General features: G+C 37.1%; 1 protein-coding gene across 1 annotated transcript; it reads left to right on the top strand.

The window, feature by feature from the left end:
- The first annotated feature begins 5,291 nt into the window (after positions 1–5,291).
- Positions 5,292–77,389, top strand: CCDC12 (coiled-coil domain containing 12). The gene is made up of 7 exons (XM_003762934.3): positions 5,292–5,451; positions 48,504–48,568; positions 68,372–68,451; positions 70,711–70,772; positions 71,140–71,174; positions 76,463–76,539; positions 77,122–77,389. The coding sequence occupies exons 1-7, from the start codon at positions 5,356–5,358 to the stop codon at positions 77,187–77,189; spliced, it is 483 nt and encodes a 160-aa protein (XP_003762982.1). The 5' UTR covers positions 5,292–5,355; the 3' UTR covers positions 77,190–77,389.
- The last annotated feature ends 48,095 nt before the right edge of the window (positions 77,390–125,484 follow it).

Below are 125,484 nucleotides of genomic sequence, written 5' to 3'. Positions count from 1 at the left end.
TAATAATGAAATTGCGTGAGAGGTGACAAAAAGGCAGAAGTAAAATGACAGGTATGTGGGGGGGAGAAAAAGATATAGACATAAGAGATGTAGGGATACAATTGAGGGGAACTTGGCAATGCATTAGGTGTGAGAAGTGAGGGAGAGGACTATGTGACAGATGACATCACAACTTTGAATCTAGGTGAGGGGAAAGATGCTAGTATTATGAACTCTAACAAGGAATTTGGAAGGAGGGGAAATTTTAGGAGGGAAGATGATTTCAATTCAAAATTTATGTTTAAGGTGGTAGTTTTCTAGATGGAAAAAATTAGAGAAGTGGAACTCTAGTTTAGTTACATCTACCATCTGTCTTTCTTTTGACTCTAACTTATTTATATCTAATATATATATATATATAAATATATATACACATACATACATGTATATATGCATATGTATTTCTATTGCCTTTTGGATGAATAATTTTTATGCTTCTGTGATTGTAATATTTCAGCCAAATAATATCACTGGCATTGTATTAATTTTAACAAGGGGAGATAAAACTAAAAAAACTTGCACCAACAAATGGTGAGAGGTGTCCAAATAACTAATTTGGAGCCATAAATGTTATAGGAATTTAGAGGGGAAAGCAATCAGTGAATGGAAGAATTGTCTTTTAAAATAGTATGTAAGTAGGATTTCTTTGAAATTGAGTCATAAGTATTCAGATACTTACCTTTTTCCCATACTTCTACCACTTCTCATTATCTTTGCCTTGATTATTGCAATAATCTGTTGATGGATCTGCCTGCCTCCAATCTTTCTCCAGTCTACTTTATCTTCCATGCAGTCCCAATGACCCCAATATTCAATAAACTCCAGTTTCTCCAGCTATTAGATCAAATACAAAGCTTCTGTTTAGATGTCAAAACTTTTCATAATCTAGCCCTCTCTTACTTTACTCTTGTTACTTCCTCTTCAATCTGGTGACAATGGCATTCTTGCTTTTCTATGAATAAGACACTTCATTTTTCTGTTGCTGGCATTTTCTATGGCTGTCCCCCATATCTAGGTTGTTCTACCTTCTCATCGCTACCAATTTGTCTTCTCATTTCCTTTAAGTCCCAGCTAAAATTCCAACTTCTACAAGAAGCCTTCTCCAACCCTTCTTAATTATAGTGTCTTCTGTCCACTAGTTATTTCCTATTTATAGAGTATATAGCTTTACATTTATTAACTAGCATGTCATCTCCCCCATTAGATTGTAAACTTCTTGAGGGCAGGGATTGTCTTTTCCCTCTTTTTTGTATCTCCAAAGCTCAGTACAATTTCTGGCACATAAATAGATGCTTAATAAAATGTTTATTGATTAATATCTCCTCCATTTGATTGTGAGCTTCTTGAAGGCAGGGAATCTTTTGCTTCTTTTTGTATTGCCAGCACTTAGCACAGTGCCTAGAACATAATAGACCCTAGTAAATGTTTATTGATTAACTGGCAAAAACTTGACCTTAGAATGTATTCAATAACCCCAATATCAGCACCTGCTGTCTAGAAGTCTTATAATGAACTGGTTCCTATAAGTAAATTTAAAATGCTATATAGTTAGGGCCATTGGACAGTTTCAGGATGATAAGTCTGCTTGGATATCAATAAATATCCCAAGAATGACTTATAGAAGCTACTTTTATCTTTGAATGGGGGGATGGGTAAAGAGAGAAGTAGAAACTTTTTATAGAAATTAGAAGAAAGAAAAATAATCTGTTGACTTTTTTTAAAAGCAGATTTATACCACCATGAGCAGCTTTGATTCAAAGAAAACTATTAATTCAACTTGAAAGCAAAAAGAATTACAATAGCTTAACATTGATATAAAAGTTTTTACTAATTAGGAAAATAGTATCTCAAAATGATGGTTGGGCCTGCATTTTCAGTAGAAAATAATAGCATATACTTTAGAGTCTATTGTGAAGACCAAATGAGATAAGATATGGAATATATTTTGGAAATCTTAATGCTCTAATCAATGGTATTATTATTATTATTATTATTAGTAGTAGTAGTAGTAGTAGTCCTGATAGTGGTAGTAGCAGTAGTCATAGTAGTAGTAGTAGTAGTAATAATAGTCCTGGTGGTGGTAGTAGTAGCAGGATTAGTATTAATATTAATGTTTTGGCTAATAAAGAAAGGCCACCCAAGACAAATGGGCAGCTTCTCTAGTCTTTAGGACTGCAGAAGTGAATATTTTCATACCTCTAACCTCTCAATTCAGAAGTTAGCACTCTGTAAACCAATGTTTACATGCACTAGGAAGGTTCAAAATGTATAGGAACACTACTAGAAATCCTTTAATAAAGGGGCATCAAAAGGAATTAGTTATTTTGTAATTTATACAAATTATCCCCTATTATTAAAGAATCTGAGTTGGAATGAGCCTCAAAAGTCAGAAAGCCTCACAGGATCTTAAGATGCATAATTGAATAGAAGGAGTATAGATTTTAAGTCAGAGTCCCTTTGGGTGCTCTTGGGTCCTGGCTTAGCCATATACTGCATTTATGACCTTGGACATTTCATCTGTGTGAGCTTCTATTTCCTCATTTGAAAAATGAGAGATATTTACGTGATCACTTCCAAGGTCCATTTCTAAATCTAAGATTTAGTCTAGTCCATAAACTGAACAATAATCTTTTCCACAGCATATCCAATAAATAGCTGTTCTTTACTCTCCTTTCTGAACTCTATTATCCAGCTTTGCTGGCCTCATTGTTATTCCTTCACCAGAGCATGTTCTCTCCAATCTCATACCTTTTTTTTTTTTTGATGGTTGTCCCCCAAGATAGGAAAACTCTCTCTCCTGGTCTTCAACTTCAGACTTTCCCTGGCTTCCTTCAAGACTCCTTCCTGTTGTTGATCAGATGTTTTCAGTCATGTCTAATTCTTCATAACCCCATTTGGGGTTTTCTTGGCAAAAATACTGGAATGATTTGCCATTTCCTTCTCCAGCTCATTTTATAGATGAGGAAATGGAGGCAAACAGGGTTAAAGTGTCCAGGATTACACAGCAAAGTAAGTTCTGAAGCTGAATTTTAACCCATGAAGATAAATCTTCCTGATTCCAAGACAAGTGCTCTATTTAGTGTGCCATCTAGCTGTCCATATTCTTTCTATAATTTGATGTTCACAATTGAATTTAATACTCCCAGACAGAGTTCAGAGAAACAACTATTAACTTATTTCTAGAAGCTATGCCTGTTGCATTCTGTAATATTCTCTTTAAAATGTAATGTTCTCTGTTGAGGTTTCCTTGGGGTCTCTGGAGGCAGCCTTAGTTTCAGTTCAGTGTAATCACCCCAAATGCAGCCAGGTATTAAAGTCCAAATCCTTTATTGTCTTTTTCCAAGTCTTGTCTCCTTCACTCAGGGCTCGGCTACTTTTTCTGGAGGCCTATCGCTCTGCTAGGTTCCTAGAGCTTGAGTTCCAGCCTTCCTTCTCTGGCTTCTGAATCTCCCTGACTGAATCCTGGCTGAGGCTGCAAGAGCTTCTAGTGTGCTTGTCTCTTCTCTGGCTCTGAGAGCTTCTTGCTTATATGCTGTACACTGAGTACAAACCAATCATTATATCACTAGGAAACCATTATCTATTAGGTTTCTCTTTTATGCATAGCAGAGTGAGAGACTGAAGCAGTCATACAATGTCTCAATTGCATCTTTAATAATAGTAGTCCAACATCCTACAATTTTGCAGTTCATATATCAAGAAATATGCTCAGTAAAGTTTACTGGCTTATTTAAAGTCACACAGTGTCCTGATTTTAAACTCAGTACTTTCCCCACTAAATCTAGTCCAAAAATTACTTTCCTTTAACCTTTTTACCTTTTTGTCAAAACCTGAAAATAAATGACCTAAGAATCACAATAATTATGCAATTGCTGTTAATTCTGAAAAATGCCAAAGAGCTCATAGAGGTAATAACCCAACTGTTAAACAAAACAAAATAAAACCAAAGAGCTCACGGTGATTATAAGAAAAATGCATTTTTTATTCTGTTGGAAGAGGGAAGCTAGATCTGCATACTGCATGCTGGGATCTGCTCTGAAGATCTCACTCAGGCAGTGAGGCTGAGCCTGATACGTATACATCTGATACACTTACAACTGATACATACACTAATGGCTACACAGTGAGCTGTAGCGGTAGCAACAATGAAACAAGTTTGATTTATACCTCAAACTTCATGCCCAGAACATGGTTCCTGGAGAACCACCCCCCCCTTCTCCAGGGGCTGGTGGGCAGATTGGAAATAGTTGAGGGATTTTACTACAGCAGAAGGTGAGTGAAAAGGATTATTGGTATGCCATGCTCAGGGTACAGCTCACTTGCTGGACCTCAGCTCTGGAAAACAGGGTGTCTCCTAATAATAAAAAGAGAGGAGATACAAAAAGGGGCTGGTGGGTGGCCTTGGCATGGGCATGCTGACCCTTTTTTTCAATGAATAATCATTAATTTTTTTCCCCTTCCATCTTACCATTGTGTGGGACGGATGCCAGACCCCCTTACCCAAATTCACTACTCAGAGACATCTTCAGATACAAAGAGAAAGCATTTATTCGGTCCTTGCAAGGAGATGCCCAAGCACAGCTGGGCAGAGATAGTGCCTCTCAGCTCCCATCTCCCAGGATGTCCCTGGCCCAGCGAGCTGGAAATAGTCAAGCTGGTTAAATAGCAAAAGACCCAAGTCTTTTCATTGGATGGACTCAAAAGGAAGTAACCATTATTGACCAATGTTCAACATGCTGGTATAGTGGATAAAGTGCTGACCTCAGACACTTACTAGTCTGGAAAAGTCACTTAGTAGATGTGAACTTTAATTTCCTCATCCTCCATCATCAAGGGAAAAATAATTTCATCTTACCTCAGGAAAGCTGTTGTGTGGATCAAATAAAAAAAAATATAAAATGTTTTGCAAAGCTTAAAGAACCATATAGATGCAAGCTACCATTATTTGCAGAGTTAATTGCGCTGAATGCAATGAATGTTACTAAAAGCCGAGCATAAATCAAATCACTTGTTTAAAAAATGCAATAGATTAACTGTGTTTTATCTATGTATTCAAAGCAAGAGGATGCTATCGATGTGCTCTGGGGTCCTTTGATTAGTCCTGATCTGAAACGCGCTTTTGGGGATAGGTGATGGCTTGATGGGACCTTAAAGCAACTGTTTTCCTACGTCATCTGATCCCGCCCCCTCAGGCTTCTAAGATGCTACTATTGGTCAACGGGCCCCGCCCCCTTCGCTTCTTAGCCCGTTCCCTTCTCTCTTGTGTTGTCACTCTTTGGCATCCTGTGCCCAACCGGAAGTTAGTTGAAAAACAACATGGCGGCGCCGGTCCCTGGTGTGGGACGCCTGGAGGAAGAGGCTCTGCGGCGGAAAGAGCGGCTCAAGGCGCTTAGAGAAAAGACTGGGCGCAAGGTGAGAGTGGGAGAGGAAAAGGCGGGACGGTCGGCGGCGGGGGAGAGGAGTGTGGACTGAGCGGGGTAACGGCCCGGGCGCGCTGGGGCAGATCGGGCCTGCAGGACCTCGTTAAGCGCATGCGTGTGGGCCTCTGGTCAGCTTGCTTCGGAGCCCCCTATGCCTCTCCTCGGCCTCCAGTGACTCCACGTGAAGAAGCCCGTGATAAGCGAGCGTGATACCCACGAGAGTCTACCCTTCCCCTCCTCCTCGGAGAAACCGAGGCGTGGGGGAGGGGCTGCGACCTGACAGGTGGAAGTTAGCGCTTCCCCAGGGGTTATGTCTCCCCCCCCCCCCCCCGTGGGGGAAGCGAGAGTGGGCGTTCTCGTCTCTGCCCTTTCAGCCTTAAAGAGGAACAGGAATCTGAATCACGCTGAAAATACCCGAGGCACAGGGAGGCCGGCGGAATGGCACTGGAGAAGAGTCAGAAATCTGGGTTTGGTGCCCCCAGAGGCTGTTGGTCCATGCACCTTTCTGTCAGAGGAAGTTGGGCTCAAGTCCTCTTGCACTAGAAGTGAAAACTTAGGGTCTTTTCTCTCTCTCTCTCTTTTTTTTTTTTTTTTAATTTAATAGCCTTTTATTTACAGGTTATGTGCATGGGTAACTTTACAGCATTAACAATTGCCAAACCTCTTGTTCCAATTTTTCACCTCTTACCCCCCCCACCCCCTCCCCTAAATGGCAGGATGACCAGTAGATGTTAAATATATTAAAATATAACTTAGATACACAATAAGTATACATGACCAAAACGTTATTTTGCTGTACAAAAAGAATCAGACTCTGAAACATTGTACAATTAGCTTGTAAAGGAAATCAAAAATGCAGGTAGGCATAAATATAGGGATTGGGAATTCAATGTAATGGTTTTTAGTCATCACCCAGAGTTCTTTCTCTGGGCATAGCTAGCTCAGTTCATTACTGCTCCTTTGGAAATGATTTGGTTGATCTCATTGCTGAGGATGGCCAGATCCATCAGAACTGGTCATCATATAGTATTGTTGTTGAAGTATAGAATGATCTCTTGGCCCTTAGGGTCTTTTCTCAAAGTCCACCTTTGTGTTTGGTGTTGGCTACATAGAGGTGCTACCTTCGAGTCTGTGAAAAAGAAATAAGAATAACTGAGAGCATAATGGTGGGGAATCAGATGTTTGTATGGCAGGTGAAATCGGAAAGCTGTCCCTTTATTAATCAACCTTTCCATGGAATGGTTTAGATTCATAGATTCTTAAAGCTAGAAGGAACTTAAGATCACCTAGTTTAAGCCTCACTTTTTACAGGTGAGGCAATTGATTCTCAAAGCAGGGAAGTCACTTGTCAGTTGAGCCATTTTTCAGTCATGCCAACTCTTTGAGACCCTATTTGGGGGTTACCCCTGAAGTTACCTTCTCCATAGTCCAAACTGGAACCACAGTTCCCTGATCTTTGGATCCTACTGATCTGTGTCCATGTTTCATGGAGGCCGATCTCTTTTTTCACAAACAGGCACCTTTCTTGTGTCATTAGTGACACTTCTAGATATTCCACCTCCTCTGATCTCTAGTTATGAATTCAGTGCTCTCTCTATTATATATATGGCACTGCTTTTATTTATTTATTTATTTATTTGTTGAGGCAATTGGGGATAAGTGACTTGCCCAGGATCACACAGCTAGGAAGTGTTAAGTGTCTGTGGTCAGATTTGAACTCAGGTCCTCCTGACTTCAGGGCTGGTGCTCCTTATCCACTGTGCATCTACTTGCCCTGTGACACTGCTTTTAAATCTCTTAGTACTTTCTTTAGAATAGTACATCACCAGACATCAAGTTAGGAATTCAAATAATAAACACCAGATGTGCAACTAGACACTGTTGATATAAAGATTAAGTGGCATGGCCTCTGCTTTCAAAGAATTTACAGTTTAGCGCAGGGATAAGACAAGTAACTATACACATATAACGACCTGCTCTATAAGTTAGGAAATTTTAAAGTGTCTTTCAAATAGAATGAAATGCCTTGGAGGGGGAAAGTTCATCCCAAAAGTGAGATCCGATTACTTGAGTAGACAAGTTTGCCAGAAGCAGAAGCAGAGTAAGGACTCTTTATCTCACATCCTCTCAGTTCTCTTTCTTTACATCTTAACTTCTCAAGATGATTCTCAGAGACAAAAGACTTCCATCTTTTTTTTTGAAATATCATTATATGACATACAAATATTCCAGAGGACATAATAGATGGCCAGAGCAGGATAAGGATTTGGGATTGGTAGGGGCAAAATGAATGGGGACAGGAGGACAGGAGGGATTTTGACTTTCAAAAGATTAGGAGTGGAGAAATTTCCACAGCTATAAAATAGGGAAGAAACATTTGATTGAGACCACTATCTTCAAGGGACTTGTGATGACCAAGGTAAAGTTGAACTGTTGTCCCTCACAGCCTAGAGAAGAAAGGAATTATAATTGGATATCATGATTAGATGACTGATTCCTTAGGGTCTTGCCTGAAAGAACTCAATTCCAGTTCTCTTTGAGATCTTCTAAGATATGTGGGGAGGAGGGAGATGATGCATAGTTAGAAGGTAATCTGCACTGGGAGGGCTTGGTTCTTGGGCCATAGTGGCTTGTGTTCCTGTACCTTATCCCTGTCTTCAAGGAGTTAATAAGTTAGGTTGTATGAAGACATTTTAGGATGTTCAACTCTTTGAAAAGTACCTACCTAATTATTTAATCCAACTCTTTATGTGTGTGTGTGTGTGTGTGTGTGTGTGTGTGTGTGTGTGTGTGTATATTTTAGCAAGGCAGTTGGGGCTAAGTGGCTTGTCCAGGGTCACACCACTAGGAAGTGTTTAAAAGTTTGAGGCTGAATTTGAACTCTGGTCCTCCTGACTTCAAAGCTATTGCTCTATCACTGTGCCATCTAGCTGCTCCTTCCAATTCTCTTTTAAAGATCAGAAATCTGAAGCCAATAAAAGTAATCTAGTTGGTAAATTTAGATTGAATTCTAGCCCAGGTCTTCTAACTCTTCATCCACTACACGAAAATCTAAATAATTAAAAGATTTAAAAATTTAAGGCAACATTAATTGCAGCATATCATAGTGGATGGAACAGTTTTAACTTAAGAAAACTTGCTAACTATATGAGCCTAGGAATGTCCTTTACCTTTTGAAATTTATCTTCTAAAGGTGCTTCTACACCAGTAGTTCTTTTTCTGAGAAAGGCACAGCTTTTTGGTCTATATATTTGTATTTAAAGGAATGTTAGAAGAGGTAGAGAAAGTAATACATGATTAGTTGTTAAACGCATTGTGTAGATAATTGATATTAATTCAGACAAAGGAAAGTTCTAATTTTTTAAGTCATTGTTTGGATATATCTTAAGCTTCAGAAGGCTAATGAAAAAGTCTTCTAATTCAATCAAACAGTAATGAGCAAGCATTTATTAAGCTCCTGCTTATGAGTAAGGCACTCTAAACATAAAAAAGGAATCCATCCATACTGTCGAGGAGCTTACTGAATTCTGTGAGAGAGACTTGAACATATTCAAGCATAAACAGAATAAATGCATACTAAGTACAATTTGGTTAAGGTGGGTGGGCACTGATTTTTTAGGAGGATGAGGAAAGATACCCTATAGGAAGCAGACTGTTGAAGAAAGAGAGATTCTGTGGTGCAAAAGTGGCATTAAAAAAAAATTAAAATTAAAAAAAAAATCAAAAGTGATTAAAGTGACCTCCAGATGTGAGAGAGATGGTCTGTTCAAAGGGGCTGAGACAGGAAGCAGAGAGCTGAGCTTGAGACTAGGTTAGCTGGATATTACAATGTAGGAAAGAGAATAATGTTAGAAAGATGGTGGCCAGATTGTAATCACGTTGTGAAGGATTTTGTTGTTTGTTTGTCCTTCTTCCTCACAGAGGTGATGCCTGAATATGCAAGTGAATTGGATTGAATTGAGGGAGAGCTGTGCAAGATTATCAGTTTTACAAACTCCTTTGGGTCCATTGGTCAAATGTAAATCAGGATGATTGGAGATGACCCTGGATGTGGTGGGGAAGTGAAGTGCTTTAAAAACCAAACTGGAATTTTATCTTTGTATCCAAACAGGAATAGGGAGCCATTAGAGTTTATGTAGAGAGATGTAAATCTGCCTTTTAAGGAAAGTCTTAGGGAACCATATGAAGGGTGAATTAGAGTAGGAGGAGGCTTAAGTCTTGGGGAGAACAATTATGAGGCTGTTGTGTTCTAAATGAGAGATGATTAAAAACTATTAATTATTATGTTGGCACATAATAGGGGCTTAATAATAAATGTTTATTATTATTGAGGGAAGTCTGATCTTAAGATCATCTCTCCTCTTTCTCCCCTTAGGTTTCATTATGCCTTTATTAGTTTTCTATTATTAAATTCTTTATATATTTTGGAAATGAGACCTTTGTTCCAGAAACTTGTAAAATGAGGGGATTGGGCTTTATGATTATAAAGACCCTTGTTCTAAATACACTCATTTCTTCTATCATGGGACATATGAATTTCTTCCAACTTTTGGTGCTCAGCAAAATCGAACAATAAAAACCACAGAGTTGATGGGACAAATGACATTAGGGATACAGTACTCAAAAATATCAGTATCATGCAAAAAAAGATAGGAGTTAAAAATGGTAGCACAGTTTTATACATGTTACATAGTTAAGAAATACCAAGTACTACAAGCATCATAGTAGATTGGAAAAGAACACTGTCTCTGAAGTCAAAAGACCTGGGTTCAAATGCTTTCACTTATAATGTAAAATTATATTGCTGTTTATGTGAGTTTGGACAAGACTGGGCTTCAGAAATTTGTAGAATGAGGGGGTGATCCTTCTATCTATATATGATCTTATGAAGGGTTCAAATCTTAAATCACTTAAGTCTCAGTTTTTTAGTCTATTAAATGGGTAATCATCCTTGCACTCTTTATCTCATAAGGTTGTTGTGGGGAAGGTGCTTTATAAATCTGAAGTTGCTATAAAAATGTGATTGCATTGTTATTAATTGTCCCTCCACTATGATGATTCCATGATAACATTAGTTTGCCTACTTGCCTCCTGGTGACCCATTCAGTTTTTTGTCTTTTATGTATAGTTTATAAAGGACATGACTGAGGTGCTGAAATCCTTTCTCTGATTCTTTTAATATTTCTTGGATACTGTTAGCCCATGTTAATTCATGATTTAGCATGCCTCCTATTCTTTATAATAGGTTTTTATTTTTTAAAATACATGCAGAGATAGTTTTCAACATTTACCTTTGCAAAACCTTGTCTTCCAACTTGAGTTTCCAATTCCTTGCCACTAAAAAAAGGGCTACTACAAACATTTTTGTACATGTGATCTTTTACCTTTTTTATGATCTCTTTGGGATACAGACCCATTAAAGCAGGGGTCCTCAAACTTTTTAAATAGGGGGCCAGTTCACTGTCCCTCAGACTGTTGGAGGGCCAGACTATAGTAAAAACAAAAACTATGAAAAAATTCCTATGCACGCTGCATATATCTTATTTTGAAGTGAAAAAACAAAATCGGAACAAATACAATATTTAAAATGAAGTAAAGTTAAATCAACAAACTTACCAGTATTTCAGTGGGAACTATGGGCCTGCTTTTGGCTAATGAGATGGTCAGTGTCTGGTTCCATATTTGTCACTGCTAGTCGTAACACGTGATGCAAGTGTGCATCCGTTAGTCCTGATCTGGTTGGAGATTTCAAATGTTTTCATTCTAGAAAAAGTCTGTTCACAGACGTAAGTGCTGCCAAAGATAGTTGCCATTTTGAGTGCATGGTTCCTGATATGAGGATATGTCTCAGAGGGGAGAGATGCATAGAAATTATGAAGGCTGCTTGACTTGAATGCGTCTTTCAGAGAGTCACAGTTCTGCAGTTCAGCCAGTTCCATTTGGTAAATTGTATCCACATTTTCAATGTCAATAGAAAATAGGATATGGAAAAGCTGCATGTCCTATTCATGGAGATGAAGCTCTTTAAATCTAAATTAGAATTCCTTTTGCAGTTTTTCCAGTGAATCCACACATGTTTTGTTTGGCAATGCAATCAGTGGTTTTTCTGCTAACAGATTTTTGAGTTGTGGGGAGATGGCAGAAGTTTTCCTCCTTCACTTGTTTAATGAGGAGGCCTAATTTTACTTCAAATGCTTTGCCATGTGATTGCATATCACAGATGAGCTTCCCCTTTCCTTGAAGTTGCATATTGAAATTGTTGAGTAGCTCTGTTACATCTGTCAGAAAGGCAAGGTGCCATTTCCATTCTGCATCATTGAGCTCTGGTACTTCTTTGTTTTTTGGAAGCAGAAAAGTTGTAATCTGTGGAAGTAAGTCATAGAAACGTTTCAAAACTCTCCCTCGACTCAGCCCATGGACTTCTGTGTAATTATAGAACATCTTCATACTCAACATTTAGGTCAGACAGAAATTCCTGAAATTGTCTGTGATTTAGTGCATTAGCTCTAATGAAATTAACACAAGATACTACAATTTTCATAACAGAGTCCCGCTTCAGTGATTTACTACACAGCGCTTGTTGGTGGATGAGGCAGTGTATGGCTATTGGATGAGAATGGTTATGTTTGTCCATCTCTTGGTTAATGCGAGCAATGACTCCTTTCTTAGACCCCACCACTCTAGGAGCACCAAAAGTTGTTATGCTCGCAAGTTTAGCCCAGTCCAGCTCCAAACCATTCATAGTTTGGCAAACCTTTTCATAGATTATCTTCTCCTGTAGTTGTTTCTTTGATGCTTTGCAGTGCAGCAAGCTCTTCTATGACTTCAAAATAATCATTCGTCCCATGAATAAAAATTAGAAGTTGTGCAGAATCAGAGACATCATTGCTTTTGTCGAGTGCCAAGGAAAAATATGAAATTTTTTTTATGGAGTTTTGCAAATGCTGAGCAGATTGTCTCCCATTTCTTCAATCCTCCATGTAATTGTAGGTCCTGAAAGACTCACTGTACTAAATAAATCGGCCTTCTCTGGACACATCTTTTTGGCAACAGAAAGAAGGCATGCTTTAACAAATTCTCCCTCCATGAATGGTCTGCCAGTGAGTGCTGTTAGCTTAGCAACTTGAAAACTTGCTCACAGTGATGAAATATTTAGTTGCTTCTGCTTCACAAAAGTATTTTGCTGAGTTGTCAATGTATTTTTCAGTTTTAGTATTTTATCTTTTCTCACTTCTCCAACCAAATAATCATTTATCTTTATGTTGAGTTTCATAGTGTTCATGCAAATTATATTCTTTGAACACAGAATATAGTGTCTGGCATATCAGACATACAGCTCTTTCCTTGTACTGCATGAAAAAGTAATCATAAGTCCACTGTTCTTTGAATATCCTACACTCCGAGTCAATTTTTCTTTTTCTTGACCTCATTATTTCCTAGGGATTCCAAATTTCTGTTAGTAAAATACTAATATATATATATATATATATATATATACAGCACTACAAAAACAATATACCAGCAATAACTTTGCCCACATAGAGACATACAGACTGCAATGCCCAACTTCCTCCAAGCTGCCTCTTCGCTGTGTTGCCTCCGTTTCCTGCACTCTATCTTGCTCTTCGCGCTCCTGCTTCCGACCTTCACTGCTGCAGTGAATTTCCCCTGCAGCGGCTGTGACATGCACAGCATGCACTGTACATCCCCCATGCCTGTCTGTTGTGGTGGCTGCCGTTACTGTACAAAGCCGCGGGCTGTCAGTTCTCCATTTTCTACATCTCTCTTCCTTCCCCACACTACACACCCTGTTGTGGGAACTCACCTTACCTCACCTCGGTATCGCCTCATACTCTGTGTCCACCGCCTCAACTGAGGCGGTGCCAGAAGTGTGCGTTGGTAATATGAATTTAGGTCTAATGTCACTTCCGGTCTGATTTTGCCATAACCAGGCGGGCCCCATAAATGTCTTCAGGAGGCCACATCTGGCCCGCGGGCCATAGTTTAAGGACCCCTGCAGTAGATACTCTCTTGGATCATAGGATATGTACAGTTTGATGGTCCTTTGGGCATAGTTCTCTCAAACTGGAGAGCAAATTGCTCTCCAGAATGGTTGTAATCAGTTCACAACTCCACTAACATTTTTTCATATCCCCTCCAGCATTTATCATTATCTTTTCCTGTCATCTTAGTCAATCTGAAAGGCATAAAGTGGCACATGAGAATTGTCTTGATTTGAATTTCTCTAATCAGTAATTTAGAGCATTTTTTTTCATATGACTAGAAATGGCTTTAATTTATTTATCTGAAAATTATCTGTTCGTATCCTTTGACCATTTATCAATTGGGGAATGACTTGTATTATATATTTGAGTCAAATCTCTATTTCAGAAATTAGATCTTTATCAGAACTTTTGGATGTAAAATTTTTCCCCCAGTTTTTTGCTTCCCTTCTAATCTTAGCTGCATTGGTTTTGTTTGTGCAAAACCTCTTAAATTTAATGCGACCAAAATTACTCATTTTGTATTCATAATGTTCTCTAGTTCTTTTTTGGCCATAAATTCCTCTCTTCTCTACAGATTTTAGGTATATTATCTCTTGTTTTCCTAATACAATATCACCTTTTATGCCTAAATCATAAACTCATTTCAACCTTATCTTGGTATGGGTATTAGAAGTTGGTTATTGCCTAGTTTCTGCCATAGTATTTTCCAATTTTCCCAGCAATTTTTGTCAAATAGTGAATTCTTACTCCAGAAGCCAAAGTCTTTGGATTTATCAAAACTACATTACTGTAGTTTTTGTCATTTTAAATCATTGTCATATTTAGTCCTTGACTGTTGTGTATTATACCCAACCTATTCTACCGGTCCCTTGTTCTATTTCTTAGCCAATACCAAATGGTTTTGATGACCACTGCTTTATAATATAGTTTTAGGTCTGATATGGCTAGGCCACTTTCTTATGCATTTTTTTTTTCATTAATTCCCTTGATATTCTTGACCTTCTCTTCTTCCAGATGAATTTTGTTATTATTTAACATTTTAATTTCTTAAACAGTATATTTGCCAACTTGTTGTGTCTGAGATTAGTGTGGTTAGAATTGTTGTCTGACCACAAGAGGACAAGAAGATTTTTAAAAGAATGGATTCAAGTCTGTGGGAAATTTAGATACCCTAAGTAGTTTAAAAAAAAAAAAAAATGTTTCTTTGGCACGGAATGGGCTTTGACATTGCTATATACACATATGTAAAATATCAGGGGAGGTTGAAAATATGGCTTTTTTATTATTTTACTCCGGCTTTCTGGCATCAGAAAGCTCATGACTCTGAGCTTATTTTTGAACAATGGGCACCCAGAAATCACATGGTTTTTCTCTTTTCAAATTAAGAGCCAATTTGTTATTGAAATCATTTGCATTTTTTGAAGATGCTACTGTTCTTAAAGTAGGAAATTAACTACCTCATTAATGCCAAGTGCCTTGTAGAGTGTTTTGGAGTTCCAAGAATTTAAGAATAAGAATGGAGTTTCAAGAATGAATTCATTTTTATATTTGAAAGTAAAATCAATTGTAAGCCTTTCTTCCCTTTTTTTATCCATGTCCTTTTTACCCAAGGGTTTATTATTATATCAATAAATAAGCCCTTTGTAATTGGAATTTTCTTTTATTTCTTCTCTATCTTGAAAAATGATCTCTCCCCTAAGGATTCTGTAGTAATAATTCCTAGTTATATCTAAATTGACAGCATTTGGCAAGATAGTGTTGGGCTTTCCTGGGGTGGAGAAAATGTATGTGAAAATATATAAACCTCTCATTTTCCTTTTCAACTTTAATTATTTATTTTCTTATTCAATATTTCAAGTCTTCTTTAGATATTTTCAGTCTTCTTAGATTGAAAGACCTTGCTGGCAAAAAAATAAGTCTGGCTTTTTTCTTTTTGTATTTTGCTGTTAGCATTTGTGGTTTCATCAGTGGAAGAAGGTGAAAAGGAAACCTGAAAGTGAAGCTTTTATGTGAACTGAGACTCTGGTTTCATATTGACTTAGGCTTCAGTTTGAAATCTTGGTTTAGAAATATCTATAGAAAAAGAAAGGAGAATTTATAATTCTGTGTAGGTATTCTATTTATCTCAACTCCCACCCTCACCTTGTAGGTCTAAGCTATATGTTATCTACCTACTCGATTTAATTAATCAACAAATATTCATCAAGCATATATTGTTTAATATTTTGCTTAGAGGATTGAGTGAGAATTGGAGGAAAGATATGTCAGTGAATCATATTAGAAGTTGAAATTCAGTTTGCTGCTTAGTTTCCTAGTCTAGAAGGCTGTCTTATAAGAACTTTAGGTGCTGAAACAAGACAGGAAATGCTCATTGGCTGCTGTTGGCAAGATAAAGTTTAAGTTTTATTCTTATTATAGGGAGGAAGCTGCTGTACGTTGTTGAGTTATATTTGAGGATACTGGTTTAAGTATCCAAGCTCCCTTGTTTGATAAATGATTAGCACTTTTTCTTGAGTTTGCTTAATTAATTAATAATTATGTTTTATATATATATATATATATATATATATATATACATACATAATTATATCATTTGATCTTTACAACAGCTTAGGGGAGGTGGGTGGTATTATTATATCCAATTTATAGATGAGAATAGAGGTTATTTGACTTGCCCAGAGTCATACAAATTGAGATCAAATTTCAACTCGGGTCTTCCTGACGCTATATGGGATGATGCTTTATTTACAGTGTCTGCTGTACCACCTAGCTAAAACAATTGTACTTCCTTTTTTTTTTTTTTTTTTTAATAATAGCTTTTTATTTTTCAAAATAAATGCGAAGATAATTTTCAACATTCACCCCTGCAAAATTTTTGTTTCAAATTTTTTTCCCTCCTTTCCCCCCTCCTCATTCCCTAACACATTAATACAATATAGGTTAAATGTATGCAGTTCTTCTAAACATATTTCTACATTTATCATGCTGTACAAGAAAAATGAGATCAAAGGGGGGAAAATGAGAAAGAAAAAAGCAAGCAAACAACAAAAAAAGGTGAAAATACTATGTTTTGATCCACATTCAATGTGTCCATAGTTCTCTTTGGATGCAGATGGGTTTGCATCAAACAGATGAAGAAACTGGGGCAAACAGGATTAAAATGAGTTGCCTGGGGTCATATGACTAGTGTCTGAGGACAAATTTGAACTCAGAACAAATTGAACATGATGATGTCTTCCTGACTTCAGGTTTGGCACTTTATGCACTTTGTCACCTACCTGCACCTTCTAATACTATTAGTGTTTAATAAATATTAAATGAAAATTGTTTCTTCACAAACCCAGATTTTCATCAGTGCGAAATAAAAAAGGACCAGGAAGAGAAGTTAGGAATTTTGAGTTTTTAGATTAGTTTGATCATACCTGGCTATTATATTTTATTCTCTTTTGTATGTCAAATTTATTTTTCATCTTTTCTAAATTATGATCAGGTGGGTATCAGGATTTGTAACCAATGACTTCAACTGCAGGTCAGTATAATACACTATTGTAATTCCTCATAACATATAATATAAGCTGCATATCTTGAGGTTTATTAAATATTTTGTAATAAATGGAAGCTTAAAAAAATGTTGATTATGTGAAGATACAGCCAGTTGCTAAGGAAAATTTTTAGCATTCTTTTTTCCTCTTAATAGTATTTTATTTTTCCAATTACATGTAAAGATAGTTTTCAAAATTCACTTTTGCAAAACCTTGTGTTCCAAATTTTTCTGTCTCTTCCCCTCCCCAAGATAGGAAACAATCAGACATAGTTAAACATATGCAATTCTTTTTTTTTTTTTGGCTTCTTTTTTTAATAGTATTTTATTTTTCTAAATACTTGCAAAGATAGTTTTCAGCATTCATCTTTGTACAACCTTGTGCAAGTTCCAAATTTTTATCCATCTCCTTTTCCTCCCCTCCCCAAGACATCAAGCAGTCCGACATAGGTTAAACATGTATCTTCTAAAAAGATTCCAGATTCATCATGCTGCACAAGAAAAATCTGATCAAAAGGGAAAAAACACAAGAAAAAAACCCCCAAGCAAACAAACAATAACAAAAAAAGTGAAAATACTATAATCCACATTCAGTCTCCATAGTTCTCTCTCTGGAGATGCAGATGATTATCACAAGTCTATTGGAGTTGTCTTAGATCACCTCATTGTTGAAGAACCCAGTCCTTTTTTTTTTTTTTTTTTTTTTTTAAATAGCTTTTTATTTAAAATGTATATGCATGGGTAATTTTTCAGCATTGACAATTGTGAAACCTTTTGTTTCAATTTTTCCCCTCCTTTCCCCCATCCCCTCCCTCAGATAGCAGGTAGACCAAAACATGTTAAATATGTTAAAGTATATGTTAAATACAATATATGAATACATGTCCATATAGTTATTTTGCTGCACAAAAAGAATGGGACTTTGAAATACAATTAACCTGTGAAGGAAATCAAAAATGCAGGTGGACAAAAATAGAGGGATTGGGAATTCTATATAGTGGTTCACACTCATTTCCCAGAGTTTTTTTGCTGGGTGCAGCTGGTTCAATTCATTACTGCTCTATTGGAACTGATTTGGTTCATCTCATTGTTGAAGAGTACCACATCCATCAGAATTGATCATCATATAGTATTGTTATTGAAGTATATAATGATCTCCTGGTCCTGCTCATTTCACTCAGCATCAGTTCATATAAGTCTCTCCTGCTGGTCTTTTCTTTATGAAATCATCTTGCTGGTTATTTCTTACAGAACAATAATATTCCATAATATTCACATACCACAATTTATTCAGCCATTCTCCAATTGGGCATCCACTCTGTTTCCAGTTTCTGACTACTACAAAGAGGTCTGCCACAATACAGATTCCTTTCCCTTCTTTAAGATCTCTTTGGGATATAAGCCCAGTAGTAACACTACTGGATCAAAGGGTATGCATAGTTTGATAACTTTTTGAGCATAGTTCCAAATAGAAAAGCCAAGTCTTTCACAGTTGCTCTTCACATTATCTTATTATTGTTGTGTACAGTGTTCTCTTGGTTCTGCTCACTTCACTTAGCATCAGTTCATATAAATCTTTCTAAGCTTTTCTGAAATCAGCCTATTGATCATTTCTTATAGAACAAAAATATTCTATTTCATTCTTATACCACAACTTATTCCCCAAATGATGGGCATCCACTCAAATTTCCAGTTCCTTGCCACTACAAAAAGGGCTGCCACAAACATTTTTGATCATAGACGTGAAATTCTTCTAAACATATTTCCATATTCATAATGCTGCACAAGAAAAATCAGAACAAAATGGAAAAAACAGAGAAAAAAAAAACCAAGCAAACAACCAGCCAACAACAAAAAGGTGAAAATAATACAGCATTCATTTTTGTAAGATTTTGAGTTCTGAATATTTCTCCTTTATCCTCTTACCTCCCCCCCTCACCAAGACACCAAATAATCTGATATAGGTTTATACATGTAAAATCATTTTAAACATATTTCCATATTACATTGTGAAAGAAAAATCATACAAAAGGGAAAGACCAAAAGAAAGATAAAGCAAACAACAAAAAAGGTGAAAATAATATGCTTTGATCTACATTCAGTCTCCATAGTTCTCTGTCTGGATAACATTCATTAAAAAAATTTTTTTGAGTTCCAAATTTCTCCTCTCTCCCCCCACTCTGAAAAGGTAAGAATTTCAAATAGGTTACATGTGTATAATCATGTAAAATATTGTTCTTAAGGAAAAATCAAAATTGGAGCAACCAAGAGGTTAACAAATTGATTAAACCTCTGCCAAATATAGTCTTTGTGAAGAATATAAAATAAGGTTAAAACACTGACCTCTGCCCATTAAGAAGTTAGCATTAACTTGAGTTTATAAGATCATATATACCTAGATTGATGACTAATATAAGACTGTTAGATATCAGGATGTACCATGTCAGTTGAGTTTTATAGATAAGTGAGTACCATGCTCTGAGGGATGTCAGATTGGGTTTTTGTTAAGAGGAGGGGGCAGCAGAGAAAGAACTCTGGGAGATGACTAAAAACCATTACTTTGAATTCCCAATCCCTATATTTTTGCCTACCTGCATTTTTGATTTCCTTCACAAGCTAATTGTACAATATTTCAGAGTCTGATTCTTTTTGTACAGCAAAATAACATTTTGGTCATGTATGCTTATTGTGTATCTAATTTATATTTTAATATATTTAATATCTACTGGTCATCCTGCCATCTGGGGGAGAGGGTGGGGGGGTAAGAGGTGAAAAATTGGAACAAGAGGTTTGGCAATTGTTAATGCTGTAAAATTACCCATACATATAACCTGTAAATAAAAGGCTATTAAATAAAAAATAAAAAAAAAAAAGAGGAGGGGGCAGGAGGGGATTGGTAGCTGGGACTTCTTTAAAGAATAGATGTTTAGATAGGAAGTAGGAATGCTAACTAGTGGTTATGACATTTACAAGGATCCGAGATAAGAATTAAGTGTCAAGCATCCTCTGGGGCAGGTAGGGTAGTAGTGGGAGACCTGGTCAGGCTGAGTCTGTACACATTTTATGAAGTGCCAGATATGTGTGAAGTAAGTTCAGTGCTAGGTGCCCAGGCTACAAGAGACAACAACCAGAGTGATCCTTGTCCTCAAGGAGCTTGGGGAGGGCAGGGTAGAAGGTGGAAAGATACAATTTGTACAAATGAATTAGTTCAGGGAAGTGAGGAGAAGAGCCCCAGGAATTGGGAAAATGTGGGAGATGTCGCTGAATCACAAAGGAGAAAAAGATTCTGGGAAGCAGAGATGGCCAAGACATAGGGGAATTGCACGTATAAATGCTAGCTGTCACTAGTTAAAGTAAATAGTTAATAGTTCAATTTACCTGGAAAAAAGAAAGAGGAATAAAAATAGGGCAGGAAAGATAGGTTGAGGTGGAGCTAAGAGGAGGCTGGTGAAGGGAAAGACTGGAGGTAAGGAAAGGAGGGAGAAAAAAATGTGGAACTCAAAATCTTACCAAAAATCTTGGAAACTATTTTTACATGTAATTTGAAAAATAAAATAAGTATTGAGGGGAAAAAAACAAACTGCACCTTCCTCTCTAGTTCTACTCTAGCACCATGATTGATTGGTGTTTCACCTCATTTGCCTCAGTAATACCAGCCAGCTTCCTTCATTGCATCATTAGTGTTCATTAGGGTTGTAGTTCTTCAAGAAAAAGTTACTTGTAGAGACTTTTAACTTTTCCTTGATAATTGTTCTAGAACATCACTTCCATCACATCAGTTAACAGAACTGTTTTGGGGGCTGCTAGGTGGCACAGTGTACATACAGAGCACCAGCCCTGAAGTCAGGAGGACCTGAGTTCAAATCTGGTCTCAGACACTTAACACTTCCTAGCTGTGTGACCCTGGGCAAGTCACTTAACCTCAATTGCCTAAGCAAAACAAACAAACAAATAAATAAATCGAAACAAAACAAACAAAAAACCCAGAAATGTTTTTAATACTACTACTACTACCATGACAATATAACTGTCTTATTTGCAGCTGGTTGCACCACTATTCACCCCTTTCCCTTTCTGTCTAGTAACTCTTACTATAAATGGGAAGAAATACCATCAACTCTTATTTCTCAAAAACAACCAGAAGTGAAACCTCAGTTTTAAAGATCACCTTAATTATTACAATTTTGGATTCTGCAGAGAGATATTCAAAAGGATTGGTTTGAATAAGTATTTTTTTTTTTAACTGACTTATCTTCATTTTCATGGCAATGGGCAGATCGATTTTCTGTCATGTCACTTGGCTAAGATTTTAGCTGATCTCTTTAAACATGTGGCCTGGGCTTTTTTATCTTCTTAGTCTGTAGCTAGATATTGAGTAGTTCCTGTCAGCAGCACTTGATTAAGCTTTCTTTGTGAAAACACATGATAAACCCTTCTCACTACTTTGAATGTTGTAGGTTAGAATATTGAAAAGAAAGAAACAGAGGAATTAGGTTGGATATTTTTAGCATTGTGGCAGAAAATGATTTGTTTTGGGATCTTTTCATTTTTTCTTGCCTATATATTCTTCAGTAAGGCATGGTAATCATAAAGGATGTCTCAAAAACTTAGTGCAATTTAAAACTTTAATAAGCTTAAAACTACACTAAGACTTTTCAAACACCTTATGTATAAATGTTGCATTTCCATAGTTTTTATGAAAAGATTTTTTTTACCTTTTTTTACATCATGTAGATTTTCTTCTTAATCCACTCTCTTGCCTTCCCAGAAAGCCATCCCTTATAACAGTTTCTTAAAGAAGAAGAAAAAGAGGAGAGAAAAAGAATGAGCAAACCTGATAAGCATATTGAAAAAAATCTTCCATTTTACTGCATTTCCGTTGTTGCATGGCTAACATTAAAGAAACATTGAAAGCCAAAGAATTCTTGGTATTCAAACTATTTTTTCCCCCTGGTTTTTACCTTTCATAACAGAGTGGGTATGAAATTGATGTTGTGTTAATTGTTTTAGTTCAGTGCTATCTTTTGATAGTGAATGTACTAACAAAGCTTTTCCTTTTAGTTTCCCTTAGAACCATTAGTGTTTGATTATTTTCAGTATTCTTTTCACTATCTATATAGTTTTCATCAACATAGCATCCAGATGTCTTATGTGATTATTTTATTTAATAGTTAATTTCTTACAATTTTTCTCTGTAGACATTTGGAATCTAATAGCTTTTTCCTAATTTTTCCTACTCTCATTTACCAGAAGTGAAATCTCAGTTTTAAAGATCACCTTAATCATTACAATTTTGGATTCTGTTTATTTGCAAGTTGTATTTCCATCTGAAATTTTCAATTTCTGAATTTTTCTATATTTAATGTCTCCAAGATAGTTTTTAGTTTTGATAAAAAAATATTGTTAAATTATGGTACCTTCTCCAAAAATTTAATTCATTTCACTCATTTATTTAGTTGCATTTATAGAAGACCATCAATTTTTTTGTTGCTTGTTCTTTGTTCTCCAGAGGACCGTGACATCAGAGAGTGATGCCATGATAGGCAAATGAATTGGATTTAAGTGAGGAAGGGCTATGCAAGGTCCTCTGCTTTACTTTCCCTTACAGATTTATAAATATATGTAAAACCATACTATGCATACTTCTGTTTATTGGTTCTTTTTCTGGAAGTAGATAGTTTCTTCCTTTATAAGGTCCTTTATAGGTGATTTGAGTATTTACAGTACTCAGAATAACTTGGTAGCTCACAGTTATTCTTCAAATAATATTGTTGTTAACTGTATGCAACTTTTTTGTGGTTCTACTCATTTCACTTTTCATTATTTCATCTAAGTCTTTCTATGTTTTTCTAAAATCAGCCACCTCATCATTTCTTACAGTGCAGTAGTGTTCCATCACAATTATCTACCACAACTTGTTTAGCCATTCCCCAACTGATGGTCATCCCCTGAATTTCTAGTTCTTTGCTATCACAAAAAGAGCTGCTATAAATATTTTAGAACATAAGAGGTTCTTTTCCTTTTTACCCTGATCACTTTGGGAAACAGATCTAATAATGGTATTGCCAAGATAAAGGGAATAAGTTTTATAACTCTTTGGGTGTTATTCCTGATTGCTCTCTAAAATGGATCAGTTTATAGGTCTACCAATAATGTATTAATGTTCCCGATTTTTTCTTGTCCCTTCCAGCATGTATCATTTCCCCCTTCTTTCATTTTAGCCAATCTGTTAAGTGTAAGATAATATCTCAAAGTTGTTTTAATCCTCATTTCTCTAATCAATAATAATTCACAACATTTTTCTACATGATTATATGGTTTTGATTTGTGGTACCATTTTTAATATATTTCCCCTTCAATTTACCCCTACTTGACTACTCCTGTGGAAGCTTCCCAAATTCCAAGGCTCAGAATCCTCAAATTTCCCTCATACTGCATAATCAATTGCATTATCTTCCACAGTATTTCTTTTGTTTAATCTTTCTGCTCACTCCTACAGCTAGTACCTTTTGCTTAGGCTTTCACAAAAGTCTCCTAATTGGTTTCCTTTCCTTAGTTGTCTATCTACTCTAATCCATCTAATTCATCTTCTAAATAGTAAAAACGAATGTTGCTTGAATGCATATCTGACTGGATCACTTTTCTTAATCCACAGCGCCTATCTTTTGTTTCTGATACATATATATGGTTCTGTTTGTCTCCCCAAACTCTTTACATCCTGGCCCTAGTCTATTTTTCAGGCCTCATTTTTAAAAAATAATATTTTATTTTTTTCAATACATGTAAAGATAGCTTTCAGCATTTATCTTTATAAAACCTTGTATTCCAAATTTTTCTCCTTCCCTCCCACCTGCCCAAGACAGTAAGCAATCCAATGTAGGTTAAACATGTGCAATTCTTTTAAACATATTTCCATATTCTTCATGTTGTACACACACACACACACACACACACACAAATCAGATCAAAAGGGAAAAAAAAACAAGAAAAAAAAAACTAAGCAAACAAATAAACAACAACAAATAAGGTTTGCTTTGCTTTGATCCACATTTAGTCCCCACAGTCCTCTATATGGATGCAGATGACTCTCTCAATCCCAAGGAATTGCCTTGAATCACCTCATTGTTGGAAAGAACCAAGTCCATCACAGTTGATCATCACAGAATCTTGTTTTTGCTGTGTACAATATTCTCTTGATTTTGCTCACTTCACTTAGCATCAGTTCATGTAAGTCTCTCCAGATCTGGTCTCATTCTTAACAAAAGCAATACACATATACTGTGATCTAGCCATACTGTCCTTTTCAGTGACCCTCACACACAATTCTTTATTTTTGATTTCTCTGCCTTTGCATAGAACTATCACTCAAGTGTGGAAACTGTACCCTTTCTTACAGTTGCTTTATGGAAACCCTCTTTTTTTTTTTTTTTTTTTTTTTTTTTTTAATTTTTTTGGCTAAGTGAAAGAGGAGATTTTTTTTTGCCTCAATGGCTACCCAACCTTAATCAGTCAAACTGAGACCTGTTGAAAACCTGAGCTTAAAAAGGCCAGTTTCCCACTGCATCCAGGCCAATCTCCAGTCCTTCTGATTTGTACCTGGTCATTGGACCCAGATGGATCTGGAGAAGAAATTGGGGCAGGTAACCTTGCCTACCCCTCCCTCCCTCAAATCCAATTCACCTACATGTCACTGCATCCCCTCCGTGATCCATGTCTTTTTATCTCCTCAATTACCCATACAGTCTGGGTTTTGATTTAGGATTTTCCACTGGCCAATCTTTTTTTTTTTTTTTTTTTTTTTTTTTTTTAACACAGCTAATGAGGAATATGATGTCATTTCACTTAGATCCTGTAAGGTGCATACTCAGGCTATTGAGTCCTAGTTCTGTCTCAGTTTTTCTGAATTTTTACCTTTTTGAAGGTCTTCTTGTTACATCCACCTGTGAGAGGCACTGTAATGTATTCAAAGAAGTAACTGGCTTTGTAGGCAGAGCATCTAGATTCTAGTGGAAGCCTCTTCCTTGGGCAGAAGACTGCTTACCTTATTCAGTTTTCTCATCTGTAAAGTTGAGAAAATATTTATGCTGCCTACCTCACCTCATAGAATTTCTGAAGGGAAACTTGTATGTAAGTGTAAACTGTTAGAATTAGTAGTCTATGGTCTCCTCCCTGAGGTAACTTACCCCTTACTCAATCTACTTTTGTTGATTGGTTCTCCTGGGGACAACTGTCTTCTAAACTGGATACTCTCCTTATCTAGCCCATGGGCCCCAGCAGGTGCTCTTACGACTTCAGTAATAAGCAAATGTGTTTGCTGAAATGTCAGTGAGAACAATGAAGCATCTCCCTGGGAGTCCCTGGGATACTCTCTTATAAACCTACTTTTTGCCTGGTGGAAGGCCCAAACAGTATCAAAGTGAAGAGAGGATACAGAGTTCATAAGGAGAGGCATGCATACAATACCACCTCCTGAAAGCTTCTTGTGATGTCCTTCTCTGGGAGGAGTAGTGGGAGAACCCCACAAAAAGATGCTGTGGGCTTCTGCTGATGTCTCAGATACCTGGCTGCAGCTTCAACTATCTCTTGCTTCGAGCTTCTCTGAATTCCTGATCTAGCATAGCTGTGCTGTTTTTGAAGGAGCCAGGGTCTAGGACCAGTTAAGTAGTAGTTAAGACTTGGTGCTGTCTTCCCCTTAGCAGGATTCCCACTCCTAGCCTAGCTTTTTAGCCCCTCTCACTAATTTGACTTCCCATCGCTGAACTCTTATGTTCTGCTTCAATGTACCATATTCAGAAGTGGATGAGTGGGTGCAAAGGGCAGAGCAAAATTTCACCCTGTCTTCCTCCAACCTCTGCTATACTCTAGGGGAGGCACAAGGGAGAAGGTGCAAGTCACCTATCAAAGCTGATTCTCCTGTCTCTCCTCAACGTTGCATGTCTGAGCACCTTTTCTCAGAGATGGCTGTAGCTTTTTTTTTTTTTTTTTCATTTAATAGCCTTTTATTTACAGGATATATACATGGGTAACTTTACAGCATTAACAATTGCCAAACCTCTTGTTCCAATTTTTCACCTCTTACCCCCCCCCCCCTCCCTAGATGGCAGGATGACCAGTAGATGTTAAATATATTAAAATATAAATTAGATACACAATAAGTATACCTGACCAAAACGTTATTTTGCTGTAGAAAAAGAATCAGACTCTGAAATATTGTACAATTAGCTTGTGAAGGAAATCAAAAATGCAGGTGTTCATAAATATAGGGATTGGGAATTCAATGTAATGGTTTTTAGTCATCTCCCAGAGTTCTTTTTCTGGGCATTGGCTGTAGCTTTTTACAGATTACCAGGAGCCAGCCAATCTCTAGAACTTTATGGGTATCATTATTTGCTTTCAACCAGTGACAGATACCTTTAATTGCAGCTTGATTGAATAACTTTTCCTTAATAGCTTATGTAAAGATTCTTTAAGGGATGGTGAAAATTGGGGGAATAATGAGGTATAGTATAATCCTGGAAGAAAGTTTCTTTAAGTCACCTAAGTTGAATGTGATTTTTCCTTAGCAATAATATGTATTACCTTCCCTAACAGTGACCTAATACCTAATAGAAACCATAATATATGTAAACTGGATAGTATAGTAAATAGTCACACAGAATTAGTTGATTTAGGATCATTTTTATTTTTTTTTATTTTTTTTCAATATTTTTTTTATTATTTTTCCCCCCACACTTTTTTTAAAATTTTATTTAATAGCCTTTTATTTACAGGTTATATGTATGAGTAACTTTACAGCATTAACAATTGCCAAACCTCTTGTTCCAATTTTCCACCTCTTACCCCCCATCCCCTTCCCCAGATGGCAGGATGACCAGTAGATGTTAAATATATTAAAATATAAATTAGATACACAATAAGTATATATGACCAAACTGTTATTTTGCTGTACAAAAAGAATCAGACTCTGAAATATTGTACAATTAGCCTGTGAAGGAAATCAAAAATGCAGGTGGGCATAAATATAGGGATTGGGAATTCAATGTAATGATTTTTAGTCATCACCCAGAGTTCTTTCTTTCTTTCTTTTTTTTTTTTTTTGAGATAAATGATGAGGTATTTTATTTTAAGAGATTTCATAGTTTTTGAAATGGAGACAAAATATAGACTGGGTGCAGTTTGGTAGAAGAAAGATCTCTGAAAAAGATTCCTTGAAAGGAATATATATATATTCAATATATATATTCAAGCAAAGGTAGCCATGATCAACAAATGCATCTGCAAGAATCATTAGTCTAATGCTAGTTTCCAGAAAAAGCACTGTAAGAGATACTCTGGGCAGGTTACACAGAATATTTAACGAAATGAACTTTAGAAGGTGAATTCATTTGTAATGGGGGAGACTTCAGGAAACAAGATCGTTTGAGTGGAAGAGCTTCTGGGGACACATCATGGAAGTAAGGAAAAGACTCTGTATATCAGTCCCAGTGTGTAAAAACTCAGGGCTACAGAGGCTACTAGTAGTGACAAAATAGGAAAGGACAGAACTAGGGAGAAGCTCACCTAAAACCTGATCACAGAGTACATTCAAAATATGGTAACTTCCAATTTTAACTCATTTTTCTTTTTTTTTTTTTTTATTTAATAGCCTTTTATTTACAGGATATATACATGGGTAACTTTACAGCATTAACAATTGCCAAACCTCTTGTTCCAATTTTTCACCTCTTACCCCCCCCCACCCCCTCCCCTAAATGGCAGGATGACCAGTAGATGTTAAATATATTAAAATATAACTTAGATACATAATAAGTATACATGACCAAAACGTTATTTTGCTGTACAAAAAGAATCAGACTCTGAATTATTGTACATTTAGCTTGTGAAGGAAATCAAAAATGCAGGTGTGCATAAATATAGGGATTGGGAATTCAATGTAATGGTTTTTAGTCATCTCCCAGAGTTCTTTCTCTGGGCGTGGCTGGTTCAGTTCATTACTGCTCCATTGGAAATGATTTGGTTGATCTCATTGCTGAGGATGGCCAGGTCCATCAGAACTGGTCATCATAGTATTGTTGTTGAAGTATATAATGATCTCCTGGTCCTGCTCGTTTCACTCAGCATCAGTTCGTGTAAGTCTCTCCAGGCCTTTCTGAAATCATCCTGTTGGTCATTTCTTACAGAGCAATAATATTCCATAATATTCATATACCACAATTTATTCAGCCATTCTCCAACTGATGGGCATCCACTCAGTTTCCAGTTTCTAGCCACTACAAAGAGGGCTGCCATAAACATTCGTGCACATACAGGTCCCTTTCCCTTCTTTATGATCTCTTTGGGATATAAGCCCAGTAATAACACTGCTGAATCAAAGGGTATGCACAGTTTGATAACTTTTTGAGCATAGTTCCAAATTGCTCTCCAGAATGGTTGGATTCGTTCACAACTCCACCAACAATGCATCAATGTCCCAGTTTTCCCGCATCCCCTCCAACACTCATCATTATTTTTCCTGTCATCTTAGCCAATCTGACAGGTGTGTAGTGGTATCTTAGAGTTGTCTTAATTTGCATTTCTCTGATTAATAATGACTTGGAGCATCTTTTCATATGACTAGAAATAGTTTCAATTTCTTCATCTGAGAATTGTCTGTTCATATCCTTTGACCATTTTTCAATTGGAGAATGGCTTGATTTTTTATAAATTAGAGTTAATTCTCTATATATTTTGGAAATGAAGCCTTTATGAGAACCTTTGACTATAAAAATATTTTCCCAATTTATTGCTTCCCTTCTAATCTTTTCTGCATTAATTTTGTTTGTACAAAAACTTTTCAGTTTGGTATAATCGAAATTTTCTATTTTGTGATCAGTAATGATCTCTAGGTCTTCTTTGGTCATAAAGTAGGATCATTTTTAGAAAAAGAACTGCATAAGATTGGGAGAGTGAGAATGTAATCCTAAGGAAATAGTAGTTTTGGGAAAAGTGGTGCTTGTACTCTAGCCAGGAGCTAGAAACCTCTTTCTTTACTTATTCCAAGCTTTTCAGACTTTCTGGTTTCCCTCATTTGGACATTCTTCAGTTTATAAAAATCATTCCTAAACTATATTGCTTACAACTGAACACAGTGTTTGGGAAGATGGTGGATGCCCCCTTTTGGAGATCTTCAAATAGAGGCTGGTAGGTGATTTGTTGGCTACATGAGAGCAGAGATTTCTTTTGTGTGTGCCTTTTTGTAATTCTCAAATTCTGTGAACGTTATGGAATATTATTGAGGGCTGCCACAAACATTTTGCATATGTGGGTCCCTTTTCCTCCTTTAAGGTCTCTGGGATATAGGCCCAGTAGAAACACTGCTGGATCAAAGGAAATGCACAGTTTGATAACTTTTTGACTATAAGAATTTTTTTTTAAACAATCTAGGATTCTACATTTTTTTTTCCAAATTAGATTCATCCCACTGTTCTAGAACTTATAAAGAACTTTTTGGATCTTGATTGTGCATTGTTTTAGCTATTCCACCTAGAGTTTGATGCCAAGAACATTTTTGTTAGAGGATCATTTTATCCAAGTCATTGATGTTATATGTATTTGGGTCAGCCTCTTCAGCTCTTGGGACAAGCCACTGGGGACCTCTCATATCCTTCTGCCCCATACTCTTTGGTATGCAAATAAAGTTAAATAAGCACTAGAGCTAAACTAGGGACTCTAGATCTTTAACCTCTTTTCTTTTGGTCCAGATTCCTGTCTTTATCAAATATATCAGTCAGCCACAAACAAAACAAAAACCTTTGTTTTGCCTTGTATTTGGGACAGTGCAAGACCTCCCCGTTTCCCCACATAACCATACTATCCCCACATTATATTTTTATTTTCTTCCTTTCTCTTCATTTAGCATTTACATAACCAATTATTGTTCAGCACTCAAAATCTGTTTTTTAATTTTTAATAATAGCCTTTTATTTTCAAAATTCATGTAGATAGTTTTTAACATTCATCCTTGCAAAATCTTTTGTTTCAAGTTTTTCTCCCTCCTTTCCACCCAACCCCTTCCCCTAGACAACAAGTAATCCAATATAGGTTAAATATATGCAATTCTTCTAAATATATTTCCACATTTATCATGCTACGCAAGAAAAATCAGATCAAAAAGGAAAAAATGAGAACAAAAAAACCAAGCAAACAACAACAAAAATGTTGAAAATACTATCTTGTGTTCTACATTCAATCCCCATAGACCTTTCTCTGGATGCAGATGGCTCTGCATCATAAGTCTACTGGAACTGGCCCAAACTCAATAAATCTTAGTAGGCCTTCAAATTCTTTTTAGTTGATTGAAATGCAAAATTCCCCAAGATTTTTTATTCAGCATCACATAGATCACATTAAGGTTTACAAAGCACAAATATATTCTTTTATCCTCATGAAAACCCTGAAACTCATTTTATAGATGGTGAAATAGACTTAGAGAATTAAATAACTTGCCTAGTATTACATAGCAGATAAATATCAAAGGTCTGTTAACCTATTCATTGCTTGTCAAGAGACTTGGTACTCCAGCAGTTAGAACTTTTGGATTAATTTAAACCAAGAAAAATTGGGAGCAGCTGCCTTAGTGTAAACAGCTGCAGTCACTTTGTGTTCTCACTTTGCCACTCTCCTCTCCTTCAAATAGCTATGATGACCCTGAAGTCACTGACGTAGTTTAAAAGCTTAAAAAAAAAAATGATGATGAAATGCTTTCTTTTTATTTTCCCAGTTAATTAATGGAAAAAAAATAATGACTGGCATTTATGGATAATATAATGTTTACAAAGTAGTTTATATGTTATCTCTAATCCTATCCCAGCTCTGTGAGGTGATTAGTTCTTATTCCATTTTACAGATGAGGAAATTGAAACTGAGAGAGTTTAAGTGACATACCTGGAATGAGTATTTGAGGTAGGATTTGAACTTAGATGTTCCTGACTCCAATTTCAGAAATGCTTATCTACTGAAGCAATTAAAGAATAAATTGTACCTTACCTGAAAGGAAATATTTGTGGATGAATTTTATAAGAAAGTGTTTTCCCCCCTTAGTTAATTGTAATTTTCTGACTTAATGCAAGTTTAATTCTGATTATTCTTTCAGCACTTCTAGATCACACCAAAGCTGAGACTTGCCTTAAATTTAGATTATTTTAATGTAACACCCCAGGAAAAACAGTTGGTCACATGTCAAAGTACTTTTTTGCTTAGACTCAGTATCCTGAGGTGAGAAAACTTAACTCTTATAAAACTTTAGATTTGTTTGGGAATTGACTTATGAAGTATTTTGATTTGGAAAGCTTGATACCATATTGATTTGTTCCTCTTTTTAACCTTTTCATTCTGTTTTGTTTTTGGTGAGGCAATCTGGGTTAAGTGACTTGCCCAGAGTCACACAGGTACTAAATGTCAATGTCAAGTGTCTGAGACTGGATTTGAACTCATGTCCTCCTGACTCCAGGGCCAGTGCTCTATTCACTGCACCACCTCACTATTCCTCTTTCATTCTTACCATTCTTGTAGAAATTAGACACTCATGATTTACCTTTAGCCATTATACATACTCTTAATAACTAGAGAAGTTTTGAAATGGAAGCCCCATTTTACCCAAGTGATATCAGATGGCATAAGTGATAGAAATCAGGTAAGCTTGACTCACATAAGCCTAGCTTCAAGTAGCACCTCTGACTCAGTGCCTTGGGAACACAGATTAGACTTTTAAGCTCAATATTCTAGATTAGTGATGTCAAACTCAGTTGGACAGGGATCCCTGCTGGCCTCATCTTGACTCAGAAAACTGCAAATGAACATTTTGTTATTTTGTATTTTTAGATGTTTTGTTAAAACAATTCCCATATTCAACAGGCAACATGGGCAGTAGTTTGACACCTTTGCTTTTAAGTAACTCCTGAAGTCTGAATTTCAGAATAGTGCTCTATATATTTTGGTGGAGAGAGTTTCATAGAATCACAGTATTCTAGAGTTGGAAGGGACCTCAGTGGCCATCTCGCGAAACTCCAGAGAAGAATATTGGGCAAGTAATCTTTCAGACTCTTGTTTGAAGTGAAGGGAACCCGCTTCCTTCCAAGGCATTAGTTCTACTTTTGGATAAATCTAATGGAGAGGATAAAATTTTTAAAAATGTCATCTAAATTTGCTTCTTTGCCACTTCTACTATTGCTCCTGATTTTGCCTACTAGAGTAAACAAAATAAGTCCAAATCCTTTTACGGTACCAATGCTTTAGATTCCTTAAAACAACCGTTCTGTTCTCTACTTATGTTTAGGCAAAACATCCCCTATTCTGTCACCTGAACATATGACATGAACTCGAGACCCTTCACAATCTTGAAGCATCCTCCAGCTTATTAATGTCCTTCCTAAACTGGGCTTCTCAGAATTGATGTGGTTTGACTCTGACACAGTACAGTGGGACTGTTAACTCTTCTATTGTGGGCAGTTAAGTGACACAATGGATAGAGTGCTAGGTTTGGAGTCGAGAAGGCTCATCTTCTTGAGTTCAAATCCAGCCTTAGATACTCACTAGCTATATGACTTTGGGGCAAGTCACTTAATCCTATTTGTTAGTTTCCTCATCTGCAGAATGAGTTGGAGAAGCAAATGGCAGATTACTCTAGGATCTTTACCATGAAAATCCCAAGTAGGGCCATGAAGAATCAGACACAACTGAAAACAATTGGACAACAACAGTTCTATTATTGGAGTCCAAAATCAAACTACTGTTTTTGATCGCCATATCCCACAGTTTATTTATATTGAGTATATAAAATCCCTAAAATCCTCAAATCCTTTTCTAATAAACTTCTGTCTAACCATACCTCCCCCACCAGCAACTTGTAAGGTTGATTTTTTTGGTTGGGGGGGGGGGGGACCAAAATGCAAGACTTTTAACATTTATTTTGGTTACTTGATCCTATTCAATTCAATCCAATGCTTTATCCACTGTAGGATCTTTTTGGATCATGAATCTGTCATCCATTATGTTAACTAACTGTTCTTCCCAGCTTTGGCTTATCTGCAGATTTGATTAGTATGCCAACTAAGCCTTTTATCTATAAAACTATTAAATAGTTAAAGGCCAAATATAAATTTCTGGAAGAGGCCATTGAGAGTGACTTCCTGCCAATTTGACATCAGCCCATTAAGGCTGTTCTTTGAATTGGACTATTAAACTGATTCCAAATCATCTAACTAGCCCATGTTGCTTCATATTTTTGTTTTTCAAGAGTTTCTATGCTGATGAAGCCACAGTTTTCTACCTGTAAGATACAAAAGATAATTCTTTTATAACCCTTCTTAAGGTTGTTGTGACGATCAAGTGTGATAATACATAGAAGGTCCCAAAAGTATTCTTTTTTTTTATAGCTTTTTATTGACAGAACATATGCATGGATAATTTTTTTTACAACATTATCCCTTGCACTCACTTCTGTTCCAGCTTTTCCCTTCCCTCCCTCCACCCCCTCCCCTAGATGGCAGGCAGTCTCATACATGTTAAACATGTTAAAGTATATCTTAAATATAATATATATATATATATATATATATATATATATATATATGTACAGATCCGTACAGTTCTCTTGTTGCACAAGAAAAATCGGATTCAGAAGGTAAAAATAACCTGGGGAAGAAAAATAAAAATGCAAGTAGTCCATATTCAATTCTCAGTATTCTTTCTCTGGGTGTAGCTGATTCTGTCCATCATTGATCAATTGGAACTGAATTGAATCTTCTCATTGCCGAAGATAGCCACTTCATCAGAATTGATACTCATATAGTATTGTTGTTGAAGTGTATGATGGTCTCTTGGTTCTGTTCATTTCACTTAGCATTAGTTCATGTAAATCTCTCCATGCCTCTCTGTATTCATCCTGCTGGTCATTTCTTAGAGAACAATAATATTCCATAACATTCATATACCACAATTTAGCCAACCATTCTCCAATTGATAGGCATCCATTCAATTTCCAGTTTCTAGCCACTACAAAAAAAGGCTGCCATAAACATTTTGGCACCTACAGATCCCTTTCCCTTCTTTAATATCTCTCCCAAAAGTATTCTTGAAGTTTTAATTTATTAAAGATTTTTGGGATACTCTGTACATTGTCTATTTTTTTTTATATGGTTTTTTATTTAGAAGTTATATGCATGGGTAATTTTACAGCATTGACAATTACCAAACCTTTTGTTCCAATTTTTCCCCTCCTTCCCCTCACCCCCTCCCCCAGATGGCAGGTTGACCAATACATGCTAAATATGTTAAAGTATAAATTAAATACAATATAAGTATACATGTCCAAACAATTATTTTCCTGTTGTACATTGTCTATTGAAAATTTTATATATATGTGTGTGTGTGTGTATTATTCCTTAGATTCTTTTTTACTAGCAGCAAATATACAGTTGTGGAATATTTGTCTTGTCGATGTTATATTAATAACAGTAGTCCTCAGGTTTTTCATTAAGATACTATACTTAATTCAACAAAACATTTATTAAACATACTTGTTATGTATTTGACAGAGGGATTATGAAAATGAATCAAAGTACTTGCTGACCTAAGGAAACTAAGAGTTTAGAATTATTATCAATAATTAATTATATATTAATTACAAAACAAATTAGTCAATCAGCAAGCATTTATTAAGTAATTAGTATGTGTCAGGTACTCTCAAGTGCTGGAGATTAAAAAAAAAAGCAAGAGACAGATTTTGTTCTTAAGGAACCCACAGTCTAATGGGTAAGTCAACATATAAAACAACTATGAACAGACAAGATTTATATAGAATAAATAGGAGACTAGATGGAAAAATTCCCAATAGAGAGGTATGAAAATTTTGAGAAGGAAGAAATTGATTCTAGTTGGAAGACCATAGAAGATTTCATAGATAATATATCTAAATTGGATCTTGATGGAGAAGGATTTTGCATAGCTAAAATGTGAAGGAAAACCATTCTAGGTAGTGAGAGATCATGTCAATTTTTGCAGTAGATTGCAGCCATGAATGGACCCTAAGGTGACAGCAGGACATTTTGAGAGGAGCATAATATGAGTAGATGAATGATGTGAAGTAAGGTGTAGGAAGAAAGCTAGAATAAGATTATAAGGGCCTTGAATGTCTACTTTACCTTTCTCATAAGAAAGTTTATTTATGTTCTTTCATTATAGTCAAGTGAAATATATGAAAGGGATTAGTGAATAATGAAGGCATCAGACTTGCAGCAAATTCATTATTTTGATGGAAGTAGATGACCTAATTTCTAGCTTAGTCCAGCATAAACCTTAGACTCATACTCCACTGAATAAAGGTCAAGAAATCTAATGAGAAAATATAATAAAGCACAACTTCTTTGTAAGAATTGCAAGGGAAAAAAAAGTTAGCCAGAAGCTTGGAGTAGTAGGAAAGGAGAACGCCAATAAAGTCATCCTTCACTTAGGCAAACAAATCCATAGTATCTCAGTGTAACTAGAGATGGATCAGAACTACATCTAGTCAATAAAAATGGAGGGCTCCTCCTAAAGCTTAGGGAAAGCTGGTATGATTAGAACAGGGTTGGCCAAGGACTGAGCCTCAAAGCAGAATAAACCATAGTTAAAAACTTCAGTAGGTGATAGAACTTTGTCCTGTGCAAGAAATGATGAAAGATGATTTCAGAGAATTATAATTAGTATGAACTGATGCAGAATTATGTGACTAAGAGACAGTTTATTCAAGGACAGCAGTATTGTAAAGAAAAACAACTTTGAAAGACTTAAGACCTCTAATCATGTGCAATATTGATGCTTAGAAAAAGGGGCATTGGAACATTTCTTAAAATTCACAGAACAGAAGTTCTTAAGGAGGCATAAGGAACATGGTTTTGAAAATAATGTATAAAATTTATCATATCCTTTTTTTGTAAAGCAATTGGCATAAATTGGAGATTTATTGCTTTCATATATAATATTCATGTTTGCATTTCAAATGGAATTTTTAAAAATTTCAATAGTATTTTTCCAATTACATTCAACATTCATTTTTATAAGATTTTGAGTTATACATTTTTTTCTTCTCCCTCCTTTATCCCTTTCTTTTCTTCTAGAGAGACTTAGAAGTATTGATAAACTATAAAAGTTTAAAGGAAGAACCAGCAAGATTTGAATATCTGCATGTCCAGTGATTTCTATTCTTGATTGAAGGGATTTATAAGATAGCAGTTTTTTATTGAATTTATGAAAGAAGAATTCATTGGCTTGAGAAAACAAGTTAATAATCATTTCACAAATGCAGAGTTAGATTTGTCTTGCACTTAGAACTCAGATTTGCATTTGTGAAATCTTCAAGTATTTTGATTTTTTAGCAGGTTTAAGAAATTCAATTACTTGCAATAGAAATTGTTTGTTTTTTTTTAAAGAGAAGAAAATGGAAGGGCAGGGAGATGAACCTTGGTTATCTAAAACTTATTGTTTATTTAGGCTATCTGAAATTTTTTAATATTAGGTAATTTAAGTTTTTAGCATGAATTTAAGTTAACTTAGCATCCAGTTTTAGTAGTTATATTTGGCATCTGTATTTTTTTTTTTTTTTGGTTGGTCACATCTAACTAAAAGGACTAACAGGAAGGAATAATTATGAAAGCCAGTTATTAGTCTTCTTACAACCTAGAATAATTTCTTCTTATTAAATGCAGAAAAGATAATCAAAGTACTTCCATGTTTTGTGTTTTCATTTAATAAAGGGCCTTACCATCTGGATGATTGAGAAACCCAGTTTCTTCGCTGCTTCTTTGATCAAAATGTAAAATTTAGATGTCTCTGTATAGTTGCAGGGAAGATGAACTAACTTTAAAATAAATAAATAAATATATATATATATATATATATATGATACCAATGTTTCTCTATTGCTTTTAGGAGCAAATTTGAATTTTTCTGTTTGACTTTTAAAGCTCTTAATAATTTGGCAAGTCTGACGACTTTCCAGATCCATGCATTATTCCTTTTAACATACTTTATAGTCCAAACTGACTGACTTATTATTCCTTACAAATGACACTATATCCTGTTTCTTTGCCTTTTCATTAGTTGTCAGCTAATGCCTGCTGTGCTTGGCCTAGAGTCAGGAAGACCTGAATTCATACAGTTTTATAGCTGTGTAAGTAATTTTACTTAACTTCTATTTGCCTTAATTTCCTCATCTATAAAATGGGAATAATAATAATAGCACCTTCTTCATAAGGTTGTTGTGAGGGTCAAGTGAATTAATATTTGTAAAGAGTATAGAGTCAGATGCCAAGGTGAGAGGTGTCATTTTTTCTTGAAATAGTGTTTTATTCCCCAAATTATTTGTAAAGATAGTTTTAGCATTTTTTTAAAAATAAAATTTCTAGTTCCAAATATTTTCTCCCTCCTTCCTTCTTCCCCCTCCCCCGCTTAAGATCTGTGAAAGGTTATATGTGTACAATCATGTAGGCATTTCTTAGTCTTGGAAAAGAAGAAATAGAACAAAAGGGAAAAGCCTCAAAAACAACAACTACACCCAGTGAAAATAGTATGTTTTGATATGCATTCAGACTTCACAGTTCTTTCTCTGAATGTAGATAGTATTTTCCATCATAAATATTTTTTAGAATTGTCTTAGATCATTGTATTGCTGAGAAGAACTAAGTTTATCATAGTTGATTATCATATAATCTTACTGTTAACTGTATATAATGTTCTGGTTATTAGCATCAGTAAGTGTTCCTAGGCTTTTCTGAAATCGGGCTGCATATCATTTCTTATAGAACAATAATATTCCATTGTGTTCATATACTATAACTTATTGAGACATTTTCCCTAATTGATGGGCATCTCCTCAATTTCCAATTCTTTGCCACCACAAAAAGAGCTGCTGCAAATGTTTTTGTATATGTAGATCCTTTTCTCTTTTTTATGATCTCTTTGGGATATAAACTTAGTGATTGTGTTGCTGAATCAAAGGGTCGGGTCTAGCTTTTTGGGCATAGTTTCAAATTGCTCTCCAGAATAGTTGGTTCAGTTTACTTTTGATTAGTGTCCCGATTTTCCCATATTTCTCTAACATTTGTCATTTTACTTTTCTGTCATATTAGCCAATCTGATTGTTGTGTGAGGTGATAGGTACCTCAGGGTTGTTTTAGCTTGCATTTCTTTAATCAATAATGATTTAAAACATTTTTTCATATAACTTTAGATAGCTTTAATTTCTTCATCTGAAATATGTCTGTTCACATCCATTGACCTGTTATCAATTAGGGAATGATCTATACAGATTACTGAGTCAAATTTATAAGAATATATTTGAGAAATGAGGCCATTATCAGAAACACTTGCTGTAGAAAATGTTTCCCATCTTTATGCTTTTCTTCTAATCTTGGTTGTGTTGGTTTTGTTTGTGCAAAACCTTTTTGATTTAGTATTATCAAAATTATCTGTTTTGTATTTCGTATTGTTCTTTATCTCTTGTACATAATTCTTCTCTTCTTCTGACAGGTAAACTATTCCTTGTTCTTCTAATTTGTTTATGGTATCACTTTTTGTGTCTAAATCAAATATCCATTTTGACCTTGTCTTGGTGTATGTGTGTGTGTGTGTGTGTATAATATATTAGTCTGGGCCTAGTTTCTGCCATACTCTTTTCTAGTTTTCCCAGCAATTTTTGTCAAATAGTGAGTTCTTATCCCAGAAGCTGGGGTCTTTGGGTTTATCAAACAATTAGATTATCATAGTCATTTACTTCTGTGTCTTGTGTACCTATGTAGTCTGTTCCACTGATCCATCGCTCTATTTCTTAGCCAGTGCCAAATAGTTTTCTTTTTAACAATTAAAATTTAATTAAAAAAAAATAAAGGTGAAAAAACTTTATGCTTCAATCTTCATAAAGACTCCATCAAAACTTTCTTTGGAGGTAAGAGTTATTTTAGATCACTGTACTGCTGAGAACCATTGATCATAATGTCAAATAGTTTTGATGATTGCTGATTTATAATATAGTTTTAGATCTGGTATGGTTAGGGGAGAGGTAATATTTTTGCCTTAACTTTTCCACAGTTTCTTTCATAACAATCTAGAAAGCACACTGAACCAAATTCTGATCAGGAAAATGAAGAAAAAAATCGCAGTAAATCATTTTTTTGAGGCTAGGGAAGCAGGGAGGTCTGTGGATTTGTGTGGAGGTTGGCCAGGAGTGTAGCACAACAGAGATAGGAGCCAAACAGCTTCAGTAGATAGTAGTGGCAGCAGGAGCTGCCACAGTGGAGGGGAGAGTTTTGGCACCCAGGAATGGATGATAAGGGGAACATCACAGTAGGAAGCACTTATTCATAGATCTCAGAGGATCTCTATCCTAGCCTGGGCCTGGGAATCGGTGCATATGGCAACTCAGTTATCCATTAGCCAATTCCAAGTCATAGTTCAAGGGTAGAGAAAAGGGGTCACAAAGGAGCAGGAACACTATCTTTTTAAAGAGTAAAGAACAAGTTCCAGAAACATAGCTGTGTTGTTCTGAACCTAAAAGCAGAATGGAGGCTCTGTTCTGACATTAATGCAGATGTCTGCAATGAAATAAGCCAGAGAAGGAGACCAGAACTAAGGAAGAACCCTCACTTTAGTCACTCTGAATCTGTATAACCTTCTAGCAGGCTAATAGTGATTGAATTTCATAGCAGCCTGCTGAAACTCGACCATATACAACCTGAGTCAGGAACTTGTAGAGAACATATCCAAGAGGGCAGTGAATTTCTTTCTACACATGCCATTCCATAAAGAGGTCTGGGCTTATTTGTGAGGATAGCAGGGCATAAAAAGACAGAAACTTAGGCCAGACATACTCTCCAGAACATGAAGTTCAAATTTAAAAGTAAATTGGGGTGTGTGTGTGTGTGTGTGTGTGTGTGCGCGCGCGCGCGCATGTGTGTGTGTGTGTGTGTGTGCGTGTGTGTGTGTGTGTGTGTGTGAAATGAGCAAACAAAAAAAGAATCTGATCATAAAAAGTTACTTTGATGCTAGGGATGAAGGTACAAACACAGTAGGCAGTGACTTGAAAACATACAAATAAAATCTCTAATCAAAAATGAGTTTGGATACAATCGCAACAAGAATTCCATAATGACTTTAAAAACAATTGTTGTTTATGATTTTTAGGTAGTCCAATAATTCTCAAAATATCTCTCCTTGATTCATTTTCCAGGCCAGTTATATTTCCTAGGAGATAGTGCACATTTGTTTCAATGTTTGCAGTCTTTTGACTTTGTTTTATTGTTTCTCATTGTCTTATAATCATTAGTTTCCACTTAGCCAATTCTAACTTTTTAAGGAGTTATTTTCTTCAGTACTGTTTTGTATTGCTTTTACCAAACTATTAACTCTCTTTTCTAACTTCCTTGCATAGCTCTCATTTCTTTTCCCAATTCCCAAGAGCAATCTCTATTGCTTTTATTTGAATTAAAAAAAAATTTTTTTGCTGCTTTAAAAAAATTTTCTTATAAGTCATTGAATTGAAGTCATAAATTGAAAGGAATTGAAGTTTGTGGGGGTAGAGAAAACTTCACGTATATACACCCAGCAGACTAGACAGAGATTAGTTATCAAGTGGGAAAGAGAATAGCAGTACAGTTACCCAGAAATTCACAGGAGGAAACAGAAAATTTATGGATAGACTCAGTAAGAAAATTTTGGCTTTACATTATCTGTACAAACACAGTGTAAGAGCAGCAAGCAAAGTGAATTGGAGGCAAATTTGACCTTATTAATAATACTTAGTGCGATGGAAGCCATTACTGAATGTGGCTCTGTCAGAGTGAACCTTATTTAAAAAAAAAAAAAACAACAAAAATGGTTTAGGTAAAAGGGTAGATGGAAAAAAATTGTATATTAAGAAAACAAACTAACAAGAGGAAATCTTTAGAGGCCATATACTTTAGTCTGTAGTTGGAAAAAATATTTTCTCTCTATTATGTCTGATAGAGTAGTTAAGCTTTCCTGAAGACCTCTACTGAGGAGGAGCTTACTATTTGCTAAAGCAGCCCAATTCTACTTTTGGAAAGCTCTTAATTTTGAGGAAGTTATTTCTTATATCAGTCCTGAAGGTTCAGATTGTTGACATGACTTCCAGAAAGTGTCTAGATACTTAATGTAGATAAGAGAACTTCACTCAGCTAAATTATTTTTAGTTGTGCTCAGTGTCTCTTCTTGTTTAAAGTCCTGCTGTGGTTAGCCAAATGGTTAATAAATCTCTTTTTGTTAACTGTTGAATGACCTAAGGATATCTTATTTTGTTCCAAAATCAATGTGGCCTGAGTCAAGCCCAGCGCTTAATATGTAAGAAGACTAGAAAGGCAAAAGGGGGGGCTAGGTTTTGAAGAGCTTTCTTTATATTTGATCTTAGAGGCAATAGAAGGCTACTGGGCTTCTTTGAGTTGGGAGTGTGTGTGTATTGCTCCTGGTATAAAACTGACAGGACTTAGCAATAGCTTGGGGGGACGGGGAGTAAGATATTTTGGAGGGTCCAGGGTGACTCCTTGTGAGCCTGAGAGAGTAGGAGGTTGGTGTTGCCCTCTTTGATAATAGGGAATGTAAGAGATGGGGAGACTTTGAGGAAAAAGATGAGTTCTGTTTTGAGCATGTTGAGTATAAAATGGCTGTTAGAGATCCATTTTGATATATATAAAAGGCAGTTGGAGATGGAATTTTTTTAGAGGGCTGCAAGCAAACTGGTGGCAGTTTATTCCTTCTTCCCCCATTTATAGTCAGTCTTAGGTGTCATTGAGAAAAAGTAATGTCCAGGATCAGGGAAGTGTGAGGATACTTCAAAATATAATTGTCGTGGTCAGTAGCCTTCTAGTATAGTGGATCACTCAGAGCTAGAGGAGTTAAACTAACAGTTTGCTAAAGTTATATTATAGCCCCCTTTGGTGGAAGCTCTGATAAAAGAGAGATAAAAACAGAGAATTAAAAATAAGCCAGAGCAGCTAACAAGAAGAAAAGACATTTCTTGGATTCATTCTCTCTTAAGTGTGTGCCACAGCTTCCTTGTCTGTGGGGAGGTGGGGGTGGTTAACTCACCCACAGCAACTCGCCTATGTCTGGGAGTAACTTTGGAGTTATTGTTCTTGATTCTGTTCTTCAGACCCCATATTCAGTGACTTAGAGATTCTTCTTTGTCATTCATCCCAGTTATCTACTTACCCGACTACTGACCATTATCCAACTGTAGACTTTTTCTCACACTGTTCTAATAGCCTCCTAATTCACTTCCTTACTTTTGGTCTCTCCTTTTTCCTGATCATTTTCTATACCACTGACAAATAAACTTCCTATGTCATTGCTCTGTTCAAAAGTCTTTAGAGGCTTCCCAGTGTCTGGAGAGTAAAATATAAACTCAGCTTTAAAAACCTATACAGTTTTATTGCCATCTATATTTCTAGGCTTACTCAGTACATATAATAACCCTTAATACACCATACATTCCTGCCAAGCTGATCTAATAGTTATTTTGTGAAGTGGATGGCCTTTTTCCTATTTTGGTGTCCTTTTTTTTTAGGTAGTCTTCCATGTCTGGAATATTATTCCTTAATTTTGGAATCCTTAGGTTCTTTTGAGGTGAAGTTTAGGGGTTACTTCTATGGAAACCTTTTCTTGTTAAGCCAAAAGAATGAATGTAGATAAAAGGTGTAAGGTATATGCCTATGTGCACACACATATGTGCGTGCCTGTGTGTAGTCTAGATTGTTGTTTTATACTTTTACTAATCTATGAGATGTATTGCAACTGTCTTCATCTCTCTATTGTGTAGCTTGTATTCAGGGGCCCAGAGATGTGTGTGTCTCTCCTCCCTAATCCCTTCACCAACCTCCCAGAGCAGCAAGGCAGGTTGTCAGACATATCTCTTCAATTCAGAAGAAAGTGGTACTGTATTTTTTTCAGATGCTGGACTATCTTATTTGCTATTGTGTATTTTCAGAAATTCAGTCTTGTCTGCTCTCAAAGGACAAACATCTTTGCCCTGGAGAGTGCCTTGTAGGCTAATTAAGAATTGATAGGATGAACTCCATTAGGTAAGCATTTCTGTGTTCCAAAACACTTCTTACTCTCTTTGGGAAAATAATCATGAATCTATGAACAATGTGTACTTCCTGAACTTTGAGTTAGGTTTGATTCTTAAGGGAAACTGCCCCTGGTGGATGGTGGCTGTGAGACAGCTGTTAGAGAGTTTGCCATATCCCTGCCAAAAGGCAGGTAACTGTTAGGATATGGTCTTTACTTTGTTGTTTTGAAATTAACTGAGTGTTTTTGAAACCAGAGCAGATGGAAGTGGCTTTTATTTAAAATTCTACCTGGGAGAAATAACTACTTCCAAGGACATAATGTTGACCCAAACTTTGGTTTTTCTTCTCAGGAAACCGTTATCAGTTTCCACGAAACCAAGCTCATTAAAAAGGTATAAGAGAAAAATAGAATCTCCATTTTGTAAACCAGCAACCTTAACTTATATTCCTAGAACAATTCTAAAATGTATAATTAAAGAGATGGCTAGTAAATATTTAGAAAAAGAACCTGTAACCAACCACAGAGAGCCAGCCTTACTTCATCAAGAACAACCTGGGCCAACCTTTATTGACAAGATTGCTAATCTGATAGACTAGGGGAATTCTGTATACAATTTAGTGGATAAAGTGCCAGGGCTTTCTGATTTCATATCTGACCTCAGACACTTATTAGCTATGTGATACTGGACAAGTTACTTAACGCTCATTGCCTCAGTTTCCTCATCTGTAAAATTAGCTGGAAATGGCAAACTACTCCAGGAAAACCCAAATTTGGGAGAGTCATTTATGACTGAAATGGTTGAACAACAAGATTTTTTTTTTGATGATTGTTTTAAAAAATACATGGCCGTCACTTTACAGTGGGTGCTTCTTCTCATGCCTGTCCCTTCAAGAAGTTTAGCTAGATAAAACAAAATAACGCTTTGATTGTGTCTGACAGTTTGTTTTATTCTATAGTCAGAAACCATAATCTATTTAGAGAGAAAAGGGTCTGCTTTACCTGAATTTCATTGAAGTTATCAGTAGTCACAGCATCAGTCATAGTTCTATTGCCTTTCAGTGCTATTATCTAGACTTTAGCAGTTATGATAAAATTTCTTTTGCTGTTTTCATGGACAAGTGAGTTAAGTATATTCTAGTAAGATGAATTTGGAATGCTTAAATGATAGGATTCGAAGAGTAGTCATCATTGTTTGAATATCATCTTAGAATAATGTCCCTGGGAATTTTTTAGGAATCTGATCTATTTGTGGTTGACCCTATGCTTAATATTTTTATCAGTAGGTAGATAAAGCATTTATTAAATGTTTTCTATGTTCCAGGCACTGTATGGAACACTGGGGCTACAAATACAGCAAAGGAGATGGCTCCTCCCTTTTTGCATTCTAATATGAGCAGATTACTCATAAAGAGGAGCATAGCTGGTGGTCTCTTAAAATAATGGGTGGTAAGGGCACATGCTGGGTCCACAGGGTGGGAGAGGGGAGGGTTGATGAGCATATGGAGACTTGGCTTAAAGCAAAGGCTTATCACATTTCTAGATGATACAGCTGGGAGGGGTTAGTAAAACACTGGAAGACAGTCATGATTAAAAAAGGCTAGAATGTTGGCTCTAATCAAGTAACGCAATAATTTAATTTGGATTCAAAATTTTTTCTTCACAAATACAAGGTTAGGTAGGCAATCAACTGGTTAGCATTTCTTCTGGAAAAGATGTGGAGTTTGGTGAACAGCCGGCTCATTTTGAGTCAACTCTGTGTAATGACATCCAAGAAAATTAACATGACTTTAACCTACGTTTTGAAGGCATATAAGGATAAAAAAGCTGATGGTTCTGCTGTGTTTTGCCTTTGCTCAGATTATATGTGAAATATTTTTGTTAGTTTTGGGCATTTTGTTTTAGGAAGGCAATTGATTCAATAGAGATTGTCCAGAGCATAGTGACCAGAAGTTGAGGGCTTTGAATTTATGCCATGAGGGAACTGGTTGAGAAAATTGGATTTTTAACCCTGAAGAAGAGGAGATTTGGAGAAACATGCTAGCTGTCTTCTGTTATCTAAAGATTGTCATGAGGAAAGGGATTTGATTTGTTTTTGAAAGAAAGCTAAAAATTTCAAAGAGGCATATTTAGGTATGTTTTAGGAAAAAGTTACTAACATATCTTTCTGCAAATGAAATGGGCTGCCCCAGGGATGGGGTAAGCTCCCTCTCATTAAAGGATTTGAAGAAGATTCCATCCAGACCACTGGCTTGGAACATCATAAAAATTAAAAAAAAAAAAAATCTTTTTTTTTTTTTTTTTAGGAATAGGATAGCAGTCAAAATCCCTTCCAACTAAAGCATAACATTGTCTTTATTGGTGAACTGTACTTGTATAGGAAGATAGGTAACAAAAGTGTATTTTATATAATAAGTGCTGAAGGGATATATTTGAACTCTAGTTTGTGGCAGTCCATGACTTCTGGATTTATGGGCAGGATTTGAAATTATTAGTATTTTTAAAAAATAATAAACTTTTATTACATGTAAAAATAGTTTTCAACATTTACCCTTGCAAAATTTTGTGTTCCGTATTTTTCTCCCTGACTTCCCCTCTTCTCTCCCCTAAACAGCCAGTAATCCAATATATGTTAAACATGTATAATTCTTGTATGCATGCTTATGTATGTGCAGTTCTTGTATTCTGTATGTAGCATTATCATGCTGCACAAGAAAAATCAGATCAAAAAGGGGAAAAGTGAGAAAAGAAAAAAAAAACCAAACAGCAACAAAAACGATGAAAATACTATATTGTGATCCATATTCAGTTCCCACAGCCCTCTTTCTGGATGAAAATTACTCTCTCCATCACAAGTCTATTGGAATCAACTTGAATCACCTCCTTGTTGAGAAGAGCCAAGTCTATCAGAGTTGATCATCACATAATCTTGCTGCTGTATTCATTGTTTTCTTGGTTCTGCTCACTTCACTTCATCAGTTCATGTAAGTCTCTCCAGGTTTTTCTGAAATCATCCTGCTGATCATTTCTTACAGAATGATAATATTTCTTAACATTCATACACCATAACTTATTCAGCCATTCCCAACTGATGGGTATCTACTTAGTTTCAAGTTCCTTGCCACTCAAAAAGGGTTGCTACAAACATTTTTGTACACTTAGATCCTTTTTCCTTTTTTATGATCTCTTTGGAATACAGGCCCAGTAGAGATACTGCTGGATCAAAGGGAATGCATAGTTCCTAATTTTTTGCTTTTATGTGACAAACTTTGTATTATTTACATTTTGGCAACTTCATTTGGTAACAGTTGTATTGCTATAAGGTTGAAGATGTAAATTTGACTTAGGGAGAAGAAAACAACTAAATTCTTCCCCTAATTTAAAACATAAAAATTCAGAATTTTCATGAGACAAATTCTAATTTTGTTTATGAAATAATCCATAGAACAACACTTGGCAATAGATTCTGTGAAGAATTGAAAGCCTTAGCCCTGCTGCTTGCTAACTCTGTTAGCTTAGTTTGTGTTGTATATTAATGTAAGTTTCAAAATTACTTTTTTTTTTCCATTTAAAAAAAGTATTGATAGTCAAGATTTCCCCTTCATTCTGGTAAATCCTCCTTATTAGGTGAACTTAAGAAGTTGAATATAATATTCTCCCTGATTTCACGAATGTTGGAGGGGATGTGGGAAAACTGGGACACTAATACATTGTTGGTGAAGTTGTGAAATAATCCAACCATTCTGGAGAACAATTTGGAACTATGCCCAAAGGGCTATCAAACTGTGCATACTCTTTGATCCACCAGTGTTTCTACTGGTCTTATATCCCAAAGCGATCTTAAAGGAGGGAAAGGGACCCACATGTGCAAAAAATCAGCCCTTTTGATAACTGGAAATTGAGTGGATGTCCATCAGTTGGAGAATGGCTGAATAAATTATGGTATATGAATGTTATGGAATATTATTGTTCTATAAGAAACGATCAAGAGGATGAATTCAGAGAAAGCTGGAGAGATTTACATGAACTGATGATGCTAAGTGAAATGAGCAGAACCAGGAGATTATACAGCAACAACAAGATTGTACAATGATCAATTCTGATGACGTGGCTCTTTTCAACAGTGAGGTGATTCAAGCCAGTTCCAATGGTCTTGTGATGAACAAAGCTGTCTGCACTCAGAGAGAATTGTGGGATCTGAATGTATTATGAGTCAAGAAAAAAATAAAATAGCTACTCAGGACAGAAAATATTTCATGTTTTAGGAGTTATGGGTTACTGTTTTATGTTTTAAGTATTTATTTGTCAATGTGCACTTCTGAGTTGAGGTGGTGAAGGGAGTCATTTGGTTTTTTTTTTTTTTAAACATAACTTAACATCCTCACTCTTTTTGTTGTTTGCTTGCATTTTTTTTCTTTCTCTTTTTTTCCCTTTTTGGTCTGATTTTTTTCTTGTGGAGCATGATATTTGTGGAAATATGTTTAGAGGAATTGCACATGTTTAATATATATTGGATCACTTGCCAACTTGGGGAGAAGGTGGGGGGAAGGGAGGGAAAAAATTAGAACACAGGGTTTTATAGGGGTGAATGTTGAAAATTATCCATGTGTATATTTTGAAAATAAAAAGCTACAATTAAAAAAACAAAACAAAACAAATTGAAGTCACCTGGAATCTCTAAATAACCCTAGATCTCTTAAGTCTGTGAGGTAGTCACTGAAGTTGGACATGTCCATCTTGGAACTATTCTTGGCAACTAATGCTCAGGGAAAGAAACACACAAAGTAGAAGAAGCAGGTAGGATTTTGAAATTAAGTTTCAGGCTCACCCAGATGGTGAGCCTTTCTGTCTTTCTGTAATGTAGGAATGGGGACAGGGAGTCAGAAAACTGACCAACCCTCAGAAGAGAGGAAGTAGGGAAGTAGAAGCTAATTTCCTCTTCCTTTAAAGATCTGAGTGGGCAGTTTTTGGTTTCTCATTGGCCAGTAATCTTTACAATGTTCTATCAATGAGGGTCAAGAAGCACTTGGGACCAACCAGAAGCATTTGTTTTTTATTGCCCTTTAGGAAAAGATATGTCCAGCAGAAGGGGCTAAAAGGACAGGACATGCTCAGATCTGGTAGATGTGGGGTGAGAGTATGAAGGGAAGTATTACTGACTTACAAAGAGAATAAAATAGACCCAGAGGAAGAAAGTGACTTGCCATAATTAAGTAGCGAAAGCAGGTTCTAATCTACCAGCTTGGGAATCCAATCCCTACTTTATCAGACTTAGTAAACAAAGGAAACATAGCAATTGCTAAATGTTGAAAGTGCCTCACTTTATCTGTAACAATTATGTTTTGGTCATTTGCAGTTCCAAAGTCAAAGATTAAACTTAGTTGGGGGTTTTCCATTTTGCAGAATAAAGAAGATGAGGAACCAAAAAATAAAGTTTTGAAAGAAGAAGAAGGAGGTGAGAAACACAGGTAATAGATTGTTTTTTGTTTGCTTGTTTGTGATATATGGTAATGCATGTTATATGGTGACCTATTGTATGATTTGAAGCAAAGCATTCAGATGATTTAAACCATGTTATAGCCTACTAAATGTTCTCATTTCTCTCCTTCCCACGTCTGGCTTCTAATCTTTATTCTGCCATTAAATGAGTTGTATGACCCTGAGCAAATAACTTCTTTTTTCTGGTCCTTAAAGCAGATGATCTCTCTCTTTTTTTTTTTTTATAGCCTTTTATTTACAGGATATATGCATGGGTAACTTTACAGCATTAACAATTGCCAAACCTCTTGTTCCAATTTTTTATCTCTTACTCCTCCACCCCCTCCCCCAGATGACAGGATGACCAGTAGATGTTAAATACATTAAAATATAAATTAGATACACAATAAGTATATATGACCAAAACGTTATTTTGCTGTACAAAAAGAATCAGACTCTGAAATATTGTACAATTAGCTTGTGAAGGAAATCAAAAATGCAGGTGTGCATAAATATAGGGATTGGGAATTCAATGTAATGGTTTTTAGTCATCCCCCAGAGTTCTTTCTCTGGGCATAGCTGGTTCAGTTCATTACTGTTCCATTGGAAATGATTTGGTTGATCTCGTTGCTGAGGATGGCCTGGTCCATCAGAACTGGTCATCATATAGTATTGTTGTTGAAGTATATAATGATCTCCTGGTCCTGCTCATTTCACTCAGCATCAGTTCGTGTAAGTCTCTCCAGGCCTTTCAAATCATCCTGTTGGTCATTTCTTACAGAACAGTAATATTCCATAATTTTCATATACCACAATTTATTCAGCCATTCTCCAACTGATGGACATCCATTCAGTTTCCAGTTTCTAGCCACTACAAAAAGGGCTGCCACAAACATTCGTGCACATACAGGTCCCTTTCCCTTCTTTATAATCTCTTTGGGATATAATCCCAGTAGTAACACTGCTGGATCAAAGGGTATGCACAGTTTGATAACTTTTTGAGCATAGTTCCAAACTACTCTCCAAAATGGTTGGATTCGTTCACAACTCCACCAACAATAAAGCAGATGATCTCAAAGGGATCTTTACTTTTAATATTCTGTAGTGATGGAGGTAATGGTAGTGGCCTGAAGGATACTTACTTAGAGGATTTAATTTTGCATTTTACTTATTTTTTTTCCAGACCTTCATGCTATGGGCTTCTGTGTGCGTCAATTTGAATGGCAGATAACTTTTTTGTATCCCTAAGGAATATATTGTATATTCCTTATATAGTGCAATATATTGCACTTATAGGTAAAAAGAATAATAATAATAGCTGACATTTATGTAGAATCATATGGGTTACAAAGTATTTTTACAAATGTATAATTTGATACTGTAATTCTGTCAAGTTAGTAATGCAAATATTATTCTTCCCATTTTATAGATGATGAAACTGAAACTCAGGGTATAGATTCAGGGTCACATGCTCACAGGCACAGGCAGGATTTGAACCCATTTCTTTAGACTTCTAGTATACTGACCTTTCCATTTCATAGTTACTGCCTCTATGAGTTAAGAAGATATATATCTACATCAATATAAGAATATATATATCCATGTTATATATATCATATATGATTATATATATATAAATAATATATCCATATATGTTTTATATATATAGCCACATCTACATACGAATATTACTAAAATTCAGTGATTTCTCACAACACCTTGGGAGGTAGATATTTCAGGAAGTTTATTTTCATTTTTTACAAATGTATTTAATAGAAAATGATACTTAGAAAAGTTAGCTCATTTGCATATTATCACACAAGTACTCAAGTGTTAAAGGCAGAATTAAATCAGGTAATCATCAAGAATCTTAAAAGTAAAAGGAATTCTTGTTATCAATTAATTCTGCTCCTACAAAAATTATTAATCACATCTATCAACACTGATTTTCTTGTGTATTGGGAAATGAGTGCCTTCACATGAATTTTGAGAATAATTGTTCATTTTTTCAAAGGTGAACACTTTAAGAAACAAGAAACAAACATGCTCCTTTGTCCTCTTTAGTGATGATCTGGAATATAATATAATCTTTGCTTGAAAACTCTGAGTCATTTTGGGTAGCATTGATTATTTTAATCTGCTGGAATAGAATTCGTTGAGGTCTTACAGAGAAGATTTCTTTTCACTCTGCTTAATGAAGATCTCTTATTCAGTACATTTTAGACTTCAGAGGATCATAGAATGGGAAGAAGCCTTAAGAGTTTACTGAGCTCAACTTCCTTATTTTGCAGAAGAGAAATCTGACACAAAAAAAGTAATTTGCATAAGTTCAAACCAGGTACTAAGGGGCAGAGCTGAGATTTAAACTCACATAGCCTTGCCCAAATCTACTTCTATTTCTACATTGCTCCCAAGAATAAGAACAGTCTACCTCTAGCAACCTTCTCTTACAGCCACCTTTTCTTTCCAATTTGTTGCTTCTTAGCTTCTGTAGACTGGGAAATTAGATAATTAATGTTTTTTAAGAAGTGCCTAAAATAAATAAGTAGACATAAATACAGAATCTCCAAAAGATCTTCCTATGAATAGAATATGTATGTTTTAGTGTAGTATTATATGTAGAAAAATACTGATGTATGTAGAAAGAGTCTGAAAATATAGAGAAAGATTGTATCTTTTCTAGGGGAAGAAAAATAAAAATAAAAAACCATTTTTGAGTGGTCTTTTATAAGATTCTCATAGAACCATGTAGATAATATATGAAATAACATTGCCATTTGTTCATTTGAATATGGTTGTAGAGACTTATGTTCTTTTCCTATAAGAGAAGCCAGAGGTAGGCACAACTAGCAACAACAAGAGTTTAAAACAGATATGAAAAATCCAAAAAACCTAATGGACTTGGGCCATTTAATGTAGGGACAGCACCTCACCTACCTATCCCAATATGAAAGTACTTCAGCATATTATTGTAAAACCTACAAAGTACCCATTCTAATAACTCATTATGCTATGTAATTGGGTTCTTGAAGAATTATGCTTGGAGAGTACAACTTTGGCAGGTTCTGATGTGTTATAAAGAAAAGCCTTAATTGTTGTCCTGGCCACAGCTCTGTCTGTTGTTTGGTCGACCAAAAGCTAAATATGGTGATGCTCATCACTGATAGGCCAGTCCACTTATTTTCTGACCATGGCAACTCATGAAACAAAGAAACATAACAAAATTGCCCTTAATACTTTGTGGCTACCTTTCATTTCTGTGATGATGCGGAGAGGTGGAAAAAATGACCACTAAGAATCAAATAGTTTTTAGACTATTTATAAACCTTTACTCAGTTCTTGGTATGTGGAATGTGAGAGCCTTGTCTAGTGACATGGGACTGCTGCAGGTAGGTATACTATTGGATTATAATCAAGATCTGTCTTGACATTCTCATTATAAATAAAATAAAGACAAAAGAATTTTTTTATTAATAGCTTTTAATTTTTCCAAATATATACAAAGAAAATTTTCAGCATTCACCTTTGCAAAACTTTGTGTTCCAAATTTTTCTCCCTCCCTTTCCCTCTCCTCACTCCTCTAGACAGGAAGCAATCCAATAAAGGTTAAGCATGTGCAGTTCTTTTAAACATATTTCCATATTCATCATGCTGTACAAGAAAAATCAGATCAAAAGGGAAAAAAACAAAAGCAACAACAACAAAAAGGTGAAAATACTATATTTTGATTAACATTCAATCTCCATAGTTCTCTTTCTGGATGCAGATGGTTCTTTCTGTCACAAATCTATTGAAATTGCCTTGAATCACCTCGTTGTTGAAAAGAGCCACGTCCATCACAATTGATCACCACACAATCTTGTTATTGCTGAGTACAATGTTCTCTTGGTTCTGCTCACTTCATTTAGCATTAGTTCATATAAATTTTTCCAGGCTTTTCTGAAATCAGCCTATTTGGAATACAAAAGAATGTTGCAACTAAATTGAAGACTAGCATATAGATTTTCCTTGGAGAGCCAATCACCTCCTTGGTGGAGTTGATTTTATTATGTTCCAAAGACAATAAAGGACCATGATTTCATGAGACATCTGGCCATCTGGTATTGTGTTGTTTATGCTGATTATTTGCTGAGAAGCCACTATGAAATTGGAGCTTGTGTGCCAAATACATAATGTAGAGGATCAGGAAATAGAGAAATTCCATGAAAAACTTGATAAGACCAAATGAAATGACATCCATGCAAAGGTGGAAATAGAGGAGGACAATAAAAAAATAGGTGAGAAAATATTAGGAAATAATTAGAAGGCAGTTTGAAAAGTTTCAGCATCATTGGAATATGAAGGAGACCCTATAAAGGTTATCTAGTTCATCCTTCTCTCTTATGAATTTAGGAAAAATTGAGTGAGTCTAATATAGCCTAAGTACATTAGGGATAGTTTGGGTTAAATTTTTTAAAAAATAAGTTTTCGTTGGTGTCTTCTGTTTTTTTATATCATCATAGCATTTTCCTGTATCTTTCTTCTTCCTCCTCCCTGAGAGCCATTCTATTTAGCAAATAATAATAGCAAAAAAATATTTTAGCAAATAATGTTTTTATAACTAAAGAAACAAGAAAAAAGGAGAAAATTGTCCTAATTAGTCAATACATTAAAATCCCCCAAATATGTGCAATATATAATACATACAGATCTCCCACTTCCATAAAGGGATGGATTGGGGGTGTCGTCTCAAATGTCTTCTTTTGAGTTAGGCTTGATCTTTAGAATATTGTTACATTCACATTTGATTTTTGGTGTGTGGCTGTTTTTTCCATTTACTTATTGTTTTATTGGTTCTACTCTTTTTACTTGTGTGCTAATTCATGTAGCCTTTCCATGCCTTTCTGTATTCATCACACATAATTTCTTATAGCACAGTAATACCCTTCACATCCATGGTCCACAATTTGTTTAGCTATACCCTAATTGATGACCATCTATTATTTAAAAAAAGAAATCAAAAGACTTATTAGAGACTCGTAGTATCATAAACATAGAAAGTAACTTAGTCCTTTTCTGGTTTTTCTCTCCTCTTGCTATTTAAATAGTTTTTCTAGGAACTCCTATCTAGGTAATTCTGATTTATATATGAAATACAAGTAATCATAGCCCGACAAAGGCAGATTCCCAGGACTTCTGCCAAGGGAATACTTGATACTTGTATTAAACTTGATTAAAATCACTCTTTTACTTTTACTTTTCTTCTATGAGCCTCAGTTTCCTGATAGGGTGGAGTTCAACAAGGAAAGGGGATATTGTGAACAAAGTAACAGTGTTTTGAGTGAGCAGAGAAAAGTTGAGTTTGGTTGGACAAAAGATGATTGAGAGAGGAATAATATTAAATGAAGCTGGTCAGGCTTTTGCTAAATTATAGATGTTTGAATGCCTGTTGTTGAAGCAAACTTCTTTGTGGGTGAGAGGGAGCTACTGAAGATATTTTTAAAAAGGAATGACATGATCATATTTCCATATTTGTGATTTTAAAAGATTATTCTGGAAAGATTGGAAGAAATAATTTTATTTCTGAGTTCTAGAAGGAATCAAGAAGTTTAATTCTTCCCCTTCTCTCAATTTCCTTTTTTTCTCTAGGTGGGGAGTAAAAAGGAGGAATTATTATTTATCTCTTCTGGTTGTGGGAAAAGGTATAGTATTATAGAGTAAGCAAGCAATCATCAGTTCAGTGAAAGATTAGGTTGTGTTGGGTGGAGATTATGGAAGGGCGGGGTAGAGGCTTTCTTTTATTAGATTCTTTTTCCCTTTCATCCTCTGGTTGTGAGAATGTGTGTGTGTAGTGTGTGTGTGTGTGTGTGTGTGTGTTTTACAGGAGTAACATTCTTTGCTGGTTGTGAGAATGTGTGTGTGTAGTGTGTGTTTCACAGGAGTAACATTCTTTGCTGGTTGTGAGAATGTGTGTGTGTAGTGTGTAGTGTGTGTTTTACAGGAGTAACATTCTTTGCTCTTGCTGATTGTCTTCCTTTTGCTGTGTATTGAACAAAGGTTAGTTGGCATCATGTGCCTGAATCCAGAGATTTAATATTTAGGACAAACCTTTTTGGGGAAAGCATATTCCCTTCCAGGCCAACATTGAGTAGCCACATTACTCAGAGAATTTGATTAAAAAGATACTTTTGCTTGAATTATCCAAATTGGCCATTTAGACAGCTTCCTGAGAAATAACTATAAAAGCCAATTTTTTCTTTTTCTTTAGCTGTGACCTCAGCTATACTTTTTCCCATTATGTTTTAGGTTGTACTTGATGGTTCCTGCCTTCCTCCATAGTTTTCCTTCCTACTCCAATAATCGGTTTTGCCTCATTGTTTCTCAGTTGTTCTGTTTTAAGAAGTTTGTGAAAGCCTAGAATATAGAAAATGCACTTATGTTTACAGCTAGCTGCCTAATTCTGCTAATGGTATAGTTTTTCCTTCTCTGTGGTGATTCTCTTGTGCAATGTGCAAGACCATCTCTTTTCTGCAAGGAATCTTTGTTATGGATATTATCTGTTCACCTATTAAAGAAAATTGTTGGACTACATGATCTCATAAGTCTAAGGTTTCTCCCACCTTTAACATTCTGTAATTCTCTGATTTTATCTCCATTGGTTATGGAATCTGAAGGGGAGGGAGGCTTGACCTGTGCTTGAACCAGGAGGCCCATGGCTTATAATTAATTATCATCTTTATTTTAGTACTTCGTCATTTTCTTACAATTACAACTCAATGTTGGGCTATGTCTGCAAAGAATTTATGACTTCATGAGATCAAGCTCCCAGAAGACCTGTTGTGGGGCAGGTCAGGTAGCAGGAGCAATGCTTTCCATCTAGCCCAGGCTCTGGGAGTTCATTCCAGTGATGGCTTCCCCCTGCTGACTGTAAGCAGAGGGATTTATTCAGGTGTGACTAGTCTTCCTGATCTGCAGTGAAGTCATGAAGTTCTTTCTTACTGTTTCAGTTGCTGAGCTCCACCAGCTATTTCAAAATACATTTTTCCTATCACTTTTTTTCTTCTCACCTGTCTAGGAATCTCATAACTGGACATTAGGCTCTTCAGATTAGGTCTTGGCAATGGTTTCACATACTAAATTGAGTATCATTTGCTATAGGACAAATTATAACACTTTCCTTTTTATTGTCAGCATTGAAATCAGTTGATCATTTCTATTCAAGCCACATGACTGATCTTCATTCCATTTTCAAGTTCCACTTGTGAGACTTAATTGCTGATTCCATATCACTCAGAGCCAGTCCAGCCCTGCCCAAGTTTTTAAACCCCTTAAGGTGTTAATTACCTGATAGTCTAATCTTTCTGAAAACTCACACTATAGAGGATGGTTTTCTTGGTGTAGTTGCAGTCTTAACTATCCCAGGTGACTGCATTTCAGTACTTTTGAGACTTTGATGCCTGGCATACTGGAATTATTTCTTAATTTTTATAGTAAAAATTAGTCATTTCTCACTTCTGAATATTTTTGGATCATATGATGATACTATGCTCATTGGCTAATATTTTTGTTGGTGCTTATGAAAACAAGAGAAGTGGATTGAGGGCTTAGGGGAGAAATTCTGAGTGGCAACTTGTTGACAAGAAGAAGACCACCTGCTCTTCCTTGGTCATACATAATAAAATCTTATCACCAAGTATGAGAAAGGAACTACAGAAGAAAAAGGGGAAAATATTAATGTTTAATCAAGATGTGCTGTAATAGAAAGAACTCTAGGCTGAAAATCTGGACACTTGCATCCTAGTCCTGGTGCTGAACCCCTGAGAGCTGAAAAAAATAAGTAAACAATTAATTGTACTTAAGGCAAAAATATTCCCTGAATCATAAGCAGACCCTTGGTTATCCCTGGGGGCAGATTACGCTGTGTACTTCTGAAAGTCCTGCCTTGTAGCATACCTGTGAGAATACGTTCACTTGATTCTCAAGGAGAATGTTGAAGGGTAAAAAAAATTATTAGGGAACAAAGTTCAGGCTAAGTGGAAGGACCTCTTTAGTATCTTACTTGTCTTTGTGGTTTTTTTTTTAGTTTAAGTTGCAGTTATTGGCTGGAACTTTTCTCTATCACAGTCCCTCTTTAGTTTCTGTTGGACCCAAAAGCTCTTCCATAACAGACTGTAGTTGACAGTAGAGAGGGATTTAGAAAAGGAGAGAAAGGAGAAAAAAGACAGATGATATTTGTTTTAGATACATTGAGTTTTAAGTGTTAGCAAAACAGTGAAGTAGAGATGCTTGTAAATATTAAATTTATTAAACTAGAAAAGTCAGAAGTGGGAGGAAGTTAATGTGTAAAAGGACAGGTTAGGGCTACCTAACTTTAGTTGGCACTTTATAAAGCACTCTTTTTTGTTGGGGAATGGCATATAACCATTTCTGTTTGTTTTTTTGGTACACAGACCTGATCATATGGATCCTTGGCATTGTTGTTTGATCTATAATAGTAACAGGGTGGGGCTTAGGGTTCTATGGATAGTTCCTTTCAGTTACTGTTATCACCATTATAAAGTTTTCAAATCTGAGACATGTGAATCAGAGCTGTAAGGGACGTTACATATCATGAGATCTAGTTCCTTCATTTGATGGGTGAGGAAATTGAGATTTAGGGAAGATAGGTGATTTCCTCAATGTCTCAAGTCTAGTTGGTGACAGAACTTAAAATTGGAACCCAGGTCTCCTGATTTCTACTCCTTTATTTTTCCTGCTATATTACCCATTTTTATTTTCTCTGATATCTTTTCTTTTTGGATCACTGATTGCAGTTGTGTCACATGATTTGCTGAGAAGCCAGTTTTTGACGTTAGAATAGAAGGCAGTTTTGGTTTTTGTTTTATAGGGTGGCGTGGACCTTCAGTGTGCTGCTTATTGCTTTTGGGACTTCACACATAGGAATTCTGGGCAACGAGGGACTATGAAATCACTATCCTTTCCAAATCCGTATCTGTTTGGGTTGGTGATTAATCTAGTAGCTTATAGGCAGTGTGCTAGGAGACTCTTCTAGTGATAGGACCTGCAATTTCTTTCACAAATCCATCAAAAAGGCAGCAGCACAGCTTTAGTGAAATGGTGGACCTGAGTGGTAATCTAGAAGAAGTTGATGAGAGTATGATTAGAACTGCAGTTGTAGATATGATTAGACCCTGTTGCATGTGTTTCAGATTCTCTCCTGGAGACGTTGAGTGATCAGAACAGTAACTATATGTGTACCTGTTCTTAGCCACTGGCTGGCCTTTGCGAGTCACCAGGAGTATTTAAGGGTCTAATTTTTGACCACTAGCATAATTTATTGAGGATTTATTGGGTGTGGGAAGCATATCAGATAATATAAGAAAGTGCTTCAATAGAACAAAGGCAGATTCAAGCATTCCTGTTCTGAAAGAATTTATTTTGATTCAGACAGTGAAGTGAGGGATTAATGAAAATATTAGAAGAAAGTGCACATTTTGCTCCCCAATCCTGCCTTATGTTTTTTAGGACCTGCTAAAATTTGCATATAGTTCTGTCTCTTCCTCTGCTCTCCCTGTTCTGTCCTTGGAAACAAGAGCAGAATTGAACTAATTCTCACTTCTTGGCTTTTCTAGTACATACTTACTTAGCATATGTAAGACAGGTGAGACAGCCAACGTTCTGAAGCTATTGTATTTTGGAGATTATTTAAAATTTTTTTTCTTCTATTGAGTAATCCAGTTTCATTGATTTTTTTTTTTTTTCCCACTTGGGACAATGACTGTAAGCTCTAATGTCCCAAAACAGCTATTTGTAGAATATAGCTTATTACTTCCTGGGAACTGGAATTTTATTGATTGTTACAAGCTGTTTCATGATCCTTTTCTTGGCAACTGCCTACAGGAGCAGCAAACAGGTCGATATTACACCCCCTTAGCAAATATGACTCTTAAGTTAATAACATTCTGATTTTAAGGTGTTAATTCTTGATTTGACATATTTGATTTACTTGTTGCTTTGAATTTTCACATGACTGGTCTAACAGTCACAGAACGTCAGAAATCATCTAGTGCAGTCTATTTTTATAATATCCCTTTAAAAGGATATTCAGCCTTTTTGCTTGAAGGCCTCCAGTAAGAGAACATTACCTTCCTAGGCAGCCTATTCTTATTGACATCTGATAAGAAGTTTTTCTAATTGCTAGAAATTTTGGTGATTAAGAAGAATAGGAGAATGGGAGTAGAATTTGCAGAGTAGATTACTTGGTTCATTTTCCCCTACTAATAGAGTTTTGGATCAGATAACTTAGTTCATTTACAATCCTCCAGCTAAACCTTATCACCTATCCTTAGTCCTTACTACTTTTTGTCTCCCTGAGATAACAGAAAGGACAAATTGACTTATTCTTGTTCTGTTCTTTAGTTTAGCTTCCTATTTAGGAATTAAACTGGATGGGAGTCAGAAAGGACAAAAGTCACATTATAGAAGAAAGCTTGTCAGATAGAAGAAAGACCAATCCGGTGATAGCTGTAGAAATAAAAATGATAATGTGCATCTATCTTACCCTTATCTTTGTTATCTGGTTTACAGATTAGGGAGCAGTCATAGGAAGGATGATTAAAAGACATAATTTATCAAAAATAAGTATTTTACAATGCTGTGTTTCAGTATAAATGTCTTAGCTCCTTTATTTTCAAGACAAAAATCTTCCTAGTTTAAGTTTTACCTTCTCCTACTTACTTGAACTATGAAAAGGCTCAAAGGAGGGGCTATGAAAATCTGACTGGCTTATAGCCAAAATGACTTTGATGTTTCTAAAGGAGCTTGTTTTGACTTCAGGGTTTCTGTCTGTGCAGAAAAGGAGAAAATCTGGGAAGGTGCACGATTCTTTAGGGTAAACATTGCTCTATTTTGGGGTGTGGAGCATTTCATCAAGGTTGAGCAGTTGTGTGAGAAGAGTCAGGGTAATGAGGGATGTGTAACTTTGAGTCATTGAGATCAGATAAGAACTTTTATTTTTGATTTTTTTCCTCCTAATTGTGCACATGCTTATTTCTGTCTCATTTGCCTTTTAGAGTCTACCTGTAAAAGAGCAACAGATGAGCGGGTTAGGACGGTGAAAAGGGTTGTGGTAGGTGCAAGGGGAAGATCCATAGGAGAAACTGGAAGTCTAAAAAAATTATTATGAACCAGTTATAAATAAATTTATATGGAAATATGAATCCATTATGTACTACTTTTTTATTTTTTACAAGTTTTTATCAGACTTAATAGTATCAGCACTGCCATGTTGATCTGTGACCTTTCTGAACTGCCTTCTGCTATCTTCTGTGCATTTTAAAAATATATTTTTATTGACATTTTTGCTTATTTGTTCATGTAATAAAGGAGTTTTTAAAAAAGGAAAAATGGGAAGAGAAAAAATTTAGTAAAATCCAGTAATACATAAAAAAAAACCTAACGTGTCAAAAATCTGTATACTCTGATATAGCAAACTTTGTACTCCTCCCCTATTCAGAGGAGTGGGAAGAAGGATTTTTTTCATACCTCTTTGAACCAAGCTTGATTTTGGTAATTTGCAAAATTAATTTTTGCTTATTCCTTATTGTTATTCATTCTATTTACATTGTAGATGATCATTATTATATTTTTTTGATTCTGCTTACTTCACTTTGCATTGATTCATGGAGGTCTTTTCATACTAATTTGTATTCTTGTTTGTCATTTCTCACAGCACAGTTGTATTCTATTACATTCATGTAATGTACCTCTATTTAGTTAACTATTTTCCATTTGACAAGTATCTATTTTGTTTCCTGTTTTTTGTTACCACAAAAAGTGCTACTGTAAACATTCAGTTTAATAGCCTTTCTTTTTGTTGAGTGATCTTGAATATATGGCTAACTGGAATCTCTGGGTTAAAAATTATGGACATTATAGCCATGTTTGTTTGTGCTTCCTTCTGAAATTCCTTCTGTTCTTTTCTAAATATTGTAAAAAAAAATTTATTGACACCACCTTCCTTTTCTTTTCCTCCCCTCTCCTCTTTTTTAGTTTTAATTTTTTGGTATTCCTATTACTGCCTTCAACTTCTTTTGTCAGAGAAATACATTTATTTTATATTGTTCATATCTGAAAATATGAAAATATCATTCTGTATTTATAACCTATCACCTCTCCAACAAGTGTTCTGAAAATATATTTCACCAGTCTTCTGGATTTTGATTGGGCTTTGCATTGTGTTAGAATTCTTGTGTCTAAATATTTTTTTTAAAAATTCTGAACTTTACAGATGTTGAAAATCGCTTATTTTTAAGTAGAACAGAAAAAAAAATGAATTTGTGTACCTTTATGTGAACATACAAAGTGGAATAGAAAAAAAATTACATGTGAAATTGTGAACCTCAATTATATAAATAACTAACTTTAAAAATATTTTTAAAAATAAATTTTAAAAAGTAGAATCTTTCTTTTTCTACTTAATAGTATTTTATTTTTTTAAATTTCACCTAAATATAGTTTTTCAGCATTTACTTTTATAAGAATTTTGAGTTTCAAAATTTTTTTATTTAGTTAAATTTTTTTAATAGCTTTGTATTTTCAAAATATATGCAAAAATAGTTTTCAGTATTCATCCTTGCAAAACCTTATGTACCAAATTTTTCTCCCTTTCTTCTCCTCTTCTCTTAGACAACAAATAATCCAATATATGTTAAACATGTGCAATTCTTCTCTATATATATTTCCACATTTATCATGCTGCACAAGAAAAATCAGATCAAAAAGGGAAAAAATGAGAGAGAAAAAAAAACACAAGCAAACAAACAACAAAAAAAATACTATGTTGTGATCCACATTCAGTCCCCATAATCCTCTTTCTGGATGCAGATGGCATCTTTCTCCCTCTTCCAAGTCTATTGGAACTGATCTGAATCACTTCATTGTTGAAAAGAGCCACATCTATCAGAATTGATCATCACGTCTTATTGCCATGTACAATGATCTCTTGGTTCTACTCATTTCACTTATTATCAGTTCATGTAAGTCTCCCCAGGTCTTTCTGAAATCATCCTGCTGATCATTTCTTTCTTTCTTTTTTTTTTTCCCCTGTGCAATTATAGTCTTAGATAGATTTTTTTTCTTTTTTTTAATTATAGCTTTTTATTGACAAAACATATGCATGGGTAATTTTTCAACATTGACCCTTACAAAAACTTCTGTTCCAACTTTTCCCCTCTTTCCCTCCACTCCCTCCCCTAGATGGTAAATAGTTCCATAGATGTTAAATATTTTAAATACAATATATGTATACATATTTCTACAGTTATCTTGCTGCATATGACAAATCGGATTTAGAAAGAAGGTAAAAATAACCTAAGAAGAAAAACAAAAATGCAAGCAAACAATAACAGAAAAAGAGTGGAAATGCTGTGCTGTGGTCCACACTCATTTCTCAGTGTTCTTTCACTGGGTGTAGCTGGTTCTGTTCATTACTGCCGATCATTTCTTGTAGAACAATAATTTTCCATAACATTCACATACCATAACTTATTCAGCCATTCCACAACTGATGGGCATCCACTCAGTTTCCTGCATCTTGCCACTATGAAAAGGGCTGCCACAAATATTTCCCCAATTTTTCTTCCTCTCTTCCTTCCCTTCCCCCTATATCAGCAAGCATCTGATATAGAATATATATGTACAGTAATTTTAAACATATTTCTATATTAGTTATATTGTAAAAGAAAAATCAAAAAAGAGAAAAACCATGAGAAAGAAAAAACAACACAAAAAGGTGAAAATAATATGCTTCGATCCACATTCAGTCTTCATACTTCTTTTTCTGGATGTGGATAGCATTTTGTATCCCAAGTCTATTAGAATTGTTTTGGATCACTGAACTAAGTCTGAGAAGAGCCAAGTCTGTCGTAGTTGATTATCATACAATCTTGCTGTTACTATGTACAATAAGTGGTGTTTACTTAGTGTATATAGAAAAGAGGATACTGGGAAGTTACCTAATTTGAATTATGGTCCTGTGAATATATGTGTTTGATTTCTCCAACCTTTTCTTCTTCTTATTATTATATGTTATTCCTCTACCCTTGTCCAACTAAACTCTTATTCTAGAATTCCCTTTGCTGTTGCCAAACCTTTGTATTAGCTGCTTCCCATGCCTCAATGAATCCTTCCTTACCTCTGCTTTGTAGTATCTTTGTAGTTTCCTTCAAAATTGGTGAAGTGCTGGAATGTTTACATGAATGAAGTCTTTCCTGATTTTTAGCTGCTAGTACCCTCTCCACAAAACATCTGTCTTCTCTTTATCTTACGTAGTTTATATTTGTTTATGTGTATACATGTTGTCTCCCTCCTCCATAAAATTGAAGCTCTTTGAAAGCTAGGACTACTTCGTTTTTGCCTTTTTTTTTTTTTAGGCCTAGAATAGGGCCTGGGGCACACAATCAGCAATTAATACATGTTTATTGATTAATTAATTGACCTCTTCAGATTCCATTTGGTGAGAATTTAAGACTTCTGCTGAGTTGAGTAGAGAAAGCAGATAAGCGTTCCATGATGGTGGTGGGTATTCAGTGGACAAAACCAGGATTCAGAGTTGGGACGTTTTGAATACCACCTTCTAGGATTAGGAGTGGGTAGTGCCTATTTCTGTGGTTTGATTTATAGAGTGCCTTACCCCTTGGGTGGTTTCTCAGGAAATACTGTGTCAGCAGTGTAGGAGAAGACTTAAAAATAATACAAACCAGAGGGTGTGGTGTGATCAACGACTTCTTAGTTTCCTTGCCTGAATATTCAGTAAACTGAACCAAAACCAAACCACTGTTTTGTGCAGTGGTAACTAATGGTCATTCAAAGAACCATTTTGTTATTATTGATGAAATGTTAAACTTGGAATACATGAGGCTTTGTGTTTCCTTTGCAGCAAAACTATCTGACTAACCAGTTTAGGGAAATAAGAACAAAGAAAATGGAGACTATTAGAGGCTTGTTCTGACATCATAGCCTCTTAAAAACATTCTTGTAATTTGGCATCCATGGAGCATTTCCAGATTGACTTCCAGAAATACCATTACACCATTAGAAAGTGGGAATAATAGTAATAATGATAATAACAATAATGGCTAATTATATAATACCTTAAAATTTATGAAGTGCTTTACATATACTATCTCATTTGATTATTGAAGCACCTCTGTGAAGTAATTACTGTTATTAAATGAGAATTTTGAGAAATAGTCAAGAATCATTGACAGGTGATTTTTTTTTCTGTGTTCCAGGTATAATAGGACCTCATATTGTAGAATTATAGACTCTGTGATAAGACCTTGGAATTCAACTACTTCAGGCCACTCATTTTAGGGATTAAGCAGCTGAGACCCAGAGAAATTATTAGCGACTACTCTGTAGGTCATACCTTGAATCAGTTCTGGGAATAGAATCCTGATATTGTGGCACTCAGGCCAGTACTTTTCATTAGTACATACCATAAAACAACACCTCTAGCTTTCTCCCAAGAAGGCTTCATAACCATAATGGAGAAAATATGAGGAGATTGAGAGGAGGAAACACACATACTGTTGAGGAAGAGGCCTCTTTTGAAAGATTCAAGATTTGGACATAGGGCAGAATTTTCATTTTATTGATGAAAAAGGTCAGATGGTTTCCCCAAATTCTTGCAAGTGTTAGGAACTCAAATGAGTTCTTACTCCAAATCCATCTCTTTTCTCCTTTACCACATAGATTTCTATGATTTAGAATGCATTATGTAACTTCTCTGCCCCTCTGCCTTTTGGAGATGTTTTGGATCAAAGAGTATATGAATTTCTAAGAGATTTGGCTTCTTGTATTTCCGTTTTTGTGCCCCTGGCTTAGGTCAACAGAAATAGCCTTGAGTTGCTGCCTTTGTGCTTCCAGGGTTTTCAAAGAACAGTTTTCATTCATTTGGCATAAACAGCAGTGACTGTGAGGAATTTAAAATAGTTACTCTGACTGAGATTTTTCATCTTAAAAAAACCCCACACTTGACCCTTCCATCCCAGCTAACTTGCATCCTGTATTTCTTCTGCCCATCATAGCTAAAATCCTTTAAGAGACCATCTACAAACAGGTGCTGCCTCCATTTTTCTCTCCCCAGTCTGGCTTTTGAATTTATCATTCCATTAAAACAGCTCTCTCTATTGATCTCCTAGTTGCCAAATCCAATGGGCCTTTTCTCAATCCTTATTTTCTGCCTTTGACACTGTTAGTCCGTCTCTCTTCCTTGATACTTTCTTCTCTCTAGAATCTTTTCTGATTTTGCTCTTATCTGTGTGACCACTCCTCAGTCTCTTTAGTTGGATTCTCTCTAGATCAAACACACTAACTGTAGGTGTCCCTCAGGACGACATCCTGGACGTCCCATATCTCTGTATGGACTCTCAGATCTACCTTTCCTGTTGCAATGTTTCTGCTGATTTCCAATCTCAAATCTCTAGCTGCCTTTTAGACATTTTGAACTAAAGGTCCAGCAGATATCTTAAGCTCAACATGTCTAAAATAGAACTCCTTATCTGTCCTTCCATGTCTTGCCCTTCTCCAGCTCTCCGTCCTGTAGAGGCAACCTAGGAATCATTCTGAAGTCTTCACTATCTCAGCCTGTGCCTCCCCTCCCCATTTGCCAAGACCTGTCAGTTTCATTTGGCAACATCTCCAGAACCCCTTCCCTTCTCACCCTGTTGAGGGTGTTCATGCCTTAATTACTGCAGTAGCCTTCTGGTGGGTCCTTCCTTCTCAAGTCTTGCCCCACAGCAGTCCATTCTCTGTTCAGCTATGAAAGAGAGTTTCCTGAAGTACAGGTCCAGTCATGTTAGCACCCTTCCTCCCCCCTCAGTAAACTCTAGTGGTTTCCTGTTGCCTCTAGAAAGAAATGCACAATGCTCTACTTGGCATTCAGATCTTTTTCTAACCCAGCACCCTTTATCTGGATCTTCTTATACCATACTTCCCAATCCAGTGATACTGGTCTCCTATGAACTAGGCATTCCATCTCTCTGCTTCAGGCATTTTCTCTAGCTGTCCTCCATGCCTGAAATGCTTTCTCTCTTCCACTCTGACTGCTTCTTTGGTTTCCTTTAAGTTCCAGCTAAAATCCAATCTTCTACAGAAAGCCTTGCCCAGCTTTTCTGAATTCTGGTGCCTATCTTCTATTAATTATTTTCTGTTTATCCTGTATATAACTTTGTATATTTTTGTTTGCATGTTATCTCCTCCATGAGATTCTAAGCTCCTTGAGCACAGGAACTACTTTTTGCCTCTTTTTCTATCCTTACTACTTAACTTATTAGCATTGTGCCTAGAATATAGTAGATGTTTAAGAAATATTTGTTGACTGATCTTGTTCTGTGTTTTTATTTTTGAAGGGGCACATTTTATATTGAGACCACTTCTGAGCAAGCTTCAGAGACATTGATTTTTAGACACAGGCTAACCTTCAGTCTCAAAGAGTACCCTGATGAGTAGCAGATACGTGGAATGTCCTATTAGATTCAGTCCAGCAAAGAGTGACTATTTTAAATTTCCCACAGCCACTGTGGTTTATGCTTAGTAGAAGGGGGAAAACCCTGCTAAACCCTGCTAAAACTATTGTCCTTTGGTATGTTTGGTGAGCTTTTGCCTTTGCCAACCTTTGCCTAAATTGGATTTTTTGTTTTTGCGAGGCAATTGGGGTTAAGTGACTTGCCCAGGTTTATATAGCTAGTGTCAAATGTTTAAGGCCAAATTTGAACTCAGGTCCTCCTGATTCTGGAGCTGGTACTCTATCTACTGCACCACCTAGCTGTCCCTAGGTTAGTTAAGAACTTTCTTTTCACTTTTATCAGTTAATCAACTGAGGTCCCATTTCTGAATTTTAACCTTATTAATACAAGAAAGCTTTATTAATCTGTCGTAATCTGGACGAGGGTTTATCTTTTAAGTATCTATGAAAAAATTGACTAAAGAAATGAATGGGATAGAAAAATCCATTGTCATTTCCAAGATCACTTTCTGTCATCATCACATAGTAACTTCTCTGAGTTTCACTAAATCTATATCTATAAACCAGTCAGAATTTTGATAGCTGTTGTTTACTAACTTCCAGGATGTTCCCTTTCTTTCTTCAATGATTTCAGTGCTTGACTCATAGTCTCTTCAACTCCTGCTCTCATATTAGAATACCTCAACATAGATATTTATGCTCCCTCTAACACCTTAACTATATAGTTCTTCAGTTAACTAATTTCCCACAACCTAGTCTTCCATTTAACCTTAGCTATACACAGAAATGATTATACCCTTGGTTTTGCCATCACCACAAATGTTCTACTTCTATGTTCATGAACTCTGAAATTTTATCTGCTCACAATCAGTTGTCATTTCTACCTCTTCCTCTAACTCACAACCGTAAATCCTTTCTTAATCCTCATTGTGACATTTATTTTCTTGATTCCTCGGTTCTCTCCCAGACTATACTCCATGCAGTGGTTATGCTTTCTTCTGTTCCCCATCTTGACTTTCTGGTGAACTAGTTCAGCTCTATGCTATCTTCTTCCTTCCATTCTTTTGCTTCTTTATTTTGTTGAAGATCTTGCCCTGCCAAATATTAACTTTGGAATACTCTCACCATCTGCTGTCTTCACTCCTATGTATGCTTTGCCAAATGAAGCTATAGGAAAAAGTCACAAAATTGTGCTTCCTGTATCTCCTATAAGTTTGTTACATAATCTCAACTGGACCCTCACTGTGACAGGGCAATCCATTTGTTTCCCTGATTGATTCTTCATCCCATTTGAATATGTTTTAACATACACAATTTAAGAACTGATTTTATAATTTTTTATAATTTTATAATTGTATAGCTATCATAGCCTAGAGGTCAAAATTAGGTATAATAGATAGAAATGACAAAAAAGTAAATTTAAGTTTGATTTAAATCCACAGTGGGTTTTCCTAAACCTTTTTATTCCTCCCTCAAACTTCATATAGCTTCCTTCTCCCCATCCTCAAAGCTGAGACCATTGCCTCTTATTTTACTGAAAAAAAAAAAATTGAGAAAATTTGCTAACAGATTGATCCTTCTTCTCCCCTCTTTTTCATTTGACATAAATCAGGTGTCTTCTGCCACTATCTCCTCCTTCATCTATGTCTCATGTAAAGTTATGGCCTTTGCCAAGATGAATCTTTCTTTATACACAAGTGATCCCTTTTTTTCTTGTCTTCTCTAGCAGATTGCTCCCTCTATTATCCCTACATATCTTCTCATTTATCTTCAATATCTTTCTGTCTTTACTGCCTACAAATATGTCCATGGTCTCCCCATTACCCCCAAATCCTCATTTTCATCCATCCATTCCTGCATCCATGCATCCCCTTCCTTCAGTGACTAAATTTTAGAAGGCCCTCAACAATAGGTGCTTTCCCTTTTTTCTTTCTCACTCTTACCTCTGTATTTTGACTTCTGACCTTGTCATTCCAGCTCTCTCCAAAGTAAATAGTGATGTCTTAATTGTCAAATCTGATAACCTTTTCTCAATCCTTGTCCTTCTTCACCTCTTCAACTTTTGATATTATTGATTACTTTCTTTTCCTTGAAGTTTCATCTTTTGAAGTTTCAAACTTTCCTGGTTCTCCTCTTAATGTGACTGCTTCTTCCTGGTCTCTTTTGTCCTGATGATACTTTAGAACAGTGGTCTTTTCCAAGGTTTTGAATTCCAGATTCTGAAGATTTTGTAAAAGAATACTAAAAGTTTTAACATAGTCTTTCTTTGTGATTGATTCCACAGGGAACTCAAACTGAGGAACTATGTTCCTGAGGATGAGGAACTAAAGAAGAGGAAGGTGCCTCAGGCCAAACCAGCCTCAGGTAGGATATTGTCTGTAAGAGATGAATGGGATTGATTGAAAAAAAGAAAGGGTAGAGAAAAGGGGAAAACAACTCCATAATATTGCTTTAGTTTGATTGGGAAAAGTTAATAGCCTCAAATGGTACCTTTCCCATGCTCTTTTGTATTCCCATGTTTTCCATATTACTTGGTACATACTAGGTGTATAATGAATGTTTATTGATTCACTGGTTTGAGGAATTTGATCTATTTGAGATGATGAGTAGAAAAAAAAAGATCAAAGTAGTCCCATAAATTACTTAAATTTTTTAGCCAGTGCTAGATGGGAACAAGTCTTAGCAGGTCTCCTCTTTCTATTTCTTTCATTGAATTGATAACACTTCTTAAAAATGCATATTACAAGCCATTTAATAGTAAAAATAGAGCTCACATCCTAATAAGAAGATAACATCCAGACAACTGAGTACATCTAAGATACGTATAGGATAAATTGGAGATAATCCCAGACAAGAAAGGAACTAAGATTAAGGAAGGTTGGGCATGACTTCTTGCAGAAAGTGGGGACTTTGACCAAGACTTAAAAGAAGCTAGATGGTAAGAGGTGTGAGAAAGTTCCAAGCAGTGAAGATGATTAAAAATACTGGGAGTTAGGCTATGAGTGTCATGCCCTCTGTTTTCTCATAATCACTGTACTATTGGCCAGTGGGTTTCCAGTGCTGTTGCAGTCCTCTTTGGTTACTGTGTTCCTCTATTAATCCTAAGCAGTGAACTCTGCCAATCTTAAAGAGCTATAGGTGATGATGGTGATGGCCTTGACTGCAACAACAGTGGGAAGACACATGGTGGGCATAGATAAGCAATGATGTTATCATTGCTACTAGCATGGATAAGTGTCATAAAAGGTGTCATCCATGAGCCGTAGGAACATAAAAAGAAGTGACTAAACGTTTAGCAAGGATGGTAATAATTGAATAGTTCATATAGTATAGTATACAATAGCCATGTAAAGTTTAAAGACATTTTGAGAGAGTGATCCTTAACACATTTTATCTAGTATATATGAAAAGACATGGACAAAACTTAGTACTAGAGAAAGAGGTCTGGATAGGTTTCTGTTTGTATTATTATAAGGAGTGCCCACATTAGTAACATCACAAATCCAATGAAGTGCCCGATGATTGTTAGCTGAAACATCAGTTTTAGGATCATAAAATTTAGAGTTTGAAGGAACTTTGTAAATATTGGTTTTAGAGATGAAATGTCCCTTAAAAGCTATCTAGTGCAACTCTTTCATTAAAAAGTCTTTTAAAAATTCTGATTGTAAACACCAAAAGAAGGGGGCAGCATTTTTATATGAACTGTGAAACTGTTTCATACCAGTTGTTTTTTTTAAAAGTTTTTTTTAATGTATACTTTAAAAAGTATTCCAATAACTATTCTTTTTTTTTTTTTTGCTTCATTACTGCTATTTTCTTCCTGCATCTCCCTGCATTTAAAAAAAAGAAGAAGAAGAAAAAGAGAAAGAAAATCTCCTGTAATAAAAACACAAGTCTTACACTTTCTCAAAAATTAATGTCTCCCTTGACCCCTTTTGTGCCCTCCTCTCTCTACCCATGGACTTCTCATTGGATTTTTTTATCCTTTGGCTTGTTGTGAGGCAGCTTCCATATTTTGTAAGACTTAATTGGTAGGAAACCAAATGGAGATTGCACTGAATAAATGTTTAGAGCCAGTGGAGTTCTGTTACCCATGCTTTCCCTATCTGGTTCGAACCTTTGCTGTTATCGCTCCTACTTTGCAGATGAAGATAGTTAGGATGAGAGGTTATAGATTGCATAGGAGGTAGGTCACAGACTTGAGGTTGGAATCCCTCTGACTCTCAGTTTAGTGTTTTATTTGACCTTTTGTACCAGTTGTAGCTTTCACCGTGGAGCTGTGCTAGCACAGTCCAAGCTTGGGAAGAAGGAGAAACTCTTGATAGCTCCTGGTGTGTGGCACTGAAGCCTAGGACGGGACAGTGACATGCAACCCCCAGTTGAGATAGATGACTTCCTTGGCACAGGATACATTGAAGGGGATGCCCCTGTCCCCTACCATTGAACACATGGCAGTTAAATACATGGGAAGGCTATGGGTCAGAGGAGGGAGAGAAGGGGAAGAGACAGGGGAAGGGGAAGGGGTTTGCTGATGGCTGCGGCAGCCTCTTCCTGGGCTTCCTGGCTCTGCTTTTCTGTCTGGGTCACTGCCTTTCCTCTGAATGGTTTTCTTGCTCCTTCTAGTGGAAGAGAAAGTCAAAGATCAGCTGGAAGCCGCGAAGCCCGAGCCCATTATTGAGGAAGTGGTATGTTTATTAAATGATAATTCTCTTCTCTCCCCATTCCTTCCCTTCCCCTTTATCAGGGCCCCTCTGTGAGCACTGAACAATCGAGTTAAACTGGTACAAGTCCTCCTTCCTTGAACTTAGCATTTAGTGTGGCAATAGTCAATATTCATCTGCTTTTATGAGCATACCCAAGTGGTTAATTATTTACCAAATTTATGTAGTGGAATAATTGATTATAATCATGAGGAAGTCGTTGGAGGATCTCTTTTTGGACAGAATAGAGTCCAGGGAAACCATGTGGATTTCCTGCCCTTGACCAGTATGCCCCTGCATTCTCTTTTGTCTGGACTCTGATTCTGTTGACATTATGTTCCTTTTTCCCTAGGATTTGGCCAACCTTGCTCCCAGAAAGCCAGACTGGTAAGTGTTGCTGCCCATAGACATTTTTTCCTTGACACAAAGAGCCCCCTTACTGTTTTCCTATACTAACTACACCTATTCCCATGGAGCTTTACATTAGTCAAGATATTTCTTTTTCATAATCCTATGAGGTGAAGGTTTAGCAAGATGAAATTGGCCCATATTTATTTGATTATTAAGGGTGAAAGTCAGGATTTGGATCCTTCTTTTTTCTAATCTAGCATTTTTCCCATTGTACCAGCTCAACCATGTATGTCTTTTCCATGCTAATTTTCATTCATGATTTGAATTGATAGTACCTTTGTCAAAAAAGCATGGTTGAAGTTGCCTTACGTTATTCTCCAAAATTCAGTTTAGCTGAAATTTTGGGTATCCTGGCAAAAAAGAACTCAGTAGCAACCAAAAACTCCTTTGGTCACTCCCAACGACTACTTTTGTTGATCCCCTCTCTCTCCTAACTGCCTGCAAAGAGTTGAATTGCAATAATAATAGAAGAGAAAATAGTTCTAATTTCTTTTATGTCCTGAACAGACAGATCTTTTCATGACTGCTTTAGCCAATTCTCAGGGTAAGAATGTTGGCCAGAATAGATTCAGACAGTGCCTTTCTGGTCTGCCTTCTGTTTCCCCACCCATTCTGGAATGGAACAGAAAGACCTTTTTCTCATTATGGAAGACTTTGTAAGACTCTCAACATCAGGCATACTTTAAACATTCTCTTAAGACAAAGTGGAAGAAGAAGGATCTTAAGGTCAACTGCCTCTCACCAAAGGCTCTGATGACCAGATTCTGAAAAAGGTCTTCTAAAGCCCAGGATATCTTCTTCAAAGAGGCTTGGCTAGAGAGATGTCCAGTGTGAAGGAAGACAACACAAGACCACGTCTACTAAGTTCCTTCGTTATCAAGCCCAGAAGGGGAGAGACAGAACTGGCTAGAACATTGACCTAGTGTCAGTCTGCCTATGGTTTGACTTTGTAAGAAAAATTCCTAAAAGTTTATTTTCAGAAAAGGGGAAATTTTAAGGTTTTTTACAAGCTTTTGTTTATTTTTTTTTCCAAATCCATCAGTTCTTTTTGTTTTTTACCCAACAGTATATTATTTTTCCCTATTATATGTAAATATAGTTTTTGACATTTACTTTTATCAGATTTTGATTTCCATTTTTTTCCTTCCTCCTTCCTTCCCTCTCCAAACTGGCAAACAATCTGATATAGACTGTATATGTACAATATTAAACATATTCCCACATTAGTCATGTTGTGAAAAAAAGAACAAAAGGGAAAAGCCACAAGAAAGAAAAAGCACAAAAAGTGAAAATAGTATGCTTTGATCTTTATTTAGACTCCACAGTGCTTTCTCTAGTTATGAATAAGATTTTATGTTTATAAGTTAATTTTAAAAATAACTCAAAGCATTTTAAAATGTTATATCATTTGTTCTCATCATCTCTCTATAAGGTATGAAAGCATAGGACTTATTCTTCCTTCTTTATAGATTGAGAGTTTGAGACCTCTATGTCTTCTCTATAAGTAAATACAACCTGAATTTTGAGTTCTGCTCTTTGGCCTATATATTCTACTATTGCCAAGAATTTGAAGGTATCCGTTCGGAATGAAAACAGTTAATTGTTAATCTCTCCTTGGTTCTTTGTAAACCTGGGAATAGCTCCTGACTTCTGGCAAATCCATCTTCTTTGAAGAAGAGGAGTTAGGTAGAACAGCAGTTAAATGAGATGAATTAGAAAATGTGCATCTGCTCTGTGTTCTTGTTTAGCCATAAGTCTTTGACTTCTGCGGCTTCTAGTCTTTCCTCCTCAGTGTTTTGGAAGAACTTCCTCCAGAAACCACTAGACTACTAATGGATCCTTGAAAGGACAGTGACTTAGGCTACTTTCTCTTACCACCTCATTACTGAATTTACCCTACAGGAGCCTAGATTAAAAAAAAAAATGTTCTTGATTACTGGATAGCCAGTTCCAACTAATAGTAGTGAAAAGAGTGCTAGACTTGGAGTTAAAAGACTTGGATTTGACTTTTGATTCTGTTACTTACCTGCAAATTACTTCTCCCCACTCCATAAAAAAAGATACTTGGATTTTATGATCTCGGGGACCATTCCAATTTTTTTTTTTTTGGTGGTTGTTGTTGAGCAATCTATAGAATTTAATAGACCATAAAATTTATATTTGGGAGATAACTTCTAGATGAGACGCAGACTCAGGAGCATTTGACCTGGCTGTCTACTCAGGAAGAAACAGTCTGGCAAACACCTTGTGTTTAGACTGCAAAAGAGAGTTGAAGGACCCATAAAACTGCTCCATCACTAACAGCCACAGCTGATCACACATAGATAACCTTCATGTGGGTAGGGCCTTGACAACCAGTATCTCTTTTGAGCCTCATCATAGTCCTGTGGAGTAGATATTACAAGTATTATTCCCATATTACCGGTGAGGAAAATGAGGTTCAGAGAGGTCACGTAGATAGTAAGTAGCAGAGCTTGGATTTGAACCCAGGCCTCTGACTACAGATGTAGTGTTTGTTCTTCTGTTGCAGTTTTTTTTTTTTTTGCATGTGAATACATGGGAATTGCAGATGAGATTTCACATGCATTTGATCCTATGGTGGTTAGTAAATAGTACCATTCCTTGATGAATAAGCATTTTTTTGCTTGTCTGTGCACTGTTTTGGCAACTTTTTTGAGGAAGCAGAGATCCCAATTTGAGAGGAGTTACCAGATCCTTATCCTTGAGGAGTTCTTGATCTGATATAGGTGAGGCATCTATGAAACTTACTTAAAACTATATGAGAGACATGCACAAATGCAGTAAGAAATATAACAGTTTCTATTAGTGCTAAGGGTTTGCTGGGTAATTAGATAGGATTGGTCTTCAGAAAACTTACTGGAGGCACTGAGTTTGGAACAGACTTTTGAAAGTAAATGCAGGCAACAGACAAAGAAAAAGCTATGTCTGTTAAAAAACCCAGGAGATAAATAATTCATAATGCAGGTGGTAGGGCAATTAAATATAGTGAGAATTGAATGCAGAGGTGATAATTAATAGACTCTGCATCTTTTTCTCTTTAGTTGGCATCTGTGTCACAGGCAGAAATCTGTTGTCCCAAGTGGTTATGAGAAGTGCTATGGTTCCTCCAGAAAAAGGACTGCCCAGGAAGGACCTAGTGCCTTCTCACTTGGTACAGCATGAGATTTTGACTTTGGGGCACATACTTCTCTTGTAGTGGGCAGAAGTCATGTGCTCAACAGCTTGTTGGGCCATGTTGTGTCCTTGTCCTCCCACACTACAACAAAGGGTGAGACTGTCTTCTCTATCCTAGTGTCCTTATATCATTCCTTCATCTCAAAGGCCTCTTTTCTAGTCAAAGGCTGTGTTATGTTTTCTTGATAGTAATTTTCTTTACTTTGTATCTGGGAGAAAATTACTTTGATATCCTCTCACCCCTAGCCTTTATCTGTTTGAATCCTTTCCAAGAGTTCAAATACTATCTATTCCATGAAATCTTATCCCCCCGGCTGAAAATAAGACTTTAATTCTGAATTCTTAAAGTACCATTTCTGTTTCCGTTACTTTCATATAGTTAGCATATTCCATTTTGTTTTAGCCTTGTATTCATGGTTGACTATTGACCTACTGAAGGAATGAATAAAGCCATAACATTCCTTTAAGGCTTAGTTTTGGTTTGATTTCAGAGTAAAAGGTTCCATAGATTACCTGCCCAAGTTTTCTTGCTATTGCATGTGGGACTATCCCCACCGTGAGGCAGCTGTTGGTATGGCAGATAGAGCATTGGGCCTGTAATTCAACTCGGGCCTTAGATTTTTATTAGTTGTATATATAACTCTGGGCAAATCATTTAATTTCTCTCTGCCTCAGTTTATCCACCTGTAAAATGGGAGTAAAATCCTTACCATAATTAATAAGGATGGCCCTGTTTGTGATGAAACAACTTTTTTGTTAAACTCTGTTGATTTCTTCCACGCCAAACAACATGCACTTTTAGAGTATATATAGTGGTATTGTTAAAGACACTTGACTTTGCAAAAGAGATAATAGTAGCACAGCTTAGAGATAACCCTTTATTATTTTTATTTTAATGTGAATTAGTTTTAGATCCTTTTTTTCGAGTGCAGATTCTGATTAGAAGAGAAGGAATATCTTACTTCATCAGTCTGTGAGGTAAAATTGGGATATGTGATTCTCTGTTGAACTGTAAGACATGTTCCCTGAAGATCTAAGTTTATCAATCACTCTCTCTTCTGCTCTCCCACCTCCCCCATACTTGTTTTCTGTACTCTTTTCCTCTTATGTCAGATCTTTTTCTGCACTTGTTCTTTTTGCCAATAAACATTTTCAAATGATGCCTATCTAAGAAAAATATTTCTCTTTTAGAAAGCTATCCATACTCAATTTTCTTTACTTATTATTTACTCAACTTTACTGGAACTGTGATCTTGATGAGGATACTCCTTCTTTTGGTTCAGATTGCAACCCATTTATCGTACCATAATCCTGTGCTCTCTTTCCATCCATGTATGTCCTTTTGTGAATCTTCCAAAAGTTTCATCAATGTTTACAGACTTTTCTCTGTATCTTTTGATTGCAGTGCCCGGGGCTTTTTGCTAGTTAACCATTACTCTCCATCATGACTCCTTTCTTTATCAGTTATTTCTTTGATTATATATTTAATGTTGCTTCTCCTGTGGTTCTTTATTGGCAGTAAACGTTAGACTACACAAATCTACTGAAAATGTATCCATTGTTTTTTGAGTGATCTTCAACTTTTAATTCTTTGGATGCTCCATGTTCCCTAGCCATTGCAGCATCCCTATGAGAATGTTGATGTTATAAATAAATGTGTAAATAAATCTTTATTTCAAGGAGATAATGGTTATTTAAAGCATTCTGAAATTTCCTAAATCTATTCTAATCCAAAGTTCTTTGTAACCTGTTAGCTGTTATAATTCTACTCTTCATTTATGGGCCTAGCTCATAGTCCATCTGCAGGATATGTTCAAACAACATATTTTGAGAAATAGGATAGCATAGAAGCTGGAATTCTAGACTTGAAATCAAGAGTACCTACATTTAAATCCTACCTTTAGCATTTTTTTTTTTTTTTTTTGTTCCTGTGTATGTATGTTTGTGTTGTCTCTTCTGCTTGAAAATGCCCCTTCCCAGTCCTGATCTATTAAAATACCCTCAGTCTTTTGTGGATCAGTTCATGTTTAAAATACTTATCTGTTCTTATTCTTTTTTCTCATTTCCAGGGACTTAAAAAGAGATGTAGCTAAAAAATTGGAAAAATTGGAGAAGAGGACACAGAGAGCTATTGCTGAACTAATCCGTAAGCATCTTGACCTCTGGTGTCAACTAGTGAATTGTCAGAAACAAGTTAAAGAAGCATTAGATTTCCCCTGAGCCCAAGACAGATTCTAGAGGGTATTGTTTTGGTCTCTCAAATTCTACGATGTGATGGTGTCCTTTTCCTAGTTTCAGCAACCATTTTGAAGCTGGCATTGATTAGGATCACAGATTTAGAATTGAGGGGCCTTAAAGATCATTGTCCCTGGATCTTATATTTTGAAGTCCATAAAAGTTAAGCCACTTGTCCTAAGTAACGTAGCCAAGTGGCCAGAATCAGACCCGAAGTTCTGTCATTCCATTTAATGTTCCCACTGAATTAGTTTCTCATGACCCAGATGGTATGACATACAACTTTTAAGCCTGGAATAGAGTAAGTCCTGCGCCCTTCTACTCTCAGAGCCCATCCCTTGCAATACATTTGGCTTTGGACAAAGACTTTTAGACTTACTCAGCCCAGAATGGATTCATTTAATGAGTCTATTAAGCCAAAAATGTCATTTAATAGACAATCTTTGTGAAGCCTTCATTTTACAGCCCTTCTAAACTGTCTCTTTCCTTGTAGGAGAAAGACTTAGAGGCCAAGAAGGTGACCTGGAATCTGCAAAGCCAGAAGACAGTGACTCAGATTAAAGCAGCTTCTGCTCAGCTCTTGGCCACAATTCAGCATGTGAACTGATCCTTCTAGGCCAGGGACAAAGACCCACCCTCAGTCTTAGTTCCCAGAGTGACCACCACTACAGTACTTCTTTTAATGCCCACCTGAGTACATCTTGGAGTACATTTTAGAGGTGTGGCTTGAGTTGGCTGGTTTATGATTACCACAATCTAAACTTTTTTTTAAAAAAAGCCTTAAAACATGATACCTCAGTGAAAGCTTTTCTGCTGTTATCACCATGTTAACTAACATTTTCTATCAATTTACATGATAGCATATTACATTTTTATTTTAGTTTTTAAAAAACATTTTTTATTTTTAATATTCTTTCAAAATTTTTAAGTTAGTTATACATGTAAAATCATGCAAAACATTTCCATATTGGCATATTTTTCTTTAAATAAAAAAAAATAAAGTGAGAAAGTTATAGTTCAATTAGCATTCAGAGTTCCATGTGATATATTACAAATGGTTAACTGCAGTCTTTAGTGACAGCAGCAAGTTTCTCTGATAAAATATCAGCCAAGATGATCAAATGCTGGCCAGTTGGCAACCTAATTCTGGACAAGTAGGAAGAGGGTGATGGTAAGGCAGGAAGAAGCACTGTTATGTATAATATGTAAATATGTATAGGTATATGTATTTTGGACTTTTACTAGTTTTTTTTTTTTTTAGAAATAAAGGCAGACCCAATGAAACTGAAATGCTTGTCATGACCCAGTATAACCCACTTATTCTGCCAATGCCTTATTATGCCTCTGGGACACATATTGTTATTATTTCATCTAATCATAAATCTAAATGGGTTGGAATAATCTTGATGTGGGCTACCTTTTTGTCTAAACCAGGGAATGACAATTTTTGAAAAATTAGGCTAGTGAGGAAGGGAGGCCAGTTCAGGTCAGATCAGGCACTTCTGAGTTTGAAAGGCCTACTAATGCCCCTTATGTCATGTCTTCCAATTCTTAAGACCATCCTTCTAGGCCAGGGACAAAGGCCCACCCTCAGTCTTAGTCCCCAGAGTGACCACCACTACAGTACTTCTTTTAATGCCCACCTGAGTGCATCTTGGAGTACATTTTAGTACTCCAAGTACTAAAATGGAAGTAAAGGCAGCAGAATAAGTTGTCTTTTTCCAATTCAAAGGAAAAGTCCCAATGGAAACTCAAGGTAGATCCATAGAAGTGTTTTTGTGGAGCAGGGAGCAGTTCTAGACAACTCTGAAGAGTTCAAAGTGGAATAGGACAAATAGTGGAAAAAACTGACCTAAAAAAGCTGGTGAGCCCTAGCTTTGTAGTCTACCCCAGATCTGGCTCATGTAACTCCTTTAGGCAACATCTGAAGAACAATAAATGTTAATTATTTTAAGCTGTTGAATTGAACCAGATCATTTGGTGCTTCCCGTCTAGCCATCCACTAGAGCTTAAACAGCAAGATAGATAATCTTCTCATCTCTTCTGCCTCTGAGAAAATGACCCATAGCCTTCTCTTCCTGCCTTTCTACCTCTTTTTCAGGAAGCATATTATTGCCACTAGAGAGATTATAAAATTTATTCTATGGAGTAAATCCATCCAAGTAGATGGAGCTCTACTTGGGTCCCTGTGCCTCTGACTCTGAGCATTTCTGCTTCCCTTTTCCAGGTTGTGTTGACTGTTCCTAGTACAATGGCTTGAGGGCAGGGGCTCTCCCTTTTATATTTGTGTCTATAATTTCTGGCACAAACAGGTACTTAATAAATTCTTGTTTATTGATTAGTCCTTTGTTCAAAGTCCTTTATTTCTGTGCTGTACTTTGGAAAAGATAGTTGAACTAAAACAGATTTAGAGTTGAAAGGGACCCAACAGTTTCAAAATTTTTGGTTTCAGGACTCCTTTACGAATCTTAATAATTCTTGAACATCTCAAAGTGCTTTTGGTTATGTGATTTATAGCTGTCAATATTTAATAGAAGCCAAAACAAAGTTTTCAACTATTAATTAATTTTAAAATGCCATTTTGTATTAACATTTTTGTGTGAAAAAAGGAAAAAAAGATCATTTTTCAAAACAAAAAAAATTGAGAAGAGTGACACTGTTTGATATATTTTTGGAAATCTCTTTAATGCCTGATTTAATAGAAGACAGCTAAATTGTTATTTCTGCTTTTTTGGGAGGTGGGTGAGTGGGGAGGTAATTGGGCTTAAATGTCTTACCCAGGATCACATAGCTAGGGAGTGTGTGAGGATAGATTTAAACTTGGGTCCTTTTCACTCCAGGGCTGGTGATTTACCCATCTCTTCACCTGGCTGCCCCTTATGACTCTTTATTCTCTTGTGATCAGTTGTTTTAGTAGAGGTATATGAAGAAACTCTGAATACATATAAATATAATTGGAAAAGGGAAGAGTATTTTAATAGACAGATAGTCTAATCTTAGTATTATTATGAAAATAGTTTGGTTTTTTATTTTTGTTTTTATCTCACAAACACCGCGGAAAGTCTCTATGGGACCCAATTTGACAACTGATGTGATTCAGTTTCTCATTTTTTAGATGAGGAAACTGAGTTCCTAAAAGATTTACCTAAAATCACAGTGGTTGTCAACAAGGCCAGCATTCAAAACCAACTTGTTCGACTCCAAAGCCTGTTCTCTATTGCACTATATTGATCTAATTATCAAGGTTTCCCTTTACCACTTCCTTTTGCTTTTTTGAGGTGATTCAAACTCTTATCAGGGTTTTTAAAAAAAATTTTATAAATGACTTACTATTCTAAAATATTGTTTCCCTTGGCCATCATTTTCTGCTTCCTTGGCAAAGAGAATAAGTGTTGGTTGAGGTGGTTTCTAGGCTCTCTTGGCTTTCATATTGTAGATTGCTTTAAATTGGTTACAATTTTATATGAATTAATTACAGCCAATGTCCATTTCTTTTTTAATTTCTAGTGTTTAAATAGATCAGGTTGGAACTAATTTAGTTGTGCATATTATTTTCTTCTGATCTTTATCTTTCCAAATTATGTTGATTTTTATTTGTGCTCTAATAATTTGATAGTTTGTACCCCCACATTGGCAACCAGTCATTTCCTGTTATGATAGTCAGTTCCCTTTTTTTCTTTGATGTTTGCTGTTTGCCATGTTTAATAAAATGTCTACTAACTCTTAATGAAGAATTCATGCTTTCTTTCATGAGAAGCACTGAAGATTGCTCTACTTTGTTAATTTTGTGAAGGATTGGAGAGGAAGTAATCTAAGACACTCTCTAAAACCAAACAAGTTTGAAGTTTTATCTATGTAACTTAAAAAATTTTTAAAATAATACCTTAATTTTCAAATACATGGAAAGATAATTTTCAATATTTTTGCAAAACCTCATATTCCAAATTTTTCTCCCTCCCTTGTCCCCATCCCCTCCCCAAAGACAACATGTAATCCAATATAGGTTAAACATGTGCACTTCTAAACATATTTCCACATTTATCATGTTGCACCAGAAAAAATCTGTGTAATTTTAATGAAGGGACTTGTTAACAGCTTTAGAGAGCTAACCTGAAAGCTAAAGAAATTTCTTATTGTATTTACACCATTTAAACTTGGAGAAGTAATAAGAAGAAATTCAGTTTGCTATTCTGAAATCTTTTAGTTCATATTTGAAATTCTAAAATAACCTGATAAGTGGTTTATTAAATTATTAAGAAATAAAATAATGAAGAAATTTGTGCCTTCTCTGGAAAGCCAAAAAAGAATAAGCTAACCCTTATTTTTAACAAGACTTTAATTAAAAGTTGTATTGATGTCCTTTTATATGTACCATAGCAATATCTTGACATTGTACTGCACCTCCTTCTTGTATTCTCTCTTTTAACAACAACAAAAAATTGTCTGCAGACACCATGCACTCTTCCCCTTCTTATGCTTTAATCATGTCAATCTTTCAAGATCCAAGTTGAGTATTTAATCCAAATTCCCCTTGTTCTCTATTCGGTATCTGGGTATTCAGAGAAATAAGTGTATGACTTTATAGGTCCTCTGTTCTCTCTAAGAATCCAGTTATTACTTTGTACTTCCTTGTATCTCCTTTTGTGTCCAAGACCTCAAAGGTGCATCAATCAGTCACTGATGTAAATGTAGTGATGTAGTGACTCAGTAGTGATGTAAATGAATTCTGACGGATACTTCCATATTCCCTAGACTACACTTGGCAAAATCCAACTGGTTCAGCAACTATGAATGTCTCTGGAGGGGAGACTCACTCCCACCGACCCTTTGGGAAAAGGCCCTGGGACTGAGAAGTGGGACATGAGGAGAGGGCTTCTGCCGCATGAAGATGCTCAAAGCTGGGCGTCCTTCATAAACCAGACGAGAAGGGAATCCGAGGGGAAGTGACCGGTGTCCGTCTGGTCCAGTGACTTCAAACCTTTGATTACAACAACAATTTTGCGCACATAACTTAATCTTTAGAAGTCATACTCGAACAGCTACTAAAATGATGCACATTATAACGCATGTAAGAGGATGTGGTAGATGAAATATATCATCCTAGACAACAGGGAGACACTTCTTTTTATTAAGGGATAGACTCGTGCTTAAGGAAAATCAGTTATTCGCTCCATCGGTGCTAAGCAATTCAGAGCGTGCCGTATTCCTGGTGCTCTTTGGAGACTTATCTTTAGGGCAGCTGCAGGGCATCACTGAGGGAGTATCTACCCCCAGAAAGTGCCTTATCTCAGCAGCAGAAGAAATGGGGCGCGCGGCTCTAAACCGTTCTGGACAATCTTCCGAGCCCAGAGAGAAGCTCCGAGAACATTGCGACCGAAGTGTCTGCTGAAGCACGTCTGCTCCGGGCCACTAGGTGGCACCCCAAGCACTCGAAGCCTCGATGGCAGCGGGGCCAGATGGCGATGTCGGGACCTGGGCTGCGGCCCTTAAGAACGGCGTTTTTATGGCCGTCTCCTACAGGGAGGGTGGCGGGGTCAGGATTCTCCGCTTGGAGACGGTCAGCGCGAGGCACGGAGAGGAGGCGAGCTGCCCGCGCTGGCGCCGGAGTCCGGGAGTGACGCGGCCCGTCCGCCCCCCCCCCCCCCCCCCCCCCCCCCCCCCCCCCCCCCCCCCCAGGAGACCGGCGTGTGCTGCGTCCCCCTCCGGCCCCGCGGGGCCGGGACTACCGGAGTTGTGCGGGTGGAAGAGGAGCTCCCCGGCGCGCACGCGGTTTGTGACCCTCGCTCGCCTCCCGCTCTTTGGGAGCCCTCTCGAGGGCTTTCCCAGCTCATTTTCCCGAGGAGGTGACGGACGCAAACTGGGTGAAGTGCCTGGGCCAGGGTCGCGCGGCTGGTGAGGCCGGATTTGAACTCGCGTCTTCTTCACTCCGGCCTCAGCGCTGGGTCCGCTGCGTCACCCAAAGGCTGTGGCGAGATGACCTTTCTGCCAAGTGAGTGCCTCTTCTGTAAAAGCATCTTCTAAAGGCAAGGGGAGAAGCGTCTCGCGGAGGGGCCCGGTGGGGCCAGGCCTCTGGGACCGCCGACCCAAGCCCAGCCCGGCTTCTCCTGGAGCAGGTTTCTGTGCCGAGGAGGGGCACAGACATCCCCCCCTCCCCCATACACCCAAGGGCCACGTGAGCTAAGTCCAGGACCACATCTCCACGGCGTCAGTGTTCGCTTAGCAATAAAAGTGAGCTTTTGAGAGGGAAAGAGCGAGGGAGGATTGATGGGGACGCTGCATCCCAGGAGGCCGAGAATGGCGTAGGGATCGGGAGTGTTGGAAGGGGAGATTCACTGCTGTCTATAAGTCTAGGGAGTCTTCCTGGAAGAAGTGTCATTTTCAGTCCGGGCCGGGGGGCGAAGGTGGCTGGGGAAGGTAGAGGCGGTGGCTAGAGTGGAAAAATCCAGGCCAGGTTGCTGGGGCTCCCCGGAGGTGGCGGGGCATGGAATGGGATGGAAAAAGGGGATGGGAGGAATCCGAAGCACCTTCCAAACCCCAGCCCTAATGCAAACATGAAACTCGGTGATTAATAAAGCACGCAGGGGACGGCTATTCCCCGAGGAGCCATCGAGCCAGTCCAGAGAGTGGCGGCAGCCCAGCCCCGACCCCAGCGCCCCCCTCTCCGCCGAGTCGAGCTGGGCACACACACACTACCTGCTTCATGCTGTCTGTTTGCCCTTCCCTCCTTAATTTAAATAAACAAATTGGATAGAAAACCAACCCCATGGGGCCTGGCTCAGACCTTGCCTGACTTTCACTCCTGGGCCAAGTTCCTTCACTCAGGCTGCTGTGGCCCCAGGCCGGGCTCTTTCCATCTAACTTCACGCCTGACATGAGACCCGTCGCTGAAGGCAGAGCTAACTGTTCGCTTGCTGCTACCGAGAGGAGAGGAGCGCTCCGGGCTAGGAGTCGCTCATTCCAAGGCCTCGTTTTTCGGAGGTCACAGGTGGGGAAATGAGCTGACGAGGTCGCACAGCTGCTCAGTGGCAAACCAGATCTCCTGCTCAACTCTTGTGGCTTCAGTGCTGCTGACGGTGTGTGGGAATACATGTACATACTTCCACACACACATACACTCACAGATCCATATATCCACATATATGCACACACATCCATACACACACATATCCACATATATGCACACACATCCATACACACACATCCACATATATGCACACACATTCACACACACACATATCCACATATATGCACACACATTCATACACACACATCCACATATATGCACACACATTCATACACACACATCCACATATATGCACACACATCCATACACACACATATCCACATATATGCACACACATTCACACACATATCCACATATATGCACACACATTCATACACACGCATCCACATATATGCACATACATTCATACACACACATCCACATATATGCACACACATTCATACACACACATATCCACATATATGCACACACATTCATACACACACATATCCACATATATGCACACACATCCATACACACACATATCCACATATATGCACACACATTCATACACACATATCCACATATATGCACACACATTCATACACACGCATCCACATATATGCACATACATTCATACACACACATCCACATATATGCACACACATCCATACACACACATCCACATATATGCACACACACACACACACACATATCCACATATATGCACACACATTCATACACACACATCCACATATATGCACACACATTCATACACACACATCCACATATATGCACACACATCCATACACACACATATCCACATATATGCACACACATTCACACACACACATATCCACATATATACACACATCCATATACACACACATATAGGCATTAAAAAAGTATGAGACTTTTTTAAACATTGGATCATTTTCTGATATTTATTCCTCAATGGAAATTAGGCTGTGAGAAAGACATTTGGGCAAAGAGTGTAATTTCCTGTGACTTCTCTACCACTCCTTAGTCTATCAATTTCCCATTTGATAGACAACCATTTTCTTTCTAATTTTTTTTTCCAGTTTAAGAAAGTCTACTCTGGTTATCTCAGTACCTGTGGGACTTTTTTTTTTTCTTTCTTTGAGCCTCCTTGAAGCACATGCCTGGGAATAGGATTATAGGGTCACATGGTTCCAACTTTTTTCACATTAACTTCAAATTGTTTCTCCAACAGACCAAAACTCAGAGTTCATGTGCTTGTCTTCCTATAGCCCGTGGAATACTACTATTTTTTTAAAAATCATCTTTGGCTATGAAGTGAAACTTTAGACTTGATTTAATCCAGTTTTTGCTTATTATTAGAGATCTGGTGCATTTTATATGGCTATTTGTAGTTTGCTTTTCATCTTTTTAAAACTTCGTATCCTTTAACCTCAATATTCATTCCATAACACCATATTGTTTTCCTTAAAATCCCCTTCTGAAGCAGGGTGGTCAAGAATTATTAACCCCATCTTGCAGAAGAGAAAACTGAAGCTCAGAAGTGACAAAAGATTTGCTGAAGATCATATAGGAGAAAAACCAACCCAACTTAATAGCAGGACTTTTCTGACTCCTAACAAGGATTGCTTCCCCTATACTAGGCTGAAAACAGAAGGCCCAACAAATCATGTCTACTCACGTGAAATCATTGTGCCGTTAGGATTGGCCAGAATGAGACCACCTCCAACACTCCTGCTACCTCACCCCAGGGGACTGAGAGATGCTGGTTGGCTCCCCAAGAGCTATCATCAGCTTCTTAAGATTGTGGTAGTAATTACACACACACACACACACACACACACACACACACAGAAAGGGAGAGGGTGAAGGAGAGGGGAAGAGAGACAGAGAAAGAGATAGAGGCAGACACAGAGAGAAAGAGAGAAACAGAGGGAGAGGGAGACAGAGAGAGAGAAACAGAAAGAGGGAGAGAGAAAGAGGGAGAGGAAGTCTGTGCCTCATCTACATCCAGATACATAAAATACACTGAGGCTTGAGCATACCAATGGATCTGTGATCTCAGGGATGTGGGTAGCACAAATCCCAGTCCATTCATCACCTGTGTGATCTTCCCTGTTCTGTAAATTTCCTTCCAAATGGGGAATGGGGCAGAGGATCTGGGGAGCAAAAAGGATCCAATATGCTGGAGGTGGGGGAATGGGCTTTTTAAATATGTGATTGGCTTTTTACCTGGTTCTTTGAGGACACTGTTTACCTTACATCTCCTGCATAATTTCTCCTTGTGATATTTCCTAGCCTGTTCCTCTTGCTCGCTGCAATTGTCTTTTTGGTGATCCTCAATTTCAGTTCTTCAGAGAATGGATCTTTCCAAGACTCACAGTTAGCACTGATTAATAGCACTGACAAATGTGGGATTTTTTGGGGAAAAAATGAGACTTTGTTTTCAGGCAAAGCTTAGGGTCATTAAAAGCAGGGTATGATTTTCAAAGGCAATCCAGCCTATTCTTTTCCTCTTGCATAACTCTGCCCTCAGATCCTTCTCCATTTTTATCATCTGTTTAAGATATGTGTACTAATGGATACATAAATACTCACATAGGTCAATCCAAGGCATATTTACAAATCGTCCTGTGCAGAGACAGACCGCTATAAGCAAAGACATAATATCTCATATTTATGTACTCTACAATTTTCAAAGAACTTCACGTATGTTATATTTGAGTGATACATAGATTATACAGACACTCAACACTTATAGACATGTGCACACAGACATAAATACATACAGATATTTAGGTGGATTGTTGTTTGTCTTTTGTTCTCAAAGAGGGCCATGACATCAGGGAGGGGATGTCATGACGTGCAAGTGAATTGGATTTAAGTGAAGGAGAGTTGCACAAAGTTACCAACCTCACTTTTCTCCTCCAAAGCCAGTGGCAAGATATAGATCAGGATGACTGGAGAAGGCCCTGGATGCAGTGGGAAATGGACATGTATAGACCCAGACAAAAACCAAAACAATAACACATATAAACAGACAGATGCATATATAATCCTTCCTCCTTGGCTCCTACCTCCCCTGATAGGACTCCTGGGAGTGCTGAGTACTCCAAGTGTACCTTCTCAAGACTTGAGCACTTTTCTCTTTCTGTAGCTGATCTCAGGGAGAAATAATCTCCTCTTCTCTTGAATCCAGCTCCTTCCCACCAGAAATAGGGCCAGGGTTTATTCCTTTTTACAAAAAAAAAAAAAAAATCCAGCAAATTTCCAAATACACGTAAAGATAGTTTGCAACACTCATTTTTGCAAAACTTTGTGTTTCAAATTTTTCTCCCTCCTCCATTACCTTCTTAAATATGTGCGATTCTTTTAAACACATTTACATATTTGTCATGTTGTGCAAGAAAAATTAGATAAAAAAGCCATGAGAAAGAAAAGAACAATAAGCAAACATATAATATAAAAAGATGAAAATACTGTTTCAACCCACACTTACTCCCCATAGTTCTCTCTTTGGATGCAGATGCCATTTTCCATCAAGGTTTGTTCATTACAAGGAGACTAGTGCCTTAAACGATCATATTTATTACCTGTCTTTGCCAGAGTTTTGATTTAGGTGTGAGAAGCCCATTTAATTTCAGATGAGGCTCAACATCAGTCTGAGAGGTGGTACTGATTGCCACTAGTCTGGAAGAAGTAAAGGTAAGACAGTAGGAGGAAGTTGAATGGATAAAACACTCTATAGTTTTTAAAATGCCATGAATCTTTAATATTATATATCCTAAAACTTTGAAACCAAATGAATATTTTAAATTTATTATTTCATTTTAAGTTCTGAACAATTTTGTTTCCTCCCTCCCCACTCATTAGAGAAGGCCACTATTTGACACAGATTTATAAGCATATGTAAAACCATATTCTGTATATTTCTATTTATCAGTTCTCTGGAGATGGATAGCATCTTCCTTCATAGATCTTCTGTAGTTAATTTGAGTATTTAAAATATGCAGAATAATGTGGTGGTTCACAGTTATTCTTTAAACAATATTGCTGTTACTAGTCCTTTGTCCATTTCCCAACACTTATCTTGTGGTCCCTCTAGGACTCATAACACTTAATTATTTCTATTGTACAATTCCCATTGCAGGGAAGGTAGATAAATTTGGATGGGGATAAGAGTAAGAGGCCACACTGGATATCATAATCATTACCTTCTTTACAGGACACTTGCATGGAGGAGGAAGAGGAGACTCTAGCATTTTAAGCCACAGTTCTTAATTATGGTACTTTTTGTTACACAAATTATGTGGCTGGATCAAATTTGTACAATTCTTAGTCACCTCTTTTTATAGAAAGTTGGCTGGATTTTTCAATCAGAATATTTCATTACCTTCCTTAAGGTCATTTGGTAGGATCCCTACTGGATAAAGAGCTGGATTAAAATACCACAAAACTTAATTACTTCTATTTCCCAGTGACCCCCCTCTCCTGGGAAGGAGGTGTTGGATTTTGAAAACACACTACTTAATTCTCTCCTTTATATATAGGATAGTCCCAGGGAGATGCCTGGATTTCTAGACCATGACACTACATGATTTATTCCTGTATAGAATACCCTCACAGAGAGGGGGCCAGACTTTTAAGTGGTCATGGTTAGCCCTCTTTTGGCTACCTTAATTGGGGAGGCTGGTTACATCTGACTAATCACTTTATTTCCTTCACATGCTAGGAAGGAACTTTATCTTGGGTGGTGTGTGTGTGTGTGTGTGTGTGTGTGTGTGTGTGTGTGTGTTTCCCCTGCAGTTACAGAGTTGGGAATATTCAGAAACTCCCTAAACCAAAGAAAGGATAGAACTTCCAGTTCTGCCAGTCACCAGTCAGAGGCAAGTTGGGCTGAAAGTGGGGGCGAGGGTGAGAGAGGGGTATCTATTAAAATTGTGTCCGTGTGTATGTGGGTGGTATAAATGGATGATTCTGCCAGATGTCTGGGGTCCGAGGAGGGTTTTAAGCACTGAATCGGGCTTCTCTGTCTACTCCCTTCTCCATTTTAGAGAGAATGACTTCCCAGAGAGCTTCAAACACTAGTGGAATGTCCTATTACAAAGCCAGGCTAGGGATCTAGGAGGCTGGGGAGGGACTAGGGAGAGAGCTGTGCTGGCTAGCCTGGGAATGGCGTCCGTATTTGGGCTGTATTTATTGGTTTTCTTTAAACGTTCCCATTACTCAGAGGCCTCTGGGCAGACGTGGGGACAGAAATAAATACCACATGTTCACTGCAGCCAGGAGCCGGGGAATCCAATTCCCCATCAAAGGCAGGGAGGGAGGGGCTAGGCCACAAGGAGGGAGGGAGAAAGGGAGAGGAGCCAGACCACACGGACACACAGCACAGTGTCCTGTCCTGGAGGTGATCACACACACATCCACATATACACACAGAGACATAGATATACACAGACATGGATAAACACAGTCATCCAGAGACCAAGTCATACACAGACACAAAACAGACACAATCTTACACTCAGATACATGTAAACATGGTCACACGTAGCTGGTCACAGGCCACAATTATGGGGAGTGGGGTATCGAAGGGCTAGAGGCAAAATCTCCCTTTTTGTTTCTGGTCTCCTCCACCCTCCCATCCTTCTTTGGCTGTGATAACTCCTGTGGATCCTGGCCGGGAGCTTGCTCCTTCCCTTCCTCCCTCAGATCATCCCTTTCTCCACTTCTGCTGGCTTTTAAGGACTCAGAGGAATATCCCTGAGCTGCTTCCTCCTGCCCCCCTAATCTGTCTCAAGGACAAAAAGACTGGTGCAAGGGAGAGGAAGTGTGGAAGCCCTGTCGTGAGGCAATACAAATCACGTTATGCTCAATCTTAAGGGGATCCTGGGATGGGATGAGGGGAGTCAAGTAGAGCCACAAGTCCAGAGTCAAATCTAAATGTCTTTGGGCAGCTGGTCAAGAATTGCTGACCTCAGGGCCAGCAGGTGTTTGGAGCATGGCTCCACTCTGCAGATGGGGACTCATTAGTCCAACATGAATTTATTACATGCCTATTATGTCTTAATCACCATATTAGGGTCAAAAGACAAAAATCAAAATAGCCCCTGTCCCCAAGGAGCTTAGATTCTATGGGCAAGAGACAACCAATGTACTCAGACAAATACAAAATAACTTGGGGAGAGGGCACTAACAGAAAGGGAGTGATAATGAAAATCGACCTTATTTAGGAGGCATTACTTGAGCTGGATTTTGAAGAAAGGCTAGGGACCCTAAGAGGTGGAGAGAATCTTAGGTATTGGAGATAAACCTGTGCAAAAACTTAAGGCATGAAGATGGAATGTCCTATAGAGGGAGCAAGCAGAAAGACAACATAGAATGAATAAAGGGAGTCAATGTGAAGTAAATCTGGAGGGACAGCTTATGATAGACATTAGTAAACAAAACAGGAGCTCAGATTTTATCCCAGAGACAAGATGGAGCCACTGTAATTTCTTGAGCAGAGGAGTTAAGACCTTTGAAATAGCAATTTGGTAGACACATGGAATATGGATTGATAATGGGATAAGATGGATGCCAGGACACCAATTCCAAGGCTACTATAACAGTTTAGGTCAGAGGTGGTGAGCTGAACTACAGTGGTAGCTGTGTGAATGGAGAAATGAAAACAGAGAGATATTGTAGAAGTAGAATTAGCTGGATATTGGTTAATTGAATATGGCAGGGCAAGAAAAAGGGAAGATACAAGGGTGACTGCTAGAGTGCAAACTTGGATGACTAGAAAGATGTCATCAATTGATAGGAAGTGAGGAAGATGGAAGGGATTGGATGGAAAGATGATGAATTTGAAATTCAGTGAAAACAGGATCTCGTGTTTTGTCTCTCTTGGGAAGCCTCCCTAGATTGATGAAAAGTTCACCCTGTGTTACTTATGCCCAGGGCTCCCACATCTCCACTCTCTACTCTTACACTATCCTTATGTTTCCAAGAGGCCCATGGTGCTGTGGCAAGAGGGTTGAATTTGATATCAGAAAATCTGGGTTTGAATTCCAGCTCCAACACTTCATCTATTAGCTATGTGACTTTGAACCAGATGCTTTCCTTCTTTGTAAAATAGGATAATAATCCTTGCATTACCTCTTCCCTCTCACCTACTTGAAAAAAGTACTTTGTAAATCTTAAAGTGTTAGAGAATCCTGACATTTGGCATTACCCTGACAGGGATAGTGTTAATATTTCCAAAGTAACTGGAAAAAGAAATGAACCTGTGCCAGATGGAATCAGCATTACTCCTTTCTCCAAAGGGCTATGGGAGGGACTTAGGGCATTCTTTCTTGCCTTCTTGGAATTATTTGTTCCAGTCTTAAGTCCGGAATTTCTTTTCCTCACCTCCCTTCCTTCACTCTTCTTCCTTAGGGTCTCTTTGATTTCAAATTTTGTGATTCTGAAATGGACTTCTCTGCTTCTAGTCCTTTTTGTACCTACTTGCCAAAAAACCCTCCTAAGGTACATGTTCTGCTTTCTCCTTTTCTCTTTTCCTCTCACAGGTGGAGACCTTACAAATCTCCTAATCTATTCCTCCTCTTCTATAGAAGAGAGAACAGAGACCAAGGTCACATAGATACTAAGTAGCAATGACAGAATTTGATCCCATCCCAAAAAACAGGGTTCTTGTTACTGTGCCATACTTGAACTGCCTCCTCTTCTTCCTCTTCCTCTTTCTTCATTATACTGCCCTCTACTGATAATGCTTCCAAATTTACAAAGTGTGTTCCCAACAATGGTCATTTGTCAATATTTTGCTGATGGAGTTGATGCAGTCCAGAAGGTCAAGTGTCTTAAATTCATGGGGTCATCAGTTGTTTGAGCTGGCAGAAATCTTAGAGATCATTTTGTTCTGAGCACGACCTAGAAAAGACACAAAACAATTGAATGGCAGAGAAGGATTTGATCTCAAGTCTTCTGCTTCCCAGACCAAGATGCTTCAATATCACAACTTTGAAGGATCTTTTTTTTTTTTTTTTTTTTTTAATCTGTGAGCACTTCCTCTGCCAAGTCAGTTTCTAACTAAGATGGATTGTTGTGGGTTTTTTGTTTTTTTATTTGCTTTTACTTTTTTATTTTCTTTTTTCTGGTTATACCTGTACATTAATTTTTTTAAATACACATCTCTTTATGAATCATGTTGGGAGAGAAAAATCAGAACAAAAGGGAAAAACCACGAGAAGAAAAAAACAGAAGAAAAAAAGTGAACATGGCATGTGTTGATTTATATTTATTCTCCATATTTCTCTCTCTTGATGCAGTTGGTATTTTCTATCCAAAGTTTATTGGGATTGCCTTGTATCACTGAACCGCTTAGAAGAATTAAGTCTTTCATAGTTGGATCATTGCAGAATCTTACTGTTACTGTGTACACTGTATTCCCGGTTCTACTTGCTTTGCTCCAACATTAGTTTGTGTAAATATTTCCAGGCCTTTCTAAAATCAGCTTGTTCATAATTTTTTATAAAATTATAATTTTCTATTATTTTCACATACCATAACTTATTCATCAGTTCTCCAATTGAATGGCATTCTACTAATTTTCCAGTTCTTTGCCACCACAAAAAAGAACTGCTACAAACATTTTTGCACATATGGGTTATTATCCCTCCTTTATGATTTCCTTGGGATACAGACCCATTAGCAGCAATGCTGGATCAAAGGGTATGCACAGTTTTATAATCCTTTGGCATAGCTCCAAATTGCTCTCCAGAATGGTTGGATCAGATGGATTCTCAGTCAACAGATTTACAATACTTTTCAAAGTCTTCTCTTTATTTTTGTCTAGGACCTTCAAGAACCTGAGATCTGGGGATTTTTTTTTTTTTTTTTGCTTTTTCTGGTTCCTTTTATTTATTGTCACTTTGGTTTTATGTAGCTTGTTTGTGTATAGTTGTTTGCATGTGTTTTCCCTTTAGACTGTGAAAGAGCTGAAGCTGTCTTTTTTTTTTTTTTTTTTTGGCTGCTCTTTGAGAGCAAGGACTGTTTTTTTTTTTTTTTTTTTTTTTTTGTTGTTGTTTTTTTTTTTTTTTGCTTTCCTAGCACTTAGGACAGTGCCTAGCACCATAGTAAGTATTTCATAAATGTTTACGGACTGACTGACTGACCTTTAGGACCCACTAAACACAAAACTAGATCCAGTTTTGGGGGGAAAGGTCTAAAGGAAGGGATTGAATGTTGACTTGATATAAAATGTTTCACGACAATATTTCGTTTTTCCTGTTCTCTTGATCTACTCTATATTTGGCCAAAATATTATCCAATTTTTTTTTCATGATGTGGGTGTTGATTAGGGAAACCCCCGGTCAATTTACTGAGTCTCCCAATCAACTTGATGAGGTTAGAACATTGTTGGAAGGGCAGTTCTCATGGAGAGAGATCTGTGACTTGGTGCTTTGCTGAGAGGACATAGGGAACTCCTGTGATTAGTCCCTAGTGATTGGGGCTGCCTCCAAGATGTCTGGCTACTGAGAATCAGAAGAGTAGAATTGAATTGTTGGAAGAGTCATATATCCTCTGTGGTCTATTAAAAAAAAAAAAAAACTATGAAAAGGATTGGCCCTCCTTCATTTTCTCTGCCCTAGACTTTGAGAATAGAATATAGACAAGGAGTTAAAAGGGATTTCTCCCTCCCCTCTCCTCAGGAGCAGAAAATAGGGATTTCTAGAAATATGTAGTAGTCTAAGATGGTAGTCTTTAGATTTCCAGTTCTTGGATGACTTTCTGTTTCCTTCTCCGAGCAACTAGGTTTCCTGACTTGACTTTTCATGTTTTGGGATTTAACTCCTGGACAGTCCTAACTCTTAGATTTCCTGGGCTTGAGAATTTGAGAATTTGGTCAAGAGACCAAATAATGAACCAGATCCAGATGACATTGGGGGAGGGCTCAAAAGGATTAGTTTGTCTCTTTGGCTTATGCTTTATCCTTGAGCTGCTTTGGGGAAATCTCCATAATAAAATTTTTGTATGTCTCTTGTCTAATTTCCTCCAGAATTGTTTAATGGCTCAGTATAAGGTATGGGATAGCTTTTTTTTTTTTTTATCTGACACCTTTCCTCTCTACAAAAATGCATGAAACACCAAGGTCTCATCAGAGCCCATAACAAAATACAGAAGCACCAAATAAACAATCCATTGGACTCCTTTTAAACTTACAGGTGTTCTTAATCTGGAGCCCATGGATTTAAAATTGATAACTGTGTTTTAACATAATTAATTTCCTCTGTAATCCTATGTATTGTATTTTAGATTTTTAAAAACATTGTTTTAAGGAGGGATTTTACCAGACTGAGAAAGGGTTCTATGACACACAAAAGATTAAGAACCGCTGACCTACAGGTAAATCCAGTCTGGGTTCTAAGGAAGCATACCCTTCACTTTGGCTTTTGTCCCCCAAGATAAGGCTCCAAGAAATGTTGGGTTGAGGCAAGTTCCTTCTAGGAAATCAGTTTCTAAACTCTCAAACTTGGAGGCTCTTGAATTTACCTATGAGTTGATCCCAAAGGCAGGGAAAGACCACCTTCAGGATCTCCATTCTCAGATTAAAAAACAAATATATTATCTATAGCTATTCTGCCTCTGTAGGAACTCTATCAATGCAATGGCCTTTGCCTGTCTTGGTGTGGAAAGTCCTCAGAAAAGGACACAGCAAGTGAGAAAGAATTCAGTAAATTCAGGTCACCTGTACACATGCTTCTCCCACAGGTTGACATTTTATGCTTCCTGGGGGAGGGGATGGAAAGAAACCCCTTCTCCCTCCACTGCCAATCCCCATCGACAGAGGGAAAGCAGGAGAAAATGGCATTGAGTCATTTCACAGCTTGCTTTTATAAACCTCTAGGGAGGGACAATTCTAACAAAAATGTCTTCCCCTTCTCTTTCAGTTACCTGCCATCTCTGAGGTAATCCCAGTCATTGGGGATCCTCCAGAGGCATTTACAGTGTCTTCTGAGCAAGGTGACAGAATGATTGTCTCTGGGTGCCCAGTACATGATAAATGCTTTTACTTTCAATCATTCATTGATTCACTGATTTGTGCATTCATTCATTCATTGATTCAGTCATTTATCCACCGGATGGGAGGAGATCTGAAGACATATATACTTTGTAAACTCCTCAAGTTCATTGGTATATTCTCAAATCATTTAAGGAGGGGGGAGAAAAAAAGAGGGGGTTCTCCTGATCAACTCTCCTTATACTTACTATTTTTTTAAAATGCAGAGGAAATTTTTCCTTACAAAAATTAAGTGAATTTTATTAAGGAGGATCTCTGATTCTTCCCTCTCCATCATTCTCCAATCAATCAATCAATCAACCATCATTAATGCCTACTATGTGTCAGGCATACATATCCAATTATTTGCCCAGTCCTAGACTTGCCTTATGTACTGTCTGTGATACTTAGTAATACATTTCTTCATTATAAAATAAGTAATAATACTTGCTTCCTTCCTAGGAGTTACACAATCCTAACTAATGGCTGTTCCTCTAACCTATTATTTCAAGCAAACCTCATTATTCTGACCATCTTCTTGAAAATCTCCCTTTTTCCCCTCCAGTAGATTTAGAGTCTTTACCTATGTCAACTTGGGCAAGTTCTTATGTTTCTCCGATTTCAGTTTCCTCGTCTGTATAATGAAATTTTTGGAGCAGATGATCTCAAAAGATTCTTCAAAAATCTAAATTTTGTGACTAATGTCCCTCTCTAGTCTTCATCCCTCTGACTCTTATTGTATGAAATTACCAAAGCTGCCCAAAAATATCCCCAAAGTATTAGGTTTGAGGCTTCCTATCACTCCCTGATGAAAAACCTAAAGCTCCTCATCAAGTATGTCATATGTTCATCAGGAAAAGATACAAAGACAGAAATGGGAATAATCGTTGCCCTCAATGACTTTACATTCTCCTAGGGGCAAATGGTATTGATATAGATGAATAAATAAAAAATATCTACAAAGTTTTCCCCAAACCATTTTGGGGTGAGAAAGGAGTTCTTATAACTGGGAGAGGGTCAGAAAAAGCTTCAAGCTGAATCTGGAAGAGTAAAGGGTTGGTGCGGAGAGGTGGAGGTTAGGAGGTAAGAAATTCCAGAGGATTTAAGGAAAGGAGAAGCAGATGCAGGTCCTGGAATGTGGAGCTCAGGAGGATCCAGTGATAAAAAGCTGGTATCAGATTGTGAGGGCTTTATGTGGAATGTACCCTTAAAAACAGGATTGTAACCTTAAAGGACTTTGGGGGGACTTTCTTCTAGGAGAATGAAGCCAGGGATTCTAAAAGTTGGAGGGGAGGAGGGGATAGCATTTTTGGTTTGGGAGACAGCTGGTGGGGATTAGATTAGCTTAGAGATGGAGTACTGAGCGTGAGGAACAGCAAGAAAACCAGTAAAGATTGTAGGGTTCATGGGGAAAGGAGTAAAGTATAAGGAGCCCATTTGTTTTTTTTTATTTTTTTTATTTTTTATTTAATAGCCTTTTATTTACAGGTTATATGTATGAGTAACTTTACAGCATTAACAATTGCCAAACCTCTTGTTCCAATTTTTCACCTCTTACCCCCCACTCCCTCCCCCAGATGGCAGGATGACCAGTAGATGTTAAATATATTAAAATATAAATTAGATACACAATAAGTATACATGACCAAACCGTTATTTTGCTGTACAAAAACAATCAGACTCTGAAATATTGTACAATTAGCTTGTGAAGGAAATCAAAAATGCAGGTGGGCATAAATATAGGGATTGGGAATTCAATGTAATGGTTTTTAGTCATCTCCCAGAGTTCTTTCTCTGGGCGTAGCTGGTTCAGTTCATTACTGCTCCATTGGAAATGATTTGGTTGATCTCGTTGCTGAGGATGGCCAGGTCCATCAGAACTGGTCATCATATAGTATTGTTGTTGAAGTATATAATGATCTCCTGGTCCTGCTCATTTCACTCAGCATCAGTTCGTGTAAGTCTTAAGGAGCCCATTTGTGAAGGATTTTAGACTCCCCCAAATTTTATATTGTCCACAGTTATTTTAAACAGAATTTCTCTTTTTTGTGGCTAGGCTCTGTTGATAACATGTAGAAATGCTGATGATTTATGTGGCTTTGTTTTATATCCCAAAAGTTTGCTAGAGTTATTATTTCAAGTAGTTCTTTTGTTGATTGATGCTCTAGGATTGTGAAGGGCTTTAAATGCCAAACAAAGGACACTATATTTGATAGTGGAGATAAGAGAGAACCATTGGAGTTTATTGAGCAGGATAGGGTACTAAAGAAAAATCACTTTGGGGCAATTAGCAGGGGATGGTATTGCAATGATCCAGAAAAGAGGTGGTGAAGGTTTGTCCTGGTGAGGAATGAAAGGAGGGGAATGGGTGGCTGTGTGATTTGTGACCACAGAGAATATAAGAGATATTGTTCAGGTAGAAAGATGTGATCTGTCTCACACTGTATGCATTGGCTCACAACATCCCCTATACCTGGAATGGATCTCACTCCCATTTCTCATTCCCTTCTCTTTCTCTGTTGATAAAATGTCCCCCCCCTTCAAGGCCGGATTTAGATGCCCCTTCCTCTTAGAGAGCACTGAAGAAAAACGGGAATCTGGCTGGGCTGCTAGAGATTCCAGTGAAAAAAACAAAAATTGTAGATGTTTATACTGAAATTATCCTACATCTCATATTTACACTTTTGGTTTCCAGTGCTGATCAACAAACAATTTAGTTCACAAACAATAGATTCCTATGCAGAGGCCCCCTTCCCACATGTGTGTAGAACTCTCAAATGTTTCTTCTTCAACAAGCATTGCAAAGATTCACAGTTTTTCCTCTCTTCTTTCTTCCTTCTTCCTCTACATTTCTATAGTTCTTCAGGGCTTTATGTAATCCCTTTCTCACAACAGCTGTGGGACAGGAAGGTATGAAATTTGGGAAAATTGAGGTCTTATGAAGATAATATGTTTAGCTAGTAAATGTCTGAGGCAGTGTGATGCTCAATCCAATAAATTCTTCCTCTTCTTGCTTCCTCTTCCTCATGCTTCTCTCTCTTTCCCCTCCATTCTTTCTTTCTATTCTTCTCTTCCTTATTCTCTCCCATTTCAATTTATGTCTTGCCCAGTAGCCAAAATAATCTTCTTACTGTCTGCCTGACTATATCATTTTCCTGACTCATGTTACTTTATTCATCGAAGTACCTTTTGTTCCCAAAGCTAATCCTTGGTGCAGTGACACATTTTTGACAGTCCCTAATGAGGATGGCAGCTTTTATCTAAAGAATCAAAAATACAAATATATATTTGAGAATTAACCAAAATTCTCTTTAATTTTCTTTTAGAGCTGAGATGGGTCTCCTTTTTAAGCTCTCTTCTCTGCTAGTTTCTGTGATATGACAGCATTCTACTCTCTACCTCCCTCTTTGACCATGGCCTTTCTTCTCTCCTTTCTGGCTTCTTCCCATCACCTAATCCCCCAAGATCAAATCCTTGGAGTCTTTCTCATCCTGTTCTACCCTCCTTTGGCAATGTCACACATTATGCTACTAACATCACACGTCTCTGCTGATGAGTCTCAAATCTTGATCTTGACATCTACATCTTATTGAACACACCCCATCTATAATGCAGTTAAGGCTCCACCATTTCTTATCTTGCCTAGTTGTTTGGGGAGAGAGTTTCAAGGGAATATTGAGAGCACAATGTGTTGCACATAGTAGGTGCTTTATAGTGTTTATTGAATTCAGAAACTATTTATTTACTTCTTAATACTTGTAAGAGCCTTTATTCTGTGTCTTGGTTACAGAGAGAGACGACAAACAAATTTTGTTCTTAAGGATTTTATAATCCTTTGGGATAAAGAAATGAGCACTGATGCTATGCTGTGAACAGAAGGGAGGTAAGTATAAAGGAAATGCCCAGACAAAATGCTGTGAAGATTCTGAGGTAAAACTCCCTTTCATCTGTAAGTGGGAATGTCAGGAAAAGCTTCATGAAAGAGATAATCCATGAACGGGCTCTTGTAGTGAACACTAGTAGTCACTGAAAAAAATACAAGTGCTATGGATATGAATTGGATACTTCCTGATCAGTTCTGAGTAAAGAAATGGGCAGGGAGTGAATTGAGAAAAGATGAAAAGACTCTAGACTACTAGAAAATAAATCCTGGTGAATGAATGGGATGTCCAACTAAAGAATCAAAAATACAAATATATATTTGAGAATTAACCAAAATTCTCTTTAATTCTCTTTTAGAGCTGAGATGGGTCTCCTTTTTAAGCTCTCTTCTCTGCTAGTTTCTGTGATATGACAGCATTCTACTCTCTACCTCCCTCTTTGACCATGGCCTTTCTTCTCTCCTTTCTGGCTTCTTCCCATCACCTAATCCCCCAAGATCAAATCCTTGGAGTCTTTCTCATCCTGTTCTACCCTCCTTTGGCAATGTCACACATTATGCTACTAACATCACACGTCTCTGCTGATGAGTCTCAAATCTTGATCTTGACATCTACATCTTATTTTGAACACACCCCATCTATAATGCAGTTAAGGCTCCACCATTTCTTATCTTGCCTAGTTGCCTAAATGAGGATTCTCATTTAGGACTGACAGAGAACTTTGGGATTATCTAGTTTAATCCTTTTATTTTACAGGAAGGGAAACTGAGGTCAGAGAAAGGAAGGCAAAACAAAGATTCAAACCAATTTTCTTTGATTCTAGATCCAGCATTGTTTCCTCTCCTCACTTTTATTTTCTTAATTTAAAAAATTGAACATTTTGCTTCAACACATCATATGAAACCCTAACATATTTAGGTTCAGAAAGCGTTTGAGAAAAATGATATCACACAGCAGTAGAAATAGTTGTACATTCAATCTTACACTTGAGGGGTTAACCCTTGCCAAAAGGAAGAAAGGAATGGTTGCAAGATTTATGTTAGTACCAACATTGCCCAATGTTTGGGATCTGAATTTTGTTGTTGCTGAAGCTGGTCTTCGTTTATGAAGTTGTAAGGATTGCGGTTCATCATTCCTTTGCTTCTTCTGTGTTTACTCAGTTATTTTGTATATAAGATCAAAGAATTGCTGACTTGAAGTGGAAAAGGACCTCAGAGACCTCATCTACTAATCCTCATTTAACACCTGAAGAAATCTGAGATTTAGAGATTTTACTGGCTTTAAGGACATCCTAACAGTAAATGGTAGAGCTGGAACTAGAACCCGAATCCTCTTATTTCTGATGCAGCTTCTGGAAATGGGGGAGGGGGCGTACTCAGCCCAGTTTGCATTTTTACTGATGATTGAAACTGGACTATCAGAGTTGCTCTGACCCCATAGTCCACGTGAGGTTCCAGGAATTCCTCTATGGGATGAGCAGGATGGAGTAACTAGTGTCATTAACTTGAGCCCTTGCTGGCAGCTTCCCTGGGAGGTTTAGAGGATGGTGAGGGGTCCTGTAAAGCAAATGAAATATTTGTAAAAGTGCTTGGCATGTAGGTTCTCAATAAATGCTCATATCCTACCTTCTCTGAAGATAGAGACTGTTACATTTTCTCATTTTTGCATCTCCAGCACCTAGCATGGTGCCTGGTGTGTATTAGGAACTTAATGCTGATTAATAGATTGCTGTTGTTCTCAGAAATGTTTGGTGCAAAGATATTTCCTTCCATTCAACACTTTTTACTCTTATGCTTGTTGTTTATTTCACTTTGCAAAAGTTTTTTATTTTTATGTTTCTTTAAAAATAATATTCTTTACCTTGGTTACAAATTAATCTCCTCACATACGGGAGAAGTATAACCTTTTATTTTCCTCTTAATGGTGTAATTTCCTTTCTTTTCCCTTTTCTTCCCTCTTCCCTTCCCTCCCCTTTCCTCTCTTTGCTTTCCTTTCCATTCGCTTTTCACTTATTTATAACTTTATTTCTGTGGAAATATTTTTATAGCTTGTATTTTAATAAGTCCTTTGTATGCCTTGGTAGATTAATTCCCAGCTGTTTAAGTGCATTTCGTTATTATTTAAAATTGTAATTTTTGCTTCTGTCTCTTCTTGATTTTTATCAGTCACATGTAGAAAAGCTCATGATTTTTGTGGATTTATTTTATTTTCTGCAACTCTGAGGAAACAATGTTTCTAATTAATTATTATTATTAATTTTTTTTTTTTTGCTGAGGCTATTGGAGTTAAGTGACTTGCCCAGGGTCACACAGCTAGACAGTATTAAGTGTCCCAGGCCAAGTGTCTCCTGACTTCAGGGCTGGTGCTCTATCCACTGTGCTATCTAGCTGCCTTAATTTTTGTTTATTCTTTAGGGTTTTCTAAACAATGTTAGAAAAATTTGATTCCCTGTTGTTTTCTTTCTGATTTATCCTTCTTGAGATTAGAGAATTGAGTCATGCTTATTTTATGGTTTGGCAAAATACCTTCTTTCTGTCTTTTCTATAACATAGAAATAATTTGTTTTTAAATTATTAAATCGAATTTATAGGTCTTTAAGATTTTTTTTTCCTGGTAGGAGTTAATGTATGGATTTCCCAGTTTCCTTTCCTAAAATTCAGTTGTCTATTTTACTTATTTCCAGTTAACTTTTGTGTTTTATGTTTTTGTAGAGTAGATATTTTATCTCTCATTTAAATGTTCAGTTTTTTGTTATACAGTTCAGTCTATTTGATTCTACAGGTGGTGTTGGCACTGATTTTTTTAAACTTTTTTTATTTGTAGCCTTAGCACCCAACAGAGTGTCTGTCACTTATTAGATGCTTAATAAATGCTTCTTGATTGATTGATGAATCAAATAAAAAAATCAAATCAAAAAATTGTAAAAATTTTCTTTGCTTCCTTTTCATTTGCTTTGAATTCTCTTTTCATTTTAAATTTTGTTAATTTGCCTTCTCTCAGTTTTGGACAAATAAGTGAAAAAAATTATAGTTTTTGTTAGTCTTTTAAAAGCTTTGTTTTAAATTTTCTAAAATTTTTATCATTTGTTTTATAATTCCTAAATTTCCATATGTATTCCTTCCTCTTCCAGAGAGTTATCTCACATAACAAATTTTTTTTAAGAAAAAGAAGAGGAAAGCAATGAGCATAATAAATCAATATATTTGTAAAAAAATCAGAAAATATATGCAGTGAACCACACCTACAAACATCCTACTTCAGCAAATTGAATATAGGCATTTTCTTATATATCTTCTTTGGGAACATTTTTGTTCTTCATAATTTTACAGCCTTCATTTAAAAAAATTAGTTATTGATAAAATACTTTTCACTTTTATTATAGTCATTGTGCATATTTTTCCTAATTACTTTACATCAGTTGACATAAACCTTTTGTTTTTTTTCTCCTAAGGTTTGGGTTGCCCTATTTTACCCAATCTGAAAGTACAAGGAGCTACATGATGACCTGACATTAATACTGATTAGCAAATGGGAGTTTTGACCCAACCTGGGCTGATTTAACTTTTTTTGGGATGCTCCCCTTACCATTCACTTCTCTTGTAAAGGATCCCATATTGGTGTCCTACTTAGTTCAGATACCAGATGGGTTAAGTCCATTACAGCCCAGAACGCCTGAATTCAAGAGAGGCATTAGCCTGAAGCTCTTTAGAAACTGGGGTTACAGGTGTATGACACTTTGCCTCTCTCATGTAAATCTTTCCATGCTTCCATTTTTTTCTTATAGCAGTCTAATATTCCCTTACCTTTCTGTATCACAATCAGATTAACTATCCCTTACAGTGTATAAGAGGCTTTCTTTTTAAATTAATGACCTCTGGTTATGAGCCTAGTAGTGGCAATCTCTGGGTCAAAAGGTATAAGGATTTTTAATTACTTTAGTCAGAGTTGTTTTGATGTGCATATCCCTTATTATGAGTGATTTGGAACATTCATTCACAAGGTTAATATTTTGAAATTCTTTTGAGAACTATTTGCTCATATCCTTTTATCTATTTTTAAAAAATTAGTTCAGTTGTTTTTCTTTTCAAGTTTAGGTGGTGTAGGTAGTGGTTTTTCCCACTTTTTTTTATTTGTATCCTTAGCACCTAACAGAGTGTCTGTCACCTATCAGATGCTTAATAAATGCTTCTTAATTGATTGATTTAAAATTTAATTTTTAACCTATTTTTTTGTATCTATATTACTTCACTTTTGTGCTGCCTGAACCATTCTTTTCTTTAGAGAATTCATTACTTCCATGAAATTTTCTATTGTCTTTTCTATATAGTAAGTTCTCAAATTTTATAGTTCTTTCCATGGTTTTATTTCCAATCTTATAGGTGTCAGATCTTCCTTTATATCTCTTACTGTGATCTAAACCATTGTGGAGCTTCCTTCTATATGAACATTTCCTCTTCCAGAAGTTTTGTTATTACTGAGGTGCTTTCTTTCCCTCTGAACATTTCCCATTATTTCCCAATTTCCCCTTAGTGTTTATTGTATTGAAGCCTCCTTTTTTTTTAAGCTTCGGATTTAGTCATCCTATTAGTTTTCTTGTAAAAGCTGCTTTTCCTTTCCCTGTTTTTAAATTTGGTTACTTTGTCATTGTTTGAAGTGGTTCAGAGGAATAGGGCTTATTCATGACCATTCTCTCAACCATCTTGCCAGAACCCCTAAAATCAGTGTTTCCCATTACACTAAACTGCCTTTGTAATACAGATGGAGAAAGGATTAATAGACTTGGAGCAAGATTTTTGGTTGCTAGATATGCTTTTGGAATTAGGGTACTTTTATGTAGCTGTCAAGTGAGGGTTGGGCTAGAGGAAGAATTCCAGTGGATGAGATAGTCTTCATGTCTGCAAATTTGTTTAAATTGCTTATTTCACTTTCTCCAGGAACCTTTCTTTAGTCACTCCTTATGTTTTTAGTAACAACTTTTCTTTATCTTTGGATCTAACATAACAATTTATTTTACAATTGCATTTTTACTGTATTTACTTATATTATAGTCATTATTTTATATTAGCTATATCTCCACAAAAGTCCTAATAATAATGATAATAGCTAGTGTTTGTATAGCACTTTAAACTTTACAAATATTATATGATCCTCTTGACAATCCTGGGAAGGAAACACTATTATCACCCCCATTTTGCAGATGAAGAAACTCAGCCCAGCTAATAAAGTGTCTCAGGCAGGATTTGAATTCAGATTTTCCCAATTCTAGGTCCAATCTATTAATTAAGTTTAATCTCTCTACTACATACCACATAATTGACTCTGTTGCTACATTATGGTGTGGAAATTGTCATGAATTCCTGAATCTTATTTTTGGAATGCAAACTGACAGTTTTTCCCATCGTGGAAAAGGCTTTGACAATATTCTTTTATTTTTTTTTTCAGAAGAGATTTTTTTTTAGCCTTCAATTTTTGATTTTATTTTTCTCAATTACATATAATTTAAAATAATTTTAAACATTTTTTTAAGAATTTGGATTCCAAATTCTTTTCCTCCCTTCTTCCCCTACCTCCTCCTTAGAAGGCAAGAAATTTGATATAGATTATACATGGGCAGTCATGCAGAACATTTCCATATTAGTCATGTTGCAAAATAAAACACAAACAAAAAAACCAAGAATAATAAAATTTTTAAAAGTATTTGTCAATCTGCATTCAGACTCCATCAGTCCTTTTTCTGGAGGTGAATAGCATTTTTCATAAGCCCTTTAGATTTGTTTTGGGTCATTAGTGTTGCTGAGAATAGCTAAATCATTCACAATTGGTCATTGTACAATTTTGATGTAACTGTGTACAATATTCTCCTGGTTCTGCTCATTTCATTTTTCATTAATTCACATGTTTTCCCAAGGACTCTGAAAGCACCCTACTCATCATTTCTTATAGCACGATAGTATTCCATCACCATCATATAATACTACTTTGCTTAGCCATTAACCAATTGATGGGCAACCTTTCAATCTCCAATTCTTTGCCACTACAAAAGGAGTTTATGTGTATATGTGTGTGTGTGTGTGTGTGTGTATACATGTGTATACACACTTACATATTTGTACATATAGGTCATTTCCCCTTTTCTTTAATCTCTTTGGGGTATAGACCTAATAGTGGTATTGCTGGGACAAAGGGCATGCACAATTTTATAACTCTTTGGGCATAGTTCTAAATTGCTCTCCAGAACGGTTGAATCAGTTCACAGTTCACTAATAGTCCATTAGTGTCCCAATTTACCCACATCTCCTCCAATATTTGCCATTTTTTTTCTCATATTAGCCAACTGATGTAGTACCTCATTGTTGTTTTAATTTGCATTTCTCTAGTTAATAGTAATGTAGAGCATTTTTCACATGATTATAGATAGCTTTGATTTCTTCTTTTGAAAACTTGTTCCTATCCTTTGATCATTTATCAATTGGGGAATGATTCATATTCATATGAATTTAGCTCCATTTTCTATATATTTGAGAAATGAGGCCTTTATTAGACTTACTTGCTATCTTGTCCACACTTCCCTGCTTCCTCCCAGTTTCCTGCTTTCTTTCTAACCTTAGCTGCACTGATTTTGTTTGTGCAAATCCTTTCTAATTTGATATAATCAAAATGATCCATTTTTAAATTCAATATTAAATATAATTCTAGGAACAGATTAGACTGTGTTTGCCTTCTGAGGATCAATTTTTGCTAAGTGTAAAGAAGCTTATCACAAATAAATTACTTATTTGTTTTATTTGGCTGGCAACCCATTAAAGAGAAATATAAAATGTCTCTCATATAAATAAATGTCTTTGTGAATTCCCTTTTCCTTTTGAAGTGATGATGGCAGAATTGTGGGAGAAAAGACAGAGAATATTAAGAATCACATTGTTTTTAGACTATCTGTAAATATTAAATTATCTATTGATTCCTGAACTGAGTTCCTGTTAATGACTGATGAGTTGCCATACTCAGTGGAGGAGTTGAATTATATCAGTCTTGATATTCAAAGTGTAAATGAAACTGGAAAATATTAAGACATTTCCATTATATGACTTGCAGGTAACAAAATGCAAATAAAGAAAACATAGGACAATAATGAGAATCATTTGTGAAAAGATTACTATCTATCTACTACTATTATTAGATATCATTTTATTGGTAAAAATTACATTTAAGAAAAAGCATTACCATCTGTTTTGTTGATGTATCCAAAGTTCTATGGGCCCTTTCCATTTGATTTGCATCTGCAATTCCATATATATATTCTCCCCCATTAGAATGTACTACATTGATCTTAGCCAAAAGGCTGAGAAGAGATTCCCATTAGAAAGTGAGCTCTTTGGGAGCAGTGCCTGTCTTACTTTTCTATTTGTATGCTTAGAAAAGTGCTTTGTGCATACTAAGTCCTTAATAAATTCTTCATTCATCCATAAAGATATTTGCAGGTAATATGCAGAGGATAAGGTGGAGAAATTCTGTGAAGAGCTAAATAAATTATGCATATGTATGCATATATATATAATAAAAATAAAATAAAATATATTTTAGTACTTGATGACTTTGATATAAGGTGAGTATAGGGACATATGAAAAAAGAATGTTGGAAAATATGGTTTGGTATGAAGAAACCAAAGAATCCAAAGACTTGTAGACTCATGCCTATGTATCATAAGTACTTACTTCACTAAGAGAGTTAGAAGATGTGAATACTAAAGAATATAATTAAAATTGAAATTGACTATATCTTATCAGAAAGGAAATGATAGCTATCCCTGTACAGTCAGACCCAATGAATAAAGGTCAATACCAAATAAGAAGAAAAAACAACAAGAAGAAAATATGGCACACAATTTAAAAGGGGGAAGAAAACTCTCCTATAATACCTACTTAAACAAGATATTGATGTGCCATCCTTCAAATGTCAATAGATAAAGGAATAGTCATCGATGGGAACTTTACCACTTCTTGTAAAATTTTTACTCATATAAAGAATTGCCACAACAAGGAGACTAATAGAGTCTAGAAGTCACCTCAGTCAGCAAACACTCAATCTTCCTGCCAAGCAGAGAGAAATGGTAGCCAAGGGTAACACTAGCTTAGGATATAAACTCACTTGTAAAATGTCATGGAGAAGGATGGTGGAAAAATATGAGCAACATTGTCTCATAAAACAGTGAGAAGTGGAGAGAAAAAACAAGTTTGCAAAAAATTTGTCAAGAGACCCAATTAAGTCAGATCCTTCCAAGGCCATTTAGGAGGAATATAGAAAGATGATAATAGATAAAAAATGAGGAAAAATATGAATTTGTTATGTTAACAATAACCGTCATCTATGTGGGACTATAAGGCTTACAAGGACTTTTTATACATTATCTTCACTTTTCATTCATTGATTCATTCACTAAACATTTATCAATATACCATGGATTGTAGTAAGTATAGAAGAAGACAAAGGCAAATAAAGCTATTCTTGCCCTTAGAAAACTAACATTCTATTGGTTGTGATTTTGAGGAATAATATTTTGACAGATAAATAACTACAGGAACACTGTGTGGTGGATACTAAAGGGCTTTTATCCCTATTTCATAGATGAGAAAACTGATGTTTTAAGCATTTAAGTTACTCATAGATGTTATATAGTCACTTTGATAGTAAGAATTAGAAATATAAGTTGAACCCAAGTGTTGCTGATTTTAAGTCTAGCATTTGGTTTTACTACACCACATTAGCTGTCAGTGAGATGTGGCTGCCAAGAAAGCTAACTCAGTCTTAAACTTCATGAAGAAGAGCACAGTATCCAGGACAAGGGAGATAAGGGTCCTGTGGTTGGTCCTTTACCCTGGCCAAGCTCCACCTAGAATATCATGTTCAGGTTTAGGTACCACATTTTAGGCAGGACAACGTTAAATTGAAATTGGCATCCAGAGGATGACAATAGGAATACGAGGAGGAGCTTCAAGATCATGCCATATGATGGTCGGGAGAAGAATTGGAGGTGTTTAACCTGAAAAAGAGAAAACTTGAGAGCAGGGCAACCAATTATCAAATATTTGAACCAGCATTATTATGTGGAAGAAAAATTAGAGTTCTGATGGTTGGCCCTGAAGGCAAAGAACTGGGAGAAGTGGAGCTAGATAGAAGCTCAATTTCAGAAAAACACTTTCTAATAACTAGAGCTATCCAAAAATGGAATGAACTGCCTTGAGCAGATGAGTACCTCCTCCTTGGAGGGCTTCAAGTAAAGGCAGGGAAGAGGGGGCGTCATAACTACATGTTGATATGTTGATCATATTATTGAGTGGTTTTGTGTTCAGGTTGGGCCAGAAGGACTCTGATGTTTCTTCCAATAATGAGACTGTGATTTGTACAACTATTTTCTCCAAGCAAAATGGAGCCACCACATTTGGATTCTAACATCCCTGACATGACACATGGAAAAAAACAAAAGTGACACTATAGATACTAAAATGAGAAGTCCATATTATACATACATGGGAGGTTAATATTTGTTAGCATAATTTGGAGGATGTTGATGGACTCATCTTTAAGATTTCTGAAAGAGGGAAAAGTACTGAATGATTGGGAAAAAATCACGGATATTTACTTTATTCCCCAGAAGAGAATTGAAAATTTATCAGGAACTTGACCCATCTGCTTACTCTTTTATCTTTATAAAAGCTTTATAAGCATGTCATTCTCCTTAGAAGATAGGACCAAACAAGGAAGATTTGTGTGAATAATATTTTAAAGTAAATCACATCTGGATAAAGTTTATAGGATGAATTATGGTCTATGCCCATGGAGGAGAGTTGGGATTCATGCTCAAGTCTTCTTTCTCCAAATTCAGGACTTCCTATTATGCCTTGATTCTTGTTGATTAAATTGAACTGGCTACATCAAAGTAAACTTTTGGAAGGGATAAATCCCTTATTTTGTTGCTAAATTCTTCAGGTGAGACCTGTATTTATACATCTCACTGAGAGCTAATGTGGTGTAGACTTGAAATAAGCCACAATTGGGTTCAAATTATACTTCTAATCCTTACTATCTATGTGACTACATAACATCTATGAGTAACTTAAACTCTTACAACATCAATTTTCTCATCTATAAAATAGGGATAAAATCCCATTAGTATAGTTATTTATTTATCTATATATCAATTATTTCTTATCATCACTACCAAGAGAATGTTAGTTTTGAGGGCAGAAATTGCCTTTTAACCTTGTTTCTAGGTAGGAGTGGAGATAGGGATGGGGAGAGGGAATGAATGTCATAGAAGGCCAGTCCAGATGCAGTGTGAAGTCTGAAAGGGAGAGAGGAGAAAATGAGTAAATACTGACTTGGTTATCATCATGAGGGGCAGTAGTAAAAGGGGATCAGATATGGCAGTTGTCTGAGACCAAGGAACAAAGCAGGCTATGGGGGCCAGGCAGAATATGGAACTCTGTGCCTTGGGCTAAGGATGAGAGACATGTAGAAAAGTTGTTTTACCCAAGGAAAAGCAAATGTTCCCAGTGTCTGAAGTCCTGAATTCCAATTTCAGATTCACTTCTTGTTTGATTTATCACATGTTGTTTTTTTCTTTTAGAATGTAAGGTCCTTGGGAGCAGGGACAGTTACTATTTTTTCTTTCCATCCCCAATAATGGGGTCCTGTATCTGGCACATCAACAAATGCTTTGATTGCTATAATAATGGTCTTGAAAAAGTCAATTGATTTCTCTGGGTTTTGATTTTTTTATTGACCAAATTAGAAGGTTGAATTGAATGACATATAATGCCCTTTTTAGTTCTCAATCACACAAGATTATAAGATTTAGAAAGGAAAGATCCCAGAGTTCATCATTTTATAGATGCATTCAGATGCATCTATCTAAAGCTAAGGGAGGTTAATCAGCTTGCCATAGGATAGTAAATGTTAAAGCTAAACTTTAAACCCATATCTCCACTTCCAAATTTATGAATAAAAACACAATAAAACAATCAGAAATGTCATAATGGTCCCCATTTTTTTGGTGGCAATCAAGATTAAGTGACTTGCCCAGGAACTCAGGTCCTCTTGATTCCGGGGCCATTGCTCTATCCACTGCACCATCTAGCTGCTTCCCCCACCCCCATTCATTTTCTCCAAAACCTCAGAGAATATGAGGAAGATTAGCTCTAATATCAGGGCAAATCATTTCACAGGTACCTTTAGTGATGCTGCTTTTATCAGTTTCTTTTCTTTTTAATTCATTCTCAGCATAGCAGCAATTTGTTATTTCTAAAATACAGGTCTTGCCATTTCATTCTCCTATTTACCACCACCACCATCAACAACAACGATATTTTATCTCTAGAAAAAAAACAACATAAAATTCTCAGTTTGGCATTTAAAGCTTATGTGGATAGTGTTTTTTTTTTTTTATCATGGATCTTTTGGAATTAATTGTCTCAGATCAGAGTAGCACAATTATATAGCCCTTTGGGCAAGTTCCAAATTGCTCTCCAGAATGGTAGGATCATTTCACAATTTCACCAACAATGCATTAGTGTCTCAATTTTCCTATATACTCTCCAATATTTATTATTATCTTTTCCTGTCATGGTATCCAAACTGAGAAGTATTAGGTGGTACCTCAGAATTGCTTTAATTTGTCATTATTTCTTATAGTACAATAGTATTCCATCACCATTTCTTACCACAGCTTGTTTAGCTGTGGTCAGTCACTTTATAGTCATGCTTGTCTATACCTGTTGAGAGAGGAGAAAAAAAGAAATGGAGAAACAGAGAAATGAGGGGAAGAAATGGAAATGGGGAAAGACAGAAACAGAGGCAAGTAGATAGAATCAGACATATACAGACTTCTGGACTAAGGAGGAAGATGCACAATTGGTTTGAATTGCGTTAGGTACCAACCTGTCTGGAGGGAGAGAGATGAATGAGATAATCCATTTCTCTTAATTTAGAGGAGTGCTTCCTGGGAACAGACCCAGTTTATACCTTGGACACTCAGGGGCTTCACTTCAGAATGTAGGGGGATATGTGCTGGGTCCACTCTTTCCTCTCCTTAGTGTCTTATTCCCGAGTCCCCCAAACCCCCAAGGGAGGCAGCCCCAAGGGCCACTAAAGTAATATTGTCACCTGCCTTCCTGGGCATTCTCCCAAAAATCTTTAGGAATTCCACTTCTGCTATTTTCCACTTGCAGGATGCTGGGCAAGTCATTTTCTGCCTTGAGCTTCAGTTTATTTACCTATAAAAGGGGTTGGAGTTGAACTAGAGGATTTCTAAGATCTGATCTAACTCTAAATCTATGTTCTCTTTTCTAGGGATCACATTGGGTCAGAACTTTGTCTCATTAGTCACCTCCTCCAACTCTTACTTTCCTAGCTCAACCCCCATTCATTCCAGAGGCAGCTTCAGATCAGAGGCTGAGAAGGGGTCTATGTTAATAAGGATCTTCATGTTAAACCTTTCAGAGGTCTAAGTTACTTATTGTCTCCTGACTAAAAGAGAAACAAAGAAAGAAAAGAGAAAGAGAGAAAGGAAGGAAAGAGGAAGGAAGAAAGAAAAGAAAAAAGAAAGAAGGCTCTGTGGGTAATTAGGAACAATTCACACTCTCAATTTCAGCTGAAAAGGGAGGGTGGAGTAGGGTGGGGAATTCCTTGCACCAAGGCTACTTCCTAGGAGGGGATTCTCTTCCCATTACCGGATGATGGAAGAGAGTGATTTTTAAGGTATGTTCTGGCTTTGTAGACATCACTGATTCCTTTCAGGAGAGATTAATTCTCTTTTAATAAATGATGGAAAACTATGCAAAGATGAGACTTAAATTTAGTTTCAATTACCCAGGTCATTTGCTGGAGGAAGTTGAACTTCCATCACTTCAGGGAAGGGAGGTTCTTCTCTTAGCCTGGAGGAGAATGTTGAGGGAAGCAGCTATGACATAGTGGAGAGCCTAGGATTTGGATATAAGGCCCATGAGTTCATATTCCATCTGTGACCCATAATAGCTACGTGACATTGAACTAGTTACCTGTGCCTCAGTTCCCTTGTCTGTAAATGCAGATGAAACTCTTGTTCTATCTACCTCATAAGTTTATTGGAGGATCACACAACTAAGCTTTGAGGTCTGAAATCATATCTTATCAGAACCAATGTGGATTATTTCTCCCAATCCCAGCACAGGGCTCTACACCCAGCTTTAATAATAAGTGTGTATGTTTGATATATATGTATATATATAATTTTTAATAAGCATGTGTTGAATTGAGTCCTCTGACTCCAAATTCAAAGTGTTTCTTTCCATTGTCTAGAGCTACATTATTCTCTCCCTTCTCCTTCTAAATTGGACAATTGAGACCCAGGAAAGCCAAAGGAATTGGCAAGACTCACTCAGTGAGTCAGCACTGGAGAAGGTATGAGAACCCTAAGGAATCCAAATTCTTTATGCCAGCATTCAAGGCTCTCCACAATCTGGACTTAGCCCTCCTTTCCAGGCTCATCTCCCAACACTTCCCAATATCTACCCCACTCTCCAGCCAAACCAGCTGACTCACTCTGTTCTTCCTGGCCTCAGGACATACTTTTGCTCATACAATTCTCTTAATTTGGAATGCTCTCCTGTTCTCTTCTGCCCCTCTCCTCCACCCTTCGAGGTTTGGGTCATGGACCACCTCTTCTAGGAAGCCCTCTGATTCCATCCTCCCCCCAGATGAGGGTGATTTCTTGCTTCTGAGCTCTCATTCTCTTGAAATGTCCTGCCTTCTCCATCTAATTGCTCTTCTACATTGCATCATTTTGTGGTGCAAGTGAAGACATCATCTCATGATGCCATTGATTCCCTTTGAAAATAAAGGATGAACAACAACTTTCCTATAAGCTTTATCTCTCCAACACTAGATTGCAAGCTCAGCTGTACCCTATAATTGTTATTCCTACTACTGACTTCTAGCTTACAGCCTTTCAAGTTTGCAGAGTTCTTTGCTCCTAACAGCTCTGGAAGGTAGCTCATGTAGGTATATTATCACCTCTATTTTGTTATAATTAAATTGAGACTCAGAGCCAATTAATATCAGGACTCAAACAATTATTAAACAGGACTCAATATCTTCTTATCCTTCTTTCTATTTCAAATCCTTTCTATTCTTACCTTCCCTGTGCATTGTCCAGTCATTTCAATTGTGCCCATCTCTTCTTTGTGATCCCATCTGGGATTTTCTTAGTAAGGATATGGGCAGCTAATGGCACAGGAGATAGAATGCTGGGCCCAGAGTTAGGAAGACCTGAATTCAAATTCCACCTCGGATACTTAGTAGCTGGACAAGTCAGTTAAGTCTGTTTGCCTCAGTTTTTTTCTCTGCAAAATGAGCTGGAGAAGGAAATGGCAAACCACTCCTATATCTTTGCCACTATTGTTATTGTTTTTTGGTTATGTCTTACTCTTTGTGACCCCATTTGGGCTTTTTGTTGGTAGTTTCCTTCTCCAGCTCATTTTACTTCATACCTTAGGGTCATTGTACTGTGTAGTATGTAATCCTATTATGTACTATGTAAATCCTAATGTCCAGTAGAGAGGAGAGCTGTTTTTAGAAAGTACTCAGTAAATCCTTAAGTGGTTAAATGAGGACCACCATAAATTCTGATTCCTCCAAAGACAATTGAAGATCAAATTCATTGGGTCTATCACTCTCATTGTATTGATGCCATTGTCTCTTACAAAACTCACCTCATTTTGTGGGAGCCCTGCCAGAGTGGAAGAAAGCTCTTTAAACCAAACATTTAACTATGCTACCAGCAAACTCTGTCAAGGGGGAGACCAAGAAGAAGGTTCAGGGATCTGTTCTGCCCTCTGCTGTTCAATGGTTTTTATCAATGACTTGGATGAAAGTGTCAGAAACTTTACTGATTCAATATGTGGATGACAGGAAGCTGGGAAGAATTCCCAAACCAGAATTCCAAAAAATTGAAGCAGGCTGAAATTATGGTCTGTATCTAATATGATGAAGTTTAATAGGGATAAATGTGAAGTCCTGTACTTGGTTTAAAAAAAAATCAGCTACAGTTTTCAAGATGGAGCAGATATATCTCAGCAACAATTTGTTTGAAAAAGATCTAGGGGTGATGACCAGTCCTGATGGATCAGGCCATCCTCAGCAACGAGATCAACCAAATCATTTCTAATGGAGCAGTAATGAACTGAACTAGCTATACCCAGAAAAAGAACTCTGGGAGATGACTAAAAACCATTACATTGAATTCCCAGTCCCTATATTTATGCACACCTGCATCTTTGATTTCCTTCACAAGCTAATTGTACAATAATTCAGAGTCTGATTCTTTTTGTACAGCAAAATAATGTTGTGGTCATGTATACTTATTGTGTATCTAAGTTATATTTTAATATATTTAACATCTCTGGTCATCCTGCCATTTAGGGGAGGGGGTGGGGGGGGTAAGAGGTGAAAAATTGGAACAAGAGGTTTGGCAATTGTTAATGCTGTAAAGTTACCCATGTATATATATCCTGTAAATTAAAGGCTATTAAATTAAAAAAAAAAAAGAAAAAAGAAAAAAAAAAAGAAAAAAAAAAGAAAAAGATCTAGGGGGTTTTGTTGGAGACTAAAACTCACTGTGAATTAATAATAATTTCATTTCAGCTCCCAATGTTAATATCAGGACTCAAATAATTATTAAACAGGACTCAATATCTACTTATCCTTCTTTCTATTTCAAATCCTTTCTCTTCTTACCTTCCCTGTGCATTGTCCAGTCATTTCAATTGTGCCCATCACTTCTTTGTGATCCCATCTGGGATTTTCTTAGCTCCTAAAGGTAGTGCAATCTTATGCTACATTAAAAGGAAGATAGTAATACTATTAATATACCTCTAGTTAGACCAGAATATTCAGTTCTAGGTACTATATTTTAGCAAGGAATTAGATAAAATACAATAGAATTCAGTGGTTCTTAAAGTGTGGTCCCCAAAATTCTGGAGTCTCTGAAACCCTTTCAGAGGGGTCCACAAATTCAAAATTAGCTTTTATTTCTAATATGATAAATATCTATAAATATAGCCCACATAAAGAAAAACTCTTTGGACAGATTCTAAATAACTTTTAAGAGTTGCAAAGACACTGAGAAAAAAGTTTGAGAACCACTGCAATAGATCATTCAAAATGGAGAGGGAACTAGAAGCCAATCCATATAATTTGTTAGGAACTGAGAATATTTAGTCTGAAGAATAGAAACTTGATAAAGGCAGAGTAGTCACAGTAGAATAATCACTGAGCCAGGGACTTGGATTCAACTCTTGCCTCTGACACGTATTACTTCTATGATCTTAGGTAAGCTATTTAACCAGCCTGAGCCTTAGTTTCCTCATCTGTAAAATGGAGAGAATAGACTGGATGACTTTTGAGGTCCCTTTCAGCTCTATAATTATTTGACTTGGGTGGGGTAAAGAGTAGACCATGACAGCAGTCTTCAAGTATTTGGAAGAGGGACTGGGACTTGCTTTGCTTGGCCCCAGAGTGCAGGACTAGGAACAATAGGTGGAAATTGCAGGAAGGCATATTTGAGCTCAATGTGGTGGTATAAAGAAATCTTTCCTAACAATCAGAGCCATCCTGAAGGAATTGGGCTCCCTTGGGTGTTCAGAAGGGCCCTTGTCTGTGGAGGGTATCATGGAGAGGCTGGCTCACCATATGTCAGGGGTATCTTAGAAGGCACTTTCTTGCTCATGGGAAAGATTGGGCCAGATGGGTTCCAAGGCCCTTCCAGCAACCAAGAACCCAGGATTCTGTGATTTCGAGAAAAGGCGAAGCAAAGGAGCCCTAAGGCTCAGATCTGCTCCTCTGCCTGACTGTTTACATGTTCCCTGCGGCTTGGCTGGGGGAGCAGGTCTTGCTCCCTGTGCCTCTGGCCTCCCTCTCCCGCCCCAGAATGGTCTCGCTCCATTGACTGCCTGGCTCCGGCTCTTGCTCAAGGCAAACAGCTCTTGACCTCTCTCCAGCTTCTGACTTCCCTAGCCAGGACTCTTGTAAAGTTCTTCCAAGTTTTCATATCCTCTTCCCCATCCACCTGGATGAAAATGGCCCAGGCAGGGGACAGATAGAGCTAGAAGTGGAGCTGGTGGTAGTGGAGCTTGATATTTCAGGGAGACCTCAACTATCTGGAGAGGTCTCTGTGTTCAGAAGCAAGGAGAAAACGGTAATTTCTGCCCTCAGGGAGGCCTTAGTGTGACTGAAGGGGAAGCACAAACCCTGCCTTCTCTTGGTCTGATGATGGTGAAAAGGATCCTGCCCCTGGGGAGCTCAGGGCTCGAGGGGAGACAGCAGCCTGTCCAGGGACTCTGAGCAGGAGGATGTAGATCCTGTCCAGAGGAATAGTGTGCTGCTGGGGCTGCCAGTGACTGCTCAGGGGCAGAACAATTTAATATGGTTTATCAGAAAAATTTGTTGCTTCTTACGCTTTGAGGGTATATTTTTTTTAAAGGCTGGACTTAAAAATTTGCTTTTGATGACCATAGGTCCTGTCTGTGTGAGTACTTTTGGCCTGGGCTGGTGAGGGGAGAAGGGGAAATTTCAGGGATTGCCGCCAGGTGTGCGAAGGCAGGGTTGCTTCTGGAAGCTGAGTGTTTCCAGATGGTTCCTGCACCTTCTTGGAGCCTATTCTCAGGAGGGCTGGACAAGGTGCTGGTGAATGGCTGTGCTCGGTGGGGTGATTTGCAGTCTGTCTCCTGACCCAGCCAGGGGAGGTCGAGGCCAGTTGTGATTTCAGCAGAGGACAGGGACCAGATCTGGGACTTCTCTGGTGCAGGAAATTTCCAGTCGAGGACACTCCTTCTGCCGACGTGGATCAGCACCTATTCTTAGAGAACTGCCTAGAACAGTGAGAGGTTAAGCATCTTGGCTAGAGTCACACAGAACTCAGTAAAACCCAGCAATTATTAAGTTTCGAGTGAGTGTCAGGCCTAAATGTCAGGGATAAAAAAGCTTGCTTCTGCATGACATCTGTCCTACTCTTAGGGAGGTTGTGATGTAGTGGGAAGTAAAGGTGCTACATGCCCACATACTCTTATAAGGTCACAGTATAAGGGAGTGTGAGATGTATAAGGGAGAGAAGAGGGGAGAGGGAAAAGGGGATAGAGAGAGACAGAGACAGAGACAGAGAGAGAGAGACAGAGAGATAGATAGATAGAGAGACAGAGAGAGACAGAAAGAGAGAGGATGGGAGGGAAAGAGGAGAGACAGACAGAGACATACAGACACAGAGACAGAGATAGAAACAAAGAGAAAAGAAAGAGACAGAAAGATAGAGACAGAGGAGAGGGAGAGAGGGGGAGAGAGAGAAAGCAAGGGAGAGAGAGAGGATGAGAGAGACAGAAATACAGACACAGAGATAGAAACAAAGAGGAAAAGAAAGAGACAGAAAGATAGAGGCAGAGAGAGAAACAGACAGAGAGAGATAGAAAGAGACAGAGAGACAGAGAGATACAAAGATAGAGAAACAAAGAGAAAAGAGAATTGGGAGACAGAAGTTCAGGCAGAGTGTTCTGAGAAACTTTAAAGATAAGACTTGATTTCCCTGTGAAGAAGGAGCCAAAAAAAGTCTTATGGAAAAGGTAGCACTTGAAGTGGGCTTTAAAGAAGGGAATTTGGGGAATTTGTCATAGTGTCATAGTGTCAGCCAGGATACAGAAAAGGGTAGCGAGGGAACAAAGTGAAAAGATCCGGTTTTAATGTAGTATGGAGTGTTGTTGTATAGGACTAGCACAAGATAAGACAGGAAAGGTGAGGGTGATACCATATCGTGAAAAACCTTGAATGCCAAGTTACATTGATCAATCTGCCTCCTGTCTTAGCGTTGATAATAAGGCAAGGTACTTAAGAGTCATAATCATTTGATGGGGGAGGATTCCTTCTATACAAAGGTTTGAGCTATAGGTAACAAACAAGGTAATCTAACTATTCTTAAGGGAATAGAATTATAGGGAAGGAATTATATTCGACTCCGTGACCAGTGAGGCTTGGTGAGATGGAATCCATGCCTGGAATACAGTTGAAGAAGGGTCTACCTTTTTCATAAGTAATAGAATAGATTAGGTAGGGGGAAAGGGAGGAAAAAATCACTGAATATTAGGAAACATACTTTGGAATAAATTTTGGAATGACAGTAGGGAAGCATGATGGAGAACATTTGGATGATGATTACCAGAGGGACAAAGAAAAATAATATTATTATGGGATTATACTCCAGAATGCCTGGCAAGAAGGAGGAATTAGATGAGGAATTTGGAAAAAGATCCCAAGCCTGGAATCATCTTTGTCCAGTTGAAGTCACCTATGGAGGTGCTTATACCTTAGAGTATAGATGTATGGGTGGTGAGAAGGAGAGAACCTCGGGTGCGAAAACTTGCTGAGGTTATTTTCAGGATTGCTCATTCCCCTTTGGTGTCCACTTAGTTTAACCAACTTTCCCAGTGGCTCCAAGAAGTTGTAGCAGGCACAGTGATCATAGCTTGATAAAACTTGTCTTGACAGAGGAGCTACAGATTGAGGGCAAGTGGTAAATCTGCTTGGTAAAGAATCTGTTGGTAAAGAAGGGGAATATCTACCCAAAGCTTGTAAAACCTTCCCCTGGCAGAATGGATGGGTGAGAACAATTTGTTCCAGCAGCCATGAAGGTGCCTGGAGTAGGTGCTGTGGAGAACTTAGAACTTGGTCAGACAGCAAAGCATCACGGCAGTCCTCTGAATCCCGGGTCACTGCCCATCATTTTGTCTTGCCCCTGTACCTTGATGACTAAGGAAGAGAGAGTGAGGGTGACAACTTTGTATAACTCTGTCTCACTTAAATCCAATTCACTCACAAGTTAATAACCCATCTCATAATGTCATTGGTTCTCTTCAAAAAATGGACAAACTACAACATATCTTAGGATCTGATTTACTATACTCGTACTGTGTTATCTCCATGATCTCAACCTCTTGTATCCCTTTCTGTTGACAATCTTTATTTTCCTTGCTTTTCTCTTTCTGTCTGACTCCTAAATATATTCTTTGCTCTTCTGGTTTCACTACTCTTCTCTGCTTCATTTAAATCTCTTTTGCTGCTTCATCTTTCATCCTTCAGCCCTCTAAGTGTGAGACCTGGATCTTCATCTCATTCTAAGATCTCTCCCTTGCTATCTCAGTGGTTCCTATAAATTCGGTTTTTATTTCTATTCAGATTACTCTCAAATAAAAAGTCTTCCTTATTTTTTTCCATTTCTGCATCTATTCTAGACATCAATTCTAGGAAATATTATTGGAATTTCAAACTCATCATCCTCCCAAACTATGCTCTTTCTTCCCCCCACCCCTCCCCAAACTGTTCAGTTTTTGTCAAGGATTCTGTCATTATTCTTCAGGGAACTCAATTTTACAATCTTGGAAAACATCCATGAGAGTGTCCCATCCCTCTTATAGCCTTTTTCAGTTCAATTACTTACCATGTCTTCTTAATTATACCTTCATAACATTCCTTCCTTTTGTCTCCTAATTTATATTCATATGACTCATCCTATTTAAGGCCTTTATCATCTCTCACCTGGGTTCCCAGTATTTCCTTTATCTAATCCACCCTTTCCATGGATGCCAAAATAATTTTCCTAAGATAGATATGACTGTCACTTCCCTGCCCAAAAATTCTTTCCCTTATTGCTTTTAGGATAAAACACAATATTCAGCGTGGCATTCAAAGTCATTCATGGTCTAGCTCCAACTTACCTTTCCTGCATTATATCATATTACTCTCTACAATTCAGCCAAAATGGATTATCTTTTTTTTTTTCTGAACATGGAATTTCATTTACTACCTTTATCTTTTCGTGTAAGCAATTGGCTGTGCCTCAATGATGCTTACTATTCACACCTGACTTGCAGATAACTTACCTTCCTTCAAGGCTTAATCAAGTGCCATCTCCTATGTGAAACCTTTCCTGATCCCCCTCCATCTATCAGTGCACTCTCTCTTCCCAGTTGTTTTTATACTATACTTATCTGTGTGCATGTTGCATTTCCTTGCCCCATTAAAAAATAAGCTCCTTGAGGGCAAGGGTTCCCCCCGTTTTTGAGTTTGCATCTCTAGTACCGAGCATAGTGCCTCTCACATACAATTGGCACCAAATAAGATGGGTGCAGAGGTATAATAGAATAGTAATGGGGGACTTCAATTATCCCAACATCTGTTCAAGTTCTTTCACTGCCAAAAGCAGAGCAGTTAATAATTTCTTGGCTTGCCTTTATGATAATTTCATCCTTCAAAAGTTGGAGGAAGTCATGAGAATGACTGCTGTTTTGGATCTGAACAAGGAACAGAACTGGATGCTGAATGGGAACCTTGATGGAAGGGAACCATTCCAACTCTGAATTTGTGGTAAGGTAGAGGAGGAAAACTATGTATTATCTGACCCCTATATTTTGGGCAAACATATTTCAAAGGGTTCAGAAAAAGGATAGGTAGAAAATTCCATGGGCAAAAATCCTATGGGGAAAGTCATCCCCCATGGGGGGGAAGAAAAATTGGAAGCTATCAGGTAGCATTCTTCCTCCCATTGGCAGCCGCACTCCAGGTGAGCCCCATCTCAATCTCCCAGAATCAGACTCTTCAGCAGTGGCTCAATCTGTTACAGGGTCTATGTCTCCCCACCATAGGATGTTGTCTCAGGGTTGATCTCTCCACATGATCTTATTTCCCTCTGTCATGCCCCTCAACAGATTTATCTTAAAAAGCTGATTTTATGATGCCTTTCATATTGCCTGTTCTGGGCACCAAAATCTTGGATCAGTTGAAGAAATGAGATGTTTAATCTAGAGGAGAGAAGGCTAAAAGGAATATAGTGTAAGTAGTCATCTTCAAGCGTTTGAAGGGTTGTTACACTGAAGAGAAGTTAAATCTATTTCTGCTTGGACCCAGAAGGCCCTAGATTGGTGGAAGTTGAAGAGAGCTAGATTTCAAGTAAAAATAAAGAAAACCTCCCTAACAATTAGAGCTATCTCAAGATAGAGCAGACTGCTTCAAGTGGCAATGAATTCCCCACATTAGAAATCTTCAGGTAAACTCTGAATGAGGACCTGCTAGGAATATAGAAAGGCTGTTTGTTCAGATTGACCTTGATGGCCTCTGAGGTAATTTCCAATTTTGTACTTTTGTGTGAATCTTTTTGAAGAGTAGTTTCTAATCAGGAAAAAGTTAGGCAACCATGGTGTAGATGACCCCCTTCAAATTCTTTCTATCATGAAGGTTCCCAAACGGACCTCACCTGTGTCTGTTTTGTACATAGAATTATATACATCAGAGCTGGAAGAGGTCTCAGAACCCATTTAGTCTAACCCCTTCCTGTTATAGCTAGAGGAACCAAAGCCCAGGGTGGTTAAATTATTTTCTCATTTACACAGTTGGTGGTAGATTTGGGACTAAAACTCAGTTCTCCTGACCTCCGGTCCATGTCTCTTTCCATTACACCATGTTACCTCTAGTTCCTCCCTTGGACCTCCAGGCCCCTGTATAAACTTTACTTATTTGCAATTCATCAGTCAGCTAAACAAACAGAATTCTTTGAGTGCCTCCCAGACCAGGCTTGAGCTAAGAACTTGGGAATGGAAAAGGGAAAAGAAGGAGGAGAGAACACATAGTCCCTGTCTATGAGGAGCTAACAAACTATTGGGGAGATCATAGCATTTCAGAACCAGCCTTGATAATCATAGGGTTCCATGCCAATCTGAGCAGGAACCTGGAATGTAATACCTGACAAGACATCCTGTCTCAGCTGAGGCAGGCCATTCTGTTCTTGGACAACTCTGATTGTTAATTCTGTCCTTACATCAACATTGTGTTTGGCTTTTAAAGTCCTTCATAATATGGCTTATTTCCTTCTTCCATTTCTCCAGATTCCTTGATTTCTACAATTTTTTTCTCCAAAGACATATAATCTTTGGGATTGTCATGTTTCATTCTTTTGTCTGTAGGAGGGTCACTCTTGGGGCCAGTTGAACAGTTGTTAGTGGTAGTATTATTGTTGCTCATCCTTTGTTTTTCAAGATGAACAAAACCATCATGGATTATTGATATCTTTTCTTGTGCATCAGTTGGTTTTAAGCAAGGCTGAGTTGTAAGACTTCTCTTGGAGGAATGGGGAGGTGAGATCAATTTGTTCCAGCAGCCCTGAAGATGGCTGAACCAAGTTACTGTGGAGCACTTTGAGTTTAGTAAGACCTCAAAAATGCCAAGGTCATTTACAGAAGTATGAGAGGAATTTAGAATTTAAAATAGTAGAATCATAAGATTTAGAGCCAATTTAATCCCTTCATTTTATTGAGGCCTCAAGAGTATGTGACTTATTCAAGATCTTACAAGTAGGAAGTGTCAGAACTAGGATTTGTACCTGACCTGATGTCATATCTATTGCCCTTTCCACTGTACCACAGATTTAAACTGTGTTATACATACTCTGAGTAGGGAGAGATCTTAGGGACCTTCTTTTCCAACAGTCCATTCTTTACAAAAGTCTGCTGTAAAAAATCCTTTGAGAGGCCATTCATTTGCTGGTTGAATATTTCTTTTTCTTTTTTTTTTTTTTAATATTTCTAGTAAAGGGAAATTCATTACTTTACAAGAGAGCATGTTCTCCTTTTGGGAAGCTATACTTGCAGTAAAGTATTTTCTTATGAAACGACTTATTAAGATAAGAAAAGACTACATTTCCCAGGATGCCTAACCAAGAAAATAAGTGATAATTGAAAGAGAATAAAGAAAATTTCCCACAAGGCCATATGCCTATAGCACAGTAATTGATTTTTAGTGGAGTAAAGGAGATACTCTTCTGGATTCAAGACCATATGGAGCAGAGAGTAATGATTGAGAGCCAGGTAGAGAATTATGAGTTGTAGTCCTATGCCTGTGGTGATGGCAGCAGGGGAGCAGGAAATCCAAAACGCAAAGACTTGGCTCTTAACTGATATCTTTATCCCTGGGTCCTGTCCAGAGCATATTTTGGCTCTTGGACATTGCCCATGCCTTCTAGATTGGAGCTGTGGATCTTGGAGAAACTTGAATCCAAAACTCTTCTAGTAAAGAGGGGACAGAGATTGGGGAAAGTAAGGAGATGAAACTGTTCTTCAGGAATGTGGCCAATATAATTTTTGTTATTCATTTTTCCTATTCACTTCTGTTATGATTAAATATTTTATTAATTTACTGCTAATTCCTTACTGGGCCTGTGAGCATGGCGAGCAACCAAAATACCTAGACATAAGTTAGTAAACTTCAAAAAATCTCTCTTTTCTGAGTGGGGCCAAAGAGAGTCAGACACATGATTTACTATTGAAAATCTCTCACTATTTTGGGTTTTGACATGGTTGAATCCCAGGTGGTACTTACGCTGAGTGTATACTTACCTCTTATTTTTCCCCATGAATCCTAATTTTTTCCTTCGTATTACAAATTTCACATAGAATAAATCACGTAGAATAAAATACAGATCTAAATTCCCTCTAATACTTCTTCCACATGAAAACTATTCAAATATTCATAACATGATACAATCTCAGAGGTAGAAGGACCTCAGAACTTATCTGGTCTAAACTGAGGAATAATATCTTCTACAATAGCCAGTCTCTTCTTGAAGATGTCCAGTGATGGAAAACGTGATTTTTTTATTTGACAGCCCACTCTACTCAAAAAGCTCTGTTAGGAAAATTTTCCTTACCTTTAATTTAAATCTGATTCTGGGCAACTTTCACTTGTTGCTCCTAGATCTATCCACTAGTTGAACAAATCTAACATGGCAACCTTAAAGGACTTGAAGACATTTATCATATGTTCCTAATATCTGTCCCCCTTCTCTTCCACCAGTTTTAAGACTTCTTTAGACTAAGGATTTATTTCCTATTTCTTTCAATTGTTTATGGCATAATTTTTAATTTTCTCATCACACTGCTCAGCCTCCCTCTGGACCTACTCCAGCTTGTCATTGTGCCTTTTAAAATGTAGTGCCCAGATATAAACATGACACTCCAGAAGTGAGACTATGTGTTTGTTCCCTCTGCCCAGACAGCACCACTTCCTTCAATCAATCCTTGCATGACCATTCTAGTTGGCCACTAGGTGATACGATGGATGGAGTGCTGGGTAGAGTCAGGAAGACCTGAATTCAAATATGAACTTAGATATTTATAAGCTATGTGATCCTGGGCAAGCTACTTAACCTTTTTTGCCTCAATTTCCTCATCTGTAAAGTGAGCTGGAAAATAGCCAACTACTCTAGTATCTTTGATTTAAAAAAAAAAAACCCAAAGCGGGAAATGATGAGTTGGACATGACTGAAAAATGACTAAATAGCAACAATAACCATCTTCTTGTCCCAATTGGGCAGAGGTAGAGGGGAGGTGGGTAAAATCTGAGAATAGACAGAAGAAAAGGAGGATGTCTAGGCCATACAAAGCCGTACCAGAACTTTGCTTCAGGTGGGCTACGTCAAATAGAGGGGCAAGAGTAGGGGTATGTGAGTGGTGGGAGGTGGGGAGAGGACAGGCAGGAAGTGTGAAATCCTCATTGGGCTGAAGACTTGGAAGGGGTTCCTAAGACCTAGGGGGTCTTAGGCCTGTGGCTGAGGGATTTTTCACAGTGTTCCCTTCTCAATATCAACCACACCAAGCTTTCAGGGCTACGGTCGTTTGTGTGTGTGTGTGTGTGTGTGTGTGTGTGTGTGTGTGTGTGTGTGTGGTGTATAATTGCTCCCTTCCCCTGAAGCATGATAGCTTTTAATAGAGGTGGAGTCCTCTTCATTCCTAAACCCAGGCTTTCTTCTCCCTCTGTCTCTCAACCCCCTCCATACACACCTTGTAAGAGTGGGTATAGAGCACCCACTGTCAGTGCCAAGGGCAGGCGCCAGCCAACAGCCATATAGGGATGTGGCGGCCTCATTAATGAGAACTTCCTGTTAATTAAAAGCTCCCCCAGGGGACTTCTTGGCTCATACCTGAGCCCCTCTCCCCCCTCCCCACAGACTTATGGCCAGAGCTTGCTGAGAATTCCTTATATATGGGCACCTAGAGGGATGAGCTGGCTGGAGAGGCAAGTTCAGGGACAGTGTTTGTTTATAGAGCCAGCACAGGTTTATCTAATTCTGCTTTCTGATGCTCCTGTGGTGATCCTGGTGTTCTCCATTTACCCACTGCATTCATGCATGGAGCCTGAGAAAAAGAGCCTTTTGATTCAGTTGCTCTGCTGTAACAACTGGGGCTATAGCCAGAGCTCCCTGTTTACCTTCCTAAAGGGGACAGACAGGGTTGGGTGGGAGGGGAGGCCAGGCAGGCAGCATCTGGAATGGAGAGACCACAGATGGAAGATACAGGGGCATTTGGGTGTGTGAGCAGGGAAAAGGGTCCTGTCTGGTTTTGTCTCCAGCCCCAGGGAACCAAAGGTCAAAGGGGTAGAGAGGGATAGAATTCTTTTTTTAAACAAGAGTCATCACCACAATTACTACCGTACCCTTTACCATAATGGTTAATAGCATCACAAGCATAATCATCACCAACTCCATCATCTCCATCTCTCTATCTCTCTCATCACCAAATCCATCATATGCATCATCACCAACTTCATAATTTCCATCATTACTAATTCATCCTGATCATCTCCATCCCTACCATTGTCATTATTATAAGTAAGTAAGTAGCAGAGCTAGGATTTAAAATCATTTCTTTTCATTCCAAATTAAAACTTCTTTCTACAGCACCATTCCCTGGATCTGCCTCTCTTAGAATTCTGGGGTCTTCAGTATAATAGAATTAACAATCCTTATGCTACTTGAGGTATAAGGTAGATTGGTAGATTGTTGTGAGGAAAGTGCTTAGCAAATAAACCTTAAA

Source organism: Sarcophilus harrisii, chromosome 1, assembly GCF_902635505.1.
Source record: "Sarcophilus harrisii chromosome 1, mSarHar1.11, whole genome shotgun sequence".
In the NCBI taxonomy this organism is placed as follows: Eukaryota; Metazoa; Chordata; class Mammalia; order Dasyuromorphia; family Dasyuridae; genus Sarcophilus; species Sarcophilus harrisii.
Note: the sequence above shows the minus strand (reverse complement) of the source record. Positions and strands in the feature narration are given on the sequence as shown.

Excerpts from the sequence above, each read along its gene's own strand:
- CCDC12 (XM_003762934.3), top strand. The coding sequence starts at position 5,356 with ATGGCGGCGCCGGTCCCTGGTGTGGGACGCCTGGAGGAAGAGGCTCTG. Across the intron at positions 48,569-68,371 it reads GAAGGAGGTGAGAAACACAG|GGAACTCAAACTGAGGAACT; the intron begins GTAATAGATTGT and ends TTGATTCCACAG. Across the intron at positions 76,540-77,121 it reads AGCTATTGCTGAACTAATCC|GAGAAAGACTTAGAGGCCAA; the intron begins GTAAGCATCTTG and ends CTTTCCTTGTAG.